This window comes from Bactrocera neohumeralis, chromosome 2 (assembly GCF_024586455.1).
Source record: "Bactrocera neohumeralis isolate Rockhampton chromosome 2, APGP_CSIRO_Bneo_wtdbg2-racon-allhic-juicebox.fasta_v2, whole genome shotgun sequence".
NCBI lineage: Eukaryota > Metazoa > Arthropoda > Insecta > Diptera > Tephritidae > Bactrocera > Bactrocera neohumeralis.
Genome location: NC_065919.1, coordinates 73,973,131 through 74,117,309, shown reverse-complemented (window position 1 = coordinate 74,117,309; position 144,179 = coordinate 73,973,131). Strand labels below are relative to the sequence as shown.

The window sequence follows — 144,179 nt, the reverse complement described above, 5'->3', positions numbered from 1 at the left end:
CTTATGCCATTAACGTTTTGCATTGATCATCTTATCGATAATTTTCCCCTGCAGGCAGAGATCAAGCAGCAATTAGATGACAGCCACCGTGGTGAGGGTTTCTTTGAGTGGATACATACACATATACAAGTGTAAATACCCTGTAGGAAAGTTAAGTATGTGTATGACTTGCAAATGCACAAAACCATGGCACAAGACTAAAGTATGAACGATAGAAATAGTTGATAAAAAGTTTTAGGCTAGTTATGGACTAGTTGGTGGATAGTTGAGAACTAGTATGTGAACTAGTTGGGAACTTCCTGGTAACTAGTTGAATCTTGACTTGTTTAGTGCTAATTTGGTGCTTGTTGAAAATTAGTTTTGAGACTAGTTGGAAAGTAGTTTGGGACTAGTTGGCATATTATGGGTCTAGTGTAGAACTAGTTAAAGATTAGTTTTGTACTAATTCAAAATCATTTTCGGGAAGATTTATTTAACCAATTTAAAACAACGTAACCCGTGGGGTACAAATCTACACATATGTACATACATATACATAGGTCATATACCTTTCCAGACAAGTTCCAACAAATGAATCATGGAAAGGTACATAGAGTACGAAAACTAAAATAAAGGATATTGTAGAAGAAGATATGAAAATTAACGTTACGGAAATATCAATAAAATATATCATAATAAAAAAATATTTTAAAGTCTTTAGACCCGTCAAAATAAATATATTTTCCGAAACAAATTTTCCCAACAGGGTGCCTTCATACCTGTGCGTCAAAGCCTTTGGCAGAAAAACGAAACCAAACACTGCAGCTAAGAAAAGTGTGTGGTTTCCAACAGCTACTGTATGTGCAGAGGCTGATCGATGGTGCCAAGCGATAGATCTGCAAGCGTGTATATGGCTCATATATACATACAAACATGTGTAAGTATGCATAATGAACGCTTGACCCGCAAGCATTTGTTGCGGTTCACTTCAAAAGCGCTGCCCGCCGCCCGAGGTGCATAAGTAGTTTTGGCGCTGCGTACGGGCAATTACGGACGTTACGTTTAAGTTCGGGCAGCTAAACGCTCATACGCAGACACACATATACATGCTTAGCGTTTATGTAGTACACAACTACATATGTATAGCCATGTTGATCGTTAACTATCAGGCGTTGAGCGGCGATCGATTTATTTGTTGTTGCAGTGTTTTTTCTTTGTTCCACATTTCTTGTTGCCTTCAACTGTAGCTTCTGTGTGTTGTTGCGCACCGTTGTGCCACTTGCTATTGCATTAGCCTCTTAACCGCTACAATACACCGGCAGCAGTGCTCATTTAAATAATCAAGCCATCAATTCAGCGGCTAATGATGCCCGAAATAAACGCGTGCGATACGCGCTGATTTTGTAGCGATCGCCGCCGATCGCCAACGATCAGCTATCGCCGCGCTGGTCAGTAGCGACCAGTGATCAGCTATCAGCTACCAGCTATTAGTTAGTTGTTGTCGGTTCGCTTTGTTTGCATTTTAATAGACTCCATAAAGAGCTCCGTAAAGAGCCACTCTAAGCGAACTGCGTGTGCGCGCGCTGTTAAGCCACTAATATAATTCAATTGAATTTTTATTAGTACTTATTCTAATGGCTTATCTGCTCGGCCCTTTTCTTCCTCATCTTACCCCTTCAACATATCAAAGTTTGGAATTTTAATTTAAATGCGCTCATTGACAAAATGCAATCAGGCAATTTGAAATTGAATTTACGCTGCAGATAATGGAGAAAGGTTGAAGATAATCAGCCGCGACTATGGCATTAGCTATCTTCAATATAATTAATAATAATGCGGGGAGAGAGAGAGGGAGAGAGGGGGCGACAAAGGAAAGAAAATCAATAAACACCGTTGGCAGTGTGCGCAGCCGCAAAGCGCTTTGATCGTTCGTCTGCGAGGCATGGTGGTCGCCCCCTAAATGCTACCGGTAAACGCTGCGTACGCTTGGAGCTACACGTTTGTGCGTGTGTGTTTTCCTTTTATTTCACGATTTTATTTTTGTTGCTACAAGCAATTAAAATCGGCTTAAATCGTCATTGCTGCCGCTTTGGCTGCCTCTGCTGCTGCTGCCGACACTGACGCTGGCCACCTTCGGTTCTTCATACAACGCCGCGCTATAAATTCTAAAACGCATGCATACACAGTTATATTTTCTAAACACATACATATACTAGTTTGTGTATGTATGTGTGTATTGCTCTGAGTGCATAAAACATCTTGGTCTGAAATTTTCTCAAACTCATATTGAACTTGTTATACTTAATTATAGGTTTTACCATTTTTTATTGGTCTATTTATCTTTTTTGTCGATTTTCGGCAGCTTATATTAACAGCTACGTACATACACACACATGCATACACTAAGTTGTACATGCAGGCGGTCGTGTGCGTGCGTGTGTCGTTGTTTGTGTGGCTTCGTCTTTTAATCAGCTTTTTTTCGGTTGAAAATCATTTATTGGTGAGATAGTGGCGCAAGCCTTTGATCTTTTTTGCGTGATATTCCCGAATTAGGTGTGAAATGCTTTGATTAAAAGGGTCGCCGGTGTCGGCGTTCGGCAAACAAGACTCTAACAAACCATTCGGAATCTGATTATGCGCAAGCTTAAATATACATACATATGTACTCACTTTATAGGAAGTAACTGACAGCAATAACTGCAATATTTTACTCAACTTTTACTTTTTCTAGCAGTATATAAGAGTTAAAGAAGAAAATTAGAAAAAAATGTATAGGCAAATATATTTCAATTTGTACAAATACTTGAAAAAAAAAGTTAACTTCGATTGTACCGGTTGGGATTACAAAAGATTCCTTACAAACACTTGATGCCGATCGTTCAGTTTGTATGGCAGCTACATACATATGTATATGCTATAACCATCCGAACTGAACAATTTCGTCGGAAATTGCATCACAGTCTTAGGCAAAGAAATTTCATAAAGATGTCTCTTTAAATGAAAACAGCTATATGCTGTAGTGGTCCGATATCGGCGGTTAACAAACGATATCTCAAAAACTGAAGGACTATTTCGCGTATATACGGACAGATACACGGACATGGTTAAATCGACTCAGCTCGTCATGCTGATCATTTTAATCCGACTCTACTCGTACTTTGGACGCTTGAAGAACAACAAAGCGGCGGGTGTCGATGGGTTGCCGTCCGAGCTATTTAAAAACGGAGGCGAAGAATTGATAAGGAGCATCCATCAGCTTCTTTCTAGAATATTTAGATTAGAATTTGAGTATGTTCTGTCCAATCCACAAAAGGGAGACCCCACAATCTGCGCCAGCTACCGTGGGATAAGCCTCCTCAATATCACATCGATCGTACTGTGTGAAAGTTTAGAGTCCTCCGTCGACAAGCAGCGGCCTTTATGGCGCTATGTCTGAATTTGGCATCTCCGCAAAATTAATACGGCTGTGTAAACTGACGTTAAGAAATACCAAAAGCTGCGTCAATATCGTAAAGGACCCTTCGATATAAAGCTAAGTTTCAGACAAGGCGTCTCCCTAACGTGTTTCTTCTTCAATCTACTCCAGGAGATAATAATTCGAGCTGCAGATCTGATTAGAGAAGGTGCAATCTTCTACAAGGGTGAGCAACTGCTAGCGTACGCCGATGACATCGATATCAGTGGCCATAACAATCGCGCCGTTAGTTCTGCTTTCTCCAGGTTGGACAAAGAAGCGAAGCAAATGGGTCTGATAGTGACCGAGGGAAAGACGAAATATCTCCTGTCATCAAACAAACAGTTGCCGCACTCGCGACTTGGCTTCCACGTCGCTCTTGACTGTCATAACTTCGAAGTCGTACATAATTTCGTCTATCTTGGAACCAGCATAAACATGAACAACAATATCAGCCTCGATATCCAACAGGTGCTACTTTGGACTGAGTAGGCAATTGAGTAAAGTCCACTCTCCACGAACAAAGATCAAATTCTATAAGTCATTCATCATTCCCGTCCTACAATATGGTGCAAAAGCATGGACGATGACAACATCTGATGAGTCAAGGTGGAGAAGGAGCTGGTAACACTTGGAATCTCCAGTTGGAGTGCTTTCATTAAGTGTCTCTATTCACATATATAATAATATATATTTTTTATTTAAGAAAAACAATGCCTTTCTGAAGATAATATATTTTCAAATCTTTCTGGTAATTTGTAGATTCCGAGCCAAAAGAAATGCACCATTATCGAATCAAAACAGTTTTTATAGCCTATTCTGTCCTAAATCGTATTCCAATGAAAGCATTCTACATCAACTTGAACAGTTAGTAGGCAGAAAGGGCTAGATCTGCTCGCACCAATTTGAAGAGCTATTCTTGGTATTTCCCATTACAGGAAAACTTCCAGTTTTGGAAGTGCATAATACAGCAGGCCGTTTTGATGCCACCAAATATAGCGCACTACTTTGGCGTCGTGGATATTCGGCAGTTGATATGACTCGTAGGTCAAATTTCAGTCATGTTCCTTTACATTCAGAGTTGTCGTAATGGATCCAGTTTTCAACGTCTCATGTCTATACTATCTATAGTATCTTCAACAAACAATATTTTTTTGACTATCATAACAGTTTTTTTTCAGTGAAATAAGGAGACAACAATATTAGTACAATATCGTACCTTAGACGAAAAATGTGAGGTACGTTATTTTCCCAGTTCCGATTTACAAGAATACTGTAATTTGTTTGTTAACCAACTGATTGACCATCTGATTGTTTCACCAATTCAGTTCTCAGCACTTGTACTTCCGAGTCGACATTATTATGATAGAACTTCAGTCTCCATGCAACAACAACTAACTGATGAAATCATCGCTGCTGATCGGCAATTACCGACATTCGCACATCAGCTTTCCACCACGCCGTTTCATGGGAAACTCATTGACACTTCCGCGCATAATCACAGTCACTATAAATGGCGGCAATGCCACACTGTGGCTGACCGAGCGAATTCCCACTCGTTAAGCGCAAAATGCAGCGATTGCATTAACTGCATACTCGAGTAGTTAGGTGCCAAGGCTCATTAATACTAATTCACTAAAAATGACTAATGACTGAAAACTGACGCTATTGCCACAAACGGGGTTGCCAAGCGTGAATTTCATTGCAAAAAGAAAAATTAAAAAGAAAATAAAAATATGTGAAATTGTACAAAATTATTAAAAGAAGCCGCAATTACTCATAATTAATTACTGCATAATTTGTGAAAGCCTTTCAACATTTCTTTATTCTCGCGTCTGCCACATTCTAGCAGAGTTTCCACCAGCAGTGTATTACCCCACTCACTTTGCTACTTCGTGCTTTTTCTTCACAATCTTGATTGCACATTCGAATTGTGAATGTGTCGCCAATCGTCGTTGGTTGTTGTTTTTGGCCTCCTAGACTTATTTGTGCAGTGACGCAATCGAAAGGCATACATCATTTGCTCATTGTTGGGCTGAGTGATGGTTCGTGGCGCTGAATTCAGTTCGCTAAGCGGCCACCGAGTGGACATCGATCAAAGTGCCAGTTGGAGTCGGCTGTTAGGGGGGCATTGCCATCAAGGTTGTTGCGATCAAGTGCAGTTATTGTTATTGCAGACAAATGCATACAAGTTCAAACAAAAAAATCACAACAACAAGAAGCGAGAGTCAGTGCAGAGCGGAGACACTCAACACAAACCATTGACTTTGAGTAAATTTCAAAAAAAGTTATGCTGGCGATTGTTCAAGGGAAACTTTTAAGTTGTTGTTGCTTATTTGCATGTTTAACATATAAATATGTGTATTCATATATGTATATGCGTATGTTTATGAGTAGGTTTTAAAAATTCTGCAAACATTTTTATCTGCCGTCTTTCCGCTGTGGGAAAATGAAGAAAAGTCTTAACAAATTAATTTTAATATCAACAGACAACCCTCTCTAAGCGCTTAGAGAATTCGAAGACATTTCACGCTGCATTTACTGTTGTGTCGTAATAATATTTGTGTACAAATACTGCATGCAATTTTTGTTATTTATTTAAATTCTATCCCAAAGTTGTTAGAGTCAAAGAGTAGTTGGATATGTCATAATGTAGCAGATACCCCGTGAGAAATTAAAGGACTTTTTAGGTGAAAAATTTGTTTACGTAAAAGATTTTTTTAGTTATTATATTTTGGACTTCAGTCCCTGTTATGTTCCATAGTTCCTTAAGGCGATAATATAGGCGAGAAAGTTGACCCTATCTATTGCTTTGAGCTATAGAACAAAAGCAATTTGTAGTCTGTTGGAACATGAGAAAATTTTTATGATCCGATAAGCTATACCCTACTTTCGAAGTAAATTATTTTAGAATATTTTGTGCGGCATTCTACTGTCTCTTTAATTTTCCCTTACTTCAAAACTGAATTCAGTTCACAATTTTTGAGATACTGATCGAAATTTTTCACACATTCTTTTCTTCTCAAAAAGTTGTTCATTGGCTGTATTGTCGATATCGATCCATATAGCATATAACTGTCATACAAATTGACCGATCAAAATCTAGTTCTAGCACGATTTTTTTTTTATTTGACAAGATATCGTCACGAAATTTGGCATAGATTATTATCTAAAGCAACACGACAAATCTCCGAATAAATTATTTAGACCGGATCAATACAGCATATTGCAGCTATAGAAACTAATCAATCAAAAGCAAGTTAAAAACCTTTTTATACCCTTTCATGCTATAAGAAATGCACCTGTGAAGTTCATACAATTTTATTTTATAAGGAGAAAATATTGCACTTCGCTTTCGGAATGAATTATCTAGCTAATTGTGTACGATATTCTCTCTTATTTATTCTTATCTTAAAATTTGAAGAAGTAATTTTCTTAACCATTCATTTCAAAAGTATTTTTACCAAAATTTCCAGCTGGGTATGCACTTAACGACTGTTATGTACATGTTTCTGCAAGGCAAGTGGCTTCTCTTTATGCAAACCGAGCTAGCACTCTTAATTGAACAGCGTAAACACTTGCAATAACTACTGTAGAATAGAGATGTGTTTGTGTAGTATTTATGCAGGTACATATATGTATGTTTGCAGGTAGCTGTTGCATCACACTTTCATGACGGCGAACTTGACATGTCGTTAAGCGTCGCCAATTTCATAAACCACACTTCAATCGAAGAACATTCTTCTGTTTGACGACAGTTGCTTTCGCCAAATTTCTAGCATGACAAAATTTCAATTTTGAATGCATAGTGGAAGAAGAATTGGTGTGGGTATTCATAAAGTGGCATTACCTTTCTTATAACAACATTGGTTTTAATCACCGAAAAAGGTTCAAGAAAGGTTTATTAGGAGTTATGGTGCTCTCAGCGGATAGACCCTAACCGCTTTATGAGTCATGTATTGTAAGAACTTATGCTTCAGAGCTTCTCCCTCAATCTACTTATGCCGCTTATTGTTAATTGATAGATGATTCTAAGATTCATTGAGCAGCAATTTCATATCAGCGCATTCAATTGAGGCAGCTGGTTTCTTTTCCTAAATTAGATTAGCATATTTCACTGATACTTTTCAATATAATAATATGTCGTTGGTCTTTGTCTGAATCTTGTAAAAAAACGTAAGATGTAAGGAGGACTGCTCCCTGAGATGAGTAAAGGAAATGGTGGTGAAGCTTCAAGGTCTGTCGGAAGGGTCCTCGAAATAGTGCACCGTAGCTGTATCACGACCATTTTGAAAGCGAAGCTTCAATTATGTAAAACCGGGTATGGTAAATCCGGGAGATACACTGCGACTCCTTCATATGGAAGATTGGAGGGTGTTGAAGGCCACCATAGCAGCCAGCTACATTATTCAAATAAACAAATCGTAGAAGACATTTTGTACGGTGAATCGGGAAGATTGCGTGGACCGTAAGTAGCGTGTACCAGCCAATAACAATTTAAACAGGTGAGGATCTAGGTGAGCTCCTAGAAGCCAATCTTAAAACTCCATAAAGCAGAAGTGGGTGATCAGGGAAGTTCTTCATATAAACCTGCATAAAAGCAAGGCCGCCTAAGCCGAGCTCCTTCTGAACCTAGAGAGTATCGAATACGATGCTGCTTTAATTCAAAAACCATGGATATCCTCTCGTAACATACTATCTGGATCAAAGCCGCCGTTTTACTACCATATATTCCCAGTGGAACAAACAAGGTAAGAACTGTAATACAGGTAAGGAAAACTATGTATTCATCATTGACATAAATTTCACTCCATATGACATGGCGGTGGCGCTTGTACTCGTAAATGATGGCAAGGATGAGAACACTTGCCTCCTGTTTCATACACCACTAAGATGAAACGCCGCCAGCGGAACTCCGGCGGTTGGTAGATGCGGCTGAGAAAGTGAAAAGATGTCTGGTGATAGGCGCAGACGACAATAGGTACCACAAGATATGAAGTAGCATACCAACAATAGAGGTAAGTCATTACAAAATTTACCTCTCCTGTAGTCACTTCTGAAACAAAAAACAAAATTCGAACAAAACAGGGCACTGAAGATCATTCCAGACGAAGCCTATAACAAGTGTATGGAAAATATGGATTAAGGTTTGGAATGCTTGTATTGACTAAAAGGAGCCTATTTTGGAGAAGATAACAAAGGTTTATATTAAAATACGTGAAATGTAGTTTTTTTTTTGTCAGTCCGGGTTAATTTTGATCATATGAGAACACTAGAAACCGACCATAATCTCCCTTTCCTTTCATTGTTTTCAGAAGCTCTGCGGAAATGGGAGTACGAAAAACTTTGTCACAAAAAATATTTCAAGCAAGATCTGTTACATTAGCGCGATCCTGATTTCTTCATCAAGTTCCATTCAATTCTTCTGCAATTCTTCATATTCATACATATCTTATATTTAAGATATCAGACGCTATACTATACCTACCTATATTGGAGAATAAAACTCACGAGCCTTATGTTACTCCACCAAACGAGTGTACGTGTGTATGTACACATCCTCGTACGGCGCTAATTGCATTTTAAAGACGACAGCAAATATTTGTGCAAACACTTAACTCATGGTCGGCAATTCGAGAACTATTACCGATCAAGTTTACATGCTAACCCACACACATGCACACACAACTGTAGTGGTGTACATATGTATTTGTACCTGTTAATATAACTGTAGGCCATGTCCAATTGGATTTATTCAATATTTCATTGTGTGCTTGTGCGTTCTTCCGTCTAATTACGCGTCACATTATTACAAAACCGACTACTCATGTCTGTATGTATTATAACAATGTATGTATATATGTTTGTCTTTCAATTGATCGCACAGCCATCCGTCTAAGCAACAATCTCAGCCAACTTTTCATATGAGAGTGTGGCAAAAAGTCTTCGACGTTGGTCGCCTTCATGAATGTAGGCTCTTTTGTGTTGAGCGGCACAATATATACATATACATACGTATGTATGTAAGTTTGTGTATATTTTATTTTGATGCTGTATCTGATAGAGATATAAAAGTTAAATTGGTAACTCATTCTTAATTTGTTGGCGGCACCTTTGAACATTCTTCCAATTAGCTTGCAGCCGACACCTTAAGTCTTATATTATAACCGCTGTCGCAACGTGCACACAAACACACATACCACGGACACAACTACATATATAAATGCTTTGGATGGAGGCATATACGACCACGCGCTTTAGTTAGGTATGTATATGACTACATAACTCGAAGATATCTACACACATACAGGTACATATATGTATGTATATATATAAATTTGTATAAACTAAGCTCATCATGCAGCCACAATCGTTAAATGTTGCAAGAATGTGCCATCAATGCAACGTAGTGAGCGAATGCGCAGAATTGCACAAATACACACACATATACATGCATATATACCTGACACTAACTTGCTGAGCGCTCACACTTTTCGCTGCAGTAATGTATAAGAATATGTATATAAGTTATATGTATATAGTTATATATATATATATATATATTAGTAGGATTCCTTTAGTTGCGCCTTTTGCTCTCGCCTTTTATTTAGATCTTTTGCAACATTAAAACAACAAAATTGTCGGCACAGTAACAACATGATTGAGGAAGCAAATGACTTGCGAGCATTACTGGACCACCACGAAGTAATTACTTTGATCGCTGTTGATTCGCTCTCTCGTCATGTCTCGCGTAGCCGAACGACCGCACATTGTTATATTTACTCCTCGTAGGCATATCTCTTGGGTTTGTAGCAAGAGTTAAGCGTACGAAGACAGGAACTGCATATGTAACCTGTTTACCTTTGGGAAGTTAGCTGGTTACATACAAACATACACACATATTTATGCTGAAGTACTATAAAGTGCAGTTTTGTTGTTGTGGCTTGTAAGTTTACATGTTTATATATGTATGGGCTTATGTGCTTAACCAAGTTGATATAAGCTTACAAGAGCATATAAACATTCAAAAAACGGTAAATGAAATATGCTAAAGAAGATATTTTATGAGGCATATACATACATACATGCCAATAGCTGAAAGAGTCGTTATATGTATATTATATGTATATTAGGGTGGAGTAATTTTTTGGAAAGAATATTTATAAAAAAAAACCTCCTTTTGAGAATTCGTACATTTCGAAAGCTAAAATGGTTAAATATGAGTATGTATGAAATATTTTCTTACTGAGACATATTATTTGTTATGGTGGAATCTAGTATTACAGATAACCATATTTCGGGCCCCGGCAAAGTCGGTCAGTCACAACCCATTTGGGGATTTTTCCTGATGGAGACCGAATTTACCGACCATTTGTGCCAAAGGTATCTTCTTTGCCAACCCTAGGAAGTCGCCAAACACGATTTTGACATTGTCACGGCGGCAGCTATCACAGGTGCGCTCCAAGCGCTCACAGAAGGCATCTTTGGTCACATCGTCCTTCCCTTCCGTCGATGCGTGAGTGCAAATCAGCGATATATTGAAGAACTTTGCTTTGATGCGGATTGTTTAAAAGACGGGTCTCGGGTTTACGGGGCGGCTCCCAAGCCCAGCGCACAACCCTGGTTAGGGATGGTTCGCCTTCTCACCTTAGCTCGCCTTCAAACGGATGTCCTTTACCTACCCAGGGGATACTTGGTCTGAGACCGGAAGACCGGAAGTTGGAGAGATCAGGTGGAGAAGGACCTGAAGGACCGACCGGTCTAGCCCGATGGTCCGAAAGAGAATATACCTATATATTTTGCGGCTGATTACTATCTTTTCTTTGATCCCCAAAAAATGCATGTAACCTAAGTGATTCTCTATATAGCAAAAAACAAAAATGTTTCTAATTTAAGCCACCAGTGAAAACATTTAATGCGGCCGCACAGAAGTTATAAAACTTTCAGAGGCACATTTCTTTAGAGGTTAACTGGATTTAGGGATTTCAAATAATCGCTTTTTTTATTGTCTTATTAAATTTAACAACACCTCTGTATATTTTTTTTCCAGGTTTATCCGAGTAATAGTTTCGGAGATAGAGTCTTAAGAACTTCTGCGCTCGAGGCTAATTAGGCCAATTGTGCAGTCTTTAACGCGTTTTTCTCGAAACTGTGTTTTTGAAGTCCGTTGGCAAGATTTATCGAGAACTACTCAACCGATCTTCAAGAAATTTTACATAGGTTTTCGAGAAACAATTCTTAAAGACTTGGGACATTTTAATTTTTTTATAAAAATGTTTGCCAGAAATCCTATTTTCAGTATTGTCCTTCGTCTAAGTTCTAAGCTAAGGTTTTAACTAAAACACGTACTTTTTCAATTTAGATGATCCTGTAAGGTGTTATCCTGCAACGCGGGCACATTTTTTTCCAAGGGGTCACAGGAAATGGTGTCGCAATGGCAAAGTTTAAAATATTTTTTTCCAAAAATTTCAGAATTTTTATGTTTGTAAAAATAAAAAATTCTAATAAAATATTTAATTTGTTATATGAGAAAAAATTGTTTAAAAAGGGCTGTTTTTACCGAGAAAACCTAACTCTTAACCTAAATGTTTCCCTGTCTAATAAAAATTTTTCTCATGAAAGCTTAACTAAGACCAGGGAACATATTAACTGCGCCTACACCGAGGTTATAAAGCTTTCAGAAGCACATTTTTTGGCAAAAAAAATATACATTTTTTGCCGATTTTGAACGGCCAATTTGTATGCTAGATATATGCTGTAGTGGCTCGTTCTGAACAATCTATTCGGACTACGTAACATTGTCTCGTATTATAATCTAGGCAGATTTTGAAGAAGATATAAAGTCAAAGAAAAAAACTGAAGGACTAAGTTCGCATATATGCAGACGGGCATGGCTAAGTCGACTGAGTTCATCAAGCTTATCTTTTATGTTTGTATGAAATTTTATAGAGTCTACGGCGTTTCATTCTGGGTGTCCAGGATATAAATATTAGTAATTAGTAGCGAGACGGAAATAATTTTTCCACAAATACGGTACACCCTAATGTTAACATCCATTCTAATAGTCAATATTTTATTATTATGTATGCATACAAGCAATATGATAATTTTTAAGTTGTTGATCTTCATTAAAAGTTGCGTCTGTTAATATTGATTTCTTCACCGATTGCGATCACCAGCTAATGTAGGCAACACACATACGACAAACACATACATACATATTTCAGCTATATACTATATCACCACAAAGATCTGGCTTTCAACAGCATTATCATCAGCTACACCACCAACAACGAGCGGAACTTATGCATCGATCAATTGCCGAACTCTCACAATGATCGCAGCATTGGAAAGGTGTTCCGATCAGCCAGCCAGCCAGCGAAGGCACCACGACCGGCGCTGGCTGTGGAAATGACAATGCAGAAAAATATCTTCACTACTTTTCAACATATCGTCCGTCCATTGTATAGCTTGCCATGTACTGAATTGTCGAATGCGCCGCAAGTGATCGTGATGACGTGCAAAAACGATAGCGAAGAGTCTTAGGAGAAGAAACCGAACAGAAATCGATGTGCGGAAAATGACTTAATAAAGTAATATGTTCCGATCTGTTCCGATTACTGAATGAATTCCTATGAAGTGTAGATGAATCACCGACAAAATGATTTCCAAATTAACTTGTAAGTGAGAAATTCTTTACCACTCTTCTCGTCGCTAAAACAATGCCACGTACAACGGTATGTGTTTATGAACATGAGTTTGATTTATCTTTCGTATCATAAAATTCGAATTTGGCGTTGATGTGGGCTGGAAATATGAGGTGTCAGTCAAACTTAAAAGAAATGAAATGATTTGAATAAAAATATTTGTTTGGTATTTGGTTCTTCCGCTGTCGGCGAGTTGTCAGGTGTGAATTAATCGCAGTTAAGAATTGGCGTCATCCACATTGACAGCCTAATGGATCATATTCAAATGATTATGAATTAATACAAGAAAAATAAGAGGAAGTGGCAAAATATATTTTTAACAGTATTTTAGTTTAATTTACCACTATGTCAGTGTCATAAACCGTGATACGTCAGATTCGATCGACAGAAACTCTTAACGCCCAGGGCTGCAGCGACAACTAGCGAGATAGCCAAGAGGCATTTAATCTTGGATAATTCACAGAGGAGAAATGGAAAGAGATGGAGATGAAACTGCTTTACGCACTCTTCAACTGACTAGATGGATACCCGAGCACATCTATGAGAACTTTCGATGATACGGGCTGGCTCAAAATGTACAAAAATTTTTTTTTTTTTAGTTTTTTACATTTTTAATATTTTTTTTTTAAATCAAAGTAGTCCCCAACAAAAAAGGTAGTTCACTGGTCATGGTGATAACGGCTGTTCATGTTGTCTGAAATAAAAAAATCGAATGGATTATTATTCAGTAGTTCTGCGGCTATCGTCCCTACCAAATATAATCAATTTCATAAAAAAAAAAAAAAATGTCGAACTTCAAAAAAAAGTCACGAAAATCTTGTTTTTTTTTTCGTTAAAAATCGTTTAAAAAAATATGAAAATATTTTCGAAAATAAACAATTCTAGTAGGGACGATAACTATAAATGAGTAGAAGAACATATGTAAATTTTAAAGCAATCGGTAGAATACTTTTTTTTTAGGACCATTACAGTTTCAGAAAATGATGATTAGAGAAAAATGCGTTTAAAGTTTCAAGAGCTGCAGACTTGTCATGGCGCCTGGTAGATAGTCGCTTACGACACGTCGGGGACTATGAGCTGTAACTTTTCAAATACTATGAATTTCGGTCTGAATTTTTCACAGCATGTTTTCACATTTTCAAAGTGATTACATGAGAATACCTCCTTAAAATGTACACAACCTACTGGCATCACATGCGAGCCGGATGGGCATATATGATAACGATACATGCAGAAAATGCAGAGAACTTGACATGAGAGAGCCGTTGGAACACCTCACATAACTTTGTCCAGCACTATCTAAAGTTCGTCTCAAATTGATTGGACGAAATATAAAAGGTAGACTTCAAGCCGCTCTTAAAGTTCGCAAAAAACGTTGACTTCTTTGTGACGAATTCTCCACCTCAAATTAAACTGAACTTCCATCTGGCATTACCAAGAACCACTTGGTCTATGCATGGCGTGATAGCCTAAATAATGGTTTAAAAGACCCGGATTGTCAAAAAGCCAAAACAACATTTTTACGTATTTTTGTACTATTTGTTTTTGTGGCCTTCCTGTCGCCAATGATAAAGCCAACTTTCGATGCACTTGTTACAAGTAGGATGGGGTGTCCTTCAATATCTTTAGAGAATTTTGGTTTTTTTTCGGTTTCAGTTCATTTTTGGAGCACCATTCGGAGCACCTAAACTGTTGGACGGTTCAACAACTTATTTATAAATCCACGTCTGTGACCAGTAATGATATGTTTGATGAATACAAGGTTGACAGCTTCGTTATTAAGCAATTTCTTTGTGACCTATGTTAACTCAATTGAAACGCTTCATATCCAAAATTAACCAAATCGGTTTAGTCGATCCTTAAGATATGTTAAGATCCTTTGGGACCAACAAGACTTTTCTTTAACTTTTTCGACTTTCGCTTGCGGCATCGATCTTGAGACCAACACAGTATTGCAAGCAAACCTTATTACTCATTTTTTTCATGGTAAAAGTCGACAAGCAAAGGTTTCGCGTCATAAATAAACAACTCCAAATTCAGTCCGAAACAGATTAGATCAGCACATAACATACATATGTAGTATATAAACAGGTACCTTACTATTTGCTATCGAAATTCTAACTAAACTAAACTTGAAACAGTTTCTTAGTTTATGGACCCAACAGTCTAAATATTGGTCGATGGATTGTGTATCATGATTTGTATATATTACTTATCAAATACAGTTCAAAAAGGACTAATAGGCCAAAGTAGAAGTTAAACGTCAAACGGATTGTTGACCGGTCGAGGTGAAGTTTACATGAGTCAGAACAAACTCAGGAAGGATATGCTTTCCTATGGTAAAACCCTAAATTCGGTCCAGTGTTGTCTAAAAGTGAATCAGGACAACACCAGGCCACACATATCGATATTGGCCAGAATCTCCGGAAGCTTGGTTGGGAGATTCTTATTAAACTTTAAATGAGAAAAAATATTATCTTTTGAAGGCCCGAACCGTCTCAGATTGGGTCGATGCCACATGTTTTAGGCTTTGTATAGATTACTTTTCATATTCAGTTCAATAAGGACTTATATTTCTTCACAATTGGTTCGAGCTAGAAGTTGATCTACTACATTCCAAAAAAGTAATTAAACAACTTATTCTCATTAGTCACACGCCTACTATAAATTTTGCTTTCGTTAGAAAGTTTCACCGAAAAAAGGAACGAGCGAATGCGCTCATAAAAATATACATACACCACTCCTAAGCTGCTCAACATTAACTTCATAAAAATTTATTCATGGCCAAGAAAAAAGAGGAAAAATATTGTCAATTTCTCATTGTAATTACAGATAATGGTAATCAAAATGTTATAACAGTTAATCGCTAAAGAGCAAAATCTCGTATAAGCCAACAATAAATAAGATAAAGAAAATCTCTACTTTCAGTCGAAGCATTTGACTCTTCAGTGTCAACTGCGATAATTTCAGTTCAAAGTTATTAACATAATTGACCACAAAAGTTTAATGGCACATAATGAAAGAGACTTTTATAAATCCGACCACAAATAATTTTTTCAATCTCCTAAACACTCTTTTCAAAGACTTCATACATACTCGCACTCACACACAAGCACGAGCGTCACAAGGGTGACGGAAGCCAAAGGAGGAATTGGAAAATGTGACAAAATGCACATAAACGAATGCAACAATGAGACTGTTATCGGAAAAAATTAATCCAAATTAACTGTGTTTCGATTGTGGTCAAAGCCAATTTCAATAACAACAACACAAACACAATGAGATTGATGTTATTGCTGTGAAGAGGCTACAGGTACAACTTGTACATATGGTTTATCTCTACAAATTGCTGAATGTATGAAAAGCCACACAAAATGCGATAACTTAAATGACAATCAATTCGGAATGAATTTTTAATTTCGAATCAAAACAGATAAAAACGCTATTCTTCTGGCCATTTGGTTATTTTCGTGTATTTGGGTAGTCACTTTGAGAGTTTTGTTAGGTGCCAAGCCCGCAAGCGCTTTGTGTGGTAATCCAGCCATTTTCATACTTATCGCTAAGCTTAATTATTATTATCAATAAATTAATGTGATTTAAATGCGAGTTGGCAGTCTCTTTAATTTAATAATATTTTTTTGGCATTTTTGAACGGCTCTCACTTCAGAAATGAATGTGTTGAAGTAATAAAAATAAGGTAATAGACGCACATTTGGTCGGTTTTGGGTAAATTCCAGTGGTACGCTGTTAATTTTACAATTTATGGTGCTCTCTTATCATCTCGCAAAGATTTTGTGAGATATTCTTAAACTTCCACTCAAATACGACGATTCCCGGCTGAGGTTTTCTTCATATTTGAGTAATGAAGGAGAACTGTCCGTAGAATCACAAATTTCGACATAATTGAATGAAAGTGTTTGTAAAAATGATTGGAGGTGTCTGGTAAGATTATCAACCCTACAGCATTGCATTCGACAGGGCAGTATTTCATACTTATTAAATATATTATCGGGTCCTGTTCCAACCCCGATAATTAGGGGGAGGCCGGCTAAGGCCAAAGAGATCTAAGGATTTCTTAGTCGATTCGATCTTAGCGAAGTTAGGGTATCTTTCCGTGCCAGCTCCTCAGCTTTACAGTTACCTGCGACCAGTTACCTCGAACTCCAGAATTCGCTGGAAAATGGCGATGATGCGATATGTGTCGCTCTGCGATTCCGCTGTGACCTAGCACCCATACCAGTCCTGGGCAAACAGCTTTGAACTCACTAGCTGGTCGCGACCCTCTGCTATATGAGTGCTAGTCACTTTCCTGAAAGAGGCTGCACTCCTCAGAAGTAAATCTATTACTACCTTAATGACCGTAAAGTGGCTAGAAAGACACTGCAATAGTGAGAAAGTCCTCTAGCTATTAAATATTCACATATCATAGAATCATATAAAGATATGTATTATAAAATTTAAATAATTCCAATTAGAAAAAAAAATGTCTGTCTCAAATAATATCATTTTATTAAAAACCTTTGTCGTTGCATTTGCTATTTTTTTTAATAATTAGCAAAATTATTTATACTAGATACACACACATGTAAACTAAATCCATAAAGGACTTTTGATGAGAGTACACAAAAGTAGTAGATATTGGTGATTCGGTGAATTATAATAATTGATTTTAAATTAATTACGAATTTATGATTTAACTAAATTCACAATATAGAGAAAATTATATTCCCACCCTACTTCAAAGAGGATTATTTAGAACATATTTCTATATGCCTTACATATTATATAAATAAATTAATAAATATGTGTATGTATAGCTGCTTATTTAAATATATTTTTAGATGCTTCATCATTTACTGTGAACAAGTTTATTTGTAGAATGAATTACTCTGATGTATTAATTCAAGTAAAAAGTTAAAATTATAAGAATTTTGCGAGTCAGAAAAGCCTAAATTCGATGAAGTATTCAACATCCAGTTGTTGCTAGATATGAATTAGTATTTGTTTTAAAAAGTAAGTATTCAAATATGTAGTATGTGCTATGCTAAAAAGATATGTCGGCATTTTAACGACGCCATTTTGCATAAATTATATTTGTATCATATAACTGTACATATACACATATACACACATAAGTACATGCTCGTTTACATATAAACACAGGCAAAGTAATAAAATATTTGTGAACTTTTGCTTAATTACACCAAATGCTTCTCATCATTAACAAAAGCCGTTGTGGCGGTACAACAACAAAAACAAAAGTACATCCCCTTAACATTTTTAGCTGCAAACATAACAAAAATAAACAAGTATGTACAAAGTAGCTCATTTACTGTTGTAGCATTAACGCACACCGTCGAATATGTGCACGTGTGTATATATACATATGTGTGTGTGCGCATAATTACGCGCCATTATCAAGCGGACGAACTGAATCAACTGTCAATTGGTCTGCGTTGACGGTCGTCATAACCACCACTTTGTTCGTACGCGCTTCGTTACCAATGTTGGTTGGGTTTCCGAAGACAATTAGCTACACATTTTCTGTTTGTGCGTATGTGTGACTTTGCATTCGCACATAGTCCGCGGCTCATTTTGATATTGTTGTTTTAAGTTTTATTTTTTTTTTCTCTCTTTTCACTATTATAATATTCTTAAAGCATTGTCAATCATAATTAGCTGCCCTAATGCCTCGCGAATACACCACTAACGATAAACCTCCATTAGACACTCCCAACAAATGGAAGTGTTTGAACCATAAGCCGTTCGCTGCCGCGTTTTGCGAAGAGAAAATAATTGTGAAAATATTTAAATTTGTTTTTATGAAAATCAATTGGTCACGCCCTTAATATTGGCACTTAATAGTGAGTGGAAATTTGTGGAAAAAATAAATGAGTTCCCTGCTTCTTGACACAGTTCAACAATGATGATTCGGTTTCAAATCAGAATCAAATTTATTTCTAATAAAATGCAACAGCGAGCTGTTGGTATACAAATGTATATAAATATTATGATACTTTCATGTATACAATGCTGGACAGAAAAATAAGAACAGTACCTAATTTAAAAAAAAAATATAAAAAAGTCTAGTCTCTGTCACTCAGTTTTCGAGATATTGATATGAAATTTTCCACATGTCCTTTTCTCCCAAAGAAGCTGCTCAAAAATAATATAAAATATAGAATAGTTGCAATATAAACTTAATGATGAAACTCAAATGCTTTTATGGTAAGGAACAATCTCTGAACAATTTGTTCAGGTCGTATAACTACAAACATATGGCTGTCATATAAAGTGATCGTTCAAAATAAAATTTTTGTACAGAGATTTTTGTTTTACTAAAAATAAATCCAAAAACATTTAAGCCATAAATTGTTAATTGAATTGTGTTCATATTTTGGTAACTTTGCACTTTTTTGGCAATGAGTCCACTAGGGCCGCACATTGTTCAGAATGCTGGACCTTTGTGACCATATGTGTATCGTTAGAAGAGGACACAATAGACCATAGGTTGCAGTGCAAAAACCTCAATTTTCTATCTATTTAGGACTGTACATTTAGTCTGAACTATGGAATACCAAACTTCTTGGAAATTTCTCCAAATTCTTTCTTTTATTTTGATCTCAGGCTTAAAATCTTTTCCTTGACTATTTTCCACAAGTTATCTTTTGAATTTACGTCAGGAATGATAGGGAACATCAGGTTAAAAAACTGTTTTTTATAAAGAAACCAATTCCGTAGAGGGCCGACATATGTTTTGGGTCCGTTTCCTTTGGAAACATACGCTATAGACGCATTTTATATTCAGAAAAAGTGAGCTTAGCTTCAACGAGTTTGCAGACGTAAATAAAACTATCTGTGCTCTTATCGAATACAGAGGAAACATACCGTATCAGAAGACGTCTCCTCTTACCAGGATTGTGAAATATCTCATCCCCATATAAGGATGCTTCCTTATCCGTATTTAATAATGTTTGCAGTACCATATATTTGAGATTATATGCTGCAACTTTCGGACGACTTAGCCAAGGTTTATCGACACATCCAACCAAATTGTCATGGCTTCTTTCTGTCCAAATAATAATATGCAATTTTTTTATTTTTATTGGGTCATTCTATTCGACATGACAATGACAGAGAACTCAATGCGCGGGCTTCGATATCTCTGTCCCAATAACGGCACTTCACGTGTTTATTTTCGACCAGACGTCTCTATTGTAGCAGCTGACTTGAATGATTATGTATCTTCAAATGGAAAACTTGAAAAAAACATAATGGCGTTAAAAAAATATTTCCAATTGAGTAGTTCTTATTTTTTTGTCCGAAACTGTATATATTTATATTTCTACATAAATACATAGCCGCGAGTTCTTAATTACTCTGCGCCACTAAAAATGAAAAATACTTCCATTATTCCATATTAACATACAAATTTACATAAGTATATATTAGGGTGGGTAAAAAACTAATAATTTTCCCCTTGATAAATATTCTTAAAAGAATCAAATTCAATCAACCGTTAATATCTTCAAGTGGATCACCTGGAGGACACTCAGGGCTTACATTATCACCATCAACCTCCCGCCTACCCTTACCAGAATCGTGGCAATCGTCTAGAATGTAAAATGGCCCTTCTGTCGTTATTTTAGTTATTTTTTCACTCTTCTGCGACATCTGGCGGCCAGAGTATATAAGCTAGGTGAGTCAAACAAATTGAAGTGTCTAGAGGACATATAGGGCTTCCATTCTCATTATCAATCAGCCGTCTGAAACCACTAGGGGCTTGGCCATCGCCAAAACAGCACTTTGCAGTTTCTGATGTCACCCTATGGCGGTCATTAGCGCGTAAACAGGGTGCACTGGATGACAGAAACAATAGAAAGGTGGTCGCACATGAGCACGTTAGTTAGAGGCATCAACCACTGATATAGGCTCATTCCAGCTAAAGGGGTATGGGGGCGGGGGAATGAAACCAAGTGGATCACCTCGAGAACACCCAAGGCTTCCATTATCACCCTTTACCTCCCGCCTACCCCCACCAGGAGCGTGAATAGAAAACCATAAGACAGGAGACCTTCTCGATACAAATAAAAGCTCATTCTTGGAGAGACTTACTTAGAGGTGTCCAAGAACCCATTTTCAGAGTACCAAGCAACAAATATATATTCTTAATTTTGACCCACCTTAATATATATTTATATAGCTGTGTCTGTTTGTTAGTATGCATGGCATAATGACAATGCTGAATGACTTTTCGCGACCATTTCGAAACAATGCGGAAAGAGCTGACAAAACCGGAAAATGTAATGATGAAGAAAAATATGTCATCCGAAAAATATACAACAAATAATTTGATTCGGATACATATTACTTACCCACTAACACTTATGCATATCTACACCTATATACCGCCACAGACACGCATATACATACATATATTATAATGTACATATATGTATATAACGCTGAGTGACAGCGTTCATTAGAAGATCATAAATATTTTAAGTATCACCGCCCTTCGTTTATATTTATTAGCGCTTCTCACTCACTGGCACACGCATGCATGCCTATGTATGTGTGTGTATGTATATGCCGATATCCGGCGCAAATACAGCCAAAACAATCGTTTTTGGGCAATTAGGCGTACTAATAAATGCGCGCATACAATACATACGTATATATGATATTCATGTATATACATATGTAAGTATGTATGTATATTTGTAGCTTAGATGTTTTAGTATGCATATCCATTGCTGTCACGCTCAAATCGAGTGGCACTTAATAAATTTCCAATAAAGTCATTTGTTGTCGCCCTGCACGTATGAGGGTCTAATGCCTGTGCGTAGTTCTCTTGTTTTAGCAATTTACATAGATATGTACATATGTACATTCATAGATATGTACGAGTATTTGTAAACTGCTGCTGTCGCACCCCTAATAAAATCACAAAAGTCAACATCGAGCAATTAAAATGTGTAAAACAATTTGCAGTTTTATGAACGACAAACTCATTATTTACAACTGCTTACATATGTACATACAGTTGTTGTATGGATGTACATACATATGTGTCTTTGCACACCTTTCCATATCTAACGCAGTTTTTTCGCCTAAAAAATACAAACGAATCTTTAATTTAATATTTATTTAAATAAAAACAAAAACGTTCAAAGAGAATTGCAATTAAATTTTTTAGAATTTTTTAATTATTGCAGATTCCAAATTGTAATATAATCATATTTTACAAATTATAGCAAATCTTTTAGTAATTTATTTTTTTTTTTTCATTGACTTTATCCTATGTAGTAGACGGATGTCAATCGTCTTCCAGTATATGGGAAGTGGAAGACGTTTTACTAGTGAAATTTTCAGGTTTTTTGAGTTTTGTACGAGATTTTGTTATGCTAAAAGTATGTATTTTCTTCAATGATAAAAATGTTAAAAAAAAATTAAGACTACTGTTATACCACTGCAGTATATAATACTTCAAGTAGAGGTCTTTGCTATAGCGAAAGCTGCGGAGCTAGCCTCTAATGCACTAGTAGGCAACTCCAGAGAACGTAAACAGCCAAGCAGCCATGGAAGCAGTAACCTGGATTCACATATCGGACGTATCTTGAGAAGCAGAACAGCAGTGTAGACTGTTGCCAGGAATAAGCGACTTCACTTCTACCGAGAGCCAGGTTATAAAAGCATGGAGGATAATGAGATAGTGGAGAGGATTATTAAGAGTGGTGTACGAATGTCATCCGATAACGTGACCGACATTGGTAAACTCATGCTTTCATCATCATGCTGTCATCTTTAGGACAGTCAAGACAAGAGCATGACAGGGATGTCTGAAATTCGATGGAATTATCTATCGGGATGCAAAACAGCAAATGTCATTTGCAATGTGGTAGATCAAAACTACAAAAAGTTCCTCTACTAGCAATCGATAGAAGATTATACAGTGTCTTGGATTGATGATTGGAATACTCACTGGTCACAGACACAAATCGAGCAAAGCACGAGAGAAACAATGGAGTATTGCTGGTGCGCTTGTGCCATATCAGTAAGGCAAAGCGTCAAACATTTGAGCGCCGCACAGTATGAGACACTGGAAGAGGTATCGATAGGGAGGCCGCAGAAGCTATTGAAATTCGATTCAAGCACTCGCATCCTGAAATATGACTACTTCCCATGTACTTCGTATCGGCTCTTTACCGTAAAACTGGTATAATATCCTTCAAAGGTGTATTTTTTGTAACATAAAATGCTATAAAAATCCTTATATTGATTTTGATCGACCAGTTTGTATGACAGCTGTATGCTATAGGTGTCAGACATCAGCGCAAAATTTCACAGGAACATCTCAAAACCTGAGGCATCTCAAAAACTATACCAAAAAACGGACATGGCTAAATCGACTCAGTTCGTCACGCTGATTTTTTATTTATATATAGATATATAATATTATAATATAATATAGATACAAATATTTTATGTATAGGATCTCTGACATTTCCTTTTGGGTGCTACAAGCTTTGTGGCAAAATTCATATATTTTGTTCGAGGTATAAAAGAATTAAGCTTGCATACGCTTCTTTAAAATTAGAATCAATTATAAATAAGTGTTTGTTGAAATACATACATACATGTATTTTATACATATTTGCTCTCTCACATTACTTGCAATTTTCTCGAAAAACATTTTTAGATCAATATCATAAAACTTTCAACACCTTTAATTGAATCGTCTGTCCTTATCTCTGCATATAAATACATGTACTATATACATATGTATGTATAAGTGTATAAGTATAATATACTAGGTATATATGATCCGCTTACCTCACTAACCACATAAGCATTCAGCGAACAACATATAAGTATCTGTGCATAAATATAATGATTCCTAAGTGTGTATATGTGTGTTTGTTTGCGTTTCTGTAGCTCGTCCTTTAATTATGATGGCAATTGTGTTTCTGAAGTGTGACGAAATGTCAGAAAAACAGGCCTGTATGCAATATGTATAAGTAAGTGGTAATGCACACATACATATATAGAGCTAGAGTTCAGCTAGCTGCAGCTGCATGTATGTGTGACGAATCGGGTTCAAACCCGAAGCCTTAAGCGCATTTACTTATGTACATAGATCCAAATCGTCAGCGCACAAACGGGATTATATGTTCATTTAATTTAGAGTGCAGATGATCTGCAGATATGATGGTCTAAATATTTTGAAAATTGACAGTGGCAAAGCGATTTTGACTTAACGCATAGCATTCGTTCACCTGTGCAATTAAAGGATATTGTTTTTTGGGATTTTTATACCCTGAACAGGGTATATTAAGTTTGTCACGATGTTTGTAACACCCAGTAAGAAGCGTCGGAGACCCTATAAAGTATATATATATAAATGATCATAAATGATTAGTATGTTGAGCTGAGTCTGTCTGTCTGTCCGTCCGCCCGTCCGTCTGTATATATACGAAATAGTCCCTCAGTTTTTAAGATATCCTTTTGAAATTTTGCAAACGTCATTTCCTCTTCAAGAAGCTGCTCATTTTCGGAACGGCCGATATCGGACCACTATAACATATAGCTGCCATATAAACTGAACGATCGGAATCAAGTTCTTGTATGGAAAACTTTCACATTTGACAATGTATCTTCACCAAATTTGGTATAGATTATTTTCTAAGGAAACAATGTAATCTCCGAAAAAATTGTTCAGAACGGATTACTATGGCATATAGCTTCCACACAAACTGAACACATAGTTACAAAAAGAAATGCACCTGTGAAGGGTATATTAGCTTCGGTGCAGCCGACTAATTGAGGCAAAATTTATTTCATGAGTACTGAAGGTAAAATTACAGAACCATGTGTCCAAGGTAAGTTCATACTATATTTCGTAATTCAAATTTTCTTAAACAATATAAAAATAAAAATCACAAAAAAAGAATTAGATATATTAATTTTTTTTGTCCAACTATTAGTTTAATCGTTTTATTTAATATTTTTATTATAAAATAAGTAAGGAAGAGCTAAGTTCGGGTATAACCGAACATTTCATACTCTTGCATTTTAAAGAAAGTATGAAAGCCAGGGGAGTGCTTTCAGGTATGTACATAAGGCCTTTTAGCTGTATGGGGTCTAGATCGAGTTTTCCTCAAATTTTTTTTTCATTCTAAGCACAAATGTATACTGTTATTAAAAGCCTCGCTCTCTTAATTTTTATAAGATAGCTCACAAATTGGTCGATATATTGGGTAGTCGAAAATGTCTTTTCGTATTTCTAATCACACTTGAACTTATTTTTTTATATTTATACTAATAAAAGATATATAGCTAGATCACAAATATGGTATAAGATAAATAACGTGAATGGTAGCACTGGAGATATACGACTGCAACGTCATCAGGAAAAAATACGAAAATACTTTTTCGACTATCCAATATGCGGTATAAAGTCAACCGGGAGTTTGAAAATCTCTATATTAGGTATAAGGGGGCTAAGGGAAGTATTGGCCCGATTCAACGCATTTGCAGCACACAGACATACATACTACTATCACGGAAGTGTTCTCAAAGGCAAAGTTTTATGCTGATATATTGATTGATTCCTGATTCGTGTACTGGGAAGTGAAAGAATCAGATGGAATTTAAAATTGTGTTATATAGGAAAATGACGTGGCTATAGTCAGGTTTCGCCTATTTTCACACTGCAATATAATAATGTCATAGGAATATCACGTACCAAATTTGGTTGAAATCGGTCCGGCGGGACTCGAGATATGTTATTTCACCTAAAAGTGGGCGGTGTCATATCCATCGTCAAATTTAAACCCAGGTTCCATTAAAGCTCTGTCATATCTTTTTTCGAGTAAAATTTTATGTATCTAGCGCATTCAGTTATTTATGTATTTATCGCGCTTTAAGTAGTTTCTTAACAGTACCGTTATATAGGGAGTGTGCTGGGTTATCCACCGATTTCATCCACTTTTATGCTGTTGGTAGGGGTGGTTATGAGGATTATCCTGAGCGAATTTGATTTTTGTATGTAGCTTAAGTGGCTTAGGAGATATAATATTAAAATTAGAGGACAGGACTACGCCCACTTTTCTAAAAATGTTTGCCCACTAGTGTCTCTAACCAATGCGATCCTCTGGGCCAAATTAGAGTTTTATATCTTTTAGTGCTAAGTTATGGTACTTTATATGTTTTCGGTTAATGGCGTCTTGCGGGCATGGTCCGATTACGGCCATCTAAGTTGTCTTTACTTTTTTCCAAGGAACACGTATACCAAGTTTCATCAAGAGATCTCAATTTTTACTCAAGTTTCAGCTTGCACAGACGGACGGACAGACAGACAGTCAACTTTTCTCGTCATCCTGATCTCATTACTTTTAGGTGATACATATGTACAACCGTTAGATGAACAAAACTATTATACTCTGTAGCAACATGTTGCTAGAGTAAAGAGCAGCTTTGAATCGTTTATTTCTTTTTAATATGTACTACATGTATGTACATATATGTGTATCGTATATATTATTTTTCTTAAATCTGACAGCAAAGAAAAAGTACTTCATTAATATACTCGCCACTTTGCGAGTAACGTAACCCTATATTTTAAGAATCTGCAGAAAGATGGAATTTAATTAAAATTAACACTTGTTGTTTTCGAGAGTTGCAAGTAGAATATTATGTATTGGAGAGAACGAGTTTTTTTTTTTAAATTGCAACAATAAAATTCGTCTAAGTCTAACTATCTAATAATATTCCAAACAGCTTTAACGACAAAATATTGCTTCCGTTTTACGAGTGAACTGATAACCGTTACGGGTGCTATTAGTTATGCTGCCAACCCATTAGCAAGTTTACCAAGCATATTTGTCTGCTTATAATTGTAAATACATATACACAATTTCACATATGTAAGTACATATGTATGCATAGTGGAATTTAGTTTTTGCCACTGAATGCCATTTTTCGTACATTTGTTTGCAAATTTTAGCACAAAAACTTTAATAGGCGAAAGTTTAGTTGCACTACTATAAAAGTGCTCGTATTATTATTTTAATAACCCACAATAAATGGGAGCCATCTTCGTCGCAGACGAAAACAATTGTAACAATTTTCATGGCATTCACTTACAAAAGCATAATGTAGTATATGTATGTATGTAAGTGTACATACTAATACACATACAGTTATGGACGAAATAATAAGATCATATTTTTGAAGTATAAATTAAATGATTTTCTATTTACGGGAAGTATTGAGTGCTTTGGTGAAATTATTAATAGGCAGCACAATACTTAATATTACTTAGTTAGAAATACTCCAAACAAACGGTAAAATAAATATGTAAATACGTATAATCAATTAAAACCCTTGTAGAGCATGGACAAAAAATGATTGGGTCAGCGTGTGAAGTAAAATTTTATTATTTTCTTCTACAAAATCGACATTGTAAGTACACAAGTACCCGGAAATTATAAATAAGACTCAGAATATTTAATTATTCATCAATATTTATTTCTTTGCTTTCAAAGTAATGCCTACCAGATGTAATACACTTTAGCCTACAGCCTTAATACGGCTAAATATAACTCCTTATTGACTGTCTGTCCCTCCGGAACAAATTCATGATGCACCAAACTACGAATATCGAAAACAACAATAAACATTACTCTGATTTTTGAGTGGCTTTGGCGTTGTTTTTGGTTTCGGCTCATTTTTTTTCCTCCTCCAAGTTAGTATTTGTCTAATAAGTAGTTAGTTTCCATATATGTACATATGTATGTACATAGACCAGGGCACAAGCCTTTGAAAATGATAAAAAGCGAAATAAATTCATAGTTGGTTTACGAAATTTGGTGGAAACTTACATTGCTATGCCCCAAATTTATTGTAATTTTTTATTTAAAATATTTACATTTCCACATTTTATTCTCTAATATTGAATAAACCCTAATTTTCAATCGAAAATACCCATCTAGGATTCCCATCTAGAAACTTTGCAAAATTTGATTGGGTGACTCCATTGTTTTGTCCATAACCGCATATCTAAATATAGGTATATAGTACATATGTGGCATAACTCGGAAAGCATTTATTTCCATGCCTGCAGTAATAATCGCCGACTTCTTGGTTTTGAAAGTTCTTCAGCAAGCAAATGTGATTTACCGCATTCAATTTGAGTATGGCATTCGCTTACCGACAGCAAACTCAGTTATATACTAGTAAGTATGAGTGCAATAATAAAACAAGTACATAGGTACATACAAATATACATACATATGTATGTATGTACCTACGCACCTATCCAATCATATGCATATACACAACAAACAGCAATCAGCAAAGCAGCAAGCCACAATCAACATGCAACATTCAACCAAAACACACACACACATTCGCTCATCAAGCGCAACAGCAACAACAACAAAAGCAAAGAATGCTCTAGCGACACATACAAACAAATATAACTAGTATATACATAGGTAACACCGATAACAACAACAAGATCAATCAAAAAGCGCACAAAACTAAAAAAAGTCAAAAACTTCACTAACAACAACAACAACACTAAACAGCCGCAGCAATAATATTATTGGCGGCGACACCTTCAGTGTTAAACACTTTTGCAAATTACTGCAGTCAGCAAATACATCAAGGCGAAAATAGCCGACAAAGAATAACCGGCACAGACGCTGCCGCGAAAACGAAAGACAAACTAGCAGACATGCCAACGGGCAAATAGGCGGGCGGACGGACGGACGAGCGGTTGCTCGGACGGCTGTAAAAATCGCTGCCGCCACATAGGCAATTGAACGGATAAGCGGGTTAATAGAAAGTCGTCTGGCTGTAGGCACGATTACACATACACACGTACACAACTTACGTTTGCATAAGTGCATGTGTGTGTGTGTGGATTTGCAGTGACAATGTGCAACGCAAAGCTCATAAAGTTGCCAAATAGGAAGCGAGCGCATGTATGTACAAGGGGGTGCTGGGCACAATCGTGGAGACAAGTAGACATCATTATTGATGACAATTGAGTGTACGCTTAACAATAACTGTCAAACTGTCAAGAAGGTGAGGGAGGAAATTGAGTACACGGCAAAATAATGTTGGGTACTAATTCGGCGGGTTCTGCGTTAATATACAGATTTGTCTACATATGCCTGTTTGGTTGGTGTAAGCGTGTACATATGTATGTACATACGCGCATGCAAAAGAGGGTGTGTCTTAATATTATACGTTTAAAAAAATTTTTATCATCTGATATTTTTCAACAAATGCATATGCGGGTTAATATGTATATTAAAATAATGTACATACATATGTATATGATTATAATTGTCAGAAGCAATTTATATAAAAATAGGAATGAGTAGGGTATCAATACCTCTAAAGAATATACTTAAGTTGTACCTTAAAATAAAAATAAATAATTCAGAACTAACTTGATTTTTAGATAAACTTGTATACAGTAACACTCCGCTTACGGACAATCCTCATAGCCGGACATCTTCCATAACTGGACAAATTTCATGAACACAACGTTTTCATTATTATTTTCATACAGAAGCAATTCCTTCAACCGAACATACATACATATGTATGTATGTAAGTTCCAATGACCGCAATTGGACACTATTTTGGTAATATTTCGTTCAAATTATCTCTGATAAACTAATAAAATTTTATAAAATTTGTCAAGAAAATTGTGGCTCAACGGTAAATAATAGGATAATTGTCATTCTTTCACTTCTTGCTGACATTGGCTCGCATATACATACATACATATTAGTTCAATAGAAATATAATCCGGAGTTGCAGCTTCTGATTGTAATAATTCATTTTGAACACTCGTTTTTGCCGCGCCCCATTTATGGACAGCTGCCTTAGCTCAACGAAAACACTGCGACGATGGGTGTCCGGTTATGAGGAACTGTATTCGGAAATTATACAGGGTTTGTCCGGAAAAAAATAGCACTCAGTCGATTTAAAAAATGTATTGAACCAATCGTTACAATTCTTTAAAAACTTTCAAAACAGGCTCCTTCTGCGTCGATGTAGTGCTGCCAGCGCGATTTCCAAGCATTGAAGGCGTCACAGAAGGCACACTCCGGAATAGCTTTGAGAGCCGAGATGCGTGCAGGTTGGATCCCCTTTCATTGGCCTTTTCAGGCAAGGAAACAAAAAACAGTCCGGAGGCCACATCTGGGCGGCTGCAGAAGCGTTGGGATGCCAGGTAGCTGTTCGCAAGAAAGACGGTGTGAGCCGCGGCGTAGTTGTGGTGCAACTTCCAATCGGCTGCGATGTCTTGTGTTTGCTTGTTTAGGAGGAACAAATTCATGGTGGACGGTGCCTTTGATGTCAAAAATACAATGATCATCGTTTTCACTTTGGATTTGCTCATTCATCAGCGATCTCTTCCCGGCCTTCCAAAAAGGCCTGGTGCCGACTTCTTTCTAAAGCAACATCTGGGTAAGCCTACTTGATCATATCAAACATCTCTGCCGCAGATTTACCAATTTCACACAGAATTTAATCGCAACACTGCATTTTCGGCTTGTACCTCTCACAGAAACACGTAGCGCAAAAATGGTTGTCCTCACTCTCCAGGTGCTCGGAAACAACTGGCCACCGCTCGTTCGTTAGCTAGGAACGTCTTCTACCGAATCCAGTCGGTGCGCGTACGCTCTGAAATACAGTCGCGGCGGAAGAAAACCAGTACTATTACTTTCCCGACAAACCCTGTATAACTTTTTTAAACGGCTCCTAAAACTTTAAACGCGTTTTACTCAAAACGCTATTTGCAGAGTCGGTGCGGAAAAAGGGAAACGGCTGGACCGATCGACTTTTCTGGGGTTGATCGAAGAAATAAGATTTTTTATAGCAATTTCGATTTATTAAGATCACAGAACTTTCACAGAATCGACTTGGTTTTGGAAAGCCGCAATTTCACAAAAATGAAAAATGTGCTTAGTCTTTCGATCGCCACCTGTATTCATCTATAGCCATAATAAGATTTTTCGGCTTTCTCAAAAGAGCTAATTTTAAACAAAAAAATCTTCCATACAGCTTTTTTCGGAGGCTCTGTTATTGTAGTTGCTTTAGCGGCAGAAATCTGCGAGTCTCTCCTGGAGATATATAAAATATTCTTACAGTTCCAATAAATTATTTTAATTTTCTTAAGCTAAACAAAATATTCAACTAAAAACTTCAAGATCTTAAAAAGTTCTGAAACTATTAAAAAATTATTAAAATAACTTCGTATGTACATATTTAATAAAATAATTAAGAGAATCTAATATGTAAAGTTATCGTCAGGAAAATTAGTGGAAAAAACTATTTTTTACCAAATTCCTGTGTGAATATTTACTTATATATTTTCGTTCTATGAGGATTAAAATATTTATTTTAACCAACAAGATATTAGCGCTACCCTAAAGTACACTTATTTGAATATAAAAATCCATTTATATTACATTGTATAACACAAACTTATCGAGGAATCTTCTCATAATTTTATCGATACGTCACAAGGATGCACCCTATATGTATAATTTTATATCTGAATGCAATTGAATACTTACAGAGAAGGGTTAACTAACTCAGCAGCCTACAAACGAACAAACTTAAAGTGCACGTACATACATATGTACATATTTATGTACATATGCATGTATTTAGAAGATACATATAATAAATACAAACTGACATTAAAAGAAATTCGGCAATTCACAAGCAAAGCAATTATAATAATTAACGCATGCAACCAAGTGGAAAGTTTACAGCACAAAAACAAAAACTAAAACAACAAAAAACAAGAAATTTAAACGAGCAAAATGACAGAATGAACAAGCGAACGAGCCGTCACCATTGTCGCCACCAAAAGCCAAAGGAAATTAATACCGCAGCAACAAAGCGACAAACAATTGAAACAAAAGAGACGCTAAAGCAACAACTACACCTATATACATACATACACACATAAAGGCAGATGGCGAAGCAAGTAATCGCAGTGTATGCTATATATTTAGAACGCTTTCAGTGTATATACATACATACATACATATGTATATATATATGTATATACATACATACATATTTTATTGTTAAATAAATGAGAGCTCACATACACATAGAAGTCGCTACAATATCGCAACAATATGGGCATATCTGTATGCCGCTGTTATTGTTGCGCCAACAATCCGTTCACACACACATACGCATGCATGCCTGCATAACAGTCGGGCCAACAGCGTCAAATTGGAAAAATTAATGACGTTCTGTTGACAGCTACAAAAAAGCGTCTTATATCATATGCCAAGAATGCGCTCAAATGTACATACAAACATACAAACATGCATGCATAGGCACTTATGTACGACTATAAAGGCAAAGAGCGACGACAGAGCGCTATGATTGGTCAAGCGTAGTGTGGCAGCGAACACGCCCCGCTTTGTGCTCCGCAGGGTGTTTTCGAAACACACAAAAAATGCGGAGCGTTTGACTTTTACTCTCTTTACGTTTATTTTTGTTTCCACTGCAGTGTGCATAGACTCTCAATCCAATTAGAGACAGAGTTGTGACGTCACGAAAAATTTTATTAAGTTAAGAACCGAAGGCAAAAGAAAAAAGGAAAATGTGAAAGAGCTGCAAATTATCAAGTCTCTTGCCGAGAGTATGAGTTAGACTGGTTTGTGTTGTCTCAACATGAATAACAACACAACAACGGCAATAGCTGCACAAACCTAGCAGCTTGCTGTTTTTCCATTCTTATTTTGCTATTTCTGAGGCATTTTAAACTTTTTATTTGTAATTGACTGGGAGCGCACCGCGCTCTCTCTCTCTTTCTCTCGCACACCCTTCCATTCGGCTTGACAGCTCGTTTGACGAGTTACTGCCGCGCATCGCGCCTGCGAGCTTGTGCTGAGCGCCGCTGCAGGACAGCCTGCCCAAAAGGCCATTTTTCTGTTTCAGTCCGCGTCACGGTGCAAGTATATATCCACAACGCTGATGTGTTCGTTCGTTTTGGCGTTTGTCGTTTTGCCGACGCATTTCTGCAAATCGTTTTTACGCGCCGGATATATCGCGAATCAATCGCTGACACACTGAGGCGCTAAAGTCGTCAACGAAATGACAGTGTTGTTCACATTATTGAAACCAGTGCAAAAAAATATTGTTACACGCATACCTTTCCCACACGATTTGAGTGGTCGCTGAGTACTTTAACTGTTATACTAATTATTGCAGAAAAACAAGAAGCGATAATGAGAAAATACAAAGTCACGTGCTGTGTGTGATATTTTGCTTTGTTGAGCGAAACAAGTGATTGCAAAATTGAGTTCTCCTTCGTTTGGTGCTAATTACCGCTGAGCATGATGCGTTCTGGCAGTCCACTACCACGCCCCGCCAGTCCGGCGATTTCCGAGATTTCAGTGGGGTCGCCCAGCCCGCCCCTGGTAACAGCCATGCATAATCTTAGACAACATAACGGCTTAACAGCTTTTCGGCCAATTGATATAAAACGCGCGCGACTTACAGACTTACATAACCACCAGAGATCACTGCTGGATGTCAATGACGGAGTTGGATTAACTGCAAATCAGGCGCCAGCACCACCACAACGCCGCAAATCAAGTGCTGAGCGTGTGAAAAGCTTTTCGATCGCCGATATTTTAGGTAAAGGTGATGCATCAACTCGTTCTCCAACACTGCACAGCACGGCTTCGCCGCCACCCGTGGTAGCACCATTGACGCTTAGTAAGCCCTCTAAAGCTTTGGAACCCGAAATTTTGCCAATGATACCACGGCCACAAGCAGCGCCACCATCCTCATTGCTACCCGCTCAAGTGCTAGGCGAGCGTCTGGCGCCAACTGTACCGGCACCACTAGTCATGCCACCATCACAATTGCTACTCGATGCACACGCATTTCCCAAGTCATCGGCGCATGCTTGGCAAGCAATGCGTGCAGGCGCGGCAATCGCAATGCCTTTGCGCCCCTTTCTGCCGCCTGCGCTGTTGCACTACGAACAGCGTCTGGCGTGGGACTATCAGCGTCAGCTGCAGGAACACTTTCAAGCGCAGGCACAACTTTTACGCCAGATGAGTATGGATCCCTCGATAATACCTTCTGAGGATGGTTCGGAGCGTTCGCATTCCAGTTCTGCGGGTAGTGACTGTTGCTCGCCTACCTTGAGCGCAGCGCCAACTGCAGACGGTGTGTCGTCGAATGGTGGCGATGATAAAGGGGAGAGCAAAAGGCACAAGGAAAGTGCCGAGACTGCTGCTACTGGCGAAAAAACGCAGAAATCGGCTGGTGATACGCCACTCGATGCTCTGTTTCAACTATCAACCAAAAATTTTGATGACGGTACAGGTAAGTGTTTGACTAACCTAAAAATGGATGTAGTTTGGTTTAAGGTAGGAAAGTATACTTAGGAAGATAGTCTTATATGATGATTTGAAGAACTCATTATGTACTTTCTTTACTATTCAATTTCAATTAAAGAACTGGATGGGTTTGACCGCGTCTCATCGATACTTTCTGTAGCTTTATTTGAATTTTATATCAGCTTTCATAATAACGGAGTCGAGGTTGACAAACGTAGGTCTCAAAATTAATCAAGGATATCTCGTCGTAGGGATCTGTTACTAGGAATATGACAATTTGAACTTAACGAGATCATTTTCAGTCACTGTATCGTCTCTCTTCGATATTAAAGGAATATTGTTCACATGATTATATTCTCCATCAAGTCGGATCTCTTAGATTCCATGATCTTCTCAAGAATAGAGGTATTAGTCCTGAGTCTCTCCATTACATGGACTGACCTAGCTGAGTGTCATTAATGTTCCTTTAGAATAAATATATTTGAGCTCAGTCTCTACTGTACGGACTAAACTAGCGGTGGGTCAGTTACGTGTCTCTAGAAGCAAGGTATTAAACGGAGTCATCCCAGTATGTGGACCCGACAAGCTTAGTGTCGTTAATGTTCCTCTAGAATAAAGTTGTTAGACCCGTGTTCCCCTATAATACATTGAGTCATAGTAAAGATATTAGTGCAGAGTCTATCCAGTATGGACTGGACTAACTGTAGATCAATTATGTTTCTCTAGAATCAAGGTATTAAATGGAGTCATCCCAGCACGGGGACCCGACTAGCCGAGATGCGTGCTGCTTGGATACCCCTGAGTGTCATTAATCTCACTGATATTAGACCTGCGTCTCTCCATTACGTGGACTTGACCAGCTGAGTGTTATTAATGTTTTTCCAGAGTAAGGATATTAGAACTGAGTATTTCCAGGATGTGGACTGGACTAGCTGAGGATCATTTATGTTAATCTAGAATCAAGGTTTAGACCTCAGTCTCTCCAGTATAGACTGGACTAGCTGTGGGTCATTCATGATGTTCAACGTAGTTATTGTAGTTTTGGATACTGTGGAAACCGTCTGGGTTTCACCAAATGCTATTTGCTTTTGTTCGATTATCATCTTCACTCGACACAATTATTTCCTCAACTTATTAATCAATCGGTTAGCCAAAATATGAAACAATGAAAAAATTCACAGAACGTGCTTCACCACAACTGCGCAGTGGACTGACCGCAAAGTCGGTAGCACTAAATTCAATCCCAGTAGCCGAAAGTAGATTAAAACGCACAGAAAAGCGTTTCGTTACCGGATTTGAGGCGCCAGTCATTAGGTTTGTTGCCTAGCTGAATGAGACGCTTGCCAATATGAGTTGGCTGGCGGCCGCCGTGGAAGAAGCCTTGAGAAGAAGCGCAATTTCAAATTGATTTTCGTACATGCGTAACGCAAATGACGCCAGGAAGCTGACGACGACCGCTGATGACGACGCGCACTTAACTCAAACCAACGGCGTTGCCATTACAAATCACGTGATTAAACATTGTAATAATAATAATCTCTACAATTGAAGATGGCTTGTTGGCCGCTATCAGCTGGTAGAGGGGAGCGCGCTGCTGAGGTGTTGAAAATCAAGTGAAAGAATCCAGCAAAACCACCAACAACAAATGGAGGCACAAACGCCACAAAAAGTGGCATTTTGCTTTCCTTGCTCGCGGCGTAATTTGAATTGATCTGTTCTGCTGTGGCCCAGTCTACTTTAACGCCGATAGTGGCTTGGCGAGGCACTGCCGCCTGATTACGAAGCACCGATTTGTGCGTACGTGCCCCGCATGAATCCAATTTAACTGAATATTATCACATAGCGAAGCTGCGGCGACAGCAGCGCCGACTACGGAAAGCGCTGCGCAATACAGTAGCTGATTTCACTGAACGATCACACGATCACGGCAAGGTCTCCGGGGCTTAACGAGAAAACATCGACCGCGACGTGTTGGAAAAGCCATGCCGCATGGTCAACAGTTAGTTGCCGCAACAAAAACAACAACGCCGAGTCAATCAAGAAATCAAGCGCATATATAACGAAATTGGGTCCACATCATTTTTGACTCTGTGTGTGTGCATATGCAAGCATGTGTGTGTGTGTGTATATTTGGTGCGCTGATCTGTCCGTTTTCACTTTGCTCGTTACATCTGGCCGACGAGTGATGAGTGAAAATGATACGCATGCGCCAAAACGATCAAATTTGCAATCAAAATGCCGCTCGTCCGCCGCCAAATGGAATGCAAATCTGCAAACACACGCATACCTACCAAACGCGTAGTGAGGTCTACAGTGAAATGTGGCATGCCTGAAATAGACATTTGCCGACGAATTGGATTGATTTTGCTGTTATTAGCGCTTTTATTTCACCTTCATGTTTATTTTTATCCGCCGTTTATTGTTTTCCTTTTTGCGGTTGCCACTGATTTTGCTGTGTATGCTGCTTTCTGGTTGTTTTATTGGCGTTGCTGTTGTTGTTATGAGCAGCAGCGTCGCATTGATGTGCAGATCCATCGTAGAAATTGATTAATCCACCACAGGCGAGTGACCTCACTACTGTGTTTACGCTTTAAACAGAATCTCATCAAGACATAATGACAACAATTGATCATCGATCATGGTGCCGCGGCATCTTTTTTCCATATTACGAGTCCATCGCTTTTGGTTCGTGCTTGTTGTGTTTATTGTTTTGTTATTGAAACAGTTGCATTTCCTTTTTGTGGTTTTATATGAGTAATGGAGAGTAATGGATTAATGTGGGGCATTGTTATAGATTTGTATGTAGGCATAAAGCTGTTGATCGGTAAAAATAAACTCATATATAAATAAGGAGAGTGGAGAGTAGGAATATATTGGAGTGTGGAAAAAGCAATATATTGAAAAATATAACGGATGTCCCGGAGTGGATAAATCGTTTTCAAATGGATTTTAAACTTAAAAGTAATGATTTTTCATCAAGTTTTTAATAAATTCTAGAACAGTCAAATAGACCAAAAACATGAAGAAATGTTAACATTAGCTACGCCGAAGCTATAATACCCTTCACAGAAGCATTTCTCATAAAGAAGTTCTCTTAAAGGGTAAAAAATCGGTATCTTGATTTTGATAGGCCAGTTTCAATGATAGCTATAACTCAGGGGCGAACGCAGCAGGGGTTATGGGGTGTTAAACATAATCATAATACAGGAAAAATAAAAACTCATTTATTATGACTTTCAGTTTTCGTTCCATGAGCAAACTGTTGTGAAATAAATTTAAATTAAAAAAAATTATGCTATTTGCAAAAAAATACTTGAGTGTCTTAACTGTCTATGTTGAATGTCTATATTTTTAATAAAAACAACCAGAAAAAACTGGTCTGAATTAGATACACAACTTTACTTATTATTTGTTTTTCAAATGAAAATTTTTAAAACAACGGTTGTGCTTTTGATACTTTTTGATACTTTTTTTGCTTGGCAACATATACTTAATTTTTTTAGCTCGCGGCAACACTTGTCACTAATGATTAGAGCGTGAATGAGAATAGAACAAATGAATTATGTGCGTACGTACGTACTAAAGCCAATTTTTGCATTATCAAAACACATAAGCCTATGTTTGCAGCAAATAGACTGTGATTTGTATGCTGAAATTAGTGAAATGCGTAAGGATTCTGAACAATCGTTTAAACTAATTTTTGAATCAGTTAAAACAATAGCCGCAGAATTAGATTTAGAAATCAAAATTCCGCGTTTGGCGAAACGGCAAACTAATCGCGACAATTATGAAGGCGAACCGGAAGAATATTACCTCAGATCAACTTATATACCGTTTTAAGATAATTTTTTGGACCAAATCAATGAACGATTTTTAAAACATCGAGAGCTGCTTTCCAAAATTGAAAACATTTTGCCAAATAAATGCATAAATCTTGACGTTATTGAGATGCAGGAGACTGTTCGTGTTTTAGAAAAGCAATGGTCCGCTGATGTAGAAGATCGCGCTGAAATTAGAATGTGAAAAGGTTAAAAATCTTTTCTTCAGATTATATTTTCTAACTAAAATTTTGAATATATTTTCAGGAACTGGTTAAATCAAACAAAGAGATCCAAAACTTTTTTAGACGCGTTGAATTGATGCGATGCAAAAATTTTCAAAACAGTGCATCGTTTTTTAAAGATTGGAGCAACAATCCCTATATCTGTCGCTTCAAGTGAACGCTGAAATAAAAGAAGATTAGACTTCAATTTGTGAATAAAATAATGAAACCTTGTCTTTTTACCTAAACCCCCCCCCCCCCCAAATTTTTTTCCTGCGTTAGCCACTGCTATAACTTGATCCGTGTGTTAGAAGATTATAGCATTGCTATGGACATTAATCTATACTAAATTTCGGAAAGATACCTTGTCAAAGAAAAATATTTTCCACAAAAGGATTTGGTTTTGATCGATCAGTTTATATGACAGCTATGTATATCTAGAGGTGCGATATCGGCTTCGGCAAATGGACAACTTGTTGGCGAGAAAAAAACGTGTGCAAGGTTTCAAATCGATATCTCAACTGCTGAGTGACTAGTTCGATTATACTCGTATGTATACAGACACATAAGCACACTTTCCAGGGTCTCCAACGTTTCCGTCTGGGTGTTGGAAATTTCGTGGCACCGTTCAGGGTATAAAAATTAAATTTGTAGATCCACTTGCTCCCAATTTTTATTCTATATTTAGATTATATGTGTATTTAAAGTAGTTTTTGTTTTATTCTTGAGCTCAAAAGCAGTTCGGCCACGAAACTCATATCTAAAGGATTTTCATTCAATGCTCTCATTAATTTCATAACGTTCATAATTGATTAAATTGACTAGTTATAACACAAATTCGTATATTTGTATATACTGAACCCAATGGTCGACGAACAAAAGCCAAGTAAGTCGCTCATAATTCCCGTCCTGCTATATGGTGCAGAGGCTTGGACGTTGTCAACAACTGATGAGTCGACGTTGCGAGTTTGGCCACGGCGAATATCGCATTCGATGGAACGATGAGCTGTATGAGATATACCACGACACTGACATAGTTCAGCGAATTAAAAGACAGCGGCTACGCTGGCTAGGTCATGTTGTCCGAATGGACGAAAACACTCCAGCTCTGAAAGTATTCGACGCTGTACCAGCCGGGGGAAGCAGAGGAAGAGGAAGACCTCCACTCCGTTGGAAGGACCAAGTGGAGAAGGACCTGGCTACGCTTGGAATATCCAATTGGCGCCACGTAGCGAAAAGGAGAAACGACTGGCGCGCTGTTGTTAACTCGGCTATAATCGCGTAAGCGGTGTCTACGCCAATTAAGAAGAAGAAGAACCCAATGGTCGAGAAATTTTCATTCGGAATACTTAAGGAAAAATCGATAGTAGAATTGTACTGACCAGAAACCGGTGACATATTTTATTTTATCCTCTACGGGTACTCGAGTGAACATAAGTTGTAATAAGAGAACAAGAGATGCAGATATGTATATATATCTATAGACATCACTTATACCAGACTCGAATATCAGTAATATTGCTATGTCTCTAAATATAGTGTTGGAAAAAATAACAAAAGCAAGCTGGTTACATTCGTTGTCCTCAAATATTTCTTAAGGAACTAAAGTAATATTAATTTGTTTTTGTGTTCTAACATAGATAAGAGTAAACTTTATTACAAGGAGCAAAAAGATTTGAAACAAAACGCTTAAAATTAAATAACATCGGATTTTTTTAATCATCTTATTAACATAAATATTTAATTAACATTTAGTGGTGCAGACTTTATTTTATAAAACTACAGAATACGTACATATGTATGTATGTATACCTGTCTACGAGGCAGGGAAGTTGAGGGATTAATTGCACACCACACGGATTTTACTTTTCCCAAAGTCTTTCGTCATCTTTTGGTTTAAAGCCTTGAATTCTCTTTTTCAATTAGATTTAGGTCAGATGATTTGGCAGATTAGGTAGCATTTCTTAGCAAGTTTTGAGGAATGTTTTGGATCATTATCCTGCATGAACTTCCATTTTTAGGCCATTTCTTCCACGGCATCACCCTCCCCAGTATATTAACGTAGTTTGGGGCGCACATTTTTTCTTTTATCCAGAATATCGGACCAACTAGTGAGGCTGACAAGCATCCCCATGATGAAAGCAGTATTTTTTGGGCGTCTTAATTATATTTTCTCATCAGAACTGAACAATTTAATATTAGTTTCGTTAGACCATAACAGTTATTCAAATTATGAGTGTTGGTTTATGTGTTGCTTGTCGAAAGACAGTCGTTTTATGATATTTTCTTGCTTAGAAGTGAAACTTTCTTTGCTGATCGTGCATTCAAATCCTTTTCAATTAGTGTATTCTGAATGTCCGACTGGACACTGATACCTGCAAGGTATTCTTGAGGTCCTTTGATGAAAAAAATATAATCATCCAAGTTTTAAGATGTGGCTAGCTTCCTGCACCGTTTCTTCATTGTATCTTTAAAGTGAACGGCAGAAAACACTTTTCTAACAGTACAGTGCATCATTTCAGAAGTTTCTCTTATTTTTCCCCTTATAGATGTACAGTGCACTCCGCGACGCATTCCGGATATAAAAGTAGAATTGAATAACTCATTTTCCAAAAATTGATAATTTGTGGCTAAATTTTCTTGAAAGTCTTAATCGAGAAATATTCACGGAATTGTGTCTTCTCTCTATTCGTTTTTTCAGCTTAAACAAGTGGTCATTTATGAGATCGCAAAATAAATATGAAAAACGAAGTCGACTAAAAAAGCAGAACACAGTAAAGTATCGTTATCAGTGCTCTATTATATCTGTTTTATGTATATCATTTTCGTTCATAAATAACTATTTGGTTTTAAGTACATAAGTGGATGTTGTTTCTATTATTGTTTCCAACAGTGCACGTATGTAAATGAAGAATAATATCTATCATCAACAGTCCACAACAACAAATACTACAGAGCATTTGAAGGAACGAGGGTGGTGAGATAAGTACTTAACCTTCAAATGAAAAATGAAAATTATGGAAAAGATGCGCTATTTACATCCAACATCCACCACCTAAAAAATAATTTTTTTGGAGATCTGGAAAGTACGCTTCCGTGATTGTACTGCACGGCAGTAACCATCCCTTGCGCTAGTAGTCATTGAGCGAGGCTAAGTACTTATTGGACTGCCCTCGTATACATACATATACTGCCATCTAGTTCCCACTGTGACAATGCTTTATAAAGTCCAATAAATAATTAAATTATCCTGTTGAGAATTATGAACTAAGCGTTGCAAATTAAGCCAATTTGTTGTCTATATTATACCGGTATAATTATATACATATTTACAAGCATATCTTACAGCTTATCCACATATAAAATTGCTTATTGACGCTAAACCAAAGGAGAGTTACAGTTATAAATCAGCTCTTTATATGAACTAATTTTATAAGTACTAGCTTCCATGTGGCAAAGTCCATCCGTTTAACAAAAGGAAGTCATCAGCAAAGAATGGAGCATATAAGCTTACATATGTACATATATATATACTTAAATATAGACATACTTGTAAAGTTATATAATTCAGTTATAATTTGCTTCGACGGGAAGTTGCAGATAAAGAAAAATGCTAAAGCACACGATTAGCCAAGCAGAGAATTCTTTATTGCAAATCCGCATCATTAGACATTTGTTGAGTTATATGTACATACATATTATCTTCCAACAACAGTCAATATCTTGCAAACTTTTCTGGCTCATATTGATAAATGTTTCAACACCAAGCTTGCAACAGAACAATGTTGCGGTGACAAATGAACATTGTTGCATTGAGTGTAGTTGCAATAATCGAATGAATTTCGCTGCTGATAGTGAAGCGTAACTATCAACAAATAAGCAATACGGTAATTGCAACGTAATCGTACTGTAATGTCTATGTACCATATGATCAAATATGACCCGGACTGTCAAAAAATTTAACTTATTTTAATATCAATATTTATTATCGCCTTCAAAAGAGACTCCTTTCGCATTCAGAGAATTTCGTTTTTTTCCCGGTTTCGGCTCATTTTTGGAGCACCATTGGCTACATTCTTGGCTACATACCCAAAACTTTAACCAAAATTTGTTTAGTCGATCGCTAAACGTTGAGAGCTTTTTTCAATTCGGATACACTAGCAATTTAAATGCACCTGTCCGGGTCAAATTTGATCAGATAATATAATATGATTCTTTAGTGAACTACTCAATTTCAGTCCTAGCTTTTCATTACGGTAAATGTATGTGTGTGGCAAATATAGTAGACTGACTTGTTGGACTCATATTCATATTAGTTGCAAAGTAGTTTAAAAGCCAGTAACCAGTCGACTTCACTGCAAAGTACTTACATACTTATGGCTATGAAGTAGCTCAGCTAATCCATGACTAATACAATTATAATGAGATTTCCGTTAGGTAGTAAATAAGGACGCTCCTCTTGAGAACTATGTTACTAGTAATTAGAAGTATGCGCGTAATAATATTGGAAGGCAATAAGCAGTTTAGAATTTTGTTTATTATAAAATATTGCTCTTAAAACTAGTATCTAACAACAACAAACTAGTATCCAATTACAAACGAGTTGTAACACTTCTCAGCTGCTGTCAACACATTTAAGTAACCTAGTAATGGAGACATTTTTTCTAACAAGAAAAATAATAATATTATTTAATATTGATTTTACATAAGTTTTAAATAAATATTTGTGACAAGTATTGAGAAATTAATATTTGCATATAATTATATAAGCATATTTGCAATTAAATATTATTTTACAATGTTGGTCATAAAAAGTTATACACAGTGAATTGTGAGTGCATCTATTTAAAATGATGCTAATTTATTTAAACATGCATCGTAAAGTAGCACGCAAGCGCGTTTTGAACCTTTTTTAATATTACCTAAAAAGGCAGATGTGCTTATGTGCATATATAAATTTATATAAATATATATGTGTATATATATTAACTTTTATATATCTATATACATATGTATATATGTACATATTGAAATGTGCATATTCTTTCAATTATGCAGTTACTTGTAGCTTGTTTTTGCTGTTGCATAATTGGCAAAGGCCCAACGAAATCTCTCATAATAAAAAGCTTTGAAGCGTTAAAATACAATATATTGCATTTGCCCTGAGGCAAGCATCTTAAGTAGATATATGGCGTGAAAATTAAGAACTTGTTTATTATGCACATACACACATGAATATATAATATATATGAATATATGAAAGAATAAGTATGTGATTACCTTACTTGGTACAAAGTTTTTTACTCAAAACTGTACCTTAAGGGGTTACATGTCTTTTCTCGGGTAAAAAACAGCATTTTTTATCAAATTTTTTCTCATATAAAAAATGAAATATTTTATTAGAATTTTTTTATTGTTACAAACCTACACTTTTAACAAAGAAATTCTGAAATTTTTTTTTAGAAAAAAAAATTTTAAACCCTCGCAAACAATATGCGTCCGCGTTGGCTGGATAACTCTTTACAGCATCATCTAAAGTGAAAAACAAGTGCTTTAGCTAAAACCTTAAGAAACCTAAAAAAACAGAAAATTGGATTTTTGGCAGACATTTTTACAAACAAATAAAAATATCAGTGAAATTTTCGCGACATTTTCGAAAACAGAACCTTCAGCCAAGTCTTTAAGAAATCTCAAATGCATGTGTAAAATTTCATGAAGACCGGTTGAGTAGTTCTCGTGAAATCTTACCAGCCGACTTAAAAGCACAGTTTCGAGAAAAACTCATTTAAAGACGGGCACTTAGCCTCGAGCGCACAAGTACTCAAGGCTGTATCTCCGAAACTATTACTCGGATCAACTTTATTTAGGACAATATTCTAGAGGTGTTGTAGAATTTAATAAGGTAATAAAAAAATCGATTTTTTGAAACCCGTAAAGCCATGTAACCCCTTAAAGCTTTGATGTTGTAGAAATTTACATTTCAGTTTTTCCATAATATTAGAAACGGACGCTTATACGTATATACTTTTATACAGTTTCCCTCCGATCGAATATATAGAACACTGTCTTCCAAAATAGAATGTCCATATGTTTAAGTATATATGTAAATATGTGTGAATAAATAAATGCTTAAATGCATACGCATATAAACCACATACCACATGTACATATATACATTTGTATGTACCTTAGGGCGCTTATTAATGCTAGAGCCTTGTTAAAAACGCGCCATTCGTTGTAGGTAATTTATGCAAATGAATTAGTCACGCCATCTTTAATGTCATACCATGGCAAAAGTGAATGCAATTGCAAAACTTTTACTGCCGACCACAACGCAAATGCAACAAAACAGAAACGCATATTTACCTAACACACATATGTACATATTCATATTTGAACTAGCAAAGGTATAGAAATATAATAAAAACAAGAAAAAATGTTAACTTCGGCTACACCGAAGCTAATATACCCTTCACAGGTGCATTTCTTTTAGTAAATATGTGTTCAGTTTGTATGAAAGCTATAGGCTATAGTAATCCGTTCTGAACAATTTCTTCGGAGATTACATTGTTGCCTTAGAAAATACTTTGTACCAAATTTCGTGAAGATACATTAACAAAAGTGAAAGTTTTCCATACAAGAACTTGATTCTGATCGTTCAGTTTATATGGCTGCTATATGTTATAGTGGTCCGATATCGGCAGTTCCGATAAATGAGCAGCTTCTTGAAGAGAAAATGACGTTTGCAAAATTTCAAAACGATAACTTAAAAACTGAGGGACTAGTTCGTATATATACAGACAGACGGACGGACGGACAGACAGACAGACGGACATGGCTAAATCGACTCAGCTCAACATATTGATCATTTATATATATACTTTATAGGGTCTCCGACGCTTCCTTCTGGGTGTTACAAACTTCGTGACAAACTTAATATACCCTATTCAGGGTACAATTATATACATATGTATGTGGGTACATGTGTGTGTCTAAGCCACGCACTCTGTTATACAAAAATAAATATTTAATTTACAAGTAACGCAATAGACACTAAATTAACGGTTAAATGTAAGTTTACCTATGACTAACTTGTGGAGCTAAATATTTGAGGTCTACAGTTGTAGGTATATATTATATGATGAGCAAATATGTATATACATACATATACATACATATATAATTATCTATGACACATTCACATATACAATTTTCAAAGGGTAATTTTTTTTCATTAAAATTTATTTTTTTTTTTTTAAATTCAAATGGTGTCGCTGTTAATTACATTGTGAATTTCCATAAATATGCTCGTTTTCTATTTAATGAGTTACCGTTTCAATTTAATACGCGTTTCTACAACTGTTTGCATACTTTTTGAGCAATTTATTAAACCGCGCTTGTTTGTGCATTATTATTACTATTATTATTCTCTCGCTATGTGGTAATTATCGCAAAGCTCTTAAATAATATGCTCGTGCACACACTCTCTCTTTATCAGTGCGTATAATCGCAACTGTTTTTAGTAGGAGCCGCCGTATAGATACTAGTAAATACACCTACACATGTACATATTTACTTAGCACCCTGTATGCGCTCACCTGGTTGATGGATGGCGGCGATGTTGTTGTGACGCCAAGCATGTAAATCTCAGCGGAAACATTGCTCCAACTCTCTTCGTCGTCGTTTGCCATAAACAGTTCAACTATCAGCAAAAGTGTGGAGGAGGCCATTAAGTGAATAGACGTTGTAATTAAATCGTAATTAGGGACGCATACATTGTTTGTCGCTGCAAAGCACAAAGCTAGACTCATAAATTAAATGGACGCTCAGCTCAATCTGCGAAGCGTTCATTGTACGAGTGCAAATAGTAAATTGTTGTGTGGTCGTGTGTGGGAAAAATTAAAGGGTGAGCTGTAGAGAGTTAGATGGGTGCCAGTACTGAGGTTGAAATTTACTGTTACTTTCTTTTTAAAAGAACGTGGTCGCTAATCAAGATATTCAAAATGTTTTAAAAATTTCTACTTGATTTTGAAAATAATAAATTTCGTAATTATTCATGTAATTTATAACTAGTTACTAGTTACTGCTCGTGCGTCTATATACATATACCATATACTATATCCTATAAATGCGAGTAAGTATATGAAATATTATACAATACAATGCGAATTCTTCATTTTGTTGTTTATTTTGCTGTAATTTTCAGCAATTTGTATGTCATTTAGCACTGAGCAAGCTAGTTGATAGACCAAATACAATTTAAATTTTAGTACATGCAACTTTTGTTTACAATTGGCTTTAATGCACATTTAATTTGCTTGTGGCTATATGAATATATGTGTATCAGGACTTATATATAACTGCAATATACTGAGAAGCGGTAAAGGGTTAAGGGATTACATGGGTTTTAAAAAAATTGAATTTTTTTTATTATCTTATTAAATTCCACAACACCTCTAGAATATTGTCCTAAGTTTTCAAGTTGATCCGAGTAATAGTTTCGGAGATATAGGCTTGAGAACTTGTGCGCTCAAGGTTAGCTAGGCTAAGGGCGAAGTCTTTAAACACTTTTTTCTTGAAATTGTGTTTTTGAAGTCGATTGGCTAGATTTCTCGAGATGTACTCAACTGATCTTCATGAAGTTTAACGCAAGTCTTAGAGATACAATTCTTAAAGACTTGAACGAAGGATTTTTTTTCGATTTCAAAAAATATGGGAAATTTTCACTCAATTTTTCATTTTTTTAAAAAATTCTGCCAAAAAGTCTAATTCTATTAAAAATTTATTTTTTAAATTTTTATATGAGAAAATATTTTTGAAAAAAATTTTTTTTTTAGTACTCATTTGTATTAACGAATTTTTTCCTTTCTTCAAAACTCTTATCTTTTATCAGTTGCCGTATTTGTAGACCTACAAATATTTCCTCTCCCATTTTTTTCTGGCTTTCGATTTGATTCCCAGGACTTTCGATGAGTAATAAAGAAATTAACTAATTCCGCTGTCAATACTATCGGTCACAGTGTGTATTGTTGTATGTATCACCTTTTCCACACTCACCGTATGTTTTTTTAAAATTCGATTAAAAAAACGTTTATCTTCAAGTTTATCAACTTTTGCTTTATTTTAGACCTACAAATATTCAAAAACACAAATGTATTTTCTGGCTTTCAAGATTTGAGGGCTTTGTAATGTAAATTAAACTATCGTATTTATTTTCTCCAACTGTATAATATCGGCCTGTTTTAAAGATAGCTCGCAAAAATAACGGGTAAAACTTTCAATTTTCCCAAAAGCTAAAAAATATTTCAAATTAAAAAACGATGTTCGCGGAAAAATGGTAGACGTTCGCCAAAAAAGAATCGTGTCGATTGGGTCGATGTCGTAGCGCCAGAGAGAGTTTTTGATCTGTTGACTGTCCTTTTGTACTTTGGTTCGGCGAAAGTAGATGATGGTGTGTGATGTTATTGTGTGTGTGTTAGAGCGTGGTGTATAATGCGAGGAAAATGATGATGAGTGTGGGGAATGTGGCGTACCAATGTTGTATACCAGGATGCGTGGGATGGTGTTGACGGGCAGAAGTGGGAAGGCTGATAACCATTTAGCCACAGTGAAATTGCTGAAAACTGCAAAGCCGAAGAGCTCGCAATTGAGTTCACGCTTGCACTGAATACAGGAGATTAACAGCGAGCTGGGTTTACTTTGCCCGCTTGCGTTCTAAAGGCAGAATTATGGGTTTCGCTAAACAAGCATTGGACAACTGTTGGCTACTGCGCGACTAGGAGGCGAGAGCGACTAATATACTCAACTATTACTACTCAACTGCTTGCTCTTAGCGAGATTGATATTGCCACAATCCTAGCTCTTACTGGAGATTGTCTTATAGGCATACATACGGTAAGATTTAAAATCTTGTCGGACGCAATCTTTCAAAAGTTTTACGAAGAAAAAAAAGGAACTCAAAGTTATTCCTCCAGCATTTATCTTTTGGAAAATTGCGATGGAAACATCTTGTTAATTCAACAAGAAGGGAAAACTTTTGCAAAAGCTGGTTAATTCAGGATAAAGTGCCTGATGAATTAGCCGCATTTGACATTAGCCGTCAGTGTGACAGTCTCAAAGCGCTTTGTCAATTTATGATGGTTTGCAATCTATACTTAGGAGCATCAAAATAGACTGACATTCTATTCTTAGTTGTCTATGTAAGATCCTTATTGGCCTTTTTCACAGTATCGACCTTTAAACCTAACCTAATCGCTAATAATCATTAAAAAAGATGGTGTTTTAAAGCGCTCTGATTAATCGCTGGAACACTAAAATTTCTTTTAACTGTTTCAATCGTGCAACGAACCAACACCGAAGTAATTGTAATTAACTTTTGGAATTTTCGGTAGTTTATAAGATCCGTGACCTTATTTGTTCCACAAGCCAATTGTCAAAGAACGTATTGAAGTGTTAAGGACCACATTTTCAACGTTTAAAAAAAATTAGATTTTATTTTACAGAGAACTAGATTTTTTGCAGCTCTACACATGCATAATATACAGATTTGCGTTATATTGAAAATTTTGATTACTAAATTCTTGCTTCAACAAAGCCTTTATAATGGTAATGACTTTATCAGCAGTGCTAAATATAACCAGACGGCAATACGGAATACACACTTACATATGTATATCAGTATGTGTATATGAAGATATCAGCGAATAAAAAATAATTTATTGCACTAACTTAAGTCCCTCAGGTGTTGGGTTAATTTGGCAGAATTGTATATAATAAACTTGAAGATTCATGATCATGGCCATTCTTCAGAAATTTTTCGAGAATTATAGTGTTGTTGTTAGAAATTGGCACGCGGTGGATATTATTTCGCCGGAATCGTTAAATATTATAAATGAAAAATCGACGAATTGTTTGTTTAGCTAAATTCAAAACGATTTTCCGGTCTTCAATTGAGTGAATTTGCTATCGAAGAACACAACGGCTCCGTAATATAACTTATGCACATATCCATAAGCATATATATGTATGTATGTATGTATGTATCTACGCTTGCATATACATATACACATACAAACTTTATAACGGAATTGCATACTCAGGTGCCTGCATGCGACACCTCCGACACTCCGCCAACCAAAAACACACCCAAACTAACCTCACCTCCACTCTCGCATTTTTGCATCGATTTGCGCATTTGTGTTTTTTTTTGTGCCTACTCGGCGGCGGTCGGCAAAGTCGAATAGTCGCAAAGTCGGTGCGAGGTTGCGTTTATGTGACGCATTAATCACGCGCCTCACACATTTCGCATCACTTCAAAACGTGCCGCGCTGGACACTGGTGGCAGACGAGTGGCGAACGTGGGGTCATAAAGACGGCATAAAGAGGCGCATTTAAAAACGCATTTAGTAGTCGAAAATTAGCACTTGTGAACGCACTGAATGGTAGTAAAATGAAATTTCCAAAAACAAAAAAAAAAAAAAATTAAAAGTGAAGATTTAAAAACCAACAGCAACGCAGAAGGGAAGACCCACCAAATGAGGGCAGTGCCACATAAAAAGATTGATGTGTAAATGGACAGCCCAACGCAACGGAAAGCTACCGCTGGCATAGCTCCGGTCAAATATTACACTAACAGACACGGCAAAGTAGCGGTCAGACCCGAAGTGGCCTACAAGTCCGTGAGTGATTTACGCACTTGCCAAAAATAAATTTACGGTAAACGGAATACCTTCAAACTGATGTACTTCAACGGAGGCGACTGGCTGGTTTGTTTACTTTTTAGAGATTGTTTAAAGTATAGGAAAACGTACTGTGTTAAACTAGGCAACCCTGCGTCTCGTGCGTCAGAACTATTAAATTCGGCACACAAAAAGACTTTAAATTCGATATAATATAATTACGCAATCAAATGCAATAACAACAACAAGGAAGTACATTAAGCGCGTGTAAAGTCGACTCAGGTGTAATTATTGCCAAAACCTAGCATATGCGCCAATTCAATTGGCATGCATATACAAGAATGTATATATACAGTCAGTGACACAATAATAGTGCCCGGCAAGAAAAATATGAGATCCAACGCAAATGCGTTCAAGATTCATCTATATTACTTTACACTGAAAGCCTTAAGTCCTAACCTAATAAATCTTTAAACCAGAAGATCGTTGACTTCGGCAGTACCAATGCTATAATAACCCTAAAACGGTCTAGAAAGATTTAATATTGATTTTGATTGTTCAGTTTGTATGGCAGCTATAAGCTATAGTAATCCCATCTGAATAATTTCTTCGAAAATTGCCTTCGTTAATAACCCATGCCCAATTTTTTGAAGATATGTCATCAAATGAAAAAGATTTCCATACAAGCGCTTTATTCCGATCATTCAGTTTGTTTGGAAAATATATGATATAATGGTCCAATATCACGAATACGACAAATTAGCAGCTTCTTGGAGAGAAAATGACATGTGCAAAATTTCAGATCGAGGTCTCAAAAACTGAGCTACTATTACTTTGGACCGAGTTGATTTACAGGGAGCCATACAAATGAAAGAATCTTATATACGGGAAATTTTCCAAGCATCTGAACAACTTTACCTAAGAGAATATGGGTCTAAAACATGTAACGAGCCAGTGATTTTTAAGGCGACATAAAAATTTCTGCGTCAGATTTTGTGATATCCGTATTCAAAACGTAGGAACATTTTGATATACTATTGATAATTTGTCAGATTTCAACTTATCGGCCAACTATAATATATCGCATATCTCCCATACAACCTTATTCCGATTCTTTATTTTCCAGTGTCCTGCCTTTAATTAAGCTAAGATCACGTAATTTTGCAGAACTGAATAACGACGCAAAAATTGCCTCATGGATGTCGCCAAAAGAGTATATTTATAATGAAATTCTATTGATATCGTCGGTATTAAACCGGTAATAATATGATTTGGTTTACCGATTTCGTCAGAATTCTGGTATATTTGGTCCTATAATACCTATGAAGGTATCCAATGTCATTTTAACTTACACCTGTAGTATTACGTACTTTAATAAGAGTATTAAGAGCCATCGGACTTTGTACTTCGGCCGAAGAGAATAGAACGTCAGTTTACCGGCAACAGAAGGCTTGAATATGTTTTCTCCATGTCAGTCTCAGTCGTATGAACCCCAAGTTTTTTAGACAGTACTTTTAACCATTTCATTTACATCCTGAAAGATTTTGTCTAACTTAACTTTATAGAGAGACTTAGACATTATTTTTCATAAAAAAATATCTTTAAAAATTTCTGCGATGAACCCAAGTAGGGTCCCGAATTTCAAACTTCTAAGGGAATCGGGATCGGAGTCATAGTATCATATTGCTAACATCGCTAGAAGAAACACTTTGATAAATGAATGATTATGATTGTTAATGTAGCGGCATCAAGTGTTGAGGCAAACAACACTGGGTGTGGAGTTCGTAGAGAATAGGCAAAGTGAAGTGCGGCATATTCCAACTAGTAATTTATAAACGATGCTTAACAAACGAGCAATCGTGCGACAATCGGCCAACCGGTCTGTGGCCAACGCATCAAACGCGCACACAAACACTATCACTCAGAAACACCACAAAAACATGGACAAGTGGACAGACGGAAGGTTTGAAAAACACTCCAATGAACACATGCACACACACACACACACACACAAGCGGCGGATGGGAAAATTATTCACAGTTACGCTGATGAGCCATTAACGCGACGCTTTGTCGTATTTTAGTTACCAGTGCGTTTGCATTTATTTCTTCTTCTTCTTTCATAGTTATTTGTGTGTACTTTTTGTGATATATTTTATTACACATTATTATATGACCGTTTCGAACGGAAGGAATCGTCAGCGCCGAGGATGCAACGCACCGCACCTTGCACCAGCAGCGTTGATGACACAAGCGCAGACGCGGCTGCGGAGGGCAAGGCGGTGTAGGGTGGCGAATGCGCATTAGTTGCGGAGCAGGTGAAAGCAGGAACATCGGAGCGACGAAATGATCGAATGCAGATGATTTGCGCGCGTCAAAGTCATAAACGCGCTTATTGAGTATTCATGTGCATGTATGCGTGGATGCACTTTTATTTAACACAACAAACGCTCATTATGAATGATAAATGACGCGTCGATTAAATGGCTAAGTGGATAAATAAATGAGGGATCAAACAAGAGGTAGCTTATAAGTATAAGTGTACATATTTTTATACATTTTATATGTTTGTATGTATATATGTATCTATATTAATATACATACATATGTACATATATGAACATATCGGATGTGGGCTGAAAAGTACAAGATTTTCATTCACATGATTTGAATTTCGAAAAAAACACATTTGAAAATAAAAAAATATGGTAACTTTGGCATCAGTGGTTGCGAGGAAATTTTCCCTAACTTTCTTCCTTACAACTTTGAAAACTAGCGAAAAAACCTTCGTTCTACTTTAGCCAAAAAGAGCTGGCCGTCGAAGTCTAAGCACACGAAGTCCATTTGTTCAGTGCTAGAACGTATGACGCCAATAAAGATCCAGGTCGGTCGCATTCTGATGTGAGTAGGGCAAGGTTGATTCCTCTGGCTAGCTCGTCGGCTTTGCAGCTGCCAGCACTTCCATTATGACCAGAGACCCAATCGACTCTAATGATGAAGTTGCTTTACGCTATTTCTAGTGAGGTCAGACACTCCCTGACCAGCTTTAAGCGTATAGTCAGCGAACCCAGCTCCAGTATTGTCACTGTACTCTCAGAATGAATGCTCGCTTTACTGAAAGAGGCTGCACGTAGTAGAAGTACTTCTACCTCCACCTTAGTAGCAGACATTTCTACCTGAAAAACGCCATTGTGGCTCGGTAGCATAAAGCTATGATTGAATGAGACCTCCTTACAGAGAACTTCCCCTTTAAACTTCCCTACCAACTTCGCCCCTTCTCTAGCAAATTCGCTAGCCCCATATCCCTCGTCGCTATGTACGCACAGAAAAAGTCGTGCCGAGTGGCCTCTACGGCGCAAGTTTTAACGAAGGTAGTTAAAGGAGCAAGGAATTTCGGCGTATTCTTGTTCGGACCGCTTCATATTCCCAGCTTCCCTAAGCCTTAGAGCGCAAAACATTTTCTTTGCAGCAATAAATTTACCTTGCATTGGACAATAATCTGTGTAAAATTTCGTGAAAATATGTTTTCAAATGTAAAAGTTACATGAACCTACTTTTGATCGGTCAGTTTGTATAACAACTATATATTATATATGTAGTTCCGAAATCGACGCTCCCGACAAATGAGTAGGTTCTTGGAGGAATAAGGTCACATGCAAAATTTGTGATCGATATCTATCCTACGGACGGACTGACGGACAGACATGATTAACATCACGCTGATATTTTATATACTTGTATATGCTTTATAGAGTCCGACGTGTTCTACCGGGAATTACAAACTTCATGACAAACTTAGTATAACCAGCTTAGAGTATAATAGGTGTCGTTAGATCTTTCTTCGAGAATGTCATAGCTGCTATATATACTGATTCTTGTGTTACATACATACGAGATATTCAAGGAATAACGCTTTAAATAGTCCTCCAATAACCGAATTTCTCACATTTGGATCCGAGTGGAAAAAACATCTTTACACTATCAAACAGAAAATCGGAATATGAGAATTAGGACCAGTACAACAAAAACTTTGCTCTACGTGGAGATTGTATGTAGGAATGAAGCTAGTGGTGGTGGTGGCTCAGTGGTAGGTGTAGTAAAAATGTTCCACCTTTCGAAAAATTGTTTCCTAAAATAAAGCATTTTGAGTAATTAAAGTTTTGGAGAAAAATGCATGAATAAGAAGTTAGAAAATTTTTTTATTTCAAGACCAAAATGTTTCTCAAGATATTTTCAACATCAATATCTCCTGTTTCCCGAACATACAAAAATGGTCGTTGGAATGAAATCGGCGAACTTGTGGCTAATTTGGAGGAAAAGACCAAACATTTCTTGAAAAAAATTACGCATGACCTCGAAGTTGCCAAATTTTTATTTTCTTTCTAGTTTTTGCCTAAAATTGATAAAATTAGACAGATCTAGAAATGTATATTACTTTCTTTTCATGACTCACACTCTTTGTAAGCACATTATATCAAGTGTATTTCCATTATGTATGTACTATAATAATATAACAGTCTTTGCAGTAAACCGTTGCATATGTAAGTACATGAGTTGCATGAGTTAGTTTGCCATTTGCCCCTTGGCATTTCTCCTTAACACTTTAATTGAGATTGCAACTAACAACAGCAATAGCGGCAGGCACTAACAGGCTAAATATGCGCATATGTAAATAAATATATATTTTTTACATACATACATACATACATAGCTACAAACTTACAAGCGATGCCAAAAAAATCAACCTGTTCGGCAAGTTTGCATGCCATGTTGCAAGTGGCAACTTGCAACTTCGAAGGTGGCAGCAGCGGCTTTTGTTTTTCATGTTATTGAAACGCCAGCACCAGCAAGCGCATTATTAAATTACGTTGCAGAGAAAAACCAGCGGCAAAGCGAAAATGTTGAATGAGTTGGCGGAGTGAAGCAAGTAAGGCGAGGTGCAAGAGAGTAGACAGTGTTGGTTATATGAAGAATGATATGCATTTGGTAAAAATTTATAAACATATTTATGTACATACATACATACATAACTACCTACACATACCTGAACTTAATAGTGTTGCCGTGCGGCTGATTTAGAACAAAATTTCTAGAGTTTTTTTTTTTTATTTTCTTGTTTTGAGCAGTGAAAAGAGAGGGTTTAGAACTGATCTATAAATAAAATAAAAAAACATAAACAAGTGATAGGAATTTGCACCAAACACTTAATTCAGCTCATCAAATTTGAGCTGGACTGGCAAAAAATTTATTTTCTCTTACTTTAATAGAAATATATATTATATAAGATATTGATTGTGGGACAGTTTCCACATCATATATGTATATGTACATATAAAATCACGTCACGTCACGTCACTAGAAATGCTGTTTCATGTACATATGTATGTAGGGTCAGCTACCTTTGCGACCTACATATACTCGGTTCGTCGAGGTTCTCTGCTATCTCTCTAGTGTTTCTTTAACCTTTTCGTTGTTATCGTCATATAGTGTATGAACGATTCGAATGAGACAAGTTTTCGATGACCTCACTATCTTCACTGAATGTTTTTTCACTCAAATTCTTGTGTTAGTGGTAAAGTATACTCCCCAAAACATTTCTGTAACATTTTTAATGATTCCGTGGCCAGGATTCCATTGGACACATTAAAATTGAATCAACATTTTCAACAAAAAATGGCGAGTGGCATAAAAACAAAAAATTAAAAAAAAGTTAATTGAAAAAAACGTCTTCGACTTATTTTCATTATTTTTCCCCTTATGAAATATTTTATTGAAATTTCATCATCCTTCATTATTTTTATCATTTATTAGCAATATGTCTCCATTTGATTTTAAAGAATTTTCAAAAATGTTGTGATTTTTAAAAACACTATTTCTGCCGTTTTGTTTGATTCCGTAAAAATTTAGAATTTTTCTGGGCACCGTAATTAAAAAAATAAAATAATTTAAATAAACATTAAAAAGTTTAACAACAAAAAAATAAAATATTATAAGTAATAAAATACAAAATCAAACTTATTTTTAGTTAACAATTTATTTTTGTCGCACTTAATAAAATACTTGAGTTTTTAAATTAATTTATTTTAATAATAATACATTAATTTATTTAATAATAATTTTCATTATAAAAATTCCATTTTCAATTCAAAAATTAATTTTTAAATAGTCTGGCAATGGCTATGTATTGCATTTTAGTTAAATTTGCCAACACTTCAAGCTTCAAGTGCATTGCGAAGTGGCGGTCAGTAAATGGGCGTGCACAGCTAGCGTGTTCCAAGTGAATATATGTATGTATATATACACATAAAAAACACATAAGTACACGTTTACACACATAAATATGTATGTTAATATGTATATGTATAGAAAACGTTTTTGAATAAATTTTCCTTGCCACATGCTTTGCTTAGCATAACAAGACTGTCAAAACAGCAGCGTTGCAACGCTAAATAGGGAAAATCGCTAAGCAATGCGGGTGTATTGCCAAGAGAAACATGACGTGGCGCATGCAATGCCAACACGCCAAATCAAAACATATTTAGTGAATCGTAATTTGCTGCCACATTCAAACAAGCGCACACATACAATATATTCATATTTATGCATGTAGGTGTATATGTGTGTGTAAGTGTGGCGGTATATTACCTTTTCGAAAGGGATAACTTTAATTTAAATTTTATGCCCAAGCATTAATTCGTTCCATGCCACACACACACACACACACACATCCATTAACACTTACACTACCGTTATGGCAGCGTAAGCAACAACACCGCAGCCGAACTGTCAGGCTACCGGCAGTCCATTGACTTTACACGCCAACTTAATAAAAATCACAACGACAACACAAAAAGAAATTAATCTTGTCAGCAGAACACGCACAGCAATCACTTCGCTCCCAATTTCTTTTTGGGCGCCCCCCCGACCACCATCATTAAACACCACCCCAACTCACCGAAGGCGCATGCATGCCTGTCTGTGTGTATGTGTGCGTTTGTTTCGTTCTTCACACTTTAATAAATGTTGTTGTACATTCGTATTTACGTTGTACGAATTAATTTGTTTACATTACGGTTTTGTTGTTATCATTGTAATTGTTGTTGTTGTTGTTGGTTGTCTTCTTCTTCTAGCTTTAAATTTGACAAAAGTGTGAAATGACTTGCTGACAATATGTTGCCCCTGCCAACAAAACCACACAAGCTAAATCGTAGTAGCAACAACAATAAAAACAACAACAAGCAACAATTGTTTCACGCCAACACAATACGCTGTGGCTACGAAGCAGCAAAGCGCTAAAAGCGAACCAGCAACCCACCAGCTGCAGCGGTAAAATACAACTTCAGTTAATAGGGGAGAGGGGGAGCGCGGGGAAGGAGTGAAAATTTAAGCAACTTGCAGCTTCCTTGCGCCCGCTGCTGTAATAATGGCTGCCTCTGTATTATGTGGTTATTGCTATTGTTATTGTTCTTGTAGTCGTTCGTCGTTTATATTTGTTGTTTGTGTTGACAGAACGCCGACACCGAACAACTTGTGAATTTTTCCAAATCAGTGAATTTCATTTCAATTTATTATCACATTTGCAACGCTTTCATTAGGTGGCGTGGTGAATACTTGGAAAAGGGGGTCTTGCAAAAGGGGCGATTTCTGGGTGCGTCAAGGGCAAGACTGCGGCATCCAGCAAAAAAAAAAAACGGTTACTCGACACAGTTAATTCATACTCGAATATATAGATTAGGAGAAAGAGAAATACACGCAACTGCAAGAAAAATACAATATTTGTATACATATTAATAATATCATTCATATTTATACCCGAAATAGGGTATACAAAGTTTGCCAGTTGGTAACACCCAGAAAGAAACATCGGAGACCCTATAAAATATGTAGAATAAATGATCAGGACATCAGTTTGACTGTATATGTATGTATATACGAACAAGTCCCTCAGTTTTTGAGATATACTTATGTAAATCTGAAATTTTACACCTGTCCTTTTCTCATCAAAAAGCTGAACATTTGTCGGATCCGCCGATTTTGGATCACTATAGCATACAGCCACATAAACAGAACTACCGGAATCAAGTTCTTGTATGGAAAACTTTTGCAGTTAAGAAGGGTATTATAGCTTCGGTGCAACCGAAGTTAAAGTTTTTTCTTGTCTTATGTAGTTTTACTGAGATATCTCACATGTTCGTATATATCGAAGTATAAAGTCAATCGGAGGAAAGACGTCCCTTATATTCAATATAAGAGAAGTAGATTTAGATAATTTTCAATTTGTACCACAATAGCGATAGGAAAACATTTTGACCTTACTTTGGTTGAAAAGTCATCATCATGCATAATATCTCGCTTCCCTTTAGTTGGTCTAACGGAGACGGCTACAAGTAAGGTGGTTCAAAGAGCAGCAAAAATCGCCAATTCTTTCATAAAGACTGCTCCTTCACTATCATTAAGAAGAAAAGTTTTGAAATTAAAAAATTTCTGAAGAATGAATTAATCGGTTAAAAGTTTCGCAGAACGTTGAAAGTTTAAATGTTCTTGAATGAAAGTAATTTTTCAGAACTTTACTTTCTTCGATAAAACTGAACTTAATCCAAAATATTTTTACAAAAAATGTCAAGAATTTATGGAGAAAGCTTTTAGATCATTCATATAAATGATCAGAAAATTTCAAGACTTTGTTCATAATTTTAAAATTCTTACTTTATTTACGAATAGCTGCGCGCAAATGACGCACAACACTCAAATAGTAGTATTCTCGATAATCGAAGAAAACTGTCAGCGTAACTTTGATTTTTGACCTATCGGTCTGATCGGCCTGATTCGGCTCACCTTTGTCACGCTTTTCGGCCGATTGGTGGTCTATTTCTGAATTCGTAAGTATAGATCCAAATTCATCGCCAGTTTCGTGATATCATGGTAGTCGGAAAGCATTGTTTCACGGACGTTAACGCAACGCTGTTTTTTGAAAAAATTGAGTGATATTGGAACCAATCGTGCTTTTACTTTTCTTAGACCCAAGTGATCTTTCAAAATGGTTGGCAGTGATCCTTCTGATATTCCAACGATGCCAGTAATGTTCTCTTTCTCTCTTTCTTTGAATAATTTGTATCAATAAAAAAAAACACTTTCTCGAGACAAACAATTATCACCGAAGGTTTTCTGCAACATTCTGAACTTTTCGGCAACGTAATTTGATTCCGCACACAAAATTTAATGGAACTTCTTTCTTGAATAATTCTCACTCGATCGTAAAACTCGCCGAATGCACTTTATGTACTTCACAAAGCCAAGCATATACTAAATACCAATGATTATCTTGATGTGATATTTGGCATAGATATAGTCATACCAACCTATAAAAAAATATTTTGACTAATGGGTCTTCGCGCGAAATTTAATTTAAAAAGTCTTACTATTTTGTGCACATGTATATGTATACTTTATGTACATACATACATATGATTATCCTCTCAATTTGAAAAACAAATACATATAAATAATAAATATTTGAAAAACAATATCTTGAAGCCTAGATAAATATTATAAAATTCAATCCGTTTTTAATCAAGCATTAGGAAAAGTACATTTTTTTTTTAAATATCACTGGTATTAATACATATCTTTACTCTTTAAATTTCATAGCAATAAATAAATTTATTGATCCGTCTAAGTAATTTCATGGTTCTAGAGTAAAGTGTTTACAGTACTGTATCGTATCTTATCGAAGATCAGTTAATCGCGGATGTTTACAAATACATATATTGGCGATGTGTAAAAATTGTCAATAAAAGTCCCTGGAAGACCTTCTGTATGAACTTTTGGTCGTATGAATCAGCAGATTGTGAAATGATCTAAAAGAATGTGTTACTTTGTATAGTCGGAAAAATTTTCCTGTCCAATTAAAGAAACACACAGAAAACTCAAATTTAATGTGGAATGTTTATTAGCTCTCGAAAGAACATTCTTTGGCTTTTTTTGAAGATTATCTCTTTCAAATGTTAGCCGCGGCTATGTCTCAGATGATCCATCCGTTGAGTGCAATTTTCGATGACTTATTCAAGAATTTCGACTGGTAACTGGCGAATAACACGCGCGATCTTTTGCTTCAAGGCCTGAATCGAAGCGGATTAAAAGCAAATCTGTCAATTCTAAATTTGATATTCGGAAATTCCGTTTAGTTCTGAATTATACCGTACATCAACAGGCTTTCCATCATAACCTGAAAAGTAAATGAAAGGAAAAAGATTTTATGGCGATCCTCTTTCTTTATATTCCTGTATTTCGTTCACGACATTGACATAGTTCAGCGAATTAAAAGACAGCGGCTACGCTGGCTAGGTCATGTTGTCCGAATGGACGGAAACACTCCAGCTCTGAAAGTATTCGACGCCGTACCCACCGGGGGAAGCAGAGGAAGAGGGAAGACCTCCACTCCGTTGGAAGGACCAGGTGGTCCAGGCTTTGCTTGGAATATCCAATTGGGGCCACGTAGCGAAAGGAAGAAACGACTGGCGCGCTGTTGTTAACTCGGCTATAATCGCGTAAGCGGTGCCTACGCCAGTAAAAAAGAAGAATTTCATTTACCTCTAGATCTAGATTTTGGGCAATAAATTTAATACCACGTAATTGTTACTTTATGTTATAGTTTTTATGTTTATGGACAAATTTAAATCTTTTGCTAATATTATTTGCATACGTAGACATGCACATACATATGTATTTACGTATATGTATGTATGTAAATACGAATGTCAATTGATTGATCAGTTGAAGTGACAAGAAGAAGCATATACCGTTATAAATCTATTTGCATGTACATATGTATGTATACATATCTGTATTCTATAATAGCCGAGACAATTAACTCGTTAATATTTTGTTGCACTCAAGTGCAAAACCTGGGCAGTCAAACCACGACCGATTAACGATTACGATAACAACAAAAGCCACATTATCGTTTATTGTACAATAATTCATATGCATACATACATATATACATATTTACAAACATATGTATGTAAGTACCATCTATCCATTTATGACTCAATTTTATGGACTTACATATCGCCGTCGAGTCGAGATTGAACGACCGTTGCCACTTTATCGAAGCAACGATTGTCCATACTACCATACACACATACATATATGTATACATAGACACATACATATGATGCATGCAGTGCATAAAGTCATTAAACTCAATTAACGGTGATTCGCAAATCGTTTAGTGGCAGGGCGCGGATCTATTAAGAATCGCTTAACTGTTTGGACAATAACGCTTGCCCACTGGAAGCCGGACAACAATTTAGGCGTAATTGAAATGTTGATGATCTATTTAGCGGTTAGCATAATTCGATTTGACTTTACTGCCGTTACCATGAATATCAAAAGTAATTAGTCGTAAATCTTTGTAAAAGGAGAACACAGCAAAATGCATTAAACATGCTCGTATATGTGTACATATGTATGTACATGTATGCGATTAATATATGTGAGGATAATTTTTATAACCTGAAGGGGCCATTTTAAGTTTGCTACGAAGTTTGCAACACTCAAAAGAAAAAGTCGGAGACCTTATAAAAAATATATAAAAACAAATAAGGAAGAGCTAAGTTAGGTAGTTAGTTTTCACCCGATTTTATTAATTCTAAGCACAAAAGTGCACCGTTATAAGAAAACCTCGCTCTCTAAATTTTATAAAGATTATACAGTCACCCGAAAGATTGAAAATCTTTATATCGGGCCTGAGGGAAGTATTGATCTGGTTCAAACCATTTGTTGCGCACAGACATACTGCCATCAAGAGGGACTCTCTATGAATTTCAATTATAAATCTAACACATTTTTCATACATACCTTTCTCACGAACACTCCTAAGGCCGATTCATCAGATGATGTCATTGTCTATGCCTCCGCACCAAATAGCAGGACGGGAATATGGTTTACTTCTACAGTTTGGTTTTGTTCGTCGAGAGAGGCTTTACTTTTCAATTGCCTACTCAGTCCAAAATAGCACCTGTTGGCAAGAGTGATTCTGCGTTGGATTTCGAGGTAGAAAAAGTTTTATCTTGATATATTAATTTATTCTTGATTTATATACTGGAAAGTGGAATTTAAAATTGTGTTATATGGGAAGTAGGCGTGGCTTGAAATGCGTGTTTTCGCCGGAAAGTGGGCAGTGCCACGCCTATCGTCCAATTTTGACCCCGGTTCCATTGAAGGACTCTCATACCATCTCGGGACTGAAATTGTGTGCCTTGGGATATTTATTAGTAATAACAGTACCGTTATATAGAGAGTGAGTGGGGTTATCATCGGATTTCATCCATATTCACACTGTCGGTAGGAGGTTTTATAGTATTTGTGCTAGGCTAATTCGGTTGTTGTAGCTTTAGTAGTTTAGGAGATTTTTCAAAGGAGACTTTTTCAAAATATTTTGACCGTAGATGCCCCTTACAACTGGGATCCCCTGTGCCAAATTACAGTTCTATATCTTAGTTTAGTGTTTAGTTATGATCTTTTATACGATTTCGGTAAATGGCGTTGTGTGGGCGTGGCAGTGGTCCGATTACGCTCATCTACGAACTCGAATTTTTTTTTTGCACTAAGGAACCCGCATACTCAGTTTCATCAAGATAAAAGTTTTAAAAAATGACAAAAAGTGGTCAACCAAAATGGTACATATTTGTTTTTTAAATTTATTAGTATAAATGTAAAAAAAATAAGTTTAAGTTTGACTAGAAATACGAAAAGACTTTTTCGACTACCCCCGTATTCAGAAAATTAAAATAAGTACATACTATTAAATAGCTAATCATATAGACATTTTAGAAATTTCAAATTTTATTTAATAAATTTATTCTAAGCAAACAAAGATCCAATGTAGAAAAAATGTCAATAAGTCAAAGAAATGGCAAATTGCCAAACTATGGGGCACCGCGACTGCCAATAATAATAATAAGCGAATATAAAGAGAAATACACATGTTTACACACATATGAATGTATGTACACATAAATAGAAACGATTAAGCAGCCGCCATTACAAGGCAAACGAAGCTCAAGTGTCTTCTCGTTCATTTGCCGCGGCGCCGCACCTCCCCACTTATGCCGTAATTATACTTGTATTTTACTAAATAGCCACAAAATGAACGAACTTCTGATAGTGAGATATGAAAATGAAATTAGTGGCGAATGCCTACAATAAGCGAACGTACATTTAATTACAGAAATACATATACATACATTTGTATAACTGTGTATATGTACATATGCATGGGAAGCTGATAGAAAATAATTGACAGTAGGAGAAGACGGCTGCCAAACTGTTATTGCTCGTAACGGTGGGGCATTCAAGTGGTTGGAGCGATGCGCAAGACGCCAAAGGCTTTGAGTGGCTGTCTATTACAAATGTATGTATGCCTATGTGTATTTCGCTGCTTCGAAAATAGATGATGAGAATTCATAATGCGCTCGCATGAGAAATGAGCATTTTTTTACAAGCTCGGGCCCGCCAATTAGTGGTGATCTTGTGAAATATCAACCAAAGACCGGCACCCGACTTTTGTAATGAAAATTACAATGAAGTTTTCAAGTGCAAATATGCGCATACTTGTGGTAAATGCGTATGTAATTGAGATAAATGGATTTTTAAAGTGTTGCAGCTGGTATACCGTTATACACATTGTATGTACATACATATATATACTTCCATCCATAAAAAGTATAATTTGTATGGCGTTTATCTGCGACGCATACCTAATGACATGCCAATATAGCGATTAATATATGAAGGTTTCTCCATTTAGACGTAAGTATGTATGTATGTGGACACGCCTAAGTTCATTTAAAATACCGTCTGTCAATTTATTTCAAGTGCTGAGGTTAATTCATAAATTTAATTAGAATAGTATATTTTTTATTTTTCATTAGTAATGTGAAATCATTATTTTTAAATGATTGAAAACGGAGCTTCACATTGATTGCATAAAAATTATGAATTTTTTTTGTTTATTACTCGTAAGCAGTATTGAAACCATTAAAAAATACTTTCAAACTGTTATCCAGATAGACACTATAGCACTTGTCTATCTGTTAACCGAAATGCAGACAAAAGTTTAGTATTGCTGTTTTGCATACCAAACCAGGCAATAAAATATAATATAAGAAAAAACAAGGTTGCAGCGGAACTACAATATCATTTACAAATACAAAAGTTTTCCATGCAAGAACTTGATTCCGATCGTTCAGTTTGTATGGAGCTACATGCATTAGTAATCCGATCTGAATAATTTCTTCGTAAATGCCATTACTGTTGCAGAGAATAACCCTTTCCAAATATTGTGAAGATACATATCTCGTCAAATGAGCAAGTTTTTCTGTACAAGCACTTGATTCTGATAGTTCAGTTTGTATGGAAGCTATATGCTATAGTGATCCGATATCGGCGGTTCCGACAATTGAGCAGGACAGATAAACGGGCATGGCTAAAATGGCTCAGCCAGTCATGCTAATCATTTATAATATATACATATACATTTTATAGAGTCTCCGACGTTTTCTTCAGGGTGTTAGGAACATCGTGGCTTACTTAATACACCCTGTTCAGAGTATAGCTCTACAAAATAATATACACAACCGGGCGTAACAAAACATTTTATACTCGCGCAATTCGCAAGGACCAAAGCTGGGGAAATACCTCCAGGTGTTAGCAAAGCTTTATATTAAACAGGTTAGGAAAGCCTAATAAGTTATGTATGTGGAAACTAAGAGTAATTTTAAACCGATTTTATCCATTTCAGATTCCAAGACATACAAATATCATCAAAAAAAGTGCTTTGAGACTTTCATTAAGGGGTCACATTAATTTCCTCGGGTAAAAACAGCTATTTTCAACAATTTTTTTCTCGTATAAAAAATTCAATATTTTATGGTTACAAACCTACACTATTAGCAAAAAAATTCTGAAATTTTCGGAAAAAAAATATTTTAAATCTGGCCATTGCGACGCCATTTCCGGTGACCCCTCGGAAAAAAGATGCGCACGCGTTGGCTCCTTACAGGATCATCTAAAGTGAGAAACATAAATACGTGTTTTAGTTAAAACCTTAACTTTAAACTTGGACAAAGGAAAAAACTGAAAATTGGATTTTTGGCAGACATTTTTACAAAATAATGAAAATTTCAGTGAAAAATCCTTTAAGAATTGTTTCTCAAAGACCTGAAGGAAATATCATAAAGATCGAGTAGTTCTCGAGAAATCTTGCCAACCGACTTCAAAAACACTGTTTCGAGAAAGGCGCGTTTAAAGATTTGATTGAGAATAAAAAGTCTCGAGCGCACAAGTTTTCAAGGCTGTATCTCGAAACTATCACTCTTAGAGGTGTTGTAGAATTTAATAAGACAATAAAATATAAATTTTTTTGAAACCCGTAAATCCATGTAACCCTTTAAGACCTCTCATACATTGACCAGTCCACATACATATTTGGCTTTTATGAGGTTAAGCCTCTTATGATCCAATTTCGACTATTTTAATATCATGAATAGCATACCTTGAGGGTGCTGCTTGTGCAAAGTGATATCCCGATATTCTAAATGACATTTTCGGCATACTTTAAAAAGAAAGAATCAGATGGAATTTGAAATTAATTAATAAATTTGTTGTATGAGATGTTATAGGGCTAAACCATGCACACTTTTTAAAAATTTTCAGTTCGCAGATTTGCCTTATTATTTTTATTCACTAAATCAAATTGCAGATGTATATATGTATATCATTAATTTGGAGTTATGGTATTTCTAAGGTTTTCGATAAATGACTATTTATGGGTCGGCTAGAAAAAGTTACTTCAAACTTTGCAAGTAATTAGGTTTAGAATTGCTTTTAAAAGAGAAATGAAAGGCTTAAAAAGTCTGAAAAAAAGACTTATTTAATTTCTTTTAATATTACATAAATAAATTTCATAAATTTAATTATATTGACAATCCCAACCCAGAGTTATATATGTACATATGTATGTATGTTTTAAGTTTCTGCAAATATTCAATTTTTTTTTTTTCGAAAATTCTCCACTTCATACAAAGTAGTCACGATCCAGCAAAAATCACTTCATTATTATTAAAACGACACACTAACCCTTTCTAACCCATTTTGCAATCACTAGATAATCTAAATTTCTGCAATAACCAATCAACGTCACACCGACAAGAAATACTTGGCATCAAAAATAAATGCGAAAACTAAAAAAATAAGTTCACATTGAGCGCCGTAACTTAAGTATATACAAATGCAATACAAGCCCATAAAGAAGCATGAATAAAGCGCACATAACAATCGGTTAAATGATGTCGTTCTCATTGGAATTGTCTTGCTCTTACAAGTCATTTAACCAGTTAGCTTTGTACGTGTAAGCAATGATTTTTGACATTTTTATTGAAATTTACGCAACTAAATAAACACCGATTAGTTCGCTATCCGACGCTATCTGCCTAACCCATTGAATATTGGCGCATAAAAGCGCCATAAAATCCGAGCTACCATGAACCTTAAGACACGCTCACACAAACACTCAAACAAAATAAAATAAAATATACGTCGAAATAAAGGCGCAGAAAAATAAACTTGCGAAGATCACTACTGACTTTGATGATCTCGTGAGCATTGAGTTGACAGCGGACTGATTACAGTGGGCAGCTATTCGATAAGGCAGCTGATATAAAAGTTGGTGGGAATATGTATGTATATTTTCAGATATTATAACGGTCTAAATGAGAAAACTTCACTTTACGATAAATGATTACCGTACAGTTTTTAATATCGCTTGAACCAATATCAGTTAGTCATTGTGTAGATAGATGTAAAATAGCAGGACTTTTGTTGTCATGGATTGCAGTCTTCAGAGAAAATACTATAATTTAGTGTTTCATAGATACATTATCTGTTCTATTTTTTACTAAGGAAGAGAAACCGTAGGGAAAAGTGCCTATCAAAACTCTTCTTTAACCCAAACTTCAATGTATTGTATTTACTTTTTGAAACTTTCGGATTATTCGCTTTAATTTACAGGGTTTGTTTCTGTGAGTGGTGCAAGCCGAAAATGAAGCGTTGGTTAGAGCAGAGGTACGTGATTAAATTCTGTGTGAAACTCGGTAAATCTGCAGCAAATACATGGCTTACCCAGATGTGGCTTACCCAGATGTTGCTTTAGCAAGAAGTGGTCTGTTTCGGTGGCACCAGGCCTTTTTGGAGGGCCGCTGATAAAAACCGGAAGAATGAGCAAATCCAAAGTGGTCATTGTCTTTTCTGACATCAAAGACATCGTCCACCATGAATTTGTTCCTCCTGGACAAACCGTCAACGCCAAGTTTTACGTGGAAGTCCTGAAGAGACTCAAACGAAGGGTTAATCGGGTCCGACAAGACATCGCAGCCAATTGAAAGTTGCACCACGACAACGCCCCGGCTCCCATCATCTCTCTTGTGAGCAGCCGCCCTATAGCCCAGATGTGGCTCCTCGGACTTTTTTGGTTTCCTTGCTTAAAAAGGTCGATGAAAGGGGATCCAAGCAGCATGCCCCTCGGCTTTCAAGGCTATTCAGGAGAATGCCTTCCATGACGACTTCAATGCATCGACGCAGAAGGAGCCTATTTTGAATGTTTTTAAAGAATTGTAATGAGTGGTTACGCCTAAGCGTAGGGTGATAAAAAATCGTTCGGAGAACTTTTCTTTCGAACATAACTGAAGACTGCACATCGTTGTTGGTCCTTGTCCATGTCACCGCACCATACAGCAAGTCGGTTATTATGAGTCTCTTATAGTTTGGTTTTGTGAGAGAGACCTCTAGTTTTCAAATGCCTGCTGAGCAGATTATAGCGGAATTAGAGTAATAGTGGTATTTATGTTGGATTTTAAATAGACGAAGACTTTTCCTACTTTGAAGTTATAACCCAATCGTTGGAATCCTTCGTCTTTTCCTCATCCCAAAATAATCTGGTTCGCTTCTTGTTCTGAAGCACCTCAAGCTCCTCGTTGCGGCAGGGGTGGCCTTTTAAGTTGCCCCTTTTTCTTCAGTGTATTATACATCGGTATAGCTTACAATAAGTATCTTCGATACCTTGTGAAGAATCTAATAATTTCCTGATCACATTGCCTGACGGTGATCTGTTCAAAAATCGAGTTATAAGAGGTTAATTATGCTCAAATATTTTCTGCAAGACAATTTTCTTTTTGGGGTTTCGTCCACGAACGGCAGCAGTGGCGGATCTTATTGCTACACAAAGAATTACTCTTAAATTTTTGAAAAAGAAAAAATATATTCATATATACATAGTATATTAAAACGTCTTTTACTGCGTATAATTAAAAACATTTTTCGTTTATTAATAATTATTATTTTTCCTCACACTGTTCCGTTGTTCACATGTGACCCGGCGCGCCGTACTCCAGCTTCCATGCTGCGCCACTTAACATATGCAATTGATGTGACTAGCACAGCGGCTGCACTAACAACAACAATAACGAAGCTACGAAGCTAACAGCAACAGAGGTGATTACGAAAAATGTCAACGGTGCGCAGCGTGTCCGTATGTATGTGAGTGTAATAAGCGCAAAGGTGATAAGTGTGTGGCGCGGTGAGGTGGCGAATCGCGTAGGCTGCAGAGCGCCAAATAGCCCATTTCCATGTTTCAGCTAATTCACAGCTTACATCCTATAGAAAACTACAAACATATGGACATATCCATAAATATACATATTTATGTTTGTGTGTATGTGTGTATCTAGTTTGTTGCTTGTTGCCGCCGCCTGTTGCGGTGAAGCTTAACATCTTGTCTTGTCTTGGCATGGCGCATGCGGCGCATAAGCCGCCTTGTTCGCTTTGAATGTGCTAATTTCGCATAAATTTCATTATTTATGAGTATTTAGCGCGTTATAGTTTATGCTCAAAACACGCAGAGGCGTACATACATACATCCCCATGTCAATGTGGTATGTGTGTTGGTGAAATTGTTGGCCGCAACCGCGTCGATTTAATTAAATAAATTCAGCAAAAAACCGCTTGTCGTCGCATTCTCATTTGCTCATATTTTTCAAACTAAATTGTTGCTTTATATGGCTGCGTTCATAATTAAATAAATCTGTATGTATTTAAATGGGCGCTGCCACAGTTCGAATTGCCAATCGCACAAATTTACTCACATCAGAGAGGGAAATGCCGAAATGGCGAATGCTGCGTAGCGGGAAGTCAAATCAAACTGGCTCTACACGGTTGGATATTTTTGTGTGCGGCTGTGTATTTGTATGTATTGGTCCTCTATACCTACATATATTATTACAAAAAAATTATATGAATGCACCAAAGTTAAAATTTGTAAGATTTGTTGACTTCTACCGAGATATTGTCAGATTTAGACTACACCACTGTTCCATATTTCTAATCATGACCTATTGATACGACAGTAATGGGTTTAAGTCCCATAAAATTATTATTATTTTTCCAATAGCTTTAGTAATATTGGCTTGGCAGGGACTCATCTAATTCTACTATTGGCTGCAGGAGAATTTACATATAGAACTGTCGGGCAAGGCTCGGTGACTTGGCTAGCACCTACCACATGATTCCACTTTCTAATTGAGAAAGAAGATTCAGAGTAAACATAGAAAATTATAATTGGCGTAAAGACATTTGAGCTGTGAGCAATTAAAAATTTGTATGGATGACTCCAAAATGCAAGATGAAGTTTGTGCTGTCTTTTGAGCTGAACAGCCATGAAGCAATCGAATGTTTCGCGTATCGTAAGTGTCATGGTCGGTCAAAACCAAGCGACCCCACTTCTACATGGTGCCAAATCACAAATTCATAGAGTGCAATGAGATAGCGGACATGATTGCCAAAAGTGGTTTACGGCTGTCATCCGACAACGTGATCAGCATTGGAAAACCCATGCATTGGCTATACAACGAACTGTCGACGAAATATACAAACTTCCTCTTCTAGCACTGGTTAGAGAGGACTGTAGGAACATGATTAGAATATTCATTAGTCACAGTCTGGTGGCGGGACACATTTAAAAAATGGGGCTGACAGATCGAGAAGACTGGAGGAAATGTCAAAAAAAGATACCAGAAATTAATCTCTTGTGTACTTGTCCCGCAATGTCAAGGCTATGCTTTAAGCATCTGGGCCTCACATTATGAGACACTACAAGAGGTATCGTCAGTGAGGCCGCTGATTCTGTTAAAATTCGCGTCAAGCGCTGGCATCCTAAAGTTTGACTACTCCTCATGGAATTTGTACAGGAGCTCCATCTGGTATCCCAAAGAACCAGAATTATGCGTGGCTTATTACGGTACCTAAGGGCTTCAACAGTTTTGATTGGACTTGGATAATCTTGTCCATCAGGGGACAAACTCTATGGTGGAAAAGGAAATTGAATTTAAAAATTAGCAATATGGAAAGTAGGCGTGGTTGTAGTCAAATTCAGCCCATTTTTACAATGAGACTTAAGAATGTGAGAAGAACGCCGCGGACTAAATTTAGTCGAAATCACCAGCCAGTCACCCAGATTTCAACTTTTCTCGTTAATTGATCATTTTTATAAATAACCCTATATCTATCTCGCTTAGTTTTAGGTGATATAGACAACCGTTGGGTGAACAAAACTATTATACTTTGTAGCAACATGTCGCAAGAGTACAAAAGTATATGAAAATATTCAGAATATTTTTTTCTGATAAAATAGTCGAGATTTCATTACCATATTTTTCAAATACCGTATTTGTGTAAAGTTTTATTCCGCATCACTAATGTATATAATACCCCTCGCCGTGATTGTGAAATACCCATATTTCGTACATGCCATCATAATCGATTCAAAATTGAGTTGCTTGAGTGGTCACAGCTGCTTTCATATAAAATAGTTGTTTTAGTGTGAGCTAACATACAAATGTTTATATGTGTATACTTGACACTTGATTCGTCTAGTTTTCCCGCGGCAACGGCGCTTTAAGCCAACCCGTCGTGCCGCAATTTAAATAAATTTGTTTGTTTACTATCGATACGAATGTCATATTCGTGCGCAAATGCTTGTACAATTGCTTGTAAGTAAATTAGTGGTTGCAGTTAAATATCAGCCATGGCTTAGACGCTTATTAGCTGCGCCATTTTAGTTAGTGGATTAACCCGCTGGTGTTTAAAGATTTTTTGGTTTACTTTAAATATTATAACGGTATTTACTTATGTATGTCATAGTAAGAGATTTTAAAAAATATTATGTGTGTCATGTTTTATAGAGGCAAACACTTTGGGTGTCCACAAGTTCCTTCGTGAAGACAATGGAAAAATGGACAACGATTTTTTGGTATAAATACTTAGATAGGTTACCCGACAATAATTTATTTAACAGTACTTGACTTTCCATAATATTATAATAATTTTCTTAATATAAACCGTGCATTCTGAGAGAATTTCTTTTAAGAAAAATTTTCACTATTTTCACCAATAATTTTGAGATTACTTAGCTAGGGCTCATGAAAACATCACATCACATAAAGTTTTGCATACCGCTTGTTCGTATTTCTGACTAGGAACCTAATCCATAATGCCATAAACCATGAAACTAGCCTCAGTCACACTGTCACCTGTCACTTGTCACTGTTGCCGACGGTATTTATTATTATTGCTACTGTTGCACCACTAATACCATCTCCGTCGTCCGCTGATGTTTCTCAACTAAATAATTTAACTGCAAATATTATTTATTATGATTGCGACTACACCATTTTGATCTTGTTCACCATTCCATTTGACCGGCTCTTGTATATTCATTGTTTATTAAAATCTATTATTATTTTGCTGCCTTCGTTGCAGTTGAGTTAAGCGTTTAAGCCTAACTGTTACAATACAAAATGGCCACATAAAATCGGAATGTATTAAAAGAATACACAACTTTTTATGGTTTAAATGTAAGAAATAGTGATCGAAGATATGAAAAATTTAACAATGAGTGTGCTTCAAGTTTTGTGTTTCTAAAGGAATTTAGACTACGGAATCCTGAAAAATGTTGCAGAAGTATTTTAGGGAGTATCTGACGTGAAGTCATCGAAAACTTAGCTCATAAGAATTGTTCGTCCACCTTAATAGCGATAACATTGAAATGGTTAAAGAATCACCAAAAAAATAGCAGAGAATCTCAACATCTCTCATGTAGTGACTCAACACATTTTGATTAATGTTTAGGGTATGAAATTCTAGATTCATGCCAAAAGACCTGTATGTTTTGCAAAGAATTCGAGTGGAGCTCACAAAAGAGATGCAACAACCTAGCTAATAACCCTACTTTCATGAAATGCCTAGTTATTAGTAGTGGGTTTAAGAATACGATGTCGAAACTGTGCCACAATCTAGCCAATGGCACTCCGGAAATGAGCCGGAACAGAAAAAACACGTCAAAGTCGGTGAAAAATCAAAGTCATCGGTTTCGTACAATACCTCAAAGAATTCGTCGTAAGCGATCAGATTTGTGGGCATAAAATGTATTGATTTTTTAACAACAACAACAGCAACAACAACATGATTGTGACATATCTTTTGGCCAACGAAATGAGAGTCCTCGATAGGCCCCCTATTAGCCAGTGTTGGCTCCAAGGAACTGAAAAATTCGCATCGGCTAACGAATCATAAATGTATTGGGTCCAACAAAGTACAGGAGAGTAACTTCTTTCTCATCAAAATATCTTTCTTACTCTTTGAGATACATAATTTTTTTCAAAGAAATTTCTAAAACTTACCTCGTCCGAAATTTGATCCAAAACTTGACAGCCATTCAGCAAGGTAACATATTGTAGAGTATAGTAATTACACTGTAGAACATTTTTGGGATTATTGTCTGGGGGGTGAGAAATTCCAAGTCAGGGTGATGGTACTAGGTCAGTATAGTAAAACCCTCAAAGGGTTTGGCGTTCGTATGTGTCAGTTTTTTTATGACCCTTTAAATTTTTTCCTCAGAAGGAAACGAGACCTTATACAAAATATATGTATAGCGAACAGAGTCGATTTATCCATTTCCATTTGTCTGTCCCTCTGGCCGTCCCTATATACGCGAGTCCCTCAGTTTTAGTGATATAGATTTGAAATTTTGCTCACGTTCTTTTCTCATCAAGCTCGAATGTCAGAACCTTCGATATCGGACCTCTATAGAATATAGCTGCCATACAAACCTTACGATCCGAATAAAAGGCTTCTGTCTAAAGCTTTTTCGTTTGACGAAATATCTTCATGTAATTCGATGCTTTTCCGAAGAAATTGTTCAAAGCGGATCATATATGTATGTATAAAGAATATAGCTGTCTTACATACTGATCGATCGAAGTTCTGGTAAGGAATCTTTTGAACGTCTTTTCATGTTTTCAAGTGGTGGCCGCGGTCCACTGTAAATTCACCCCCATTGAAGGAGAGTGTACAGATATATTGCATAAGAATATGGATATCGATAAAAAAATGCCGCCTTCTATATTTGTATTAATGATTGCGTGCATTCTCATAAACTCACACGAAGAAAAACACTAAAGTCAAACCCCCAAATAATGTGTTGTTGGTATAATATTTACACAACGCCAACACTTCTGTTCATTCAATTTTTATTCGTTCTCAATACACTGCTGCTATACAAATAAGATTCTTCTCATGCCGTCATCCAAAGTATGCGCATACCCCTCTTCTCAACGCATTTCGCTTTCAACAACAACAATAGAGCGGACAAATGGAGCAGAGAAGAGATTAATTTATATTATTAGGTCGGCATTCTGACTTTGATCTTCTCAACGAAAGGTGTAAAAGAAGGTACGTCAATGCGGTGGCAACAATTGCTTCCGTGGTCTTGCCACTTTGCCAGCAACAATGGCAATAGCAATAACTGCAACAAAAACAACAACAACAAAAGCATGATGATTACCACGTTTGCTGCTTCGCCTCACCTTGCGGTCATGCCTGCTAAAATGCATAAGAATCTATAAGTATGTTTGTGTGCATGTGTGTGTGTATGTGACGTTTTCCTTTTTAGCCCAGTTCCAAATGCGCCAGGTAGTTGTAGTAGCGACGATCTCCGCACAGAGCACGACGCAATGCCGTCGCATGCTCGTTGGCTTGCTTGAGTTTCATTCATCCATTGAAGCCATTCGTTCATCCATTCATTCTTTTCGTTATTTCATATAAGATTTATTGAGTTTGTTATTGTTATTTTGTCAATATTCTTTATTTGTCTTGTGATGGCGGTTGTAATTGTGTTAGAACCCGTCGATCGAAGTTTTTCGGTTAGTGGAGCATTAGATGGAGTCTTGGCAAATAGATTATTGTTTTTTCAAGTAACGATAATTTGATTAGATTTGAATTTAGAATTGAAGCTGTGATTTTGGATATTGCAAACCAATATACATATACATATATGTATGTATATATATGTTTCTAAAATTATACTACTACTATACTATTAAAATTTACAGAAAATCCTCTCCTTAATGTATTAAAAATGGGTTGAATCGGGTCAATACGTCTCTCAAAGAAAATGAGAGAACGTGTTTTACTCATAACAGTATATCTTTGTGCCTAAAATAGATGAAACTGTGCAAAAACTTGACCTAGCCCCCATACACATAAATAAGATCAGGCTTTTCGAACGTCCGGCTGACTTTACTCCAAATGTTAGTGATTGTATTTGAGGTCCTTCATGAAACCCAACTACCATTTTTTTAGTATGTGGCATGTCAATAGTATGAGTCACTGGTAGAAATATAGTAGATAAAATTGGGTCAATACTACCTCAACAAGCTTATTTTTATACTCTCGCAACAATGTTGCTAATATTATAGTTTTGTTCACATAACGGTTGTTTGTAAGTCCTAAAACTAAATTTCTCAGATATAGGGTTATATATACCAAAGTGATCAGGGTGACGAGTAGAGTTGAAATCCGGATGTATGTCTGTCCGTCCGTCCGTCTGTCCGTACGTCCGTCCGTGCAAGCTTTAATTTGAGAAAAAAATTGTGATATCTTAATGAAACTTGGTACACATGTTTCCTTGGCTCCATAAGAGCCGGTATAAAAAGTTCGAAGATAGTAAAATCGGCACTGCCACGCGAAATGGCGAAAACCAAAAACTATAAAGTGTCATAACGATTTCTACTAAATTTAATACGTGGTATTCTTCTCACATTCTTATGTCACAAAGGATCGAAAATTAGCGGAGTTGGATACAAGCGCGCCTAATTTTTTCTCAAAAGCACAATTTTGCCCCGCCCCAATTGATTCTTTTTTTTCCAGTATCTCGGAAATTGATATAGCTATATCAACTATGCACTCAGATTCTTTTAAAAAAGACCATTTTTCCAAATAAGTTCAAAAATGGAAGAAATCTGATAATAACCCCCACCGGATACCTCCCATATCAAAGGTTACTTCAGAAAATCTAAAAGTGCATTAACCGACTAACAAAAAACGTCAGAGATACTAAATTTTGTATTAAAAATTGATTGATACTTGCAGAAGGAGCTGCACACATGTACCTAATATAAATATTTTGAAAATTTCCGTGGTTACTTTATATCGCATATATCGGCCAATATGTGAGTTATCTCAATGAAATAAAAATAGATAATATTTTTTTAACAGCCCCTATATACATAATATCGAAATTTTAAACATCTGGCTGACGCTTTCTTCCAATATATTGATGATTTTTGAATTCCTCTAATGAAACCTCAGGGAACATACAATATTTATATGTATGTTATGTTTATAGTATGATGTTACTGGCAAATATATATATATAAACGGGTCAATACTACCCCCAACTTCCATATTTTCCCGAAGAAATTTCTTGGAATTTGATTCTGGCTGCAAGAGTATAAAATGTTCGATTAGACCCGAACTTAGCCCTTCCTAACTTATTTTTGTTTTGTTGTTAAACGACGTGGCCGGAGTAACTAAAAAAATTTTTTGTCTTCAAAAAATATATGGCGTATTCCAAAAATTTGTACAAATTTACCGTTATAATTTTAAAACTATTGATAAAGTCTGTAAAAAATCACCCCTAGGTGTCTCAGATATTATTCAAGGCAAATGTCTTCTTTATAAGGATGGATTTTAGTCTCGAGAAGTTTCGACTAAACCAGTCCGAATGAGTTGAAGTTGTGCTGAGACACATTGTTATTATTGTAAACCAAAGAGCTCCAACTAATTGACTGCTGAGTCTCTTTTATCAAAAAAGCTGAAACGATAGATAAATCATATGAATCGATTCTGTCTGCGACAATTTACAAAACCTTTTTAGAGCTTACTAATGTGTACTATTCTCAACACATTACCTAAAATTCGACGATAAATTGGACTACATCATTGAGTTTTCTGGATAAAGACCGGTTGAGAAAGGCATCTCCACGTGTATATATTGCTATGAAAGAGTTTCTAATAAATTCTCAGAAGTTCGAAAGCATTGTTCCTAAGATAAAACCCCTCAATTCTGCCATAATCAATGTTGGTGTATGAAAAATTTCTAAATTGTGTTTGATTGAATTTTTTCTCAAAAGTTTTAAGATTTCCTTTTTACTTGTTTTTTTTTTTCATATTTACAAAAGTAATTATCTAGGAGCCTACTTTTAATGCAAATGACCTAAAACATCAATTCGTTATGTACTTTGAGGGAAATTTTCAAATTTCTGTTTCTCGGCACACTGTTTTTATTTAATGTGCAGGCTTTTTTCGTATTTATTGCTGCGAGTTGACGCGACGCGACGCTTTGTCGGTTCAATACAAAGCTGCGGCTCCCTTTGATCAGCAAGTATAAAATACTATGGCCACGCCTACCGCAAGAGTAGAGATTAAACGAGCTGGCGCTACAGCCAGCCGGACGCCTAAAGGCCCATACATACATACAATCATATGCTTATGCGTCCAAATCATGCACGTGGACATGCACTTGGGCGAACCTCACTGAACACTGCCCACTGAGCAGCGTAATCATCGCTCGGCTTCAACTTAAATACCGTAAATACGTGTGTGCGCTAATGTATATGTGGAAGTGTGTCTTAACAATGCTTTTGCTGCAACTTTTGCCCAACTCGTCTTAACCGAGTGTTTCGGTGGCTTTTGGGCATGCGCAGCGCGCTATTGTTGTGTATGAGCGGCAGTATGTGCATTTGTATGTGTGTGTGCTGGCAATAAAAATTACCCAGCGTTGCAATTTAGGCTTTGCAAAAATGTAAAAGAAACTAATGTGAATATAAATGGCAACAAAATGAAATGGAATAAGATGTTGCACAGAAGAGCGGACGAACAAACGCTGAGTGGAATAAGTGCAAAAAGTGTGTGTTCAACTCGTCGAAGGGGTGTATTGAGTGTCCCAATGACTGCCACTTTATCATTTTAATGCGAGACGTTACACACACGCACACACATGCAGATATTTCATCGGCAAATTTCAAAGCGAAATGTTGACGACCACCATCAAACAAAAGCTTTAGGGACGGGAGGGGAGTGCAATGGGAGGTTGGTTTTACAAGTGCAATAACGGAAATATAATTGTGGGTATTTCTAAATGTTCATATTTTAATGCTCAAATCAAAAAATTGTATAGGTATGGGTCAGTGTAGCTGGCAAAGAGTTAATCACTCAGAGTTAAGACCGGTGCAAAGGATCTAGCAGCTACATAATGTTGTTGTCTGATAGAAGCAGTTTGTTCGAAGATTGTAGCATTATCTTGGACAATAATCTACGCACCACTTCGTGAAAATATATTGTCGAATGACAAAGTTGTCCAAACAGGGACTTAATTTTGAACCACCACTACTTATGGCAGCGAGTTGCTATAGTACACCGATCTGAATAATTTCTTCAGAAGTTGTACCCTTGTCTTGGACAAGAATCTATGCTTAATTTCATAAGGATATCTCGCCAATGAGTTTCCGATACTAGGACTTAATTTTGATCGCTCAGTTTGTAAGGCTATATACACTAGTAGTTCGATATCGTTGACTCCGACGAATGAACACCCTCTTAGAGAGAAAAGAACGTCTACAAAATTTCAGATTGTTATCTTCGAAAAGTGTCTTCTAATAGAAATCTCTGCTCTACAGCCCATGGAGAACATTCAATGGTAATTCTTCGATATTTCAAAGCCTTTATAGAATCGAAGTTTAGATAACTAGTCAAACAGTCAAGCAGTGGTGTAATTGTGCTAAATATTTCATTTTTTCAAACCTTTTTTTGACAGATCTCGCGTGAGTCGTGTCAAGCTGTCATGTTATTTTTGATCAGTATTGTTTGGCGTTTCATCATGGAAAGACTAACCCCTGAATAACATTTACAAATCACAACTTGAACTTGAACAACTTTATTTCGAAAATTCATGTTCTATAAATAATGGTCAACACAATCGGCCCACTGAACGTACTATTCGCAGCACCATCGCCCAACTTGAGGCCCAACATTCATTTTTGTAATAGACCACGTCCAGCACGTAATGGAGAAAATATAGCAGCCGTAGCTGAGAGTGTACACGAAGACCGTGGAGAGTCTATTCGGCGCGGTTGCAGCAACTCGGACCGACGTATGGAACGACTTGGCACATTTTGCGTCGAGATCTCAAAAATACAGCAATGTGCAAGAACTGAAGCCTTTCGATCTACACAAGCGACATCGCTCCACTCTATAGGCTCTTGAAAAGTCCCAAGAAGATCCGACTTCGAGCTAAATATATTCAGCGATGAGGTCCATTTCTGGCTAAATAGGCATATAAACAAGTAAAATCGCCGCATTTGGGACGAAGAGCAACCTGAAGGGATTCAATAGCTGCCATTTCATTCAGAAATTACAACGGTTTGGTGTGGTTTGTCGGCCAGTGGAAACATCGGCCCATATTCTTCCAAAAATTATGTCGGCGGGATCTAACCGTCAATGATAACCGACTATTTGATGCCTAAAATTGAAGCTCATGATCCCGGCGACCTTTGGTTTCAACAAGACGGCTCCACTTCCCACACATCGCATCAATCAATGGATTTATTGAGATAACACTTCGGTTAGCAATTAATTTAAGGTTTTGGGCCGATCGAAAAGCCAAAAATATGGTGTGATATTACACCGTTAGACTGTTTCCTGTAAGGATATGTTAAGTCAGGAGGCTTTGGAGCAAATCATCACGTGTGCCATCCACCAGTTACCAGTCGAAGAGCTCGAACGAGTCATAGAAAATTGGACTCAATCGTTAGACCATCTGAGACGTAGCCGGGGTAAAGAGATAACCTTGAATAATAATAAACATTCCCTAATAAGTTTGAAGTTTCTGTGTTTTTTCTTTAAAAAAAAGAAGGAAATCTCGAAATGGATCACCTTTTATGAGTCGTTGGAACGGAGCCTGTTTTATTCCATTCATGTTTCAATTGAGTATACAGCAGTAGTACGTATGTATATGTATTTAACTTCTGTCGGCTGGGAATTAAAACTACTTGGGAAATACTTACGCTGTTACAAAAGCGACCAGGAAAACTCAATTTTGATTTGATTTCAGAAGTTGGCTTTGGGGTATCACTACCGCGTTACTGTTCATAGTTTGTTGTTCTATGTCGGTGCCAATATCTTCTTCATATTACATATATTCCTTCCCGATCGTCTGACTTCTGAGTTCCTACAAATTTTAAAGATTTTTAATGTCCCTTTATGCTTATTGCCTACAAATATGATACAGATCCCATCGCTCGGTATTAAAAAACTTGTGTGAAACTAGACAATGAACGATTCCTCTTCGCTGGATTGGATACTAGATTATACTCAGTGTCATTATTCAAACCTGTAATAATAATATCACTGCAAGTCATCTACTCATTTAGTCAATATTTTTCCAGTCCTACTATAATTCCTGTTACTCTCTGTAGCTGATCTGAACGACCTTTCTAATTCATCACTATTCATGTCCGCTTGAAATTCAACTTTAAATGTTGACGCCACTTTCATTTATTCTCGCCTACAGCAATCATATGTAAATATAACCAGACAGACAACAAAGCTTACACCACCCAAACAATCAATACAATAAAATTAATTTCATAGAAATGCGCCGACAAGCCTCCAACTGGATATGATGAAGTTATTTGTAAACATACATACACATATTTGTGAGCGAATAAAAAACAGGGTTGCCAACTTAGACAAGTTGGGTTTCTAAAGACCAAACATTAAGTTTTTCCCAGCGCCAAATCAAGCAATGATGACTTCAGTTGTAGCAAATGTGCAAACCTTGAAGAGAGCGATAATGAACTTATAAACAATTTTGCTACACAATAGTTGGCAACCCTGTTATATGGATATTCGCCATTATGCAAGAACAAGAAATAAAGAGTTGGATTGCTGTGCTATCAGCAACAGAGGATCGATGTCATGCAAATACATACAGAAACCACATACATACATATATTTTCATAGCGACGGACATACTTGTAAGTATATAAACAAACATACATAAGCACCTTAAAGCCGGTAGACAAGTGTCAGGAGCATGGCTATAAAAGTGGCAACAAACACACTTAATAGCCACCCGGAATAACTGCAGTCACCGGAGAAGAAGGAGAAGAAATTGACTCGTGTGACCGTTGCGCTGCCCACACCATCCGCAGCCATGCAAAGAAAGAACGTGAGTGGTGGCGGTGGTGCACATATAACTGTTCAATGGCTGATGGTTTGATGGAATGAATGATAAATGAAGAGACGTTGTTAAAATAACACCTTTTCGTTGTTTGTTGTTGGACATGACATGCGCTCTATAAATGCAAACATAGACATATACACGTATGTATGTATGTATGTATGGTTTATTGCGCGCGGTGAATGGCAGTTAAGGCAGGCAAGCAAGCAAGCGCACTCCAATAACATGGCCCTAATTAACCGTTGTTGCGCTTGCGCATGCGCATGTTTACAAATTGTAACACATTCAAGATAAGAAAGTGAATTGTGAATGGATTGATTAACGATGTGAATGCTGTGAATTGTGAACAAAATAAGTGGCAAAACGACACGATATGATGAGTCCACAAGGAGAATGATTATATAATACATTGGGGTGGGTATATAAAAAAAATTTTAGCTTGGTACTCTGATAAATAGGTTCTTAGACGCCTCTAAAAATTCTCTCTAAGTATGAGCTTTTAATTGTAACATGAAGGTCCTTCGCTTTACACTTTTCTTTTTTTCTTATTATCAGATAGAAAAATTCAATTTTCGCTTTCTCGACTCTTTGAAAGAATATGTGGTTTGAAACAGTGAACAAGTGAAAACAATCTGAGACAGTAAAATATTCTAACCATTTCTGCTGAGTGTTACCCCAAACATACTTTAGTGTCAGAGCAGTACAACGATCACCCCAAGGACCAAGTGGGATCCGAAACATTTTCTATACCATTGCCGATATCTAAAATACAGTCCAGGAGTAGGTAAGGCCGCAGATCAATTAGCGTTATCCAGGATACACCACTCAGAGGCAATCTTCTGTACATTCCTGAGTCAGTTTCATCAAACTCACAAGTCTACAAGTGGTACAAAGCCTTCAAAGACGGTCGAGAGATCGTTGAAGACATGTCTTGTTTCGGAGGACCTCCCACCTCTTCAACTGATGGATATATTAAAAAATTTAATCATATAGTGTTGGTAAATCGCCAGGCAAGTGTTAGAGAGATGACATTTCTCGCGAGTCCGTTCGAATGATTTTGGTGGATGTTTTGGGTATAAAACGCGTTCTTGCTCGACTCGTCCCGATAAAGCCGATTCCGATCTCAAATTCATAGAGAATATTATAACTGCAGATGAGACATGGGTTTAGGAGTTTAACATGCAAACAAATTAACAATCGTCGGAATGGAAGGCAACAAACGAGCCGAAACCAAATAAAGGCACGCCAAAGCTGGTCAAAAATCAGAGTGATACTCAATTTTTTTCGATATTCGTGGTTTGGTGCATCATGAATTTTTTCTAGAGGGACAGGGAGAAGTTCTATTTGGCCGTATTGAGCCGTTTGCGTGGAAACATCCGTCGAAAACGGCCAGAATTTGGGAAGAACAATTCATGGATTTTACACGATGATAATGCAGCATGGCATCGAGCAGCGATTTTGACCAAATTGAAAGCCAAAATCGCTATGAACACAATCCATCAACCCGTTTTCAGTCAATCGAAGAGATAAAAAAAATTTGCTGAAGGAGCTGAGCCATCACAAAAAGGGCTTAAAGTGATATTTCTTAGCAAAGAATTCAGGGTTTTTGGTATGAGTTTGGTATTAAAGCGCTTAGAGTATATTAAATGTTCAGTCGATCCATAAGAAACTTTCAATAAATTATTTATATCAAAAATGTCGGTCTTAATAGAGTAGACTCCCAAAAGAGTCTTCAGTGGCTTCAATTCATATGGTTTCAAGCTACTATTTTTTAATTCTCTAAAATTTATGATGAATGAGTCCCGATACAATACCAGGATATTTTACTCCAAAAAATAGTGCCGATAGAGGGTTGGATGAACTAGCTGCTCTGTAGTCTTCTCCTAAATCGTCCGACGTCTGTAAGGTTTAGTAGAAATTTCTAAACAGGCTATTAATAGAACTTATAACGAAATGAGCCTAAAGTTTAATACTGATATTGTTGCTAAGATCCACATCAAAACCAAAACCCACCTTCACTTGAACTTTCAAATATTTCACACAGTCGAGAATATTTCAATATTTCAATCATCTAATGGCATTTTGTGACTCATCCGCGTTGGAGTTTGCCGACACCAACCGCTTCTGCGGTATTTCAAATATTAAAAGGCTACTTAAATTGAGAGGATCTCAGCCGGAGTTGACGTGTTTGTGGGGCCTACCGTTAAGTAGCCAGCAGCGGGCCAGCTCAAACAAATCAGGCAACCGAAACCGCCACAGCGCTATATTAGTTGCTTGTGGAAGCAATTTTTGGTACTGTTTGTTGTTGTTTCGTTCCGTTTGTTTTTGCTTTTCAGCATTTATGAACTTTGGTTTTTCTCACAATTTGTATACAAGTATGTGGTCATATAATAATTTGTATTGCTAATCGCTTTGTTGTTGTTGTTGCTGTTCTGGTTGCTACTATTAATGTTACCTTGTTTTACTTGGCTGTATCTCACACGGCATTGCCGCAATCCCCGAACACGCACGACAGATCCAGTCAAGCGCATTTATTTGATCCCTCATCAACGGCCACAACAGGATTAAAATTAGTTTTTGATTATGCTTTCGAGCTTCTGGACAACGCAATCTGTGGTCCACGGTACTGCGCTCCATTTGGCAATAAGCTGCTCAGGTACACGCATACACACATACACACACACACACACAATCGGTCGGCACATGCGATGTACTTCAGTCACTTGCTCGCTTTGTTGCTTGTTGTTGTTGATATTTTTATACCCTAAACAGAGTGTACACGAAGACTGTGGAGAGTCGATTCGGCGCATTCGCAGCAACTCGAACTAACGTATGGAACGACTTGTCGTATTTTATGACGATATTTTAAATTGAAAGCGTACAAAATGCCGCTTGTGCAACAACTGAACCCGTCCGACCTTCCCAGCGACATCGCTTCTCTCTATGGGCACTTGAAAAGTTCCAAGAAGTACCTGGGGCGAATAGCAACCTGAAGAGATTCAAAAGCTACTATTTCATTCAGAAAAAACAACGGTTTGGTGTGGTTTAAGGGCCGAACGAATCATCGGTCCATATTTCTTTAAAAATGATGCCGGTGAGAACTTAGCCGTCAATGGCGGTCGTTATTGCGCCATGATAAACGACATTTAATGCCTGAAATTGAAGCTCCTGGTCTCTGGTTTTCAAAAAGATTAATGGATTTATTGATAGAACACTTCGGCGAGCAGATAATTTCACGTTATGGGCCGGTCGATTGGCCACCAAGATCGTGTGATATCACACCGTTATATTTTTTCTTGTGGGGATATGTAAAGTCAAAAGTATTTTCGGACAATCTCGTTTCTATTCAGGCCTTGGAGCAAAACATCACACGTGTTGTTCAGTTACCAGTCAGAATTTTCAAACGAGTCATCGAGAATTGAGAACCTCGAAATGGATCACTCTTTATAAATGATCAGCGTGACAAGCTGAGTAGGTTTACGTCTGACCGTCTAACCCTGAATCTTCAATTTTCGAGATATCGATTTGAATATTTGCACACGTCCTTTACTCTCTGAGAAGCTTCTCAAACTGACAAGGCAAAATCAAGTTTTTGTATAAAAAATGATTTCGAAGTGAAGGGTATTCTAGCTTCAGTGCATTTTTCTTGTTGTATTATTTTTTTGTTGTTAAGCAGCATCTGATACACTTTAACCGAGTCCTCACTTGAGTATACCCGTAATTTCTTTCATGATTTAACATTCTTATATGTGTTCATATGTTTGTTTGTGTGTCTGTGCCCGCACATTTATGAATTTCTGCATGCCTTTATGAATATTGGCTCGAAGAGGCTTTTGCGGTTTACCCTGCTCATCGATGAGTGCCAAAAGCGCTGGCAAAGCTTAAAAGTGGCCGCTTCGCATTTTGTCTGCTGCGGCGGCGTGTTTATGAATAATACGCGTAAAGTCGGCGGTCCGTTTCAATCCTTTTTTTCGTGAATGTAATTAACGCTTTTAGCAAATTTTTATTGTTGTACCTTTTTATCGCTGCTTGTTGTGAGGTGCCGCTCATGTCGCCTTGCTTTCCTCCCTAATTTGCATTGATGAAGGCCGTTCATTAAGAGATCGCAGTGACGGCAAACGATCGGTTAAGTATGAAAGAAAACGCTTGTCACAACTTTGCTTACATTTATGATCGCTTTTGGGAGGTATCCACACATACATACACCTGCACGTACATATATCAATATGCATTCACATACACACTCATCCATATAACGGTATAAGTTGAACATGCGCTGTGCTTTCACAAATTTCGACATTTCACATGCACTTTTGGATATTTGAATTCGCAAGAAGAGTTTTTAATAACCTTGCAATTTCTTCGTTCAACGGTAAATAATTTGAATTTAATGAAATTACACAGTTTACAAATGAATGCCTTTGTCATAAGTATGTGTTTGCCGACTGGTTGCCAGGCTGTTGCAAGTATTGTCACGTGATAGAAGAGTTTCGGTGTTTTGTTTAATTCTTCTGTACTTCCTAGTGTGTTTTAGTGTCGCTGCTGGGAAAATCAAAAAGTGCTATGAAAATCTTGATATTCTAACGGCGCATGGTTACATACAGACGTACTTGTATAATAAGATATATGTATGTATATCATCATACAATCACTCGAATAGCGTACAAATGTTATTTGAAGAAGACGAAGAGTTGGCATTGAGTATCTATCATATGTAGTTGGAGAGTTGGTTGAAAGAACGTCGTTACGTTGTTATATTGTGATGTTCTATGATTCACATACTGAATAACTCTGAGATATTATGAACTTGTAAGTCAGAGAGGCGTCTTGCGGCCAAAACAAATTTGCTCCGGCTAAGGCTAGCCTTACTGAGAATAAAGTTATCATTGGATCTATTATGGTCGATCTTGAGCCAAAAGGATCTTGCGACAGCTTATACATTGATGGTAAACCAGCGCAGGAGACGTTCCCGCGAAGGCCAGATATCCAGTAGTAGAATGCCCGAGGAGAAGGGGTTAGGGTGTCTTCCCTTGCCTGGCAGCCACACTGGTCTTATCAGAAAATGACTTGCTGCCATTGATAACGACGTTAAGCATTCCTTAACCAGCTTTGAACGCACGCTCAAGATTAGTAGCCCTCCAATCCGAGTGATAGTCATCTCTATGAACAAGGCTGCACTCAGGAGCAGTAAATCTGCTGTTACTTTAATGGCAGCAACGTCGGCTTGAAAAATACTGCAATAATCAGAAATTCTTAAACTGAAGTTGATAGTGTGTTCCTAGCAGCATATACATTCTTCCAGCAATCTTCTCCGAAACTTTAACTCATCCGCAAAGAAGCTGACCCTCTCCTCCAATGACTTCAACCCACCCAAACTCGCTAGCAGGTGTGTTTGGCGACTCCATGATCCAGGTATAAAGGTATACAGCCAAAGCCAAAGCGTGTGGGGATTTCCGAATGTTCAGACATGCTTTCCAGCGGGCAGGGGGTAAAATTTGCTCGCTGTAAGGTATGCCTGTCGTAAGATGCGGCTAAAATCCATATGCACTATTTCTGTATATTTGGTTTGCCTCGAAATTTTAGCATAGTTTTTGTCAGAAAAAGAGCTATAATACCCAGCTTGAAATGATATTATAGACTTTGAATTAGTTCCCTTCTAATGAAAACACATTTGAAGTTCCAGCGACAAATGTCACCAGTCATTGAGTTTGTGGGGTACTCAACTGTAGTAGCAAAGGCTAAATGGTCTGACCGGAGGCTTAAGTCTGGTACCACGCGGAGCAGTTGGCCCTTGGAGTTTGCTCCAATCTATTCATTGGGTTTGGCCCTTTTGGGAGATTCGTGGTGTCTGTGGTTTAAATCTTAATTATGATTGAAAAATTCAATCTAGTGTGGAGTCGCACTGCGGCCGGGTGTCTGACAGAGGTTTTAGCTCGGTCTCGAACCCGACCAAGATGGAAAAGGTGTCTCTTCCACCCGACCAATTGGAGCCAAAAAATACGTGCAAAAATCTTTTATTATTTGAGGCGTGAATCACAACGATTGTTGTTCAGATATGCGTCTATTTAGAAACCCAAATTTTCTGGCATTTAGTGCACCACAGATGCTGATGAGCATCGCCAGTTAAACGCTCTCGAGATTCCTTGCAAGTGTGGTCTTTTCTAGGGCCCTACCTCAGACAAAACCCAATAAAACATAACGGGCTTGACTTTTTTATCGTAGAGTCACAGGAATACTTTCGGTCAGAGACCTCACCTTCTGCCAACTTGTAATTTACTTAAGGCACTGAAGGACAGCCCATCCAAGGCTTATAAAAAGTGTATTGAAAATTTACTGAGTAGTGTAAGCAGATTTGTATTGGCTGAAAAGGAATTTATTTTTAAGGAGATAATAAAGATTTATATTCAAATAGGTGAAAATGTGGTTTTTTGAAATTTGATTAGAAGTTATATACACTGTTTAGTCCAAAATAACTTCGAATCAACATAAGTACAAAAAAATAATACAAATAATACAATACCTTGACGAAAATTTTTCAGATTCTATTAGCCTGTGTAATGCAGTTTACCAGAAATATTCTAAACTAACTAAGTACATACATATGTATATCCACCCATACACTCATGATATTAACATCTTCTCAAATAAAACCAATTTGAACCAAATCACAACTCTATCAATCTGAAGAGATAAACCCCACTTAAGCAATTTGCTACTTATTTTCCCACCTTCAACAGTCTTATCCATTAAAGTCACTTGAAATAGAGTTAACCTTCTTCACAGCTCTCCAAGTTGGTGAATAAAAACACTTTTGTAAAATCCAAAATCTCGTTCACCAACAACAATTGTAAAGCAAAGGCTTCAAAGACGTTGACCGGTGGCACTTTTAATTGAGTGTGTCTCTATTGTCTCTGAATGACAGCACTCAGCATTTCACTTAATTAACATAATTGATTTCCACCATTCTTCTTGAGCAGCAGCTTAACAACTCATACATACACATACACATAATAGATACATAGATGCAAGCATATGTAGGTAAGTGTGTAGCGTTGTGGCGGCACCTTAGCGTATCGTTCCGTCAAACTGGCGATTAACGCTTATCTAATAGGAAGCCAAAATTATAAAGAGTCTCACTCGGGTTTCTTCCAGCACACAGCACACACATACACACGCTTTCACAAAGGCAGTTGCAGCTTCCTCAGTTAAGCTGACGGTTTAATGGCTTTTGATTGAGTTTTCCAGGGCAGTAGCTAAGCTGTGAGAGTGCTGTCGCCCGAGGCGACTTAGATGGGATAATACTAAGTATCCAGTGGAGTTGCTGCAACAGCAAGCGTTGCTCCAAACAATTGCGATGAGGAATGAAATAAGCGCAGATAAGCATCTTTTAATTAATTGTGGTTAATTGGTTGGTTTTCTGGAAAGCCATCTAACCATCAACCATATGTATTAACCGCAATGCTGAAGGTAGTCAACAAATTACTTTGTAATCAAAAAACCAAAAAAAAAACAAACAGAGATTAGGTTATTTAGGCTAAGTGTACCAACTTACACATATGACCTGCATAACTATGTCCATACCAAACATACATATGTATGTCAATTTTAGAGAGCACCAAGTTCGGTTCAACTATTAATAAATAAGCGGAATTATGGTGAAAAAAGTTTGCTAACTATTTAAGAAAATTGGATTTTAAGCATCCTAGAAAATCTAAAAACAAGCTAAACTTTGTATAAAAAATCGTTTGGAACCATTTAGATAAAAAGAAACTTGAGGTATAAAAACTTGATAGTAAGATGAATGTTTTCTTTGTTTTTCGAGACTTACCACTGTGGACAAAAAATAGTAACAACTTTTGGTTTAAATTTCGCTCGAAAACACATTCACAAAAATATTTTTTTATGTTGGGATGACTGTCAGTGACAGTATCTGCCAAATGTCACATCAAAATAATCATGAATGTTTTAGTGTTTAGTATACACTTGTCTTTCTAAAGTACATAAAGTGCGTCTGCGATTTTCACGGTGAGTGAAATTATTCAACCAGGAAATTCCATTAAATTTTGTGTGCGGAATCAAATTTTTGGTGATGAAATGTTCAGATTGTTGGAAAAGGCTTTCGGTGATACTTGTTTGTCGCGAGCAAATATTTTTGATTGGAGCAACCCATTCAAATAGAGTGTCGAGAACGTGTTGACGACAAACCACGTCCAGGACGGATCAACTGATGAGCAACAGATCAATAAAACAAAGGAATTGGTGATTAAGATTCGACGATTCGATTAATTGTCAGAGATCTTACTCTCATAGTTGGAATATCGGAAGTATCACTGAAAACCATTTTGAAAGATCATTTGGACCTAAGAAAAGTTAAAGCCAAATAAAAATCACAAAATTTTTTCGAAAAACAGTGACGCGTTATCTTCTTTCAAACAGTGCTTTCCGACTACCAAGATGTTACAAAACGTATTATTACTGGCGATGAGTCTTGGATCTATGTTTATGACCCGGAAACAGACGATAAATCGGTCGAATATCGTGGCAAAAGTGAGCCGAAGCTGAAAAAACCACGTCAAATCAGTTCAAAAATCAATGTTATTTGAGTGTGCGTTGTTTGCGCGAAGCTATTCGTAAAAAGAGGCCGAAAATATGTACCGACAACTCTAGGTTTTTGCACCACGATAATGCACGGTCGCATACTGCATTGATTCTTCTTGAGTTTTTCGTCAAATTTTGAATCAATATCGTGCCGCAACGACCGTATTCGCCTGATTTAGCTCCGTGTGACTTCTGGCTATTCAGCAAACTCAAAAGACCGCTCAGGGGTAACCGTTTTGAGTCAACTGAAGAAAAACGAAACGAAAATCGCTACGCGCTTTGAAGCCTATCCCGGAAATTAACTTTAACAACTATTTCGAGGATTAGAAAAAACGTTGGCACAAATGTATTGGGGTCATGGGGGTTTATTCTGAGGTGGGCGACAAAGATTTTGAAAAATAAGTTAAGAATTTTAAAATTATGAACAAAGGCTTACTATTTTTTGCTCATAGTAGTATACTAAACGTTTCTGGAGCATTTATCCATCGAATATTAAAGTTTTCATTTTTCTAAAAATAAAACTAATTCTTTGGAACTCCGAATCCAATATCAGCCATTTTCTAAGCGTTAAAAATAAATATTAATAATATCCGTTTACAAATCGGTTAGCAAATCTGTTCATTTACATATCTCAATATAAATGCAAATAATTAATTTTGTCTGAATTCAATTTTGTTGAACGCCTCTCACTTTAATTCTCAGCACAACGGCATAAGCTCATGAAAATATTCGCATTTATATGTTTGTGTTCTTACATTTTTTACATTTGTAAGTTGTAAATTATAATAAATACACAAATTATTGCTAATCCGACTTGTTTTCGATGTGACTTAAATGGGTTTTCAACACGACACTTGACGTTTTCGTTCTGATTTTAATTAATTTATGCACCGTTTGAGCATAACTCAGGGTATTTAATTAATTACAAACAAATTGGCGCTGGACATGAACTCTACGAGTCCAGTATTTAAGCGCACAAATCGGACCTTCGTGTACTACATTGACGGGTGTGAACCATACACAAGTACAATTGACCGAGGTAACAAAGCGAAATAAATAAAATATGAATTAATAAATGAAGCAAGTTTGTAATAGAACGTAATAGGAAACCAAATGTAAACATCGAGTAGGTAGTGGTCTTGAGAACTAGTATTAAGTACATACATAATCTATTTGATATATATGAGTAATGTCGAGCACGATCTGCATAAAATTGCAATAAATTTCTAGTAATTGACTTTTACAAATGTGGAAATAATCAATTTATAAGTAATTGCATTTGTATTGGCTGTAAAAAAATATTAATGAATATAAGGGATATAGAGGCCGATATTTTGATCGCTTGTTGGCTATCAAATCTAGAACGAGCCCCAATTTACAAGTTTCTTAATGTTGAATTTTAGAGAGCAATTTTGATTTTGCCTTGATTTTCCGACTAGTTGAAAAAATTACATGATTCAGGCGAGATAACCGATGATCAATTCAAATAGGGAACCAAAATAAATACAATACGAAATATGACCCTGCAAGTCATCTATCGGTTAAGTCACCAGTTAACTAGCTGGTTAAATCACCAGTTAACTACCCAACAGCTGTACCCGAGATAACTGTTTAATTAACATTTCTTTGAGTTTCTTAAAGTCTAATTGACATTTCTAACCGAAACTCTTGTGTAAATCTTTTTTTAGACATTAATCTTAAGCGTTGTATAGTGTATACAAGTATATATAGTATATTAGTACTCGCCTCATTCTTTCAATGTATTGGAGTTTCAGCAGCCATGATTTGCTGGCGAAATATGAGTGTCAATATGAGTGTTCCCATTAAAAATAGGGATTTGATTTAAACACACCGAAAATCCATGAGTACGAGTTCCTCACGAAGGTGTTCCGAATGTGACCGATAGTTCCAATATCGCTAGAGAATTTGCTATCATGTAGTACATTCTCGGAACCAACAGGTCTTTTACGCGAATTTTATAAAAAATTAAAAAAAGAGCAATACGTTTGGTGATTCGATTGAAATCACAAAATTTTTGGATGCTGACCGCAATTCGATTTTTTTATAAACCACTCCAACATTTACCGAAAACGGCTACCTCAGTGATTTCCGACAATCTCTTGCTGGCAAACCGCTTTTTGACGGTTCACGATATGGTTTAGTAGTCATCTTAAATGATCTTATTCTGCATTAAGATGGGGCATGAGAAAGCTATAGTAGAAATTGACGTCACATTTACTCTCTTCGGGACCATTTACAGCAGTGTGTCAAGCTGTTTAAGCAAAATTCAAAGGAGTTTCTGCATGGATTCGGTACCATCGACGAAGCATGGATAGGCTGGCACATACCAAAGACCAAGTAGCAGTCGAAATAGTTGATTAACTGGCGAAATTGTATCGAATATGGCAAATACTGTCTTATCCGTCAAAATGCGGGGAGTCACAAAGTGTGATCACATTAACTGCCTACGAAGGGTTAAATACCTTTTACTTGCATAGATACCGCTTATGCGGCTATAGCCACGTAAACAACAGTGAGTAATATCCGAAACAGAGTACTTGTCTTCATTTTCCTCTGCTTCCCCGGCGGGAACTGAATTGAATAATCAAATCAAATCTGGGTTTTTTTTTTTTTTTTTGAATCACTGTACCATATTAATATCGCCAGATATATCGCACAACTCATCGTTCATTTCTTTCGAAAGGCTCCCAAAGCCGACTTATCAGATTTTATCATTGTTCGGGCCTCTGCGCCATATAGCAGAACAGAAAGGGTGAGAGACTTGTGAAGTCTGCTCTGTGTTCGTCGAGAGAGGACATTACTTTTCAATTGTCTATCAGTAAAAAATAGCACCGTGATTCGTGAATCTGCGTTGGATTTCAAGGCTTACATATATTGTTGTTAGCAGGTTCCAAGTTATATGAAATTATCTACGACTTCAAAGTCATGACTATCAACAGTGAGGTGCTAAGTCGCGAATCCGATGTCTCTTAGCTTGATGACTGGCGAAATTCCGTACTGTGTTTATTTAGTTCTGCAGGTCGTATTATTTTATCTTCATAATTCAATTAAACATAAATAAATAATATGGAAGACGAGGCAGACGTGACTTCTCTTTACCTAAACATTCATACATTTGGACTATATTTTGCAGAGATCATTACCTTAAGGGTTTCAGTGTAAAAATGGCAGTTAATGGTAAGCCATTTAAAAGCGCTCTAAAATGGCCGAGGTAGTCAGAGACTACTTGTTGTCTACATAAAATTCGAGGGAGTTTCTGCATGACAGATGCACAATGAAATATGCAAATCAGGTGTCCTGTGAAATTATGCATACTTATTAGTTTTTATAGAAGCCTACAAATGTTTTGGAAAATACGTGCACTTACTTCACATTTCGTTAAATAGACGCATCTTCCACTATTATCGCCATAATGCAAGACACTCTCGCAAACACCATTTTTACAAAGCAAAACTCGTTAAAATCTACTGTCCAGTAAAATCTAATCTATATTCTTTTGTGCACTGAAATAATGAAATAAGAAAATTAAATAAAAAACCGAAAAACGAGAAAGCGCGCAACCTTTCATTGCTGGCAAGCGGCGGCGACAATGAAGCCCATAACTCGGCCCAAGGAAAACAAACAGCATAATTCAAGTAATCCTTAACGATGTAATCCATCATCATTCCAACATTCGTGTCTCAATTAGTGACGCTGCCGTTCGCATAACTCGCGCTCATTTTCAATTCCACTAAAAAGCTGTCCATTCAATGTCCACCCCGGCACTGCGCTCCCAAGGGCCAGCAATACCGCACAATAGTCGATTCGCAGCCAACACAATATTTGTGCTATATGCTTGTTTTATGTGCGTGTGCCGTAGCCGCGGCCGCGCCTTTCTTCTGCGCCCTCCGCTGTTGCTGCTGCTCTTCTTCTTCTCACCTGCGCGGTGAGCAAGGGCGGCATTGTCCTTATACAAACAAATGACATCGTCAACATTCCGTGACAACTGCGCGCACGCCATCGCTATTGCCAGTTACAGAAACTACAATAACAACAGCAATGGTTAGTGCCGCCACCGCCAGCCATTCATCTGCCATTCAAGCAGCTATTAGCTTTATCCTGGCCATTGTGTGCGCTTTTCATAGGTTTTACTTGAGCTTCTGCTTAGCCAAACAATGAGACGCGTTGCGTATATTGTTACGCCTCATTTTAATAATACGACTACCCGCACATGCACACACACATACACATACTAATGTATCGAGCTGTAAGCAGCTCATAGTCAGCGTGCTTGATGCGTCCACCATTCGTGTTGAGCGTGTTTTTGCTACGCGTTTCGTGCAGCGCGTGCTGCTTAGCTCGCCGCCCGTTGCTGCCACCGGAGCCAGCTCAGTGGCAACACCTCCCCATGCACCTTGGCTTTTTGCGCCTATAAGCAGACGTGTGTATGTTTGACGGTTAAGTACCACAAGTAAATGTCACTGTGTCCCTGTCATAATGATTAGTTATGCTGATGACATTATTTGTTAATATTGTACCTATTTGAGTTGCTTTCGCGTTTTTCCGCCTAAATATGATTGCTCATTGTTTATTATGTTGGCACGTAGTCAGTCGATTAGCCAGCCAGCTGGTTGGAAATAGCTTGCTGGACACTAAATAAAATATGAAATATATAAAAAATATAGAAGAAGAGGCAAGTCTTTGGTGCAAAACACATTTTGGCTGTCATTTCAAGTGACCTTAATTTCCGCTTGCTGGTTGACGAGGCTTCTTGGTTATGAAATACATGGCGCCGCTTGCGTTAGAAAAAATTAACTGTTGTGCATAACTTTCGAGTTTTTATTAGACATAGATGGGTAAGTGCATTAGGGTGTATCAAAAAATAATAATTTTTTCTTAGATAGCGAAAAATATCGTCCCAAAAGACAACAAAATTATAGTCTTAATAGCTTAACCATAAATTTTTCGTAACTTCCTCAACTTTTTGGCGGTATTTAAGTAAAAAGTTACAAATTTTTTTTGACCCACCCTAATGTGCAAAAGTGTCTGAGTAGTACTTTTCTTGACATGCAAACTACTTTAATGGAGAATATAATATACAAATACAAATATAGTTATATTTAATTTATGCTTCGTTTAATTATTACATGTAAGCATGAAATAACTTAATTAACAAGCATCTTGTATAGTTGATGAGTAATGCAAGCGGCACTCAAATTAATTAACAAATTTCACTTTATATACACCTATACACACATATGCATACGTGCAACATACATAGATTAGAGATCAAGGACGATAACACTACTCAACAAATCTGAAGGAAAAATTCCGACTGATGTGCTAAGAGATCTCTAGCCGTATTTGAGGTGTCTCTGATTGATTACAATACAAACAATTTCTACGTGTTAGGGAATTTTTACTATCAGTTTCGGTTATAGCAACCCAAAGTTAACAAAAAACAACCACTAGCATCACAATCGTAAAATTACTGTTAACTAGTGTAATTTTTTAGAGCAAAATACGAAAAGCCTATTGGAAAAGAAATATAAAAAAACAAAATTGAACGAAAGATTTTAAATTGTTATTTGAAATTTTCACTTAAAGTTTGAGGTTATGTGAAAGAGGTATTAATGGGTTGCATGGACTATATGGGTTTATGGGTTTCAAAATATTTAATTTTTCTTATTTAACTCTAAAACACCTCCAGAACATTGTCCTAAATTTTCAAGTTGATGTGAGTAATAGATTCGGAGGCACAGCCTTGAGAACTTGTGCGCTTGAGGCTAGCTGGGCTAAGTGCCCCGCGCCGTCTTTAAATAAGTTTTTCTCGAAACTGTGTTTTAGAAGTCGGTACTCAACCGACCTTTTTCTTTGTCCAAGTTCCAAGTTAAGGTTCTAACTTAAACACATACTTTTTTCACTTTAGATGATCCCGTAAGCAGTTATTCTGCCAACGCGGGCGCATATTTTTTTCGAGGAGTCACCGGAAATGGCGTCGCAATGGCCCAGTTTAAAATAGTTTTTGCCAAAAATTTAAGAATTTCTTTGTTTAATAGTATATATTTGTAACAATAAAATATTTCAATTCTTATACGAGAAAAAAATTGTTAAAAAAATCCTGTTTTTACCCGAGGAAACCCATGTAACTCCGTAATATAAAAGTTGTAGATCTTTTAATTACCACCATTACTTTGCCATTTAAAATTTTTCCCTAAAATTCCTTGCTGGACATGAAATTGAGATAAAATGTTTTTAATCTTTAAAAAATTAAGCATCCCAAAGGCCCATAAACTATTTTTCACTTAAGTTTTGCTATTTTATATTCCGTTTTCTGCTATGAATTTTTTCACTCTACATCGTTTTCAAAGGCTAGTGAACCTAATACGAAAGATTGTCCGAAAGTTTCGCTTGCCATGAGAGTTTTCGAAGAAAAGAGAAAAAATACTACGAGAAACTTCTAAATTTTACAAATAACCCTCATTTAATATATGTATATGATTGTTGAGTTTTGGAAATATAGAATTTTCTAGAGAATTAGCTGATAAACTGTAAATAAACACGTGTTTTTGATATTAACGTTCGCAATTTAAAAGAGCTCTTCGAACACTTTTTCAAATCATCCCTAACTTTGTGGGTATGTAAATAAGCAAAATGTAAAGTAATAGACCTTGTATGACACTGTTTAAAAAAGTCGGGTTCATTTAAATGTCGAAAGTCCTAAAACAATGAATTCGAAACGGTTGAAAAGGAACTTCTTACAATATTTCACATATCGAAATGTTCTTGCGAAGAAAACGTAAGCACTATAAATCAAGAAGAAATGTAATCATTAAAATTCTCCTCAACCAAATATTGCCTCGTCATAATTCAAAATATAATAATAAAAACTATCATAAAATAATCATAATGTGTGGTTCACTAAGGTCCTCTCCAATTTAACGTCATCTTGCACATAGTGCCCCGAAGGTGTGTGGCTGCGAAAGTTGCTATCAGACTCAGAGAATCTGGGTTCTTAAAAGAACACGTATTTGAACACTCGGATATTCTCATACACTTTGACTTCGAATCGGATCACTTAGATCATGGAGTCGACAAATCGAGCTCTGCCGGCTCCTTCACCGCCCATATACAGACGAGGGTGTTATGAGTAGTAAGAAGCCGTTGGACGAGAGGGGCACTGAGCTGTTGTGTTCTACTACTAGATAGCTGGGCTTCGCGGAAGCTGACGAGCGCTGGACTGGAGATCGATCGCAAGAGATCTGGTGATCCCTTTGCCCTCGGTAAGGATAGACTCTCCCTAGTTTTGGAGTTTTTAAAAGGCTATTGCCCTGTTGGCGTTCACCCTGTTAGATTGGGAATCTTACCAGACGTTATCTGCAGAAACTATATGGAACAGATGAGGTGGAAAAAACTCCTTCTCCACAACTCCTTCTTTTCTGTACCGCGTTTGGGAGGTCAAGTCTTAGACACTTGGGAGCGCATACCTTCAAACATTCCACCGAACTTGCGGAAGTGAAAATTAAGCGACTGTGAAAATTTTATAATATATAAATTCGAACACAGCAATTCTTCTTTTCCATGAGTTCACAGGGGGCTATATATAGTAGTCCACGTGCGATCTTTAATCAGCCATCTAGCCTAATGAAACCTACACATTTTACAAGGATTTTGTTCATTTCCGGCACCCCCTGGGAAAAAGTGCCTCCGCTTTGGCAGCAGAACTTATATCAGGATCATATGAAGCAAAAAAATACGTGTTTTATCTAGACCATAAACTAAGTATTGGATAAGGGAAAAGAAGAAGTCTAAGGCAATATTCTACAGAAGCTATAGAACAAAATAAGACAATAAAAGCTGCAAGATAGTCAAAATTGATGGTTTAGATCAGTCTACATGGCTACGAAAAGACTAACTTTGACAATGTATTCTGGGAGTAAGGAAAAAGGAATTGAGTTTTTCACTTTCAGAATATTACACTATTGGACAAATCTTCGTATTTTTTTTAAGGGAGCCTCAGTAATTCTAGGAACTCGTGGTGTCTGAATTAAAATTAAAAACGCCGTGCTTACAACCAAAGAGTAAGAATTTCGATATTTTTAATATCCTAGATAGTTCTAACCCCCTTGAGGCAGAATAATTGCAAAGGGTGTAAACACATTACTTTACACCAGTCCCTAACGAGTGCTAAGTGACTAATTTGGTTGCTAACTAAACGATCAATATTAACTAGCTAGCGATAAAATCACTTTATAATTGGCTAATTGGTTTTAGTTTAATTTTTAAACGATGCAATAAGTTGCTAATTGGCATTTTCCAATATATTTCTAAGTGCATACGACTATGTGACATGTGTTTAGCTCAATTAGCAATTATATACACACAGTTATACATATTTATAAATATTTTATTTTACTGCCTTTTATGTAACTATTTATATTTTTCCTGAATACTCCGCAGGAAAAATAATCTCATGAGAATATAAATAGGTGAGAAACCACGCAATTTTTTTATTGTTCTCTTTTTATTGCATTTGTCGCCAGTGGCTTTAGGGGAGGACATATTGCCCCCGACATTCTTATTGTCTTTCTAATATAAATTCTGCTGAAGTGAGCGTTTTGTCTGCTAACTCAATAGTTAAAGCGACAACACCACGCACAACAGCAAATGCTAGCGAAAACGAAAGCAAAAAAGGTACACACGAAAAATTGCTGGCATCTGCTCGTACCGCGTGTCGCCATTTCGTCGTTTGTGGACGGAAAGGTCGTCCTTTCGCGTTGGTTTCAACACCTAAGTAGTGCAAAACCGAAAAACAAATAAGAAAGGGGCGTCAATTTGTTTAACAAACATACATACATACGTATATACACTCGCTATATATGCGCGTTAGCATGTGTGTTAGTGTAAGTGATGTTCGTTTTTTGCTGCATATAAACAGTAATTGAGCAAATAGCCGCATTTATGTAAGTCAAAATGGTAGGCAACGCCCCTTTTCCCACTGTTTTGACTTTATGAAATATCGGCCGCCAAGGAAAGCGAGCAGCTGTCTACAGCGGCCGAAGCACACACATAATAACATATAATAAATACCAAAATATGTACAAGTATATACACATGTGAGTTTCTTTGAGTGCTTACAAAGAGCGTAATTATGATGTGAGTAAATGACTTTGCTCCAATTCATTTGTGCTAAAAAGGACATCGTTTGAAGTGTTCCGCCTGGTAAAACAAAATGAAAATTCCATAAAATTTATTTGACAGCAAAAAATCTTAATTGACACCGGATGTATGTTTTTATTAAACAATTTATTGCAAATAAAACGGAGAAAATTTATTGAATATATGCAAATGTACAGAAAAATATCTATGTATACATATTTCCATTCCTAATTTATTGCATATTTTGGAATATTTATAAAAAATTTAAAAAAATTACTTTCCATAAAAACATTTTTAGTTTAAAACTCAAAAACTTTGGCTACATCGAAGTCACTCTATCTGACTGTGTATACGCGAACTAGTCCCACAGGTTTTGAGCCATCGTTCTGGAACTTTGCACATTTTGCTGCCATACAAACGAAACAATCTAAATGAAGTTATTAAAAAGGGTGGTCCATTTCGAGTTTCCCTACTTTTTAAAAGAAATAACATAGAACTTGAAATTTAATGAGGAATGTGTATTATCATTCGACAAAACATTCTTTGGCATTTAGTATTTGAAGATTATCTCTTTCAAATGTTGGACGTGGTTACGTCTCAAATGGTCCATCCGTTGAGTCCTATTTTCGATCACTCGTTCGAGCATTTCGACTGGTAACTGGCGAATGACACGCGTGATGTTTTGCTCCAAGGCCTGAATTGAAGCGGGATTGTCCGCATAGGCTTTAGACTTTACATATCCCCACAAGAAAAAGTCTAACGGTGTGATATCACACGTTTTTTGTAGAAATTACACTTCTCACCGAAGTGTGCTCTCAATAAATCCATTGATTGATGCGATGTGTGGGAGGTGGCGCCGTTTTGTGGAAACCAAAGGTCGACGAGATCAAGAGCTTCAATTTGAGACATCAAATAGTCGGTTATCATGGCGCGATAACGGTTGCCATTAACGGTTACGTTCTCACCGGCATCATTTTTGAAAAAATTTTAACCGATGACTCCACTGGCTCACTAACCACACCAAACCTTTGTTTTGTATACATATATGAAAAAGCAGCTCTTGAACCTCTTCAGGTTGTTCTTCGTCCCAAATGCGGTAATTTTTCTTATTTACACACTCATTGAGGCAGGAATGGGCCTCATCGCTGAACAAAATTTAGCTCGAAAATGTCAGATCTCCTTGAAACTTTTCTAAAACCCATAAAGCGAAGCAATGACGCCATAATGAATGCAGGCTCTAAAGATGGGTGATGGTGTTGTGAACAGTACGCTAGTAGGCCGATTATGTTGACCATAAATTGAGCGAAATGCGCGAAACACATTCCTTACAGAACGTGAGTTTTCGTAATAAATTAGAACGATTTATAAACGTTGTTCAGGCGTAATTTTTCCATGATGAAATGCCAAACAATAGTGAACAAAAATAACATGACAGCTTTACATGACTCACGTGCGCTCTGTCAAAAAGAGGCTATTGAAAAAAGTACTACTTGGATCACCCGTTAAATAATCAAAATCAAGTTGTTGTATTTTTTTTTTTAATTCACGGAATACCTTCACAAAATTTTATATGGATTATTTTTCAAAGCAACGGTACAATTTCCGAAGAAATTGTTCAAATCGGATCACTATAGCACATACATATGTAGCTGCCATAAAAACCGACCGAAAAAAATTAAGTTATTCCAAGATGAAAAAAAAATGTATAACACTGGACAAACGTATATTTTATTTATTTCTTCTTGATCTAATCCATTAACGCAGAGGAATGCTATGATAAATTTAAAATGTACTCTACCATTCACTTACTTTTTCTTAAAAAATTTATGCATGAAGAATTCGAAAAATTTTGAAATTCTTGATTTTCCTTTAGCATTCTTTGATCTTTCTCTTTCAATATTTATACACGCATACATATGTATATTTATATGAAATTTTCACCACTCTTAGACAGCACTTCAAAAAACGCTTCATTTCAACAAAGCTCACAATGCCCACTAATATATTTACGATACTCCTTTACTTGTAAAAACAAGAGTAGAGTATTTCATAAAAAGATGAATAAACAGCGAAATAAAGACGATTGAGTCAATTTCCGCCGCCAAACATCAATCAACAGTGAAAATCACCGGCAAACACGCCATAAACAAATAAAATTACACAACAAAAGTAGCGAAACAAATTCGAAATCGAAAGATCGAATCGTAAACACTAAAAACAACAAGATGGCAATAAAAATCGCATTAAAAACTAGAAGAGCTGTTATAAACTAACGCCGATACGTGTATATAACCATACATCTATGTACATGGATACAACCCCTACCACCCTAAAAAAAAAGCTGTGACTATATAAATAATTGTATATATGTATGTGTGTGTAAACGCATATGGTTAGGTCTGAAAGACCTTAAAGTAGCGTGAGGCGTAACCTGGAACCGTGCAATAATTATAATCACACTTAAAAGCAATAAAAATCATTCATCTTGATTTTATTATTGATCGCTTAGTTGTTGCTGCTTTTGTTGTTCTCGTTGGCATTGCTTGATCAAATTATGGTAGCTGCTTTTAATTGATTTTCATAGAAATGTTTAGCCTTTGCTGTTAAATGATGGCACTAAATCTCTCGGGAAACAATTAAATGCTTTCATCTGTGAATTAACAGCGCTCTCGCTCTGTTTTTGTGAATCACTCGCTGTGACGCATGGCAGCTGGGTAAGAAGTGAGGTAAGGTGTGCATGTACATATGTATGTATATTATTCGTGTATGAGCTTTAATCAAGTTGCAGACGAATATATTTACATATTCATTAATGAATCGACGAAGTGCGAATGATCTTTTTGATCTTTCACGCAATCAAGTTGTAAAAACATAATTAAACCGCCTAAAGCCGCGAAACATCGAATATACATACATGTTAAGATCAATGAAGTCTATGAAAGTGGAAAATGTACGAACGTATACGCATAAATGACGAAATATTCTTAAAATAAATCTTAAAATGTCTATTTTTGTAGTATCTTCTTCTTTATTGGCGTAGACACCGCTTACGCGGTTATAGCCGAGTTTACAACAGCGTTCATGTCTGTTTGGCGCCAATTGAAAAATCCATGTGTAGCCACGTTCTTCTCTACCTGGTTTTTCCAACGGAGTGCAGGTCTTCCTCTACTTCCCCCCACTAGTACTGCGTCGAATACTCTCAGAGCTGGAGTGTTTTCGTCCATTCGGACGACATAACCAAGCCAGTGTAGCCGCTGTCTTTTAATTCGCTGAACTATGCCAATGTCGTCATATATCTAGTACAGCTCATTGTTCCATTGACTGCGGTAGTCGCCGTTGCCAATGCGCAAAGGACCATAAATCTTTCGCAGAACCTTTTTCTCGAAAACTCGTAACGTCGACTCATCAGATATTGTCATCGTCTATGCCTTTGCAACATATAGCAGGACGGGGATGATGAGTGACGTGTAGAGTTTGGTCGTTCTTAGTCGAGAGAAGACTTTACTTCTCAGTTGTAGCAACTGTTGGCAAGAGTTATTCTGCGAAGGATTTCGAGGCTGTTGTTGGTATTAATACTGGTTCCAAGATAGACGAAATTATCTACGACTTCGAAGTTATGACGTGAGAGCCAAGTCGCGAGTGCGACGACAGTTTGCTTGATGACAGGAAATGTTTCGTCTTGCCCTCATTCACTACCAGCCCCTTTTGCTTCGCTGCCTAATCCAGTCTGGAGAAAGCAGAACTAACAGCGCGGTTTTTAAGGCCAATGATATCAATGTCATCGGCGTACAGCTACTGGCGCACTCTTATGGAACATTGTACCTTCTCTATTCTGCTCTGCAGCTCGAAATAATTTATCCAGGAGTAGAACTATCAGTATATTCTTCAAAACTTAAAGAAGAATATTCTTTAGTTGACAGAACTTGGATGGCTAAAAGTCTTCCACAGTCTCGATTATGCAAATGCTTGTTTTCTGCTTTTCCGATGCGGTTACTTATGTGCTCAGAGGACTTTTCTGAAACTGTTATCGTTCAGCCAAGTTAATCAAAACACTCATGATCTTCTACATGTTCTTCAAATATATGCTATAGATTCTTGTTATCTGAGTTTAGACACATAAGTTTTGTTCTGTCAAGACCCGCTTTTAGGAAGTCACAGCTACATATATCGTGGATATTAGCCGACCAAGAAGACCCCGCCTTATATTCTCAATTTTTCACAACTTTACAAGGTCAACATATGACTTTTTGAGATGAATAAAATGAACATACCATTTCCAAATTCATATTGAGGCAGCTCAATACGCGTATACCCTTTCAGTTATTGCATTTTAAAGTCATATTCCTTTGGGAGATTAATAAATCTTCTAACTATTGTGTGAGCATTCTGGATAGCCAGTTGATGCGAGGAGCACGATGAGAGACATTCGTTACTGCCTTTTTCATGGATCTTCATATTCTATGGATACTCAAAAGTAGAAGTTGATATAAAAATTAAACCATATTTCTGTCACTAGATACAGATTTGGAATAACAAAAAGGCAATTGTTTTGATTGAAGGTCTCTGCTGCGACTCGCGATGTTGTCGCTTGTCGCACTTTGTTATTTCTTGAGCTACCATTGTGAAATACCCTTCAGGGATGATCTTATGTATATATCGACTGTTCTAGCAGAATTTAGATCAGCTTGCAACCGTTTTCAGTCTGCAGTAGTGGCTGTCAGTCGGTCTGACAATTATTCCTATTGCGTACTTTGTGGTCTTCCAATAAGTAATCCAGCCGATTTTTTCCGAATTTTTTTTCAGTGTACTTCTGTAAGAAAGTTGCTCTGATGAATGCGTGTCTCCATTTTAAGTCTGCTTGTCTGAAATCTTTTTGGCCTGAGAAGAGTTGCTTTTTTACAGCGGCAATTTTTAGTTGCAACGTATTCGAGAGTAAATGTCGTATATGTCTGGACAGATTTAACTTCTAAATCCAGCAGAGAGTTACACCATTTTTTGTTGACTGTAAAGAGGCGAATTTGATTTTCGAGCGGTGAGTTCCAAGAGGCCTTGTGCTCCTTTTTCAGTCACCATGCCGATGCCATGCTTTCACATCACTTCGGTTGTTTAGTAGTCTAATTTAAAGAAGATATCGATAAGGTCGGTGGGAGCATAATAGATTAATATATCACTTTTCAAGTTTCTTAAGATCAATCAACTCCATGGTGAAAATAAGTTCGTTGAAGGAACATACCAAACAAATTTTGGAGTATGTGAAGGTTCTGGAACCATATTCCAATTAAATAAAGGAAAGAAATTAAAAGAAAGGAATCTTAAGCCCCATTTTTTATTTCTTATTTGATGATAAAGTTAAAAGTTCTTTCGCAAATGTTCGTTTGTTATATTTATGGGGTTATGTTCAACAAACATGAAGCTTACAAGTAATACCTATGAACATATATAAAATATAACAGCAGTCATCATTTATGCTCAAACATAACGATTAATAACCTTAATCGTCATTGCTGTAATCACTAATTCTGCTTCTACTAATTTTCAGATCCTGCCACGCTGAATATCTTTTCGACACGACCGAATCCAAAAAAGAAACGTAAATCCCGCACTGCCTTCACCAATCATCAAATCTTTGAGCTAGAGAAACGGTTTCTCTATCAAAAGTACTTGTCACCAGCTGATCGTGATGAGATCGCTGCTTCTTTGGGCCTCTCCAATGCACAGGTAAGAAAACGTATCAATTAACATGCCACCAAGTACCCAATCACTAATTTTACTGCGGTTTTTGACGTTTGCATTAGGTAATCACTTGGTTCCAAAACCGACGTGCCAAATTGAAGCGTGACATGGAGGAGCTGAAAAAGGACGTTGAAAGTGTGAAACAATTGTCAGGACATAAAAGTTTTTTAGAAAATGTTAATGACTTAAGTATTTTAAAGACCCGACCAGTCAGCAGACATCAGCAGCCAACAATATCAGGCAGCATGCCGGCAACGCTTGCAGCAGCATCAGCAACACCTAATGGCCACACTCAACAATCAACGCAATTTGGCGGTGGCGGCCCACCACATGCTGCCCATATCACCCTTATCATGCCTGCAGTCCCAATCGCCCACACAGCAGCAGCGACACAGTTACCCGCACAAACACAACAACAACAGCAACGGGGGTAATATGACTGCGGAGCCACCGCTGTACCCATTGCAGTTGCCAACAGCAACAGCAGGCGTAGCAGCGACAGCAGCCACGGCAGCGGCGGCGGCGGCGAAAGTGAAGGCACACCAGCCAACACACACACAACCGGCGACGCAAACGCTTACCAACCAAGGCTGCAGCAGCTCCACAGCAGCCGAGGATAAGAAGGAGCTGAAAATGCTGAAGATGATGACACTCATGTACTACACCAGCCGCGCCCAGGCCGACGCTGCATCGGCAGCTGCTTCTGCGTCCGGGGATGCCGTTACGATCTGTGGCAGAGCTGTTGGCAATGGCAACGCTCACGGCGGTGGCGTACACGCTGAGCGCACGCCCTGCAAATTCAACGCCAATTAATCGGACCGGAGCAGGCCGCGGTATTATTTGTATTAGCCCAATTTGTAAATGTTATTTAAGTAGATATGCACACATATATGTATGTAGATATGTTTGTAAATGATATGTGAAGTTATGTATGTATGTCAACATGTGGTATTACCAAATAATGATATATATTTATATGTAAGTCTGCGTATATGAATGCGTGTCGCATTCTCATGCAAGAAGCTACAGTTACTATGACAATTGCCAAAACCGAAATTGCAGCGAAAGAATAATGTAGGTCATTAAGCTACGCCCTTGCGAAACCGTAGATTATGTAAGGAAGTGCTTAATGAGTTAAGAAATAGGACTCTAGACACACATGCAAATGTATTCGATTTCAAAATTAAGTAGTTAGTTATGTAAGCACAATTGTGATTTTTCCTTTTAATTTAATTAAATTAATATGTTCCAAATATAAGATATCATAGCAATTAACCTTGATTGGTTGTTTGAACTACATGTCTGCTGAGTATATGTGAAAATATATTCACAAACAACGGAAAATATTTTTGGTTTTGCTGTTTAATCACGAATCCACTTATTCCCGCATCCTGCAGCAGTATAACCTCATAACCAAGCTACGTTAGTGGCATGAAAGGAAGTACATACATATGTGCATATGTTTGTATTGCTAAAATACATTGGGACAAAAAAGCACCCGGAAGTTATAATTAAATTCCTCGGATAAATGATATTTCAAAAAAAAAATAATTTTGCTAAGTTGGTAGGACTGTCCTTAATTACTTACAAAGTTTCGTTTTGGAAAATGCTTACGGTGATTCTGTTTTATCAAAACTCAAGCCTACGAGTGGTACAAAACTCTCAAAGACGGTCGAGAGATCGTTGAAGACATGCCTCGTTCTGAACGATCTTCGACCTCTTCAACTGATAAAAATATTAGAAAAGTGAAGGATATGGTCACAAAGCTGAATTTTTTCAAAAAGTTCTGAAAACAGTTCTCTTTGGACATGCTTGTTCTTGAGAATTCCGATTAAACACTCATGAAGAGGTTTATAACTACCGATATGACATAGGTTTATGAGTTTGACATGCAAACAAGTCAACAATCATCGGAATGGAGAAAAAAATGAGCCGGAACCAAAAAAACTACACCAAAACCGCTTAAAAATCAAAGTGCTGATATTCGTGGTTTGGTGCATTATGAATTTGTTTCTAAGCGACAGACGGTCAGTAAGAAGTTCTATTTGGCCGCATTGAGGTGTTTGCGTGAGAACATCCGTCCAAAATGCACGAAACTGTGGAAGAACAATTCATGATGAAATAAAATTCGCTGAAGAAGCTGAAGACCAACCCAAAAAGTGATTAAGAAAAGCAAAAGAGGATTGGAAAGGTTGTTGGCATAAGTGTACTATTACATCTGGGGGGATTACTTTTACTTATATTTGACGAATAATTAAATATTTTGAATTTTATTTAAAATTTCCGGGTACTTTTTTATTACTATATGAAGACCGAGAGATTGTGCTTCCGTAATATTTATTTTCCTGCTAAATGTCATCAAAGTCGGATTATTTGAAAAATCATATTTATATATAGTTCGATTTAACACATATCAAGGCCCCGTCAAGGTGCATTATAATAACATACATAAATACGATTGGATTACGGAATTAAAAAAATAAGATTTCGTAAAAAAGAATTAATAATCGTTTTGTGACTGCTTGACTTAGTCTTGTTTGATCCTGCGGCAAAGATCATCACCAACAAACTGAGAGTACGCAATATTAAACGGTTTTTTTTTAATATCGATGAACATTTTAATAGTGTTTATAATTCTGAAGCTATAACAACCAAGTTTATGTAAGATTTCGTCCATTTCATTCCGGTAAATCTGCTGCCGGAGATGCACCGCGATCTGGAAGACAAATTGTCGGCAGAATAAATAAGTAATGAAAATCGTTGAGTCTGACCGCCTTACCAGCAATTTTTCAGAGAACCTTAAGAGCCAAAGTTTTGCCAGAGAGTTGAAAATCGCTGATTCCAAAAATCGAAGGCATAATATCGAATGGGACCTATTTTGGAGGCGACAACATTAATACAGACGAATGAATTTTTTTGCAAAAAACGAAAATTTCCGTTATTTTTCGAACACACCCTGTATGTACATACATTGTAAGCGTAAACTTTTTTCAGCGACGAGCCAGATTCTTATCTTTAAGGCTAAGTAAATACGCGAAATGTTCTTTTTCATTGGGCGAACAACCCTGAGAAACTTTCGGACTTCCATGAAATTAAAAAAATTAATCAAAAAAGACGGTGTAACGTGATTTAACAGTACCGATCCATTCTTTCGCAAAACTTAAGAAGATGCAAACGGAGCAGGTGAATTCAAAATTCTTTTTAAACGTACTACATATGTATTTTGTTAATCGAATTAAAATACCAAGAAATTAACTACCGATATAAGTATGTACATATGTATTAGATACAAAGGTTTCGTACCTAAAAAAATTATTTATGGTCGTTTATTTATAAATCAAATCTTACATTACTTTTATTTATATCACTTAGGGTGGAGCAGTTAATGGCTGTTATTTTTAATCAAACTTATCAATGTAAATATTGACTTATTCTTTATAAAGCTAAAGATATGTAAATCTCAAGGATTTCTTTTAATCGAAGTCAAGGTCAATTTATAATCTGATAAACACAGCTAATTCAGATGATTCGGAAAAAAGTTCACTATTGTTGTTGGGGAAGCTATTTGCATTATTAATATTGACAATCCACTCTCCAAACGGTGTGTGTCCTTGCTAATTACACATTATGTTTTTCAGTTTCACGCGTGCAGCTCTTTCGCCAATAGAGGTCGCATGTGAGAAAATTTCCGCATAATACAACGAAAGTTGTGTACTATAAAAATCTTCCCCATAAACATATATTTAGTGCTTCGGAAGGCTTCGATAAGTATCGCAGAAAGGAAATCAAGGGAGTGCCGTTTCCGTAGAAAATCTTTCCTATTATAAGAATTCTCGAAATAAGCACTTACCAATCTGCATGCGTCATTAAACCGCAAACCGCGCACTAATTCCAAACAATTTGCAATATTTCTAAACACTTTTACTCGCTATAGGCCGCAATGCACACATACATACATACGCACTTTTTCAACAAAATTTTCACTTAGGAAATATACACTATAGGACTATACTTTTTACACTTTTTTATTTATCAACGACATAAAATCACTTCCACAACCGTTGTTTGAACAATCCCTTTCTGTTTTCACAATATTTTACGTAGAAATTAATAATTTCACTGGAGTCACTGCAAGGCAACTAGTTTTTCACACTCGCAAACAGAAACTGTCAAGCAATTGCCGTTATGGCGGCAAAGCTTGTTGTGCGCTGTCACTCAAAGGGTTGCATGCAGGCTTGTCGATATTATTTAGAGTGAATTTTGAACAGGTTACTACTCTTCTCAAAAATATGTGCAACTCTAAGTTGTTTTTAAAATTTATTATTTTAATTAAACTTAATTCAGTTCAAGCGCCCTCACATTTCGGAAGTTTAAAATGTGGAAAACTGAATTCCTTTTGGACACCATTTCAGGAACATTTAGCAACACTGCGCTTTGAAAGCGTTCCGGCGCCATGTTGAGTATTTTTGACAGTTTACTTCTTCGCAAAAAACATAAAACTACCGGTCTCTACGGCAATGAAGCTAAATTTTGAATTTAGATTAATAAAATGTGTTAAATATTGAAAATTGTGAGAAGTCAAAGTGTGTGAGTGTTTTATTAGTGATTTACTTTTTCAAAATTTCTCCGGCAGTGTATTTTATGTGTTTTCATTGAAATAAGTACAAAAGAGGTCTCAGAAAACGCAGCAGAGCTAAAGCGCCTACCAAAGTTGATTTGGAGCAGAAAATCGCAACCTTTTAGTAGCAAGTAAGATTATAACCGAGTAAGGTTAGTGTTATCTATTAAATATTTTTTATTATTTAATACATCTTTTAAAAATTTTGTGTGATAAAATAATTTATTTTTTGCCAGCGGCTTACAAAGGTAGAGATTTTTTACTTGTATCCGAAAGGTTGTCAGATACAATAAAATGTCATCACCAAAGTTAGCAACCGCCTGGTGGTTGTTTTAGGTATTGAAATATTCACTATAACAAATTGGTGGTTATAATTATAGGATTTTGCTGAGCAAGAGTTCAGATAATGCTATAAACCAATGATTCAATGTATTTTATTTGCTATAATAATTTAAGATAAAATAAGATAAGGTAAGACATTTGTGACAAAGGATTTTTTGGTTAATTATTCGCGGAGAAGTGTGCGTTTTTAAATTGTTACCGCCGAAATTCCAGCGGGGACTATAAATATTTCCGTTATATAGAAAATTCATAACATAGAATTGTATGAAAAGGCTGTTCTTTTATGAACAATTTTATTAAATAATAATAAATAAGCTCACAAATTAGATCCTTCAGTAATTACAATTTCCCGATATTAGAATCAGCGTTTGCAATACCTTAAATGTGCTGAAATTAAAAATCGAATTTCTGAGCGTATTTTGTTTGAATGAGTTAGTAAAGGGTGATCCATTTCGAGATTCCCTACCATTTTAAATAAAAAACTCAGAAACTTAAAATTTAATGGGGAATGACACGCTTTATGTTTTGCTCCAAGACCTGAACCGAAACGGGATTGTTCGTATAGTCTTTAGACTTTACATATCCCCAAAGGAAAAAGCCTAACAGTGTGATGTCACACGATCTTGGTGGCCAATCGACCGGCTCAAATCGTGAAATTATGTGCTCACCGAAGTGTTCTTTCAATAAATCCATTGATTGATGCGATGTGTGGGAAGTGACGTCGTCTTGTTGAAACCAAATGTCGCCGAGATCACGAGCTTCAATTCCAGGTATTAAACAGTCGCTTTCTTGTCGCGATAATGATCGCCATTGACGGTTGCGTTCTCACCGGCATCATTTTTGAAGAAATATGAGCCAATGGTACCACCGGCCCACAAACCACACCAAACCGTTGGTTTTTTTTATGAAATGGCAGCTCTTGAATGTCTTCAGGTTGATCTTCGTCTCCAATGCGACAATTTTACTTGTTTACATACCCATTGAGCCAGAAATGAATCTCATCGTTGAACAAAACTTGGCTCGAAAACGTCGCATCATTTTAGAATTTTGCAAGAGCCCATAGAGCGCAGTGATGTCGCTTGGGAAGGTCGAGAGACTTCAGTTCTTGCACAAGCTGTATTTCGTACGCTTTCAATTTAAGATCTCGACGTAAAATGTGCCATGTCGTTGTATACGTCAGTCCGAGTTGCTGCCATAGGCGACGAATCGACTCTCCACGACACTTTCAGTTACGTCTGCTATATTTTTTTTAACTGTGTCCTGGGCGTGGACTATTCGGTCGATTATTATCCAAAAATGAATGCTGGTGTTGGTGTCGTACGCTCAGTAGGCCGATTATATTGACCATAAGTTGAGCGAAGCGCGCGAAACACATTCTTTACAGAACGTGAATTTTCATAATAAGTTAAACGTTATTACTTCGTTACTTCGATCATCCGTTATATCAATCGATTTATCTTTGATGTTCTTGAGATGAGCGGTGCAGTAATCAACTAAAAGTAAAAATTTGCTGTTTTAAGAACTAAACTTTTCGTCCAGTTTCAAAAGTCACCTTAAGAAATTTTCGCTCTTGTTATTAATTATTAGTCCAACCTACAATTTGCATTCAGAGATGTTTTGACACATCGCGGTTTTTTTAACAATAACAGAAACAACCAATTTTTTCGTGGTAGTGATGACATAATGTTTATTATGGAAACAAATATTGGATAGTGGGAAACGGATGAAAGACGTCTTAGAAAAAATCCGTTTTGGTAAAGCATATTGATATGCATGTAATTTCCGAAATTTTAAAATGGGTTTTTTTTTTACAAATTTAAAATGTTACATAATTTTTTTTAGTTTATATACATAAAAAAAAATACATATACAAGAAATGTATTTTATGTAGGTATATAAATAAAAAAAACTCATTTTTAAATTTCGGAAATTTCATGTACATATGTATATATGTTTAAAATGTCATGTACATATATTCCAAAGATAATTTGTGTGAGTTTGAATCTTTATAAAAACTTTGTTCCGATAAAAAATTCAAAAGAATTCACTGCATTCAACAAAAACTCATATTGAGTAGAAATAAAATCTTAATTAATTTTGCTATTGCTATTTATTGCGCTGCTGCAGGTTGAACATTTCATGCTCTCTATGCACATGTAGATACATAGTATGTACAATAATATGCTGAGATGTGTATTTTGGTCCATTGAATGCACTTTGTGTATTATTTTAATTTGATTTGATTTGGTGCGATTCGACTTAAGTCAACAGCTTTGATTATTTTCAAATGGTCATCATCCGTTGGCATTTCCATCACCCAGATATATACTTATGTACATATGTAGGTACATACGCGCATGCCAACATTTACGCAAATTAGCTGACATGCACATTTTTTGAAAAAGTTGGAAATTAATTATTAAACTTTGTATATTTTAACTTTATTGTACAATACTATTAACTGCATGCGTTTTTATTTTTCAATTCTTCTTAGAACTGAGAAAAGCAACTTAGAATATGGAGTGAAGTATACTACTATGAGAAAAAAATAGTAAGACTTTGCTCATAATTTTAAAATTTTTAATTTATTCTTTAAAATCTACGTCGTTCCCCTCAGAGTAGTCCACCTTGGCTCAAATACACTTGTGCCAACTTTTTTCCTATCCTCGAAACAGTTGTTAAAGTCAATTTCCGGAATAGCCTTCAATCATGTTAAACGTCTCCAATTAACTGAAAACGTTTCTCCGAAGCGGTTGTTTGAATTTGCTGAAGAACAAAAAGTCACACGGAGCTAAGTCAGGCGAATACGGTGGATGCGGTACGATGTTGGTTGAAAATTTGGCGAAAATTTCACGAAGATTCAATGCAGTATGCCATACTACTGTATGGCACTGTACTGTACTGTATACCATACCGAGTATGGGACGGGGAAAAACCAAGAGTTGTCGGACCATAATTCCGGCCTGTTTTCTTCTTGTTGACAGTTTGGCCGCTCGGAAAGAATTCGGATAATCGAAGGAAACTGTCAACATAACCTTGAGTTTTGACCTGCTTTGACGTGGCTTTTTTATCTTCGGCTCACCTTTGCCACGATACTCGAAGTCTCACTACTTTTTGCCCTAGAATTAATGCGGAATAATGAAAAGCTTCAAGATTTGTTGATCTTGAATTAGTATAAGTTCACAGAAATTAAATGGATACGAGAAACATTAAATCGTCATAGCCATATATATAAATATTTGTATGTAACATACGATTATACAAAACAATTATAGATTAATGAACGGAAGCCGCGCTTTGCCAGCCACTTGACTTGAGTGAATCTTTCAGTCACTTCACAAATACTCCATCACTCCAACACTTCATTGGCGCATTAATAGCAATCTGGAGTTGATAACATCCAGAGAAGTCGCTGGAACAAAGCCCTATTCTACAGAAGCCTGCGTACAATTCTCATTTTCACATGCCACATACTTAGAACGAGTATGTATATATGTATGTATGTCTATATGAAGTCAAATGTTACATTTTCATTTTTATTATCTCAATTATGATACAATTAATGGAAATTATAGAGAAAAAGTGTTATGTAACTATCAACAATTATGGAAGAAGCACTTCAAAAGCTTTAAGTGAATATATTGAAGGATTTGTCAAGTGTCAAAGGTTAGCGAACTTTACTCTTTGGAATTTCGGGGGTGCATAATTTTGAAAATATTTAAGATTAGCGGCTGAGTTCGAACACATTTTTTTGTATTTACATTTCAGATGAGAAATTTTATATCGAACGTTATACATATGTATATACATATAACCTATAAGATTATTATACAGGACCTCACATCTCCGAAAGAGATTATTGAAATAAAATCAAGGAAAAACATTAACTTCGACTATACCGAAGCTATAATACAATTCCCAAATGCATTGCTTATAACAGGGGTATAAAAAGGCCTTCATCTTGATTTTAATAGATCATATGTTATTGTTACCAATTCTCAGGAAGATATCTTGTCAAATAAAAAGTATTCTTTAAAAGGACTTGACTGTGATCGGACGGTTTATATTGAAGCTACATACGTATATGATATAGTGGTCAAGTTTCAGCTTCTTGGATAGAAAAAATGTGAGCAAAATTTTAGGTCGATAACTCAAAAACTAACAAAATAGTTCGCGAATTTAAAGACGGACATGACTAAATGGCTACATGGGTTTCCTCGGGTAAACGCAGACCTTTTCAACAATTTTTTTCTCATTTGTATAAAAAATGAAATATTATATTAGAATTTTTTATTGTTACAAACATATGTACACTATTAATAAACAAATACCCTAATTTTTGGAAAAAAATATTTTGAACTCGGCCATGGCGACGCCATTTCCGGTGACCGTTCGGAAAAAAGATGCGCCCGCGTTGGCGGGATAACTCCTTACAGGATCATCTAAAGTGATAAAAAAACTTGGACGAAGGAAAAAAATACTGAAAATTGGACAGTTTTACAAAAAAAGGAAGAAAATTGCAGTGAAAATTTCGAAAGATTATTTTTTTCAAATAGTTGTAATCGAAAAAAAATCCTTCGTCCAAGTCTTTAAGAATTGTATCTCAAAGACCTGTGTAAAATATCATGATGATCGGTTGAGTAGTCTCGAGAAATCTTGCCAGCCGACTTCAAAAACACAGTTTCGAGAAAAACTCATTTAAAGACGGGCACTTAGCCTAGCTAGCCTCGAGACACAAGTTCTCAAGGCTGTATCTACGAAACTATTACTTGGATCAACTTGAAAATTTAGGACAATATTCTATAGGTGTTATAGAATTTAATAAGGCAATAAAAAATTATAGTCTTTGAAACCCGTAAGCCCATGTAACACTTTAATTAGATCTCCAACGTTTTCTTCTGTACGTTAAAAGCTCCGTGGCAAGTGTTCAGGGTACCATATAATAGCACTGTGCATAACACCGACATTCAAGCAAACAGGACTGCAAATGAGCCACTGGGATTGCGAGTTTGAATTAACAAACTTCGAGATGAAAATTTTTGATCAAACATTTTTGTCAGACTGTTAAAAGAGAGAGAGAGACTTCTTGGGGTAGGTTAAATAGTCGAACTTGATAGGGATCTCACTTGGAGAGCTTATAACACCGGTCAATTGCGGTACTTATAAGTACTATAAAAATTATCATATAAACCTTCATAAAACGACAAAACGCTTTGAGCGGATCAAAAATTTGTTGAGACCGCTAATATCAGTTTCGGCTATGTCTCAAATGGTTTTTTAGCCTTACAACGTGAATGCCTATCATCTGTGAGATCATTCGGTACCAATCTTTTCTCATATCATAAAGTAATTATCACGTTATTAACATTAAACAATTGGCATATTTAATGCAATAAGAATATCTAGCATTAACTTTGTCTCCGACGGTATGTTATATCTTGATAATATACACATTTTATTTATTATGGTAATATAAGCAACGGTAAACCTAAATTTCTACTGACCTCAACTCTCAAATTAATCAAATTGCCTTCATTTCTCGAAGCGCCACTGCTGTGCAGCCAGATTTTGACTTAAGCTGCTCTAATTTGATGTCACCACACAAAAAGTGTGCTTACAAATACATATGTACATATAACATAACCGCACACATTCGAATAATCCACCGCCGCAATAGAGAATGCCATTCAATGCATTCAAACAATCAATAATCGCTAATTAAGCGCTGAAAGACTTTTGCTAACGCCAACAATATTGCGCAAACAAAGCCAAGCCAACACGATAAAGGGATTTTGACACTCCGAAGTTGGTGTCGAACGGTAAAAGGCACAGAGCACACGTGTATTGCTGGTGTGTTTGTACGTATTTACATATGTAAATATGAATGTATAGTATGTGTGTAGCATAATCCAGAATCTATTAATTCCACACGAGTGGCCTTCAAGAGGCGATCATTAGCTGGGAAATGCTACAGGGCGAATATGAAGGGTGAAGGCGTTTCCCAGAGAAAATGCTACGAAGTTGATATAACATACTCACATACACACATGTACGTATGTGTATGTATGTAGGACTGCGACAAAAGAGTAAATGCGCTACGAAAGTGCAAACTGAATTAAATGAATTAAGCATTTCCTTTCGTTATACTTACACGTTACATATGTATGTACTTGTGTAATATGCATAATCACTTCTACACCATGTAGTATATGCACATACATACATACCTAGATATGTATATTGAGTTATAGCTGCTTACCTACTCTAGTAAATTCAAACAAATTTCTTCTTATGAAACATAAACAAGCCGATGGCACATGTGATTCCCTTTTGCATACATACACACATACGTATACATATATTGTATGTACATATTTACTCTATATGCACACATGTTTTCTTATAAGTTATCATAATCACACGCATCACATGCCGCATTTGAAGTTCGCTGCGCACAAAAGGGTGGGCGTTTTTAGACCACCCACCGGGCTCCCACAGCTTTTAACGCCACCAATAATAAGTAATGTAGTGGCAATGTTGGCAACAACATAAACAAACTACACCTGAAGACGCCATGCTTAACCTACTCCGCGCATTGTCTCTGACAAAGAAAAACCACAATAACAATAACATCATAAGCAAGAGATCTTTTAGAATTTATATACATAGTATGTACATAGATATGAATATACATATGTATGTACATATATTTATATTTTCACTCAAAAAATGCAGTTGCTGGATTTTTTACTCTTAAATGAGTGATTTTATACATATTTGAGCCAAAATGTGAATGATTTTTTGCTGTTCTACAATATGTACATACTTATGTACTTAAGTACATCATTTGTGCTTACTTATGTATTATGAGTTAGGATGGACACATAATGGATTTTTAAAATCGTTCCATTGCAATGATATTGTGTATAATAACAAAACTTAATCCTCAGTCCGAAGTACCACCTATTGGCAAGAGTTCTTCTGCGTTGGATTTCGAGGCTAACGTTGCTGTTGTTGTTAATGCTGACTCCAAGATACACGAAATTATCTACGACTTCGAAGTTATGACTGTCAACAGTGACATGAGAGCCAAGTCGCGAATGTGACGACTGTTTGATGACTGGAGATACTTCGACTTGCACTCGTTTACTATCCGACCGATTTGCTTCGCTTCCTTGTCTGGAGAAAGCAGATCTAACGGCGCGGATGTTGAGGCCAATTATATCAATATCATTGACGTACGCCAGCAGTTGTACACTTTTAGAAAATTGTATCTTCTCCATTCAGATCTGCAGCTCGAATTATTTTCTCCAGCAGTAGAATGAAGAAGTCACACGATAGGCCTTGTCTGAAACCTCGTTTGGCTCGGAAAGGTCCTTTCCGATTCTGACGAAGCTTTTGGTATTGCTCAACGTCAGTTTACACAGCCGAATTAGCTTTTCGGGGATTCCAAATTCAGACATAGCGGCATAAAGGCAGCTCCTTTTCGTGCTGTCAAAAGGCGCTTTGAAATCGACGAAGAGGTGGCTTGTGTCGATCCTCTTGGTGGCGCATGGTGAATATCTGGTCTGTTGTTGATTTTTCATGCCTAAAGCCAAGATGATAATATCCAATCAGTTTGTTGATGGTGAGCTTCAGTCTTTCACACAGTACGCTCGATAGAATCTTATATGCGATGTTGAGGAGGCTTATCCCATGGTAACGGGTGTAGATTGTGGGGTCTGCCTTTTTGTGGATTAGACAGAGCACACTTTTACTATTTAAATTCTCGAAACACTGTTTTTATAGTCGGTTGGAAAGATTTCTCTGAAATACCGGCCCGTTTGAAGTAAAGTTTTCAAACGATCTTCTTAGATATATTTGTCAGGTTTAAACATATATTTTTTTTGATAACAATTTCGATTTTTTAAGCCACTTGGAAGTATAAACTTTTTTTAAAACCTTCATTTTGCCAAAAATTAAAATTTTTAACATTCCTTCTATTTACCGTTACTCATATATGTATGTATATTAACAGTTTTTGGTTTTTTAATTTTGGATAGTTTTAAACAGAAACCCTTCCTTACCACCAGACACTTTTTTCGGAGGTCTTCCTGGAAATCGGCTATAAAACACAATAAATTCAAAATAATCGTCGATTTTTAAAGTATATCTTATTTGATAAAAAATTCACTCTTTCTGTCCCTTAAAACAGTTCAGTGATGAAAGATTTTTATAAAATAAAGTTTCGACATATGCCCATAGATTTGATAACAATCTTCTTAATAATACCTTGAACAGGGTATATAAAGTTTATCACGAAGTTTTTAACACACAGTACTTTGAAGACCCTATAAGCAATCAGCGGGACGAACTGAGGCGACTTAGCCAAGTCCGTTTGTATGGCATGTCTGCATACATATGTATGTATGTATGTATATGTACATGAATTAGTCCCTAAGCTTTTGAGATGTTGATCTGAAATATAACACACGTCCTTTCATTTCTCCGAAGTTCATTTATTGAAACTGTCGATAAATAACTACTGCTATACAAAATGATCGATCAAACTTATGAAAAACTTGTATATTTAACAAATAATATTCAAGAAATTTGGCACCATATTCTCTGAACACATTTTTCAGATCGGACCAATATTGCATACATACTATGTATGTACATATATAGCTGCCATTCAAATTGATTAATCAAAATCAAGATAAAGATCGTTCTATACTTTTGATACTATAAAGCTTCTCTGAAGGGTATTATAGTTTTAGTAAAGCTGAAATTATTGTTTCTAAGTATTTCTCGTTTCTCTGTGAATTCAATATCACTTCTGGTATCCAGTGGCGTAGCTACAACTTCGGGCGCCCGGGGCCAAGGATGTTCTGCCGCCCCCTTTATCTACCTACCTACAAGTTTCATGAGGTGGTTCGAACAAAAGTGATTTTTTACAAAATATCTTCGATATTAAGTATATAAAATTTAGGAACTAGAAGCCACGCAAATTCTGAAGTTCCAAAATTCTCACAATACGGTTTTTGAGGAAATTGATAGTAAATTTACAAGACATCTTATTAAAAGACATAGAAAAAACCCATTTTCGCCCTATATCTTGTACACTTTTGACACAATTTTCAGAATTTTTTGCCCGAATTCGAGTTTTTAAATATCATTTTTGAAAATTTGGAGAAATAAAAGTATTTGTTACATTCAAAGCATAGGGTAACTGTGAGAGTGACCCATCGCTAGACAAAGCTAGAAAAGTGCATCTTTAAATTCTATCTATTTTTAAGAAAGATGTGAATAAGACAAATTCAAAGACTGAAGAGTATTCGAGTAAAAATTAATATTTTTCATTGTTATTCAGATTATTTCATTGTGAGTGTACAACTCTTTATCTTTTATAATAAATTTTGTAAAAAATTAGTTGCAGTTTTTTTAAATATTAAAAAACAGCGTTTTGCCGCCACCCAATACATTGCGCCCGGGGCGACGGCCCCCTTCGCCTCCCGCCCCCCCCAAGCTACGCCACTGCTCGTATAAAAAATACAATCGGAGCTGGGATATATCAATTAAAAAGTCCCAAAAAATCGAATTTTGAATTGTTTATTATTGGCATCACCAATGGAAATGTCATCTGTAATAAAAAATACAAAAAAAAGGTCTTTTGTCAAATTATTAGAAATTATTTTAAATATGTACATACATACATATGTACTAAATATTGTTTTCTCAAAATTTGGTTTCTTGAGAACTTGGCGGCATGAATGATTGAAACAAATTCTTGCAACGTAAATATTTATTTCTACATTTTAGTTCTCCATGTTCCCAGGTATATCTCAGATTTTCTTAAGCGCATATTTCGTAATAATTTCAAATCTATAAAAAAATTCAAAAAAATATTTCTCGATTAATTTGCCGAAGACTGTTTATCTGCATACATTTTGTAGAGGCTAGAAATTTACTTTTATCAATAAGTAGCAACTCTTTTTGAAAATATTTCTAAAATGAAAGTTTTCAAAATTTATTCTTTGATACTATACAAGCAACTGGATTGATCCAAATATTATGATTTTAGTATATTGAGAAGCATGTTCAGTTCAGTATCTCTGAAACCGATAGATAAATAAGTATGTTCCAAATTGAGGATAATATGTATCTACATATGTATGTACATATGTAAGTACTTATATGTATGTACATACATACATATATTGTTCCTATAAAAAAAATCGGATCTTTCGGTTATACTAGTATGGGCACTACAACTTCTAAAATAAATCGTTACAGGTTGGCGTAGTAAGGGCCACCTATAAAAAATAAGTCTGCCTGAATGATAGCTTTCAAAAGTGAGTATAAATCCACAAATACATAAATGTAGCTCGAAGAACGTGTGATCACCCACAGCGTCAAGGAGTTAACTATATTTACATAAGCGCACAATGATTGTTGCCCAAACAAAATATTTTTCTTTACTATTAAAGAAACGACTACAACAACAATAAGTAAACGTTTAGCTAATTTCTTAAATTGCTCGCTGCTCATCTGGCGCACAAATGCATCATGTGGCGGTGCAGGCGGCGATTTTCAAACGCTCACTTCAGCGGCCCACTACTTACGATGGTCCATCAAACTCTCAACAACAATAAAAACACGTACATACATATGCACATGCGCTCAACTTGCAATGCACATAAAAAGCCACGCGCAGCAGCCACATTCGGCACAGATTTTCTGCAGTTTTTTTCTTCCTTCAGTTTACTTCTCATTCTTTTGTTTTTGTTTTAATATTAAGTAAACACTGGAGTCAATTTGAGAGTGAAGACAATGAAAATGCGATTTTACACACGAACATACATACAAACATGCCTACAATTCAACATGTATGTGTGTACGTGTAGCCCGTAACGGTATGTGTATAATAAAAATTGGGTCTATTTGCATTAGCGAGGACATAAAAAGCGCTCGTTGACTCGTCTGCTTTTTGCTACCGAACACTTAACTCTTCGATCGATTGCTGCTACTTAAATGCTCTCCTTCTTCCACGCACATTTGTTTAGTCGAAACAGTTATAAAAACAACATTATGCTCTAGTGTACTAATACTTGATTTGCATGTGTTTGTTTGTGTGTGTGCAAATGTGCCCTAATTGTTATTTTAATGTCTGGCAGATTTTCCAACAAATTCGCTTGCGTCTGCCATTAGCTGGAATGGGGGCATTTTCTTTAGAATATACTATTTTATTTATATATACGTACATCTATTAACTCTCGTGTCGTCGTTGTCTTTGGATACATGTTTTTCGTTTGTTTTCTAGGAAGCGTCCTCAAAACCAACTTAACACCCGCAGCTTGGGCTCAATTAGCGAATGTTTATACATTTAATATCGGTTGTCAATCGTTTTTGGTGTTCTAAATTTGACGACTCTTCAGCCATGCTATAGTATGGCACACTGTGTGCGTAAAGTATTCAGACAAAAATATATGAATTTTTTACAGCGTAAAAGGGTACCAAAAATCTTTCTTCATTCTGTTCTATTAGTTTTTATGGTAGCTATTTGCTATAGTGGCATGATCTGAACAATATATACGAAGATCTTAGCCTTACTTTGGCAATGATCTATACCAAATATCGTCAATTTACATACATACATAAGTATGTATCTTGTAAAATAAGTAAGTTTTTCACAGAAGGACTTAATTTTAATTGGTCGGTTTTTATAGTATGTCAGGTATATGCTACAGTGACTTGATCTGAAGAAACATATGTATGTATGTACATATTGTATGTATATGTACCTTACAGGGTCTCCGAAGTTTCCTTCTGGGAATTTGTGGCAAACTTTATACATATATGTACTCTGTTGAGAATCTAAAACGGTGTTTTGGTAAATAAAAAGTTAAAAGGCGCCCTATTATTGGCAAACCCGAAAGTCTGTTATGAAGTTCTTGAAAGTTTCTTTATGAATATTATTATTATAGTAATTAATTGCGAATTACAAACTTAAATTACATAAAGGAATGAGACCAAAAAATTTCAAGATGCTTTTGTTCCATTTTCGATTTTCTTTATATGAAATTTTTGAATTCTTTAAGAATTATATCACCAAGGCCAGTATCTAATTTTCTTCTATCGACAGAAGTTTTTAAGGGGTTGTTAAGGTTTTATAGCAATGAAAAACCTCTTGCTTTTTTACTCGAATCTGTGTATGTATGTATGTATGTATGTATGTATGTATGTATGTAAGGGGTTAAATGGGTTTTAAAAAAATCTAATTTTTATGGTCTTACTAAATTTCACAACACCTCTAGAATGTTGTCCTAAATTTTCAAGTTGATCCGAGTATTAGTTTTGGAGATACAGCCTTGAGAACTTGTGCGCTCGAGGTTAGCTAGGCTAAGGACCGTTTTTAAACGCGTTTTTCTCGATACTGTGTTTTTGAAGTCGGTTGGCAAGATTTCTCGAGAACTACTCAACCGATCTTCATGAAATTTTACACAGGTCTTTGAGATACATTTTTTAAAGACTTGGACGAAGGATATTTTTTCGATTACAACTATTTGAAAAAAAGTATCGCGAAATTTTCACTAAATTTTTTTTTTGTAAACATGTCTGCCAAAAATCCAATTTTGAGTTTTTTCTTTCATTCAAGTTCTAAGTTAAGGTTTTAACTGAAACACGTATTGGACCAACACGGGCGCTCTTTTTTCCGAGGTTCAAAAAATATTCCTCTTGCCTAAAGAAAAACTTTAAAATCCCGCGGCAAAATGCGCCTAAAACCGGAGTTTATTATCGACAATAACATAACCTCATCTTTCAATTTTTAAACTGGAGTTAGCAAGCACTTTTATGGTGCTTAAATAAAGACAAACCCAAAAATCGAACCAAAGATTGAAATATTTTCCGATACTGTCAGCTGTATTGAAGTTTTTTTTAGAACTCTCGTGTTTTTTTTAAATCCAAAGCCTTAAACTCAAGTTAGTACATGTTTTTACATCAATATTTCGGGATCTGATATTCCTGATCGTAATACTATTATGACAAAATGTAAATTAAAATTTGTTTATATATACTTACATATATGTAACTATGTTTAGCATACTTATGATCATATTTTTCTGGAGCAAGAAAATAGATAATAATAAGTAGTTCCAACCAATGTACACCATCGTTCAACGTTATGGAAAGTAGACTAATTTAACTAAAAAATTCTTTAAATATGTATGTATATCTTAAATTTTGCTACTACAGCTGTAATTTGTCGCCAGTGGCGTAGACGAAGTACATACATATGTATATGAAAAGGATCTTACAACCTTTAAACAAGAAAAGCACACTGGGGCAAAAATTGTTGGAATAAGTGGTCAATATCGGATTTTGGAATAAAATATGTATGTATGTATATCAAAAATACTGGATAACTGGAAACCTTATAATATTTTTAAGTGCGTCGTCAGTCAACCACCCTATCTACCTAGCTCAAATTCGAATTCAGATATTTTGATTTTGAAGACCAATTTCAAAAAAGAAGAAATTATTTTTTTTTCTTAAGACGCAATCTCTCAATAAGTCCTTTTACTTGCTTTGGTCCAATATCCTGAAAAAGAGTCAAATTCGCCCTATTATCTTTTTATTAATACTATCTTAAATAATTCTTAAAACTTACTTTTTTCAAATATGTACATAAGTACATATGTATAATGGGAGCATAAAACATAACCCCAACTAAAATAATTATCTTCGCCGCTCATGTGCTACTGGCGTACTAATTCAGCTTGTTTATACACATGTGCGTGAAGAAATAGCAACAATAACAATTACATTTTTGTACTGCATGCTCGAAATTATTGAATGACACTTGAGAAAACAGCAAATGACATTTTGATGCGCTCAATCGATTTGGTGTTAGCTCAAAATACCAAATACTCCTTGCCACAAGCAACAAACAAAACACACAAACGCAGGAGTGTTCACTTCGTTACATTTTCACTTACATATATGTATGTATGTATGTACATATATAACTACATACATATAGACGTACGCATGCAGTGGGTATTCACTTACATACAGTGGACGCCACATGTCAACGGCACTCGCCCCATTCATTGACAGCTCGTCAGGCATAATTAAACGAAATTTCAAAACAGCAAATGAAAAAAGATACAACTAAGCATATGTATGGATGTATATGTAAATGTAAATATATAGATTTATAAAAGCATATATGTATGTAGGTATGTTTTGTACATTTATCATTTCGTGTTTGTTTATAAAATCGGTAGGCCAGCCACTTGAGGCGAGTCCGTGTCCACTTCCGCAATTTGACTCCTCATCGAGTAGACCACCACCAACTAAAAACCGCATCCCATATTTTGACAACAAATTTGTTTACAAACCGATTAGCCGCCAATGGGTGTTTTACTCGGCCACACGAAGTGGCGCCTTTTTGCTACTTGATCCTGCAACCTACCGTTCTACTACTGCTTTAATTAATAGCTAATGTGTGCCGATCATCGTTTGCTAGTACAAAATATTCCCACTTGTCGTAATGCATTTACATACGTAAATTACGGTAAATTGTTTGTTTATTTGTTTGTGTTTAGAAATGACGCCTGTTGTATTGTCACTTGCCACTTGATTGTAAAAAAAAGACGAAATGTTTAGCAAGCAACCAACCGACCAACCACTTGAGACTTAACTGTCGCCCGACGCACTCCAACAGACGATCACCAATGCCGAGCGTTGCGCTACACTCGGCTCTTTCACTTCGGTGAAATGCACTTGCTCGTCTGCTTGCATTTTACAAGTATGTAATAATGCACATATGGATGTAATAATTTGCAAATTAGTTGTATGAATGTCGCCAGCGACTGGCGACAGCAGCCCCAGGATATCAGACGGATCCTGCCTCGCCATTAAGTGGTTCATGCTGACTTTCACTGGACGAAATTTGTTAACTTTCACAACTTGTGCGGTCGTTTGGTGTGTGGGAAAATGCTGCAGAGCGCGCGGTTGTCTGGCTGTTGACTTCTGCAAATTCCGATTTCATGGCATTGACCAGGGTCTTTTTAATTCTGAGAAGTTAGGCTGAAGAAGAAAATGTAGCAGTGAAATATGTATGAAAGTTCTCAGAGCAAGACGCATTAAACACACCATTCGCATTGAGACGTGAAATTGTAACTTCGAAAGCTTTTCTTTTTTTCGCAAATATATTGCATCTTCAGATGTATTAAAACAAATCTTAAAAAAAAACTCCTTGTCATGCTCATTCTATAGCCAGTCACAGCATAGAGTGAAAGGAATAAAGAACCAGGGTTATAATTATAATAATTATTTGTCAAATTACACATTCAAGTTAACATTCTCCTTCCTTCCTAGTTCTTTTTTTTTTTGTGTTTTTAACGAAATACGGTTTAGAATACTGCTTTTGAGAGAATTAACTATTAACTGCTGAAACTAGTAAAAAATTCGTCCGATTTAATGTCCGCGGCTACATGACGAATCTAAGAATGAAGTGTAATTTTTGACTTCAACTCAAACTATCGCCACTTTAGTAAAGCTATGAAGTATTTTCACTGTGTCTTTGACTGAAATCACACATCGGGTGTCAAATTTACTCGGCGTGAAGCCTTAGTCTACTATCATGATGACATGTGAGGACTTGATCTATAAAGAGGGAAGGGCAGATATATAGGATACGTTCTTGCTCGACTCGAGCCGATAAAGCTGAATTTGTTTTTAAAGAAGAGTGCCGTAAACGGGTTTCTTTAGACATGCTTAATAGTGCGATTCCACATTCATAGAGAGCATTATAACTGCCGATGAGACATGGGTTCATGGGTTTGACATGCAAAAAAGTCAACCATAATCCGAATGGAATGGAGCTTATGAAAACTGTTTCGAGGACTGGAAAAATCGTTGTCATAAGTGTATTACATCTGGTGGGTATTACTTTGAAGGCGACAAAATAAATATTGATGAATAATTAAATATTTTGCTTTTATTTATAATTTCAGGGTACTTTTTGCTGTCACAATGAATGACAATCCAATGTTAAACTTTTATAAGTAGGCTCTCAAAAGGTTATGTAGTTTGCTCCGCCCCATTAAAAGCTAGTAACACTTAATGCTCAATTGTACTATTTTACTTCCCGCCACCATTGGCCAAGCCAGGATTAAAGGCCAGGAAAGTTTTGATCTGTGTTTAAGAGTTTGGTAAAGAATACATCTGCTATGACCCGCTCTTCTATGATCAAACTCTGAAGGAAGCAATGACCCAGAAATTGCCAGTTTTTGACAATATGAAAGGAATTGTGTTGCACCAGGACAATGTCAAGCTAAAGACAATAATAGTAACTAAGAGAGCTTGGCTAGGAGGGCTTTATGCTTCCATATTATAGCGTGGACCTAGCACCAAGTGATTACTACCGGTTTCTGTTAATGATGGATAGTGAAAAATTCGTAAAAGTAAAAGCTTGTGAAAATCTGCTACAGTTCTTTGCCAATAAAGGCAAGGATTTTTATATGAGTGATATTATAAAATTACTTTGTAAATGGCACCTTGAATATAACGATGCTTGTCTAACCTAAATCAGATCATTCTAGTTATGTTAAATAAAATCTTCAATTTAATGCATAAATAATAAATTTATTGTTACTAGCCGTATTAAATCTCCCGACGGCCTCTTTAAAATATACATAATAAAGGAACCATAAAGTAAAACATTAACTAAAACTAGAATTTTAAGGGTTAAGTCCTTGTTTTTGATTGGCACTTAAATTTTATATAATTTCCTTGTTTTAAGGTGTGGAAACAATCTCAAAGATGTTTAGAATATCGAATAAATGAGTAAGAATATTGAAATACAAGTTGATATCTGAGTTCGTAACTAATGAACCACTCATTTTGGAGTGAGTTTTGAGAAAAAATCTAAACTAAAATTACGAAAATACTTTATACTTATACATACATAGAAATTAGAAGTATTGCATATTTAGTTCTATAATTACGAAGATTTTTTTGAAATTATCTATTTTAGACTGCGAGTAGCACCTTTGAACTTTTTTGTTGAGAATGAATTATAATTGAATCATAGTGTGCAGGGTATACACAAAAATTCAATTACCTACTTTATAGTAAAATCTAACTAAAACAAGTAAGGAGAGACCGAGTTCGGGTGTAACCAAACATTTAATACACACTTACGCAACTTGGAAGGATCAAGGGCAGAGAAATACCTTCAGGTGTTTGGTGAAACTTTATTTTAAACTAGAGAAAGTATTCCCCTGAGTTCATTCATTTTAGACATGACGATACACTGTTATTACAAGGGTTTCTTTCTGAATTTCATTAAGAACTCTTACAATTTGGATGATAGAAGATAAAGTAAACAGGAAGTTTGAAAAAACTTATACATACATTCTAGGAATGTAAGAACTATAAGGAGTATTGGGCCGATTTTACACATTTTTGGTCATACATTTGTAAAGGACATGCTGTCATCATAGGAATATTCTCCCTGAATTTCAATATAAGACCACCCAGATTGACCGATATGTTCGGTAAAAATCAGACATACATACATATACGGTCCCCATATATAGTCTCTCCATCCTAGAAAAATTATGGTCCAATTTCGACAAATTTTGGGTATAAAATGAAATACCTTGAATACTTCATTGATGTTTGATTTGTATACACTTTAAAGTGCGGAATCAGATGGGTGCTATATGGGAAATGTGTGGATAACCACACATACATATTTGGTTGAAATTGGTTAAGTAGTTCCTGAGATATATGAACTTTAGGTGGGCGGAGCCACGCCTAGTATCCAATGTTTACAGCCGAACCTACATATGTATAAAGCTCTTCCCTACCATCTGTTGTACAGGTACAATTTAATGCTTGTGTGTGTGTGTGCCTTTATTCAGTGAGTTATGCGCTTTTACTAGTTTTCAAGCATAACCGTTATATGGTGATCTAAGGCGTTTTTATTAGCTGATTTTACCAATTTTACTGATTTTTAGAGTGTATAAACTAAAGTAAAAAGACTTCCTCTCAGAAAATTTGGTTTGGTTGGCGGGGCACACTTTTAGAAAAGTTTTAGGCTATAGGAATCCGTTACCACTGTGATCCCCTGTGTCAAATTACAGTTTTGCATCTTAATTTAGTGCTTAATTATGGAACTTTACATGTTTGCGTTTATTAGCGTATTGTGGACGTGGCAGTGGCTCATTTATGTCCATCTGCAATACCGGACTCTCCTGGGTGCTTAGGAGTATATAGTATGTGACAAGCTTTAGCACAAAATCTAAATTTAAGTTACTCACTTGCTCGGACAAACGAATGGACGGACGGGCAGATAGTCACTCGGATCTCCCCTCATCCCGTCAATCTGATTATTTATATATATATGGTATATGTACATATGTATGTAACTCCATGTCAATCTCGATTAGTTTCATGTGATGCAAACAACCGTTAGGTGAACACAACTATTACAGAGCAGCATGTTGCGAGAGTATAAGGAATACAAGTATTTCGAAAAATAATTTTTGAAGTATTCGAAACACTATTTTCAGAAATGTTCAAATGGTCATAAATTTGTAAATTTTTTTTATTAGCAAAGTTCTTGGATACATTTAGCCATTTACTAATATTTATTTAAGTTCTTGAATCTTCAATAAAAATTATCCTCGTAAAACAATATTTAGAAACTAGAAAACCATGAGATTTGTTGTTTCTTAAGTAATAGTGATTTTAATAGCTATGAATTGATGACATAAATAGCAATTAAATTTAAAAAACAATGACACCTTATTACTCTTTGGTCGTTGCATTTATCGCTTAGACAATGACATACAAACATACACATACATGCATTCATATAAATATATAAATATATACATATGTATGTATTTGTGTGATATACAACCGCTAAATTCGAGCAGAAAGCCATAAGTGTACATATGTATGTGTGTTTGTGTATTTCATTGTGCGTTTATGCGCTTTATACGCATTGGCTCATAAAAAGAGGCACACACCGCAAAATTACGACAGCAATGATGATATTAATGGTAGTAATACCACCCACACAGCAAGCAACAACAACAGCAATAACAACCAGAACAACAGCCATTAGCAGCAACTAATAGCCGACGACTGCCAGCAGGCAGCATCCAACTGCAAACAACCTACTTTCACAGCCATGGCCAACACCAACACCCGTTAGTACACACAGCAGCTGCTGCTACACGCTCAACCATGCATGTATGTATGTATATGGGTGTGGGTGTGTGTATTAGCGCGATTTCAATTGAAGCGTCGACATAAAATTCACTGATTATTTTCCTTCAAATAAAAAGCGCTGAAATGATTTACCAAAAAATTAAATGATAAATCTCCGATGCCTTAGCCAGGCGGCTAGCTGATGTTTATATACATACATATGCCTGCACATACTTACATACATATGAGTATGTGTGCGTGAATGTTACGTTCAATCAACAATGGTATTGTGTTGCTTGTGTTCATCTCCAATGTTGTTGTTGACTTTTCCACCATGCCACACACATGCAAGCCAACATGTAAATGCCACACTGCTCATTTGTATATTTATGTACTTATGTACACACATATGTATATTCATATGTTGTTGTTGTTTTTCTGTCTTCAAATTATAGTTCTAATTTGTCTTGATTCAAATTGTCTTCCTTTCTGCCGCAAGCCAAGCGAGGCAAGACGCGCGACCAACCGTTGATCACCTTCCACAGCAGCTGCTTAATGCATACACACACTTATATTTAAGGCTTTGTATATTTATACATACATATGTATATGTGTGTATGTGTGCATGTGGTTGCCTTGTGACGGTATTTAAACTAGCAAGTGTTTGTGTTTGGATATAAATTGGTTTGCTGCCGCAGCCACTAAGCCACCAAATCACTGGCAGCCATAAAAGCGCTTGGCGTTCGCAAAAAAATCACCCTTTTCTCGACACATGTTTAAATGCTCACCAACGTGTGTCTGATAATTGTACCATAATTATTTTTTTTCTTTTATTTTGCCAAACACTGCTTTGCTTTTCATAGTTTAAATCATATTTTAATGGCATTGTTTTTGTCTTCAGGGATACACCTAGGGTTACAGCCTAATAAAGTCGATTTTTGAAAGTTACAAAAAAAAAATATTATCGATATTTAAAATTTTAAGAGTATATTTATATATGTATATTTTAAGAATACACATTAAAAAATTTTAAAGTAAAGAATATATTATTTTTCGTGTTACAAACGCTCTCCGACGGCGCTAAAAATCAGATTCTCCACTGCTGCAGTGAATAGAGTTTAGAAAGCTGTAACGCAATTACTATTTGAGATATTTAACTATGAAAAACATATATTTTTTTATATTCACACTAAGGTTTGTGCATTAAATATGGATTTGAGTTCTTTTTAGTAACATTGTACCTTCTTAGAATATTTTTTATGATATATACGATGCATTTATGAGCAACTTTGAATTATTTTCATTAATCTTTTTTTTTTTTGTTGGCAACGAAAGCAAATTGTATTAAATAAATTAAGTTTTTAATTCTTGCTGGAATGTGATAAATTAAGTATGTCGGGACTGACTGATGGCATCAAATTTTAACCCTATGGCCCTACGAATTAAGGGGTTACATGAGTTTCCTCGGGTAAAAACAATTTCAACAATTTTTTTTTTCTCATATTAAAAATTAAACATTTTATTAAATTTTTTTTTGTTACATACTTTATCAACAAAGAAATTCTGAATTAAAAAAAAAAATATTTTAAACTCGGCCATTGCGACGCCTTTTCCGGTGACCACTCGGAAAAAAGATGCGCCTGCGTTGGCAGGATAACTCCTTCTCAAGGAAAACCAAACTAAAAATTGGATTTTTGGCAGACGTTTTTATAAAAAAAATTTAAAATTTCAGCGAAAATTTCTCGACTTTTTTCAATTAGTTGTAAATCCTTCGTCCAAGTCTTTAAGAATTGTATCTCAAAAGCATGTGTAAAACATCATAAAGATCGCTTGAATAGTTCTCGAGAAATATTGCCAACCGACTTCAAAAACATAGTTTCGAGGAAAACGCACTTAACCTAGCCAGCCTCGAGCGCACAAGTTCTCAAGGCTGTATCTCCGAAACTATTACCCGGCTTGAAAATTTAGGACAATATTCTGGAGGTGTTATAGAATTTAATATAGTAATAAAAAAATTATATTTTTTGAAACGATCGGATCACTATCTTTCAGGATAGAGTTGGAAATTAACAATATTCTATAAAAATAAGTCACATGAAAAGTACAACAAGTTTCGTTAATTCCTCATACCCTACATATCGTTTAAATTATTATCAACATGTTGCTACAGAATATAATACTTTTGTTCAATTAATGGTTGTTTGTATCACATAAAACTAACCTATATCTACTAACTATAAATAATTAGGTTGACGAGATGAGTTGAAATCCGCAGGACTATCTGTCCGACCGTCCATCCATCTGTTCGAGTGACTCAAGTTAAGTCAAAATTTAGATATATTAGCAGCCAAGGGAGGTCGTTATTACAGATGGGCGTAATCGGACCACTGTCACGCCCACATGACGCCATTGAACGAAAACCTAACTATAATTTGATTAAACCTTTTTTAAAAGTGCGTGTGGCCGCGCCTCCAAAATACTTAAATGTACAATACATATGTATCTTCTAAACTACTGAAGGAGAATCAACCCAACTTTCTGAGAGGAAGTCTTTTTGAGTTTTCTTTATACCTTCTGAAAGTAGGTAAAATCGGATTATAGCTACGTTCACTCCCCAGATAACGGTTATGTTGAAAAGTGCCATAATTCTCTAAATAAATGCGCCACAAGAATTAAATTTTATAGCCAAGATAGAAAGGAAAGGCTTTATAGGTTCGATTGAAAAAATTGGACGAGGGGGTGAAATCATATTACCCAGGAACTACCCGACCGATTCCAAGCAAATTTATTGTGTAAGGTAAAACAAATATTTCTACAATACACTTTCAAAATGCAATCAAGCCTAGTTTCCTTATAACAAACTTCTGAACTCCGTCTGATTCTTTTATTTTATAGTACATACTTGTAAATCAAACATCAAAAAAGTTTTCAAAATAAAACTTTGCACAAATGGTGCCTTCAAGGTATTTCATTTTACGCCCAAAAATTGTTGATAAAATCGGACTACAACTTCCCAAGAACCCAGATACCAAATTTGTGAACCACAGTGCATATGGCTGCGTTTTTTCGAACACATCGGTGAATCCGTAAGGTAAAGTATTGAAACTCGGGGGGAATATTTTTGTGATGACAGCATTCCTCCTGCCAAAAATGGGTAAAATCGGACCAATATTTCCCTTACCCCTCATATACTTGATTTAAATATTTTCGAACTTCCGGTTAACTTTATAGTATAACTCATCTGGTATCCAATTTAAAAGAAATCTTAATTCAGAAATATTTTTTTTTCCAATAACAGCGTATTCTCTTATCTAAATTTTATGAAATAAGGAAAATGCTTTCGCTAAAACATCCGCCTTCAAGTTTCTTAATGAAATTCAAAGAGCATCTATTTCTGGTAATGATAAGTCGTAACTCCAAAACTGTACAAAATCAATTCAAAATATTCCATAGCCCCCATATATTGAATATAATGAAAATGATTAAGAATTATATAAAAATTTTAAACTTCCGGTTGTATATATCATTAGATAGTCCATATATATAATATGACACTACCGAGATAGGAAAAATAATTTCACTATACTATTATATAATAAAATAAACATGACTACATTTCTGTTTACAGCAGAAACATTCACGGCAATTAAATGTCAGTGATTACTAGAAAATCAACAGAAACATTACCACATGTAATTGTCCTTGAACGCGCGCAATTAGCGTCTGAATATTTATTTAGAAACGCCTTGCCACTCAGCCAATGGATTTATGTAGAGGCACACAACTCAACAAACAATGAGAAGAATATTTGGGAATCAAGTGGCTGAAATGTGATTGAAATCTCACACTTTTGCACTACCGAAGAGATCGCTAAAACTGTTAATCAGATTTGACAGGGCATATGGTTGGAGATTTGTGGAATCAGAATGATATATTTCAATATATAAGCCCAAGTGAAAAGTTTTGCTTAAGTGTCTATATCTACACATGTATGAAGTATTGCATAAATATGTATTCCATAAAGTATAGTTTTTTTGTTGCTTCTTCTCAAGTGTTACGAGTTTTGAAATTCTTAAAATGCACAAAATGTGTTAGCGTGCGCATCAGTGTAGTTGTGTTCCGAAATCTTCTCCAATTGTTCATGCTAAGTGTTCTGACGTAATAATTGCGCTAAGATGAATATTTACTACACTACTATAGTCACATGTGTACTATATATGTATGTTATGAAGACTTATTCATATAAGCTTTACACCGTAATTCTCCGAGGAGAGATACGCCGACGCTTTCCGATTGCCCGTAAATAGCCATGAGCAACACCTGCCCACATTTGTATTTCCTTCGATATTTCTCTTCAAATAATTATTGTTTCCATAGAATCAGATATGGCGTTTATTTAAAAACGTTCCGAAAAATGCTTCTCAATTTCTCGTTAAGTGTTAATTTAATGCAAACAATATAAAATACATGTTTATATTTATTTGTCCATACAGTGTTTTTAATGAGATTGCTCTTTTGTAGGCGTACACACGAATACAAATAGATAAACATATACGCATATGTAAATCTACATATGTACATATATACCCACATACACCGCTATATCCACAAGTAATATATTTACTAAGTACCTGTTGGCTACCACTCACCAAAAGTGTTAAAAAGCGTGTCTATTATGACTTAGCAATTTGCAAAAATTTCAATTCTAATACTAGGTGACTCATTAATTTTACGAAAATACTTTTCTTCTAATAATTCTAATTCTAATTTTTCTAACTAATTCCAATTTTCCGCTTGCGTCGCTATCGTCACCAAGTCATCTTGCTCCTTATTGGCGTAAACACCGCATACGCGGTTATAGCAACAGCGCGCCAGTCGTTCTGCCATTCCACTGTTGGCGCCAATTGGAGATTCCATGTATAGCCAAATCATTCTCCACCTGGTCTTTCCAACGGAGTGGAGGTCTTACTCTTTCTGTACTTCCCCTGGCGGGTGCTGCGTCGAATACTTTCAGAGCTGGAGTGTTTTTATCCACTCCGACAACATGACCTAGCCAGCGTAGCTGCTGTTTCTTAAACGGCTAAATTATATTGATGTCGTCGTATATCTCATACAGCTCATCGTTTCATCGACTGCGGTATTCGCCGTTGCCAATGCGCAAAAGACCATAAACCTTCCACAGAAACTTTCTCTCAAAATCGCGTAACGGCGACTCATAAAATGTTATCATTGTCCATGCCTCCGCGCCATATAGCAGAACGGGAGTGATGAGGGACTTATACTTGTAGAGTTTGGTCTTTGTACGTCGGGAGAGGACTTTACTTTTTAATTGCATACTCAGTTCAAAGTAGCACCTGTTGGCAAGAGTGATTCTGCGTGTGATTTCAAAGCTGATATTATTGTTGCTGTTGCTGCTGGTTAAATATAAACGATAGACTTCAAAGTTATGACTATCAACAGTGACGTGGGAGCCAAGTCGCCAGTGCGACGATTGCTTGTTTGATGACAGGAGATATTTCTTCCTGCCCTCGTTCACTTGCAGACCCATTTGCCTCGCTTTTTTGACTAACCTGAAGAACAAACGGCACGGTTGTTAAGGCGAATAATATCGATGTCAGTTGTCACCTAGTGCCATATAGAATATACAGAAGAATTTGAGGCGATTCAGATCGATGATATTTTATTATCTTTTGTTTTACGATAAACAAAAAAATAATCTACACTTGTAATGAAATTCTGAACTATAGTAATAAAGCATCTACATTAATCTCAGGTCCAAACGTTACTTAAAACAGAAGGAAGGCAAAAGTTTTATGCCGATATATTCATTGATGGTTGAATCTAATTCTAGAAAGTGAAAGAATCAGATGGAATTTGAAAAGAAGTTATATAGAAAGTAGGTGTTATTGTAACACGATTTCGCAAATCAATATTCACCGTAATACAGAAACTTTAGGATAATGTCATGAACATATACTTTATATAACTCATGCACTGAACGACAAATTCAGTTTTTTTAGAAAAACGAAAATCAATAGACATAGTATATGGGAGGTGAGATAGTATCGACCCGATTTTATCTATTAACTATTATCATGACATGTACGTATACTAAAAAACTGTTCTCTGGGTTTTATTAAGGTACCTCACATACAAACCCCAATCATAAGGAACAAAGTCAGCCGGATGTTCGAAAATTCCGGTAATACTTATATGCGGCCTAGGTCAAGTTTTCGCCCAATTTTATCTACTTTAGCTACAAAGATATACTGTACGTAAAACATGATCTGTAATTTTCATTGAGATAACTCCATATTGGCTCATCATCCAGCATAAAATCACCAGAAATTTCGAAAGTCTTTATATTGCATTAGGCATTTAGGGAATTGTTGATATTTTCGGTCAAAAGTTAACTATGGATACTGGGGTTCACGAAGAGAGCCGTACCACGCCCATCGAACGATTTTCACACCGGCTCCCGTATAGCCCTCTCATACTATCTCGAAGGTAAAATTAAATGTCTCTAACACATTTAGTTATTGATTTATTGCGCTTTTAGTAGTTCTTAACAGTGCCATTACATCGGGAATGAGTGGGTTATCTTCCGATTTCATACAATTTCACACTGTCGGTAGAAGTTCTTACATATAATATTTTCCCTCAGCACATTTGGTTGTTGTGGTTTTAGTAGTTTATGAGCTATGTGCATTAAACTTATTAAAGGGCGTGGTCACGTGGTCTGATAATAAGAAAGAATAGAAAACTGCAGTTTGTTACAATTAAGAGCCCACAGAGTTTCTTGGTGGTGTCTAAGAATCTTGTTTTAAGATCTCGAAGCAAAAATCAATAGTCGCCCCAATGTATATTTTTCTTAAAGAACTTCGATCAGATAATGCTGGAAGAGCAGTATAGTTGAAATTTGTGTAATTATAAACTATCACTAACACTTAAAATCCGTTATTCTCGGGTTTTTCTAGGTTTCAATGAGAGATTTACCAAGTTTACAGCCCAGTTCAACGATTTGAGATTGATTCTAATGTCATTTCTGAAGATTGTAGTTTCACATTCATATTAACACACAACGAACAATACAATTTCGTTTTATATGAGAATTTTCTCTCTGTGCATAGTTTCTAAAGAGAACTATACAGAAAATTGTAAGCTTCTAACGAACTTGCAGTTAGATCTAAAAGTACTGAGTTACAATGGTGATCTTAAAAAGAATTGTTGAGTTTGAAAGTTTTTCGCAAATTCTATGACATTTTTCAAAGTCAAAATAAAGCTGCAATATAATAATGAGATGAATTGAATATGCTTTGAATTTTCGCCTTGAGTAATTACAAAATATATATTTTTGTATTAACTACTCATCAATGACGACACATGGTACTCTCGCATGCATACAAACATCAGCGTACTACGGGTATTTTTAGATCAATTTATAGTTGTATATAAATAAATCAAAATGAAAAGTACATACCTACATATATACATTTGTGTATGGTATATAAGTATGTAAGTATATAGTCGTATTGAATGAACAATTCAAAAATATAAAAGCAAACGACATTACGACCGCCGCAAAAATGCTGTTCCTGGAAAATGGTATGAAACAAGATGGGGAAATAAAAGACCACCCACAAGTTGAATGCGCTAAAACAATTAACGGCAATTTGAGCACAATTCATACATAAACAAATTTCGTCAGAAAATTTCCAACCAATTTCACATTACACACTATGAGCATATGTACATACACACATACATACTATGTTTGATGCATTGCTGAATTGTGGCCGTCCTTCTTGTTCTTGTATTATATATACATATATCCAATCAGAAAACACCTACTTGCCGAGATTGTTTATTCAATTAGACTTACAATTTGCCCACCTCTGCGTATACACAACAAAGCACACACACAGTCGTACAAAATTCATTTGTTTGTACGGATGTACATATATGCCTGTACATATGTAGGAATGTCTGATGGACTGCTTATAATTGTTAATGGCATTGCTGCTACCGTTGGCGCTGCTGCAAGTGGCGCAGAGTGTAGACACACGCATACACGCAGGTAAATTTTAAATCCATTCCACTGCGTATTAACTCGTTTAAGTTTCTCTTAAAAAAGTTTGCTCGTAAAACTGAAGAGATCGTTTCCAAAAGCGCGTGCGACTCCAGCAAAAGTTGAGCAACTCAAATGGATAAATTGTTTACTAGCTTTTAAGAATACGGCTCTGACCCGGTGTTGTTGTAGACAAATACATACATACATAGTACCTACACACATGTATGTATTCAGTTACATGTGTTGGTGTGCATACACATGCGCCCATTTCCTCATTGTCGAGCTGGAAAACAAGTTGTGGAAATAAAAATTAACGAGTAAAATTGAGAAAACTATATTTTATTGCTGCATAAACAATTCCATTTAAGGATCACGAGTGGGCGAGTAGTGCCAGCAATGCGCAGCTAGCAAATAAATCATTAGATGAAGGTATTTAGCAGCCGGCATGAGTGTAGGGAGAATTGAACGTGGGAAGCCTACAACAACAAAGTGTAAACTACGGAGAAGTTGCTTAATGGTCATTATGTAGTTCGCAGAATTTTTCAAAAAATATACATACATACAAACACAATAATATATGTATGAGTTTTGAGAAAACTTTGAATAATAGCTTCGGACGAACTTGTAGGATTGCAAATTAAGTATCAATATACGAAGGCGGTCGGATAAGTACTAAGCCTCCGCATCTGATGGCACCAATATACCAAGAGAAATTGGCTATTCTCTAATACATTACCGTAGACTAATTAATGTCTAATTCTCTTTTAGGGAAGTAACCTTGAACTCATTTATAGTGCGTTCAGGGGTGGTCGAGGAGGCTTAACCTTGCTATCAATAGCATAGAGTGTCTTTGTGATAAGACTGGTATGGGTGCCGGACCATAGCGGAATCGCAGGGAATTGTAAAGCTGGTTGTAAAGGCACAATAGGACCGCTACCGGTAGAATGGGAGCGTGTCAGTGCTCCCGTATCCTGTTGTATTCTACTACTAGAGTAGGGCTTCGCGGAAGCCTTTTGGTCTAAGATTGATCGCAGGAGATCTAGTGATATGATCTCTTTGCCCCCAGTAAGGCTACTCCCTAGTTGTGGGGCTTTTAACAGGCCATTGCCCTATTGGCGTCCATGCTGTAAGGTTGGGAATCTTAACAGCCGCCGTTTGCAGAAGCTGTTTGGACGTAGATGAGGTGGAAACAACTTAACATTTCCTTCTTGACTGTCCCACGCATACCTTCAATTCTAGCTTTTGGAAGGACATGCGCAAAATGAGTGCAAAGAGCGCTTGGATGGTATACACCGGATATATTCTCCTTCGATGACGAATGCCGGTTTTTAATAGGCCACTCCCAGATGCCCCGAAAACGGACACACAAAGAATTGGTTGATTTAGGCTACGAACATCATCCAAACATAAAAATGTCACTCGAATCGAAAGAAGAAATCGACTCCACGCTGGCCTTTTTAGCAGTTCCAATAAATTGGTAAGAAGCACCATACAAGTGTGGATTATAAACTAACTCAACAAATATCTAGAGAGTAGGTTTTAGACCTAAAGCGACGTACTTCGCAAATAACGAAAGTTTTTTTTTTTATCTCAACTGGAGAATAGTTTTCAGCAGGGTATATTAAGTTTGTCATGAAGTTTGAACAGATTGAAAGTCAGAAGGACACGTTGGATACTATATCAAATATAAAATGTATAAATAAAGGATTAGCGTGGAGAGCTCAGTTGATTTAGTCGTGTCCGTCTGTCTGCTCGCCTGTCCATTCGTCTGTCCGTCAATACACACTCGAACTAGTCCCTCATTTTCTGAGATACCAGTATGAAATTTTACACATGTCCGTTTTTCCTCAAGCCGCAACCTCTTTTTGCCGCAACCTCCGATATCAGACCAATATAGGAAAAGTTATTGTACAAAGTGCTCGATCCAAAAAAAAGTGCTATGTAATTTTTTTTATTAGTGAAGGATATTAGATCTTCGGCGCAAGAGGAGTAATCAGGTAAGTTTTGACCGAAAAATAACAGTATCACCTGACATTGAGCGAAAGTACTCGTTAAAAGATAAAATTTATTTGGTTTGAATAACAACATTATAACTATTGCTTTCAAAAAGTCAACTTTCAAACTGGTGATTTGGACTGTACCATCTAATCTTAAAATAACCGTGAAATGATCAACATGATTTCCTGTTTTCTTCACTATCTATATATCTACTACATATAAGTATGTATATGTAAGTATGTATAAGTACAAAGCTGCTTTCCTTTTATATAATTACAAGCATTCTTCCTGCAGAAATATCAGCAATTTTTTACATATACATACATACACTTCTATATACATATAAATATGTACGCAATATGCAATACAATTTCACTTGCTTGCGAAATATTTGCCGCTGCAAGCAAAACTTACTTTGTTTACACTTGCCATGTCATGGCATTCGCGTGGTTTTGTTTGTGTATTCCACAAATATTGCTGATATTGCAGCAGCGAGTTGCGCGTGTAGCCGTAATGGGTCCAAAGTGGCGCACAGTCAGTGCCATCGCCATTAATGCACTCTCAAAATCCGCTTAAAGTGTCTGAGCAAATGTTTAAATGGCAACAAAAGCCAATGCACTCCTATACATATATACACATGTGTGCATGTGTGTGTGTATTAGTGACTTTTGCGCGCATTTTGCATATTGTTTACAAAACTTTCACGCTCACCAAAGGATGACAGCGGATATTAATTGCAAGTTAATGGCATGAGGGTGCAATCGAACAACAAAGACAACAACAATAAAATTAAAATGTATGTTACAGTAAATTGCTCATTAGGAAAATTGGGTATTAATTTTTGAGTAGTTTGTTGTTGTGGTTAAACTCAAAATAACACGATTGATGTAAATATTTAGAAATTTTAAGAATTGCTGAAATTATTTAAATATGTTATATGGAAATTAGGTGACCGCAGGAATTTTCAACAAATTACTTTGTAACCCGTAGAGCCTTAAGTATATTTCACATCTAATTTATCATTATAATACCAAGTTGTTCAATATGTTTTGTCGTTTGATAAGAAAAACACAATTTCATTATTCAAAATACACTTTATTATTCAGTATAATCTCCCTGAACATTAATACACTTCCTCCAACGATCCTCCAATCTGTAGATCACATCCCTGAGGTGAGAGTTCGGGACAGCCGTTATGACATCTTCATTTGATGAAATCCGCTTGCCACGCATGCATTTTTTGAGTTCTGGAAACAAATGGTAGTGGCCGGAGGCCAAATCCGGTGAATACGGTGGATGCTCCAACAATTCGAACTTTAATTCATTGATTTTAGCCATTGTCAACAAGCTCTTGGTGCTCACGGTGCATTGTCCTGATGAATAAAGGATTTTTTTCTTCTGCAAACCTGGTCTTTTTCACGAATTATTTCTTTCAACTGTTCCAAAAGGTTGCAATAATATTCAGAATTAATCGTTTGCAAGTAAGTCACAAACGAAATTCCCCTCGCATCCCAAAAAACTGATGCCATAAACTTTTTGGCCGATTTCCGGACACGAACTCATTTCGAATACCTGGTTCACCACTATTTAGCCTCTTGTTTTGATTCAGGATCATGGTGATAGGCCCAAGTCTCATCCATAGCGATGAATCGACGCAAAAGATCCACTTTATCGTTTTTAAAACGCTCGAAATGTTGCTGAAAAAGTCGCATTCGAATGTGTTTTTGTTCCATTGTTAGCAAATGCGGCACCCATTGTGCACACAGCTTTCTAAAACCCAACATTTCTTTTAAAATATGACTCACACCGCCTAATGAGATGTGTAGAACCTCTACTAAGTCTCTCTCAGTCAATCGACGATTTTCCAAAACCATATCCCCAATCTAATTGTAGGTGAACAATCATTATCTACTTTTAAAATTAGTTCGTGAATTTCTTTTTGTGCTACACCTTCCAAAAATAAGAATTTTATCACTGCACGATATTAAATTTTTCCCATTGTAAAAAAATACTGTGACACGGCGACACTAAATGGCTTGTAAACAAAGAATGAATTGACAGATTGAAATGAAACTTCACATACGTTCATATGAAGAGTGTACCAACAAAACAAAAAAATTTTGGACCAGTAGCAACGCCCTCTCTTATTGAACAACCTGGTATCCCGAGGAGTGTCCGTCAAATTTGCAACAAAGTTCGTTACACCTAGAAAAAATGTGGGAGACTCTATAAGGTATAATTAAACGGTGATTTATTTAGGGAACCTCTCTCTACTTATTTATTTTTTAAGAAAAAACACAGAAAATTTAATGGAGAATGTTTATTATCATTCGAAAGAACACTTACATTTTGAAGATCAGCGTTAGCGGCTACGTCTCCATCCATTCGAGCATTTCGAGTGGTAACTAGAGAATGACTCGCGTGATGTTTTCCTCGAAGGCCTGAATCGAAGCGGGATTGTCCGTATAGACTTTAGACTTGACATTTCCCCACGGGTGTGATATTACACGATATTGGTGGACAATCGTCCGGCTCAAAGCGTAAAATTATCAGCTCACCGAAGTGTTCTCTCAATAAATCCTTTAATTGATGCGATGTGTAGGAAGTGGCGCCGTTTAATTGAAACCAAATGTCGCTGAGATCCCGAACTTCAATTTCATGCATCAAATAGTCGGTTATCATGGCGCGACAATGGTCATCATTGACGGTTACGTTTTCATCGGCATCATTTTTGAAGAAATACGGACCGATGATTCCACTCACCTACAAACCACACCAAGCCGTTGTTTTTCTGAATGAAATGGAAGCTTTTGAATCTCTTCAGGTTACTCTTCGTACGTAATGCAGCGACTTTGTTTGTCATTAAGCCAGAATTAGGCCCCATCGTTGAAGAAAATGTGACTCGAAATCGTCGGATCTTCTTGGAACTTTTGAAGAGCCCACAACGGGAAACGATGTCGCTTGGGAAGATGGAGCGGCTTCAGTTCTTGCACAAGCTGTATTTTGTTCGCTTTCAACTTAAGATGTCGACATAAAATGCGCCAAGTCGTCCCATAGACTCTCCACGGTCTTCGTGTACACTCTCAGCTACGACTGCCTTATTTTCTTCACTTCGTGCTGGACGTGGTCTATTCAGTGTCTATATATACTTGAACTAGTGCCTTAGTTTTCGAGATATCGGTCTGAAATTTCGCAAACCCCTTTTTCTCCCAAAAAGCTGCTCATTTGTTGGGACAACCAATATCGCTAGATAGAAATACCATACAAACTGACCGAAAAAAATGAAGTACGTGTAGGGAAAACCTTTTTATTTGACAAGAAATTCGGCTTGGATTATTTTCCAAGACAACACAACAATATCCGAAGAAATTGTTCAGATATTTTATGCTATAATAAATGGACCTGTGAAGACTATTACAGCCTAGGTGCAAACAAAGTAAATTTTTTTCTTGTTCTTTTCCCGATGGAATGAAATTAATGGTCAATAATCCTTGTTTTGAAATTTCTGCTCATTAACGAGTTAGATCCTTATCTCAACTTCATAGGTGTATAGAACATTTGTTCAATTTTTACGCACTTTGGACTATCGGATCGCCCAAGTTTCCTGCCGCCATTATGCTCGCGGATCTCCTTCCTAGCAGATAACAGTAGTGCTATTCTATCGATTATCCATTATTATTGCTTCAATTCCTAAACGTTCACCGTTACTAAATACATAACCAGTCAATTTCACTTTTAATACACATATATATGTACATATGTGTTGGTAGATACCATTAAATTCCATTTAACAAACTCATTGATGGCTCATTAAATTAAGCAGCGCTTACAAGTGTGCCGCACATTCCCACAGACGTGCGCAGGAAGCACAAAACGAAATTGCCGCTCGAAGCTCGTAGCTATTCAGCGCAATTTAGCGCCATAGAAATGAACGCAATTAGATTGCAAAGAATGGGTGTGACGATTTGCAATGAAAAAAAGCACCCACCCACCTGCCTCACTTTTGGCGCTGGAAAAGAAACATTCTTTGACTTCGCCAATATTTTTGTGTCATCGTCTTAGCTTCTGGAAAACTCAAATGCCAATTTTTTCACCTGGTTGCCAATTCAAGAAGCTAACCGCACAGTAATCACCAAAGCCGCCGCCACCACCCGCACAGTACTCGATGATTATACAAGTATGCAGCACAACATCGCACTCATTCATGCTTTGTATATGTGCTAGTATGTGTGTACGATGAATTTTTATAACAGCAATTTCCAATTTCCTTTTTGATGAAGCACATCGCAAGAGCAAATTACATGCCAACAGCGCAATCACCAGCCACAGCCACAGCCACAGTCACCGTCCGCGCTCGATGCGTCTGCTTTCGCCACTACTACCACCGTCGTGAAGCGTCGTCCTTCAGCTGTCGCTGGTGCTTAGTGTCGACATAAATGTGGCAAAAGGAAAGTAAATTGATTTCGAAGAATGTCGCACGTTCTTGATTGGCCTTCTTCAGCGTCTCTACTTTTTTCCACACGCTTTACTTTTCCGTTAATTTCTTTTTTTTGTTAGTTTTGTTGTAATTTTTGCTTTTTCGCCCATTTTTCTCTCCTCTCCGTTGTGGTTGCCAGTCCGAAAGGGCGCAATTTAGTGTCAATTTAACTGCTTCAATTACGCCGGTGCCACCATTATAATCTTCACTGTCGCACACAATGGCGAAGACCCTTCAATTGCATCTTGAATGCTCTCTCAAGAAGTTGTGACGCATGGACATACATACATACATATATGTGTTTGAGTGTGAGTGCGTAAATGAACGTCCATTATGCTTTTGTCAGAAGTGAAACTGAAAAGCCGCAAACGAAGAGAAGTCGCTGCGACTCTCAACTGAGCTAACCCCCTCTCATACTTGCTGAAAACTGTGAAAGAAGCTGTAACGAAGCGTCACTGCCCAGTGTGTCGTGCAAAAGGACATTCTTCTTTAAAAGAATAATTATGGAATAATTTTTGAACATCTTTATTTATATTCTCTTTTATTTTGCTTCTGGGAAATTATGGCCTCTTTGTAGAAGTGGGCGTTAGTATCCCTTTAAAGAAAAGACAATTAGCATATTTTATTTTTTTTTCTATAAAATTAATATGTATTAGAGTTCATCGTGAATCTATTACGATCTAATTGATAAACGATCAACCAGAACGGTGGATATAAGAAGCTAGGGCCATTAGGAGATCAATTGTGCTTCATGAGGACAACGCCAGGCCACACACATAGGTAGAGAGTGACTCGCCAGCGAGAGCTTGGTTGGATGGTTCTTATGTATACATCTTATAGTCCGGACCTGTATTAACATTTACTGCGTATAGAATTTGTCCGGATAGTAATAGGACTGAGTCGATTTAAAAAAAAAAAACTTTGAACCAATCGTTGCAATTCTTTAAAAACTTTCAAAATAGGCTCGATTACAGCGCTGCCAGCGCGATTTCCAAGCATTGAAGG

General features: G+C 36.4%; 1 protein-coding gene across 1 annotated transcript; it reads left to right on the top strand.

The window, feature by feature from the left end:
- The first annotated feature begins 33,136 nt into the window (after window positions 1–33,136).
- Window positions 33,137–105,734, top strand: LOC126767751 (segmentation polarity homeobox protein engrailed). The gene is made up of 4 exons (XM_050485352.1): window positions 33,137–34,536; window positions 104,260–104,438; window positions 104,516–104,601; window positions 104,654–105,734. The coding sequence occupies exons 1-4, from the start codon at window positions 33,534–33,536 to the stop codon at window positions 105,264–105,266; spliced, it is 1,881 nt and encodes a 626-aa protein (XP_050341309.1). The 5' UTR covers window positions 33,137–33,533; the 3' UTR covers window positions 105,267–105,734.
- The last annotated feature ends 38,445 nt before the right edge of the window (window positions 105,735–144,179 follow it).

Coding starts and splice junctions, on each gene's coding strand:
- LOC126767751 (XM_050485352.1), top strand. CDS start 33,534: ATGATGCGTTCTGGCAGTCCACTACCACGCCCCGCCAGTCCGGCGATT. Junction 34,537..104,259: donor AAATTTTGATGACGGTACAG/GTAAGTGTTTGA, acceptor ACTAATTTTCAG/ATCCTGCCACGCTGAATATC. Junction 104,439..104,515: donor TGGGCCTCTCCAATGCACAG/GTAAGAAAACGT, acceptor CGTTTGCATTAG/GTAATCACTTGGTTCCAAAA.